General features: G+C 43.5%; 1 protein-coding gene and 1 long non-coding RNA gene across 4 annotated transcripts; one reads left to right on the forward strand and one right to left on the reverse strand.

Annotated features, from left to right (window-relative positions):
- The first annotated feature begins 11,634 nt into the window (after nt 1-11,634).
- LOC143788262 (alcohol dehydrogenase 1-like) lies at nt 11,635-62,140 on the forward strand. 3 transcript variants are annotated; one of them, XM_077277796.1, is made up of 9 exons: nt 11,635-11,718; nt 43,454-43,555; nt 51,469-51,607; nt 52,109-52,196; nt 52,709-52,928; nt 59,619-59,879; nt 60,024-60,159; nt 60,899-61,037; nt 61,219-62,140. In XM_077277796.1, the coding sequence occupies exons 1-9, from the start codon at nt 11,701-11,703 to the stop codon at nt 61,241-61,243; spliced, it is 1,128 nt and encodes a 375-aa protein (XP_077133911.1). In that variant the 5' UTR covers nt 11,635-11,700; the 3' UTR covers nt 61,244-62,140. The 3 variants fall into 3 exon arrangements, with proteins under 3 accessions (XP_077133911.1, XP_077133901.1, XP_077133919.1); XM_077277786.1 differs by lacking the exon at nt 11,635-11,718 and adding an exon at nt 36,425-36,547; XM_077277804.1 differs by lacking the exon at nt 11,635-11,718 and adding an exon at nt 38,235-38,258.
- On the reverse strand, nt 14,828-62,477 carry LOC143788278 (uncharacterized). Its single transcript, XR_013218592.1, has 4 exons — nt 62,237-62,477; nt 53,217-53,396; nt 15,280-15,345; nt 14,828-14,913 (listed from the first exon to the last, which is right to left on the reverse strand). It is a non-coding gene; the product is annotated as an uncharacterized LOC143788278 (long non-coding RNA).
- Between the last annotated feature and the right edge of the window lie 59,602 nt (nt 62,478-122,079).

Here is a 122,079-nt window from a genome sequence, read left to right on the forward strand (position 1 = left end):
GCAGTTTCTGAAATACTCAGACCAGCCCTTCTGGCACCAACAAAAATGCCACGTTCAAAGGCACTCAAATCACCTTTCTTCCCCATACTGATGCTCGGTTTGAACTGCAGGAGATTGTCTTGACCATGTCTACATGCCTAAATGCACTGAGTTGCCGCCATGTGATTGGCTGATTAGAAATTAAGTGTTAACAAGAAGTTGGACAGGTGTACCTAATAAAGTGGCCGGTGAGTGTATATACCATCCCATTACTGCTCCCTCTCACCAGTGACTAGTCCCTGTAACTGCCCAGCTCCGTGCTAGCAATAGCAGACACTGTAAGTGTCAATGCTCTGACCTATCATACAGATACCCAAAACTCATGAAGACTCTGTATAATACAGCAGAAATGTGATACAACAGCCATGTCTGTAAGGAGGTCACACAGGAGCTGTCTCTGCAGTGTGTGAGGCAACTTGTAACATAAACAGACCCATGAAGGAACATGGCAGCTACATGAATCTCTGAGGTAATATTGCTCCCAAATAAGATGTAAGAGCTGATACTACACTAATACATGATGAATGTGGAGTAGTATATCAGCCATGTCTGCAGGGAGGTACACATGAGGGAACATGGGGGCTACATGAATTTCTGAGGTAAAATTGATCCCATATATGATGTAGGAGCTGATACTACACTAATACTTGATGTGTGAGGTGAATGTACTCCTATCAGCTATAATGTGAGGTGATAACCCCAGTATTATACTCCCTGACATTGCAGACATGTTTCATCCTGTCCATCCTGTGAGAGAAAGAGGGAGAGCCAGAGTTGCCTCCCCTATATAACCCCACCCTCCTCACAGTAATACACCAGGCACAAACATCTAAACTTCCACTTAAAGCAACAACACTCTTGTTTAAAATCTACACCGCAATACAAACAAAAGCTGCAGGAGTTCTCGGTCCACCCATCCCCAAGTCATGTCCACCTCCGTCTAGTCTCCGGTGGTTTCTGGGCCTCAATGGAGAACTGGAGAAGATGTGTAAGGTGAAGGCAACAGTGATTCCAGTTGTGATAGGAGCACTTGGAGCAGGGACCCCTAAGTTGGGAAAATGGCTACAACAGATCTCAGGAGCAACATGTGAACTCTCTGCAGAAAAGCGCAATGCTGGGAACAACTAAGATCCTGCACAGAACCCTCAAAATCCCAGGCCTCTGGTAGTGGACCCGAGAATGAAAAAGGAGAAAAAAAAGGAGTTTTTTATATTTAAAATGTGGGACATATATGTGATATTTATATTTTCAGCGGCGCGATGAATATTACAGCAAACTCTAAAGTGACCACATCACGACTTTAGGACACTGACAAGAAAGTGTAGAGAGGAAACAAAGAAAATAGTTGTAAGTAATCAGACATCAGCAGTAAGTTACTGGCTGCAAATATTTATTCTCTATCTGCACCATTCAAAGGTTTACACGGGAGTTCAGTGGCACTAATTGACCACTGATTGCAAACCATGATCATTGTTCACAGCATTAAAAGTCCACTTTACAGAGGATATTGATCTTTTGTGCTGCACAAAGAAAATATCACCTGATGTACGAGCTTTTTGCTCATTCATCAAGTGATCTGCAGCCTGTTGACATTGAAAGAATATCTCATAAGAATGTTTATTCAACAATTATCCATTCAGTGTAAATGCAGCTTTATTTGCAGAGCGAAGTTTGGAGCAATACTTTTGTTTGCAAAAGAAACTCTCTTATTATGCAAAGTGCCGTCCCTTAATATATAGGGTCTTCTCTTGTTATGTTCAGCGCTGTAGATGAGGAAAAAAAATTCCCTTCTTCCAGAGCATCCCCTCATAAGAGAAAAAATTGGCATCTACAGATGAGCACCAGAACACCTGTGTGTTCATCATGTGACCTGTCACATGATCTCCTAAAAATATCATGTGACATGTCAAGTGATATATTGGGTGTCTTTTGGTCCATGCACCCTAAACTGCCCAGTTTCCTGGCTACCCTTAATCTGCCACAGTTAATACCATTAACCTTGCAGAACCTACTCCTGCTAATTACATTGGGCTGTAACAGAAGCCAGTATACCCCAATAGTGCCTCCACATAGAAGGACATCACCAATTAACCAGCCTGTAACCCAGACCTGGCTGCTTGACTCCCGAAGATCTAATGACAATGTCATTACCTCACACATGTAAAAGAGCACATTTGGTGGTTGGTCCTCTCTGCAAGAGTAGGAAAATTTTGGTAACACCTGTCCCCATGTCATTTTGCGAAATTCAATTTATTTGATCATCACCAACAACCTATACTGCCTTAGTTGCCAGCTGTCAGGATGAACTTCAGCTTGCAATGTCCTTCAGAACACATATGAGTGCCCAATGATCCATATTAACCACACACACCTGTTGTAAAATGACAAACAAAACAACGTTATTAAGCATACTGCCCCAAATGTTGCACCAACCTATCGCAATTCCAAACAGCCACTTAAACAGTCAACAAAAGAGAGCAAACATATGAATGAAAGACCGAAGATTCCCAACACCCAATACGGTGGACAAGTTTGTTACTTAAACCCCAGCGTGATGTGTTTTAACCCCTTAACGACCTTTGACGCATACGCTGCGTCATGAAAGTCGGTGCCAAAACGACCTATGACGCAGCGTATGCGTCATGGAATGATCGCGTCCCTGCAGATCGGGTGAAGGGGTTAACTCCTATTTTACCCGATCTGCAGGGAGAGGGGGAGTGGTGCTTCAGCCCAGGGGGGGTGGCTTCACCCCCCCGTGGCTACGATCGCTCTGATTGGCTGTTGAAAGTGAAACTGCCAATCAGAGCGATTTGTAATATTTCACCTAAAAAACTGGTGAAATATTACAATCCAGCCATGGCCGATGCTGCAATAACATCGGCCATGGCTGGAAATACTAAAGTGCCCCCCCCCACACCCACCGATCGCCCCCCCAGTGCTCCGTTAGTCCTCCGGTCCCCTCCGTCCGCCTGCCGGCTCCCCCGTCCTGCTGTCCGCTCCCTCCTTGCTCAGATCCCCCCCCCCTGTGCTCCGATCACCCCCCCTGTGCTCCGATCCACCCCCCCACCACCCTTGGCAGCGGACCCGCAGCGGATTGGCCGCGGATCCGCCGCGGATCCGCAGCGGATCCGCAGCGGATCCGCAGCGGATCGGCAGCGGTTCGGCAGCGGATCGGCAACGGATCGGCAGCGGATCGGCAGCGGATCCGCAGCGGATTGGCCGCGGATCCGCAGCGGATTGGCCGCGGATCCGCAGCGGATTGGCAGCGGATCCGCAGCGGATTGGCCGCGGATCCGCAGCGGATTGGCAGCGGATTGGCCGCGGATCCGCAGCGGATTGGCCGCTGCGAATTTGAAGCAGTTTTCCATCAGGTTTACAGTACCATGTACACCTAAGAAAAACCAAATCCGCTGTGCCCATGGTGCGGAAAATTCCGTGCAGAAACGCTGCGTTGTATTTTCCGCAGCATGTCAATTCTTTGTGCGGATTCCGCAGCGTTTTACACCTGTTCCTCAATAGGAATCCGCAGGTGAAATCCGCACAAAAAAACACTGGAAATCTGCTGTAAATCCGCAGGTAAAACGCAGTGCCTTTTACCTGCAGATTTTTCAAAAATCGTGCGGAAAAATCTCACACGAATCCGCAACGTGGGCACATAGCCTTAGGGTTAGGGTTGGAATTAGAGTTAGGGTTGGAATTAGGGCTAGGGTTTGAAATAGGGTTAAGATTAGGCTTGTGGTTAGGGTTACGGATAGGGTTAGGGGTGTGTTGGGGTTACAGTTGTGGTTAGGGTTGGGATTAGGGTTACGGTTGGGATTAGGGTTAGGATTAGGGTTGGAATTAGGGTTACGGGTCTGTTGCGGTTAGGGTTGTGGTTAGGGGTGTGTTGGGGTTAGGGTTGTGATTAGGGTTATGGCTACAGTTGGGATTAGGATTAGGGGTGTGTTGGGGTTAGTGTTGAAGTTAGAATTGAGGGGTTTCCACTGTTTAGGCACATCAGGGGTCTCCAAACGCAACATGGCGCCACCATTGATTCCAGCCAATCTTGCGTTCAAAAAGTCAAATGGTGCTCCCGCCCTTCCAAGCCCCGACGTGCGCCCAAACAGTGGTTTACCCCCACATTTGGGGTACCAGCGTACTCAGGACAAACTGGGCAACAACTGTTGGGGTCCAATTTCTCCTGTTACCCTTGCAAAAATAAAAAATTACTTGCTAAAACATAATTTTTGAGGAAAGAACAATTATTTTTTATTTTCACGGCTCTGCGTTATAAACTTCTGTGAAGCACTTGGGGGTTGAAAGTGCTCACCACACATCTAGATAAGTTCCTTCGGGGGTCTAGTTTCCAAAATGGGGTCACTTGTGGGGTGTTTCTACTGTTTAGGCACATCAGGGGCTCTGCAAATGCAATGTGACGCCCGCAGACCATTCCATCAAAGTCTGCATTTCAAATGTCACTACTTCCCTTCCGAGCCCTGACGTGCGCCCAAACAGTGGTTTACCCCCACATATGGGGTATCAGCGTACTCACAACAAACTGGGCAACAAATATTGGGGTCCAAATTCTCCTGTTACCCTTGTGAAAATAAAAAATTGCTTGCTAAAACATCTTTTTTGAGGAAAGAAAAATGATTTTTTATTTTCACGGCTCTGCGTTGTAAACTTCTGTGAAGCACTTGGGGGTTGAACGTGCTCACCACACATCTAGATAAGTTCCTTGGGGGGTCTAGTTTCCAAAATGGGGTCACTTGTGGGGGGTTTCTACTGTTTAGGCATATCAGGGGCTCTGCAAACGTAACATGATGCCCGCAGACCATTCCATCAAAGTCTGCATTCCAAAACGTCACTACTTCCCTTCCGAGCCCCGGCATGTGCCCAAACAGTGGTTTACCCCCACATATGGGGTATCAGCGTACTCAGGAGAAACTGGACAACAACTTTTGGGGTCCAATTTCTCCTGTTACTCTTGCAAAAATAAAAAATTCTGGGCTAAAAAAATATTTTTGAGGAAAGGAAACACATTTATTATTTTCACGGCTCTGCATTATAAACTTCTGTGAAGCACTTGGGGGTTCAAAGTGCTCACCACACATCTAGATAAGTTCCCTTGGGGGTCTAGTTTCCAAAATGGAGTCAATTGTGGGGAGTTCCTACTGTTTAGGCACATCAGGGGCTCTGCAAACGCAACATGATGCCCGCAGAGCATTCCATCAAAGTCTGCATTTCAAAACGTCACTACTTCCCTTCCGAACCCCGACGTGTGCCAAAACAGTGGTTTACCCCCACATATGGGGTATCAGCGTACTCAGGAGAAACTGGACAACAACTTTTGGGGTCCAATTTCTCCTGTTACTCTTGCAAAAATAAAAAATTCTGGGCTAAAAAAATATTTTTGAGGAAAGGAAACATTTATTATTTTCACGGCTCTGCATTATAAACTTCTGTGAAGCACTTGGGGGTTTAAAGTGCTCACCACACATCTAGATAAGTTCCCTTGGGGGTCTAGTTTCCAAAATGGAGTCACTTGTGGGGAGTTCCTACTGTTTAGGCACATCAGGGGCTCTGCAAACGCAACATGATGCCCGCAGAGCATTCCATCAAAGTCTGCATTTCAAAACGTCACTACTTCCCTTCCGAACCCCGACGTGTGCCAAAACAGTGGTTTACCCCCACATATGGGGTATCAGCGTACTCAGGAGAAACTGGACAACAACTTTTGGGGTCCAATTTCTCCTGTTACTCTTGCAAAAATAAAAAAATTCTGGGCTAAAAAAATATTTTTGAGGAAAGGAAACACATTTTTTATTTTCACGGCTCTGCGTTATAAACTTCTGTGAAGCACTTGGGGGTTCAAAGTGCTCACCACACATCTAGATTAGTTCCTTGGGAGGTCTAGTTTCCAAAATGGGGTCACTTGTGCGGGAGCTCCAATGTTTAGGCACACAGGGGCTCTCCAAACGCGACATGGTGTCCGCTAATGATTGGAGCTAATTTTCCATTCAAAAAGCCAAATGGCGTGCCTTCCCTTCCGAGCCCTGCCGTGCGCCCAAACAGTGGTTTACCCCCACATATGGGGTATCATCGTACTCAGGACAAACTGGACAACAACATTTGGGATCCAATTTCTCCTATTACCCTTGGGAAAATAAAAAATTCTGGGCTAAAAATCATTTTTGAGGAAAGAAAAATTATTTTTTTATTTTCACGGCTCTGCGTTATAAACTTCTGTGAAGCACCTGGAGGTTATAAGTGCTCACTATGCATCTAGATAAGTTCCTTGGGGGGTCTAGTTTCCAAAATGGGGTCACTTGTAGGGGAGCTCCAATGTTTAGGCACACAGGGGCTCTCCAAACGCGACATGGTGTCCGCTAACGATTGGAGCTAATTTTCCATTCAAAAAGTCAAATGGCACGCCTCCCTTTCCGAGCCTTGCCGTGCACCCAAACAGTGGTTTACCCCCACATATGAGGTATCGGCATACTCAGGAGAAATTGCCCAACAAATTTTAGGATCCATTTTATCCTGTTGCCCATGTGAAAATGAAAGAATTGAGGCTAAAAGAAATTTTGTGTGAAAAAAAAGTACTTTTTCATTTTTGCGGATCAATTTGTGAAGCACCTGGGGGTTTAAAGTGCTCACTATGCCTCTAGATGAGTTCCTTGGGGGGTCTAGTTTCCAAAATGGGGTCACTTGTGGAGGAGCTCCAATGTTTAGGCACACAGGGGCTTTCCAAACGCGACATGGTGTCCGCTAACGATGGAGATAATTTTCCATTCAAAAAGTCAAATGGCGCTCCTTCCCTTCCGAGCCTTACCATGTGCCCAAACAGTGGTTTACCCCCACATGTGAGGTATTGGTGTACTCAGGAGAAATTGCCCAACAAAATTTAGGATCCATTTTATCCTGTTGCCCATGTGAAAATGAAAAAATTGAGGCTAAAATAATTTTTTTGTGAAAAAAAAGTACTTTTTCATTTTTACGGATCAATTTGTGAAGCACCTGGGGGTTTAAAGTGCTCACTATGCTTCTAGATAAGTTCCTTGGGGGGTCTAGTTTCCAAAATGGGGTCACTTGTGGGGGAGCTCCAATGTTTAGGCACACGGGGGCTCTCCAAACGTGACATGGTGTGGGCTAAAGATTGGAGCCAATTTTTCATTCAAAAAGTCAAATGGCGCTCCTTCCCTTCCGAGCCCTGCCGTGCGCCCAAACAGTGGTTTACCCCCACATATGAGGTATCAGCGTACTCAGGACAAATTGGACAACAACGTCCGTGGTCCAGTTTCTCCTTTTACCGCTGGGAAAATAAAAAAATTGTTGCTAAAAGATCATTTTTGTGACTAAAAAGTTAAATGTTCATTTTTTACTTCCATGTTGCTTCTGCTGCTGTGAAACACCTGAAGGGTTAATAAACTTCTTGAATGTGGTTTTGAGCACCTTGAGGGGTGCAGTTTTTAGAATGGTGTCACTTTTGGGTATTTTCAGCCATATAGAACCCTCAAAATGACTTCAAATGTGAGGTGGTCCCTAAAAAAAATGGTTTTGTAAATTTTGTTGTAAAAATAAGAAATCACTGGTCAAATTTTAACCCTTATAACTTCCTAGCAAAAAAAAAAAATGTTTCCAAAATTGTGCTGATGTAAAGTAGACATGTGGGAAACGTTATTTATTAACTATTTTGTGTCACATAACTCTCTGGTTTAACAGAATAAAAATTCAAAATGTGAAAATTGCGAAATTTTCAAATTTTTTGCCAAATTTCCGTTTTTTTCACAAATAAACTCAGAAATTATCGACCTAAATTTACCACTAACATGAAGCCCAATATGTCACGAAAAAACAATCTCAGAATCGCTAGGATCCGTTGAAGCGTTCCTGAGTTATTACCTCATAAAGGGACACTGGTCAGAATTTCAAAAAACGGCAAGGTCATTAAGGCCAAAATAGGCTGGGTCATGAAGGGGTTAAACACTGTTCCTGTGCTGAGATAATCTTATAATTATAATTATATTATTATAATTATACTCAGTACTCCAAGATCTAATGACTAATATCAACTTAGTCAAATCAACAAGCTTAACTTTGTTCATGGGAAAACCCCTTTAAAGGTACCGTCACATTAAGCGACGCTGCAGCGATATCGACAACGATGCCGATCGCTGCAGCGTCGCTGTGTGGTCGCTGGAGAGCTGTCACACAGACAGCTCTCCAGCGACCAACTATGCCGAAGTCCCCGGGTAACCAGGGTAAACATCGGGTTACTAAGCGCAGGGCCGCGCTTAGTAACCCGATGTTTATCCTGGTTACCATTGTAAATGTAAAAAAAAAACACTACATACTCACCTTCTGATGTCCGTCAGGTCCCTGGCCGTCTGCTTCCCGCACTGACTGTGAGCGTCGGCCGGCCATAAAGTAAAAGCAGTGCACAGCGATAACACGACGATACATTCTGGACTTTCAGCAACAACCAGCGATATCACAGCAGGATCCAGATCGCTGCTGCGTGTCAAACACAATGATATCCAGGACGCTGCAACGTCACGGATCGCTATCGTTATCGTTGCAAAGTCGTTTAGTGTGAAGGTACCTTAAGTAGAATATATAATTAGGATTAACGCTCCTAAGCCTTCTACATGGGCATGCAGGTCATAGGAAGCTGAATAAAATGATACATTTGAAATATGGTATTGCCAGTGTGAGACATTTAATGGCTGACAGGCGGCTCTCCTGATCTACATGTCTCACACTGGTAACATGCATGTAGAAAAGCCGCGGAGACACCATCACGTGTTTCTCAACGCAAGCAATGAATAGCCAGGTCTTTCACCAATAAGGAACAACCACGGGAAGGGCAGCATCCAGTAAAGGAAAACCACCTATGCCAAAACATGGTATCCATCCACAGACAGCTGTTTCGAGGTATTTGCCCCTCATCAGTGTGGAGTAGGAAACTGGCTATTAGGAGCAGTGCCTAGTGAAAAGGCTATGAACATAAGGATGAATGACCTCGGGGAGATCAAAACATCCAACACCACGGAGACACCATCACGTGTTTCTCAACAGAGTGATCCAGAACACTGCCCCCATCCCTTATGGGAAATATGCAAATGCATGTAGAAAAGCCGCGGAGACACCATCACGTGTTTCTCAACGCAAGCAATGAATAGCGAGGTCTTTCACTGGGAAGGAACAACCACGGGAAGGGCAACATCCAGTAAAGGAAAACCACCTATGCCAAAACATGGTATCCATCCTCAGACAGCTGTTTCGGGGTATTTGCCCCTCATCAGTGTGGAGTAGGAAACTGGCTATTGGGAGCAGTGCCTAGTGAAAAGGCTATGAACATAAGGATGAATGACCTTGGGGAGATCAAAACATCCAACACCGCGGAGACACCATCACGTGTTTCTCAACAGAGTGATCCAGAACACTGCCCCATCCCTTATGGGAAATATGCAAATGCATGTAGAAAAGCCGCGGAGACACCATCACGTGTTTCTCAACGCAAGCAATGAATAGCCAGGTCTTTCACCGGGAAGGAACAACCACGGGAAGGGCAGCATCCAGTAAAGGAAAACCACCTATGCCAAAACATGGTATCCATCCACAGACAGCTGTTTCGGGGTATTTGCCCCTCATCAGTGTGGAGTAGGAAACTGGCTATTAGGAGCAGTGCCAAGTGAAAAGGCTATGAACATAAGGATGAATGACCTCGGGGAGATCAAAACATCCAACACCGCGGAGACACCATCACGTGTTTCTCAACGCAGTGATCTAGAACACTGCCCCCATCCCTTATGGGAAATATGCAAATGCATGTAGAAAAGCCGCGGACACACCATTGCGTGTTTCTCAACGCAAGCAATGAATAGCCAGGTCTTTCACCGGGAAGGAACAACCACGGGAAGGGCAGCATCCAGTAAAGGAAAACCACCTATGCCAAAACATGGTATCCATCCACAGACAGCTGTTTTGGGGTATTTGCCCCTCATCAGTGTGGAGTAGGAAACTGGCTATTAGGAGCAGTGCCTAGTGAAAAGGCTATAAACATAAGGATGAATGACCTCAGGGAGATCAAAACATCCAACACCGCGGAGACACCATCACATGTTTCTCAATGCAGTGATCCAGAACACTACCCCCATCCCTTATGGTGTCTCAGCGGCTTTTCTACATGCATTTGCATATTTCCCATAAGGGATGGGGGCAGTGTTCTGGATCACTGCGTTGAGAAACACGTGATGGTGTCTCCGCGGTGTTGGATGTTTTGATCTCCCCGAGGTCATTCATCCTTATGTTCATAGCCTTTTCACTAGGCACTGCTCCTAATAGCCAGTTTCCTACTCCACACTGATGAGGGGCAAATACCCCGAAACAGCTGTCTGTGGATGGATACCATGTTTTGGCATAGGCGGTTTTCCTTTACTGGATGCTGCCCTTCCCGTGGTTGTTCCTTCCCGGTGAAAGACCTGGCTGTTCATTGCTTGCATTGAGAAACACGTGATGGTGTCTCCGTGGCTTTTCTACATGCATTTGCATATTTCCCATAAGGGATGGGGGCAGTGTTCTGGATCACTGCGTTGAGAAACATGTGATGGTGTCTCCGCGGTGTTGGATGTTTTGATCTCCCAGAGGTCATTCAGCATTATGTTCATAGCCTTTTCACTAGGCACTACTCCTAATAGCCAGTTTCCTACTCCACACTGATGAGGGGCAAATACCCCGAAACAGCTGCCTGAGGATGGATACCATGTTTTGGCATAGGTGGTTTTCCTTTACTGGATGTTGCCCTTCCCGTGGTTGTTTCTTCCCGGTGAAAGACCTGGCTATTCATTGCTTGCGTTGAGAAACACGTGATGGTGTCTCCGTGGCTTTTCTACATGCATTTGCATTTTTCCCATAAGGGATAGGGGCAGTGTTCTGGATCACTGCGTTGAGAAACACGTGATGGTGTCTCCGCGGTGTTGGATGTTTTGATCTCCCCGAGGTCATTCATCCTGATGTTCATCACACTGGTAACAGACCCTTTCATTTAAAACAAGCTCTGAAGACAGATTCTCAGAGAGGTCTGAATCTGGCCAATAGATCTTAACAGCTCTTTTACATATTAAGAAAAATGTGAATTTCTCTAGAACTAGGGATCGGCTCGCAGAAATCAAGGTTTAATTTTATTCAACTGTATATGACTTCCATGTCTGTATAGACGGCTTAGGAGGGTTGTGCCTGCTGACAGATTCTCTTTCAGGTTCAGAGTTTCATTGTATCTTGAAATCTGACCACATTTCTGGTCCCTCTGTGAACTGTAGAAATCAGCACATAAGAGGAAGCTAAGAAGAAACTAAGGGTTCAACCTAAATGTCTGATATTCATACACTATCAACTGTAGAGATGTGTTTTCCAAGTATAAAAGCTACAAACCGCATGATACAAACCCAGTGAAATGCAGAAACAATAAAAGTTATTATATGTACATTTATGGCAGTGTACTCTATGGTGTTATCAGCAATGTATCATAGCAATATGTAAAAGGAGGAAGCAAGAGGGGAGAGGATTGGGAGGGATATGGGCTGGTAACGCAGCGTATTTAACCCCCTATAAGGCTCTGCTCTGTGTACTCCAGGAGAAAGCAGCCGCACATCCTACTACACCTCAGAAGGATTCACCATGAGTACTGCAGGGCAAGTAAGGAAACTCCGATATTCAATGCCACAGTGTAATATTTACTGCTCCTACCTCTAAACCTCAGCTCGCTAGTCCTATAGTACTTTATGCATCACACAATTACCTAGTCCCATAACACTGTTGTGTAAATCAAAAATGAATCTAAATGTAGTGTTTATTATACCATAAGTTATTCATAAAAGAAACTAAATCTAAAAAATATGTTGAAATTTGACCAAATTTAATATGCAAGCGTTTAGAGAAATGGTATGCACTGCAAACAATGATTTTTTTTTGCGTGGCATTTTAAAAATTTTCCAAAATTCAGCACCTTCTGGATATGGCAATATTTCTTTGTTTTCCCTATATGTCTGTCCAGAAAGATACATACTACAAATGTAATGCAGTTTCTTCTGGGTGAGATTCCGAGCTGGATTTTGTATTTGATCCCTTATTTTGTTCCTTAAGTGATAGGTGCTCTAATATGTATGGTCTGCCGTGTTTATTCACAGATACTGTGTGATAGTATTATAGGACACTGGTAGTACCTGACAGGTGTTAGAAGTTATAGAAAAAAATGAGGAGGTGTGGTAGTGTTGTGTGCGGTGTGTATATGTATGCCTGTGGTATTATAATAACTGTGCATTAAGTACCGTAAGTCTACAGTATTTACCTATACCTAAAGAGGTTTTCTGGCAATAAGTGGTGATGAGTGAGTATACTCATTACTCGGGTTTCCCAGAGCATGCTCGGGTGGTCTCCGAGTATTTTGGTGTGCTCATAGATTTAGTTTTCTTGGCCGCAGCTGCATGATTTGCGGCTGCTAGACAGGCTGAATACATGTGGGAATTCCCTAACACACAGGCAACCCCACATGTACTCAGGCTGTCCAGCAGTCACAAATCATGCAGCTGCGGCAACGAAAACTAAATCTCATCGCTAGTAATAAGATGTTATCACCTAGGCAGGTGAAAAATTCTAGATCATTGGAAGTCCAATTAGTCTCTATGGGACTAACAGAAATAGCATTGTAGTCCAGCAGAGTGGAATTATGCATACAAGACCACCGCTCTATTCAAAGAGGATGGATAGGACCCATAGTGATTCTTGTGCTCGATAGTGGTCTCATCGGTCGTACCCATATCAATCAAGCAGTTGTCATTTTTACATTGTATAGGAGGTAACTTGTTTTTACTGTAATACTCTGGTTCAAGTGCTATGATTGAAATGTTTGCATTTTATTGGAAGATAAAAGTAAATGGAAGATATTAGGGATGTAAGATACATGTGAATAACTTGCTCTGTGAATTCTCACGCAGTGCTATATGAACAAAGTGCTTACCCGACAGAAAATGGATTTAGAGTATTGGATACAGAGGTACAAAATATATTTCTTTGGGTTGACTTATGTCCTTTGGAGCAAAGAATATGTCATCTTGAAATACATCTTGTCCTGCAACCTTTTCCCTGTGTGAGTCAGTGAGGGGGATCATATGCGAGGGTCAAAATGTGTCCCCAAGGATGCAGACGAAGTCCTATTAAACCCGCTGGAGTGCCTTGTGTTCATAGCAGGACGCCTTTCAGTCACAAGGCAAAACAAAGGAAAGAGTGGATGGGCTCCAACTAGTAACTCAGTCAGATTTTTAAGAAAACCCTTCAAGGGCTTTTATTTTTAGAGGGATTTGCAGGTTTGGTAGTGGGGCAGATCTTTCTCTCCACTACAGGGTTTTTGAAGTGGCTCTATGGCCACGATTCCATTTAAAATCTGTCAGTTTGGCCTTAGGTGTGTCAGTTTGGAGTTTGCAAACTGCAAAGCAGGAGGTTCTGTGCAACCCAGGTCTCTGTGAGGGACATCCAGGCGGCTGACACATCCAAAATACACGGCAGTGCCATTGTCCATGGCAGTGAGTTTTCAGTTCTGGACTGTATTTGTGGAAACCCGGCTGCGATCCAGGGGACATCACTCCTATGTGTGAGTTCTGAAAATAGACACCATTAATGTTGAACTTTCTGTGGTCCCTGCTTATCTGTCACACTGCATCAACAATGTGGTACTAAACCTGATATAAGAGGAACAAACACCAGCTGAAAATATCATACAAATGAGATCATTGGCCAATATGACTAATGTAAGTCTGAGAGGGAAAAAGGTATAGAGTAGACTAATAACGTTGACGTATACAACCCAACAGTGGTCAAAACAACACTGTGAGGGTCAATGAATACAACTGACAGATACCCTAAACAGATATTACAAACATAGTGTGAACACACCCATTTAGCCTGCAGACACCTCAGCTGGCTCGTCAGCTGAGCACTCCCATGTTCTCAATAAGAGAGCAGTTACCAAACATGTCAGGCAGCAGCTTATCTGCATGAGAGAGTATGGTCAGCAGTCTGAAATCGGACATTCTGGATTGATATTTCCCTCAACAATAAATTATCTGTGGCTCCCCAAACACATTAGACAGTTGGCCGAGCCTGTATATATTGGCCAGTTTGGCAAATACCTAAATATCTAATGTGTATGTGAGACTTAAAGGGGTTTCCAACAAACAAAGTACATTTTAATTAATGGATCTTGGAATAAAAATAAGATCCATAATTGGATGCATTAAAAAAAGTGTTTCTGTGCTGAAATAAATGTGTCGCTGCTGTGTACTGTGTAATGGCTGTGTCTGTTTGTACAAGAACATGGTCTGATCATACCTGGGCAGAGGGGAGAAGCAAAAAAGTATACTGACATTGCAGCCCTGGATCACGGCTGATTCTTTCTGTGAGACAAAACATTTCACTGCCTGTTTTTAAGCAATGTTTTACTTCAAAGACTTTAGGACTGAGTCCCACTGGACTAACAGTCCACTGTCCGGTCTGCCAACCCTCTTCTTTTCACTTTGTTCATTGAGCGCATCCTCTGCAGCCTAATTCACTCTGCGGTGTGCTTCTTGCGCTGAGTAGGCCTCTGACATTACTGTCTGCTGTGCCATCCTTGCGCATATTATGACAGCACAATTTGTATCCCCTGAAGTGGTTTTGGTGGTGCACCTCATAACTCCGTCATGTTACGACGTTTGCGACGGTCACATGACATGCAGTGAATGTGAGTTACTCAAACTTGGCACTCAATGGATGATTTTAGACAAAATTTTTAATACAGTCAAGATATAGTACATACAGTGCAGACGTTTCAGTCATGTCTCGACCTTCATCAGTGTACTATAATAAAGATATAAAGATACAAAGAAAATATGTAAAATCAAACAAAAATGTGTACATCCGACAAATTCATAAATCATAACATGACAATATCTTTAATGAGGATTATTCAACACTAAAGATCCACTAGCAAGCTCTCCTGCAGGGAGTGGAGGAAAAAGGGGGAGGAACCAGAGAAACGATATCCAATCTTAACAGAATGTAAGAGCAATTTACATAGTGCTAAGTTTCCTCACTACACATTCCAAGGATATCTTGCATTCATTAATATATTTATAATGACAATTTTCAGTGCAAATCATTAATAGCTATTGCTACCATATGTAAGGAAGGAGGGAAGGTAAATGGAAAAGGAGAAGGACCTACCCGACTGCAATCAGAAGAAATGTGCTTGAAATACTACTTGAATACAGTAACCCTCAGAAAGGTGTCCTAATAAAAAATAAAATAAAGATAGGGTAAGTGGATAATAATCTATGGTGAGATGATTTTCCATTATAGACCTACCTATGCTGATGTTGAGTTGGTTACTACTATTGAGAGGATCTGGTGTAAAGAAAGAAATTGCCGGTTTTAGGCTTATACCTAAAACGTATAGCCAGTTAGTGTGCAGACACGTGCATAGGAGGGCTCATATAGTATAAACCCACCTAAATGAAGTAAAAATCCCATAGGAACAAGGTTGCTATAAGTAGCGTAAGATCAGATATCCACCATAGATCTATCTTTTATTTATGGTATAATAATGCTCTCATGAGGTTCACTAAAACAGTGATGGTATAGTGTCTATACTTATAGATATATATAAATAGATTGAGCCTACCCATGCGTGGCTGTAATCAGAGATATCCCATCAGACATGGTGTCCACCACTTGTCCGATGCACATGTGTGTGAGAGACGCCGAGTCTAAAAAGGTGGGGGCAGGACTATAAATGCAGTGTGAATCAATCCAAAGGGTCAGTGAATGTGAGAATACTGCACCTGATCCAGAGGGGTGGCATTCCGCTCTCAGAGTAAGGAGGGGGCATGGCACAGAACCCTACACCTGCATCCAACATTAGACAATTCAGTCAGGGCACCTGAACGTACCCTAAGGGAGGAAGGTCTCATCTCAGGCTGGATAGGAAAGGGTGTTGGAGGAGTGGATGTGGTAGGTAGAGTAGGGGAGGAGCTTAGTGAGCAAGAGTCAGGAAAGATCTAGAAAGTTAGTTAGTTGGTGAGAGGAGTGGAGCTGAGCAGGCTTGAGGGTCTGCAGCTCCTGACAGACAAAAGAGAGAAGTAAGAGGGAGAAGCAGAAGTAAGCTCCCAGAAGAACAGAAGGGGTCCTAGGGGCACGGATAGTGAGAGATCCATCCGTGCGGCCCGTATCCGCGGCATGGTCGGTGGAGGGACCAGGTCGCAGTCAGGGAACTGGCCCCATTCTAGTGGAGAAACTAAGGACTCAACTAGCTAACCGGAGGCTGTGGTATCTGTATGTGCCACAGCCACATCTGCACACATTCACTGAAAAAGCAGCCATATAGGATCTAGGGGGATTCAGCGCACACCGCCCGACAAGATCTGCGGCTGCTGGCTTGGGACACTGTGTGGCAGACGCCGGGCAGGAGAGGCGAAGCCAGCGCAGAAAGACAGCTAGGAAAGGACATGTGAAAGAGGGTTCTGGAAAGTGCATCCAAATTGCTTGAGAGCTGGCTGGACCACAAACCTGGAGGACACAGCACCCCGGCCAGGGGAAGTAAGAACTCTGAGTAAAGCACTGGAAACTGCACCACGCTGTGTATTCACATGTATTTACTGTGCCATCCACCCTGTACTACATCCACCATCAGCATCACCATCATTTACAACCAATGTGCCCTGGGACTAAAGCTCTGCCTGTGGAGAGCTGTACCAACTCTGCTTCATCACCATCAGCCCCAGCAGTCTCTTCAAGCAATGTTGGCTAACATCTCACATTTGCCGAATACCACAGGTGGCGTCACGAACATTTAATTCCATAAACTTTATTCCCCTTTTACTGAATGCCCAGGGCCATGGACCGGGTCCCTGCTGCCGTGACACGTCCCCACGTGACACAGGCCCGGTATCGAGTCTCCCCACGGCCCTAGAGGGTGCTCCACATGCATGCTACAGTGGAAGGTAAAAAGAGGCATAGAGAATTGGAAGGCAAAGTGTGGGGGCAATGGGAGAAGTGAGGATTCATTTTTTTGAATCCTATATTTATTATGCTCTGGCATCTGTAGGGTCCTCAGCAGAAAATAAGGAGCATTCAATTGAATCAAATTTCCTTTTCAAGTCTGAGTGAGTTTCTGAATTTGAATCTTGACAGATTCGCTCATCTCTAGTACTTATCTATGTGCACTAGGGGACATTACTGTTCTTCAGTGTTACAATAAGAAGTTCTTTTGATTTGCCGTTTTGAAATAGTGGAATAGCAAAATTAAATTCTTTCTTGTTTCTTAGGCCGGGTTCACATTAGTGTATATGTGCACAGCATATAGCTGCATACCGATCCGCATGCGTCTTGCGTACATATATTTAACATTGTGTACGCAGGGACATGTGTTTGCATTAGTTTGCATGTGGATGCGTACACATGCGTCGTTTCGCGGTGTGTGGCAAGCGCAACATGTTGCATTTTTGAGCCGTCAAATGTGCGAAGGCATGCGCATGCGGATGAGTGCGTCAAAACAATGCATTACTGTTTATGGGAATGCATTGGTACGCAAGGACATGCGTACGCATGTGTTTGATGCGTTTGCGCACTTCGGACTGCGCATGTCCAGGAACCGATTGAGGCATGTCCATTGAGACACGCCCTCCTGGAAATATCGAACGCATGTGAAGCGCCCGCCAAGGCCGTGGGGTACCCGGAATCGGACCAGACAGTTCTACGGGGGAGGTCATGGGGCCGTGATCCGTTTCCGTGGCCCTGGCCGTGTCAAAAAATGGAGGATAATTATGTAGTGTTTGGTCGTGATGCCACCCGTGGTGTTTGGCAATGAGTGGCCGACGCTGCGGTTTAGGTCCACTGGGGCTGATGGTAGCGCAGCAAAGATGGTTCAGCTCCCCACGAGTAGAGCAGAGCCCCAGGGCAAATATATTTGATTGATCAGATGGTGGTAAACGTTGGGGTGCAGAGAATAAGTGAAGGACACAAAGAGAGGACACTTGAAAGTAGATGCAATCTGGGGTACCAATTACAGATGACGGATTGAGTCTGGCTTGCCTGGAGGCTTTCAGGGGATCCACCCTGCCAGGTGGGGTTGGGAACTTTCCTTCCTCGCTCTCTTTTAGGGTCCTTGCTGCTTGTAGCTAAGCTGTGGCCCTCTCCTGCGTGATGATTTCTAACCTGTATGGCAGACAGCGTGAGCCTATTTCACGGGCACTGTCCTTTTCACTGTCAGCCCTGAGCTCTTGGTCGGCTACCGTGCCTTCAGGTGTTCAGTGTGGCCAGGGAACTAGCAGTCCCCTGCCCTCCAGAATCGGCTGTCAGGGTGTACAGCACCCACCTAGCCAAGGACTCTGGCGTCCCTTTTTATCAGCGCTCCGCTCTGGGGTCAGCTATATGCAGTTTTTATTTCCCTGAGCTCTTGTCTCTGCTCCTGTCCCTTCCTTCTACAGACCAACTGCCAACTCTGCTCTCTCACTGTCCTGTCAGGAGCTCCAGCTGGCTCCCGTTTCCATGACAACTCCCCTGTTTACGCTCTCAGCTGACTTCTTTCTGACTCACTAACCCCACCTGCTGGCCATTATTTATAAGGCAACTCCCCTTTCTGGCCTGGAGCAGTAATTAACATGTACACTGTGTTACCTGGAATGGGGACCCCCCTTGCCTCCAGGCATGACATCACCCCTTAGAGGGAGGCAATGTCACTGTGGCAACCGGACTCTGGGGGTGCCACATTTGCGCATAAACAATGCAAACACAGGCAAAAACACATACAAATACATGCACAAACACCGTTTTTTCCTGTCATGCGTAAGCTGATGCGGATAAAAAAACGCAACGTAACCGTGCGTTTGAATGCGTTTTGGCATGCGTTTGTGCATGCAGATGATATACGGCACATAGAGACGCTAATGTTAGCTTAGCCTTAGGTCGCTATTTATTGGATTATCTACTATAATTTATTTTTCAGTGAATAAAATGATTAAAATATCTGCGCAAATAATCTGTGATAAAATAATAGAAGAATAGTTGTCCTACAAAGTTTGACTTTGTAAAAAAGATTGACAAATACAGTAATTACATACACAGTGTGGAGTTGCTGCAATTCTACATAAGCCAATGTTTAATCTGGTCGTCTTTTAAACTTAATGATAGTATTAAGGGTCACATCTACATTTTGTAATGGGTTTGTAATAACTATTTGTTGACTTGGCCTACTATTTTCCAGAAAAAAATACCTAAAGCATAATTTGCGTACAAAGAGGTTTTCCCCAGGAACATTAATATGTAGGTAAATGTATAACTATCGTGATCATCATATCATGACAGCACATAATGGAAGTCTAATAAATTAGGAACTGATTATTCTTATTTATATTAAAACCACAATTACAAAAGAGCTGGGACACTGCGTAAAATATAAAGAAAGCAAGGATGTAATGATTTTAAAAATCTCTTATAGCCATAATGTATTCACAACAAACATAGAACAAAGATCTATTTTATATGAAAAAAACAAACTCATTTAAAATTGGATGGCAGCAACATAACTCAAAAACATTGGGACAGGGCCATGTCTACCATAATTCTACTCAGCAGCCACCTCTTTGTCATTTGTAGGCCAAATAAATACGTTTTCTGGACCACAGGTCTTTTCAAGTAGTGTAGCAAATAAATCTCAGCAGCCGTCTCTTTGCCATTTGTAGGCCAAACAAACAATTTTACTGTACCTCCGTGTCTACATGAGTATTGTGTATAAAATAATTATACTTTGCAGTGTTTTTTTGCAAGTAGTGTTTCTAAAAATGATTGTACTCTGCAGCGTCTTTTTGCGAGTAGTGTATGTAAAAATTATTGTACTCTGCAGCGTTTTTCTGTGGACAGCGTGTCTACAAAATATTTGTACTCTGTAGCATTTTTTCTGTTTCACCAAATTGCCTCTGGGAGTACTGTGCCAAAGAGACTTTGCTTGTACTGTACCAAAAAACATCTGTTTATACTATACCAAAATTGAGAGTGCATCAGATGTTGGAGCTGAATTTTGAAACGTGCTGAGAAAGGATTTACATATTTCTGCCATACTAACAATGCCTTATGAGATGGTGCCAGTGAGTGCCCCAGCTGCTTTGGTGATTCCATCTTCCTCTGCTCTGTGCTTCCACTGAGCCCTCACTGACAGGTGAGGATGGCGTCAGTAGTGCTCCCACCAGCGTGTGCTTGTATTCCAGCATTTTTCAATTTCGCTGTAGTGACGGAAGTACGTTCTGTTTGTAGCGGGGATCCAGCATGGTGGCTACCCCAAAATCAGCACTTGTAACAATCCGGGATACTTGGCGGTCATTGCGTAGGCACAGCAGCATGTATTGCCTCATGTGTGCCAGGCTGCCCAGAGGCAAAGACAAACTGTCCTCAGTGGGAGGTATATCATCTGGGTCCTATTTATCATCTGTATCCCATGTGTCCCCCCAAGTCATGCTCTATTGATTTTAATGAGCTAGTTTTTGAGTGCCACTCTGCTGTGAACACAGTTGTTCCTCAAACTCCTCCTCATACATGGCTGGACATTTATGTACCTGGCCACTTTTGGTACAGGAATCCATCCTCCAAGACATGTGTGGATGCCAGGCATGATAATGATATGAATGGTTCCTGTTACTCCTCCTCCTCTTTCTCCTGTGCCACCACCTAGTCCATTATCACCTGAAGCTTTGTTTCTCTAGGAGGCATAGAAATGGGATAGTAACAGTGATGATAGGCCATATTGGAGGAATATTCTAAGCAGTGCAACACGGCACACAAGTCCCACATGGAGGCCCACTCATTGTTGGTGAATTGGTGTGGTTTTGATGATAGACTCACCCGTGCGTGCTGCAGATGAAATTCTACTATTGGCTGCTGGTCACACAGTATCTCCAGTATATCACAGACCGGATGAGGAGGGAGGACTCTCACTCCTCCTGTAACTGTTTTAAACTGTCTTACTTTGTATTAATTGTTTTGGTCTGTATATGTCTTAATTGTAAAGTGCTGCGAAATATGTTGGTCTATAGAAATAAAATTAACATGGACAGAGAAAAATCTAGGAGCCAGCTGCAGTGCGCAGTAACAGCCAACTTGATGGTTAGGGGCCGGCCTTAACACTTTTGCAACCTGCTTCCTTGTTTGCTATGTAGCTGGGAGCAGCGTAACCACCACTTCTTCCTCCGAACTGCCCACTTCACTCCGATGGCCTTGACTCCATGTTGGGTCTAGGACCTCTTCATCCCCCATTGCATCATCACACCTCTACAGTCTGTTCGTAACTCTGCTGCCCTACTAACCCACTTCGGTCCTTGCTACTCCTCCACAAATCCTTTTATTGTTTCCCAATTCCACAATGTATCTACTTCAAGCTAGTAACACTGGACTGCAAAGCCATCCATAACCTGTCTCCCACATAAATCTCTGAAATAACCTCCAGATATCTCATACCACATAATTTCTGGTCCTCTCAAGACTTCATACTCCCCTCTCCTCCACAATCATTAAATCGCCTACAAAACTTCCCTCGAGTATCCCCCATCCTGTAGAATTCTGTGACCCAACAAATCCGATTGTCCCATGCATTCGGAACTTTCAAGTGAAACTTGAAAATCCATGTCTTCAGAACAGCTACAGCCTGCAATAACCCCTCTGCCACCTCACCAACACCAGAGCTACTGTCTCCTTCCCCATTATCCTGTAGAATGTAAGGCTGTAACGGTAGGGTCCTCTCCCCTCTGTACCTGTCTGTCACTGTTAGTTTGTTCATTGTAATTTCTATTTGTGTTTTGTATGTAACCCCTCCTCATGTACAGCACCATGGAATCAATGGTGCTCTAAATAAAATTAACAATAATAATACTCCGCATGATGCTCCACCTAGTCCTCACCCCTGCCCTCCTTGCCAGACTACTCAAGGCAGAAAGATGCACCTGGAATCAATGGTGCTCTAATACTAAAATATAATAATCCCCTGGATGATGCTCCTCCCAGTCTTCACCCCTGCCCTCTTTGCAGATATGAACACAGCAGGAAGCTGGAGCAGTTGTCATCTGTATTTTGTCAGCATTATCAGAAGTGTGCTAGCGTAGTCCACTGACCATTTGTATTACCCCTCCCACATACTGATTTTCCAACAGAACAAGTAGTGCACTCAGTCTCTTTGAACTGTTGGGCATGGCCATTTGGATGACCCACAAACAGCAGCCAGCAGAGTCATAAAAAAACAGAAGTGACTGCTGCATGACTTGGGACTCAAACTGTTTTCCTGATTTGCAAGGGGGTGAGGTGGAAGACACATGGCCATGAGTCGCAGGGGCCAAATCTGCGCTTTCAGCAGGGAACTGAGTGGAAGACAAAGCTAAGGGACTGAATGCACTCTCTGCCAACCAATCAAAGACCACCTCTACTTGTTCTGGCCTTACCATTCATCCAACGGTACTTGGACCTATGAAGTTACACAGAATGTCCTTTCATCTGCTTGCTTCACTACTGAACAGTGAAGGCCATGCAATGAAAGATTATGTCCTGAAACCAATGCTAGAGTCAGGATGTACTTCGTGGGCAGTGTTGTGAATTCCGTTCTTGGACTCCCTCCTGTGGTCATGAATGGTACTTCAGTGAGTTCTGTCCTTGGACTCCCTCTGGTGGCTTTGAGTGGTACTGCTGATCCTTGAGGTTGCTTTCCCAGCTGCCCTCGTTTATCGCTAGGCTGGCTTCTCTATTTAACTCCACTCAGATCGTTACCTCATGCCTGCTGTCAATGTTTCAGTACTGGTTCAGATCTGTCTTGGATTTCTCTGATGACCTGACTGTTCCAACAGAAGCTAAGTCCCTGCTAGCTTATTTATTGTTTATTGCATTCTGAATATATTTCTTAGTACATGCTAAGTTCTGTCCAGCTTGCTATCATGATATCTCCTTGCTAGCTGGAAGCTCTTGGGGCGCAGGGTTGCACCTCCACACCGTGAGTCGGTGTGGAGGGCTTTTTGCACACTCTGCGTGGTTTTTGTAGTTTTTTGTGCTGACCGCATAGATCCCTTTACTATCCTCTGTCTATTTAGTGAAGACTGGCCTCCTTTGCTAATACCTGTTTCATTCCTGTGTTTGTGACTTTCCTCTTAACTCACCGTCAATATTTGTGGGGGCTGCCTTTTCCTTTGGGGAATTTCTCTGAGGCAAGGTAAGGCTTTATTTCCTATCTTTAGGGGTAGTTAGCTCTTAGGCTGTGAAGAGGCGTCTAGGGAGAGTTAGGTACGCTCCACAGCTATTTCTAGCGTTTGTGTGATAGGATTAGGGTTGCGGTCAGCAGAGCTCCCACTCCCCAGAGCTTGTCCCGATTTCCAGTTTAACCATCAGGTCATTCTGGGTGCACCTAACCACCAGGCCCATAACAGTACAGCAGGCCTCAAAGTGTTAATGCATCTCAAAAGAGGGATAAGAGAAGTTCTGAGACCATTTTTTTTTCTCTGCAGTGTGTTTTGTCTTTCTTCTCCCCTTAACCTCTGGGTGGTTCTGGACTCAGGTGTAGATATGGATATTCAAGGTCTGTCCTCTTGTGTCGATCAACTCACTGCAAGGGTACAAAGCATTCAAGATTATGTAGTTCAGAATCCGATGTTAGAGCCTAGAATTCCAATTCCTGATTTGTTTTCTGGGGATAGATCTAAGTTTCTGAATTTCAAAAATAATTGTAGACTGTTTCTTGCTCTGAAACCCCGCTCCTCTGGTGACCCCATTCAGCAAGTAAAAATCATTATTTCTTTGTTACGTGGCTACCCTCAAGACTGGGCATTCTCCCTTGCGCCAGGAGATCCTGCACTGCTTAATGTAGATGCGTTTTTTCTGGCGCTTGGATTGCTTTATGACGAACCTAATTCTGTGGATCAGGCAGAGAAAATCTTGCTGGCTTTGTGTCAGGGTCAGGATGAAGCGGAGGTATATTGCCAGAAGTTTAGAAAGTGGTCTGTGCTTACTCAATGGAATGAGTGTGCCCTGGCAGCAATTTTCAGAAAGGGTCTTTCTGAAGCCCTTAAGGATGTTATGGTGGGGTTCCCCACGCCTGCTGGTCTGAATGAATCAATGTCCTTGGCCATTCAGATCGATTTTGGCCATTCAGATCGATCGGCGCTTGCGTGAGCACAAAATTGTGCACCATTTGGCGGTTTCCTCTAAGCAGAGGCCGGAGCCTATGCAATGTGACAGGACTTTGACCAGAGCTGAACGGCAAGAACACAGACGTCAGAATGGGCTGTGTTTTTACTGTGGTGACTCCACTCATGCTATCTCTGATTGTCCTAAGCACACTAAACGGTTCGCTAGGTCAGTCACCATTGGTACAGTACAGCCTAAATTTCTTTTGTCCGTTACTCTGATTTGCTCTTTGTCGTCCTACTCTGTTATGGCATTTGTGGATTCGGGCGCTGCCCTGAATTTGATGAACTTGGAGTTTGCCAGGCGCTGTGGTTTTTTCTTGGAGCCCTTGCAGTATCCTATTCCATTAAGGGGAATTGATGCTACGCCTTTGGCCAAGAATAAACCTCAGTACTGGACTCAGTTGACCATGTGCATGGCTCCTGCGCACCAGGAGGATATTCGCTTTTTGGTGTTGCATAATTTGCATGATGTGGTCGTGTTGGGTTTGCCATGGCTGCAGGTTCATAATCCAGTATTGGATTGGAAATCAATGTCTGTGTCTAGTTGGGGTTGCCAAGGGGTACATGGTGACGTTCCGTTGTTGTCAATTTCTTCTTCCACTCCTGCTGAAGTCCCTGAGTTTCTGTCGGATTACCGGGATGTATTTGATGAGCCCAAATACAGTGCCCTACCTCCTCATAGGGATTGTGATTGTGCTATCAATTTGATTCCTGGTAGTAAGTTTCCTAAGGGCCGACTTTTCAATTTATCTGTGCCAGAACACGCCGCTATGCGAAGTTATATAAAGGAGTCCTTGGAGAAAGGGCATATTCGCCCGTCGTCGTCACCGTTGGGAGCAGGGTTCTTTTTTGTGGCCAAGAAGGATGGTTCTCTGAGACCCTGTATAGATTACCGCCTTCTCAATAAAATCACGGTCAAATTTCAGTACCCTTTGCCTCTACTGTCTGATTTGTTTGCTCGGATTAAGGGGGCTAGTTGGTTCACCAAGATAGATCTTCGAGGGGCGTATAACCTTGTGCGTATTAAACAGGGCGATGAATGGAAAACAGCATTTAATACGCCCGAGGGCCATTTTGAGTACTTGGTGATGCCATTCGGACTTTCTAATGCTCCATCTGTGTTTCAGTCCTTTATGCATGACATCTTCCGAAGGTATCTGAATAGATTCATGATTGTATATCTGGATGATATTTTGGTCTTTTCGGATGATTGGGAGTCTCATGTGAAGCAGGTCAGAATGGTATTCCAGGTCCTTCGTGCTAATTCCTTGTTTGTGAAGGGGTCTAAATGTCTCTTCGGAGTTCAGAAGGTTTCCTTTTTGGGCTTCATTTTTTCCCCTTCTACTATCGAGATGGATCCTGTTAAAGTTCAGGCCATTTATGATTGGACTCAGCCTACATCTGTGAAGAGCCTTCAGAAATTCCTGGGTTTTGCTAATTTCTACCGTCGCTTCATCGCTAATTTTTCTAGTGTTGTTAAACCGTTGACTGATTTGACCAAGAAAGGTGCTGATGTCGTGAATTGGTCCTCTACGGCCGTTGAGGCTTTTCAGGAGTTGAAACGTCGTTTCTCTTCGGCCCCTGTGTTGTGTCAGGCAGATGTTTCGCTCCCTTTTCAGGTCGAGGTTGATGCTTCTGAGATTGGAGCAGGGGCTGTTTTGTCTCAAAGAAGTTCTGATGGCTCTGTGATGAAGCCATGTGCCTTCTTTTCTAGAAAGTTTTCGCCTGCTGAGCATAATTATGATGTTGGCAATCGGGAATTGTTGGCTATGAAGTGGGCATTCGAGGAGTGGCGTCATTGGCTTGAGGGAGCCAAACATCGCGTGGTGGTCTTAACGGATCACAAGAATCTGACTTATCTCGAGTCTGCCAAGCGGTTAAATCCTAGACAGGCTCGATGGTCGCTGTTTTTCTCCCGTTTCGATTTTGTGGTTTCATACCTTCCGGGTTCTAAGAATGTGAAGGCTGATGCCCTTTCAAGGAGTTTTGTGCCTGATTCTCCGGAAATCCCTGAGCCGGCTGGTATTCTCAAAGAGGGGGTGATTCTGTCTGCCATCTCCCCTGATTTGCGGCGGGTGCTGCAGGAGTTTCAGGCTGATAGACCTGACCGTTGTCCAGCGGGGAAATTGTTTGTCCCTGATAGATGGACTAGCAGAGTTATCTCTGAGGTTCATTGTTCGGTGTTGACTGGTCATCCTGGGATTTTTGGTACCAGAGATTTGGTGGCTAGATCCTTTTGGTGGCCTTCCTTGTCACGGGATGTGCGTTCTTTCGTTCAGTCCTGTGGGACTTGTGCTTGGGCTAAGCCCTGTTGTTCTCGTGCCAGTGGGTTATTTTTGCCCTTGCCGGTCCCGAAAAGGCCCTGGACGCATGTTTCCATGGATTTTATTTCAGATCTTCCTGTCTCTCAAAGGATGTCTGTCATCTGGGTGGTTTGTGATCGCTTCTCTAAGATGGTCCATTTGGTACCCTTGCCTAAATTGCCTTCCTCCTCTGATTTGGTTCCATTATTTTTCCAGCATGTGGTTCGTTTGCATGGCATTCCGGAGAACATTGTGTCGGACAGAGGTTCCCAGTTTGTTTCGAGGTTTTGGCGGTCCTTTTGTGCTAAGATGGGCATTGATTTGTCTTTTTCTTCGGCTTTCCATCCTCAGACAAATGGCCAAACCGAGCGAACCAATCAGACCTTGGAAACCTATCTGAGATGCTTTGTTTCTGCTGATCACGATGATTGGGTGACCTTCTTGCCATTGGCTGAGTTCGCCCTGAATAATCGGGCCAGTTCGGCTAATTTGGTTTCGCCTTTTTTTGCAATTCTGGTTTTCATCCTCGTTTTTCTTCGGGGCAGGTTGAGCCTTCAGACTGTCCTGGCGTGGATTCTGTGGTGGACAGGCTGCAGCAAATTTGGACTCACATAGTGGACAATTTGACATTGTCCCAGCAGAAAGCTCAACGTTTCGCTAACCGCCGTCGCTGTGTTGGTCCCCGACTTCATGTTGGGGATTTGGTTTGGTTGTCATCTCGTTATGTTCCTATGAAGGTTTCTTCTCCTAAGTTTAAGCCTCGTTTCATTGGTCCTTATAAGATTTCTGAAATTCTCAATCCTGTGTCGTTTCGTTTGGCCCTTCCAGCTTCTTTTGCCATCCATAATATGTTCCATAAGTCGTTGTTGCGGAGATATGTGGCGCCTATGGTTCCCTCCGTTGACCCTCCTGCTCCGGTGTTGGTCGAGGGGGAGTTGGAGTATGTGGTAGAGAAGATTTTGGATTCTCGTTTTTCGAGATGGAAACTTCAGTACCTGGTCGAATGGAAGGGCTATGGTCAGGAGGATAATTCCTGGGTTGTTGCCTCCGATGTCCATGCTGCCGATTTAGTTCGTGCCTTTCATTTGGCTCGTCCTGATCGGCCTGGGGGCCCTGGTGAGGGTTCGGTGACCCCTCCTCAAGGGGGGGGTACTCTTGTGAATTCCGTTCTTGGACTCCCTCCTGTGGTCATGAATGGTACTTCAGTGAGTTCTGTCCTTGGACTCCCTCTGGTGGCTTTGAGTGGTACTGCTGATCCTTGAGGTTGCTTTCCCAGCTGCCCTCGTTTATCGCTAGGCTGGCTTCTCTATTTAACTCCACTCAGATCGTTACCTCATGCCTGCTGTCAATGTTTCAGTACTGGTTCAGATCTCTCTTGGATTTCTCTGATGACCTGACTGTTCCAACAGAAGCTAAGTCCCTGCTAGCTTATTTATTGTTTATTGCATTCTGAATATATTTCTTAGTACATGCTAAGTTCTGTCCAGCTTGCTATCATAATATCTCCTTGCTAGCTGGAGGCTCTGGGGGCGCAGGGTTGCACCTCCACACCGTGAGTCGGTGTGGAGGGCTTTTTGCACACTGCGTGGTTTTTGTAGTTTTTTTGTGCTGACCGCATAGATCCCTTTACTATCCTCTGTCTATTTAGTGAAGACTGGCCTCCTTTGCTAATACCTGTTTCATTCCTGTGTTTGTGACTTTCCTCTTAACTCACCGTCAATATTTGTGGGGGCTGCCTTTTCCTTTGGGGAATTTCTCTGAGGCAAGGTAAGGCTTTATTTCCTATCTTTAGGGGTAGTTAGCTCTTAGGCTGTGAAGAGGCATCTAGGGAGAGTTAGGTACGCTCCACGGCTATTTCTAGTGTTTGTGTGATAGGATTAGGGTTGCGGTCAGCAGAGCTCCCACTCCCCAGAGCTTGTCCCGATTTCCAGTTTAACCATCAGGTCATTCTGGGTGCACCTAACCACCAGGCCTATAACAGGGCAGAGTTTGTACAGCCCTCCGAAGGATGGTATAAATATTCAAATGGCCCTGGGCAGAAAAAAGATTCCCCACCCCTGACATACACCGTCACCTCGATCTCTTCCTCAACCTCCTGCTCTACTTGGACCTCCGTCTCCTGTTTCAAGATTATAATTTTTTCTTTTTTTCATTCTATGTTATTTTAAGTAATTTTTCTATCTACATTTGTTTGCAGGGTAATTGTCCTGCTCTTCCTCCCAATTGGCTTTCTTGTGCAGCCCTCTAGCCTTTACAATGATCATTTCATGCACCAATTTTCGGGTCCCATTGACTTCTATTGGATCCGGGGTTAAGTTCAGGTCAAGTTCCGTCCCGAACCAAACTTTTAACTGTATCTTTGTTGAACCCGTCAAACCTTAACGTCCACAGGTCTGCTCACCCCTATTCAGAAAGTAAAGTAAGCCAAACAGCTAGCACATACAGTGGTTTGCGAAATTAACCCCCCCAGGCATTTTTAGTGTTTTGCTACCCCACAACCTGGAATTTCACTTTTGCATCAGTTTATGTAAAGAGCACGCTTACAACTATCAACATTTGGTTTTCTTTTAATTGCGAAGAAAACAGCAAATAGGACAAAATAACTGAAAAGGTCGGTGTACATAACTATTTACCCCCTAAAGTCAGTACCTTGTAGATCCTCCGTCTATGGCAATTACAGCTACAAGTCGCTTTGGATAAGTCTCTGAGCTTTCCACATTTTGCCACTAGAATTTTTGTCAATTTCTCACAGCAATACTATTCCAGCTTTTTCAAGTTACATGGTTTTCCCTGATGAACAGCAATTTTCAAGTCAGACCACAGAGTCTCAATTGAATTAAGGTCTGGGCTTTGACTAGGCCACTCCAAAACATTTACACATTTCCCATTAAACTTCTTGAGTTGATTTAGCAGTATGCTTTGGGTCATTGACTTGTTGGAAGGTAAATCTCAGTTCCAGTTTCAAATCACTGACAGAGTGAAGCAGGTTTTGTTCAAGAATATCCCTGCATTTCACACCATCCATCTTCCTTTCAACTTTGAGCCTTCTCCCAGTCACTGCTGCAAAAAAAATCCCCACAGCATGATGCTGCCACCATCATGTTTCACGGTGGGAATGGTGTTCTTGGGGTGATGAGCTCTGTTGGTTTGGCACCAGACATAGTGTTTACCTTGGTGGCCAAAAAGTTCAATTTTGGTCTCATCTAACCACAGCACCTTCCTCCATACATTTGGGAAGTTTCCCATATGTTTTTGGCAAACTCAAAACGAGCTTTACAATTTTTTTGTGTAAGTAAAGGCTTTTTTCTGCCCACTCTTCTGTAAAGGCCACCACCTATGGAGTGTACGGCTTATTATGATCGTATGGACAGATAGTCAAGTCTGTGCTTGGGAACTCTGTGTTACCTCTCTGATTAATGGCCTCTTTGCCCAGACTGAAAGTTTTGGTGGGCGGCCCTCTCTTGGCAGATTTGCCATGGTACCATGTTCTTTCCATTTCATGATAATGGATTTTATGGTACTTCGGGGATCATCAGAGACTGGGATATTTTTTATAACCCAACCCTGACTTGTAGTTCTCAACAACTTTGTTCCTGACTTGTTTGGAGATCTCCTTGGTCTTCATGGTGTTTTTTGGTTGGCGGTTCCTCTTGCTTAATGGTGTTGCAGCCTCTGTGGCTTTTCAGAAAAGGTGCGTACAGTGACATGCAAAGGTATGGGCACCCTGGTCAAAATTACTTGCAAAAGGGGGTGCTGCTAGGTACTAACCATGCAGGATGCACAAACTTTTGCAATGGCCCATTTTCTATTTTGTAATTTTTAAAATGTTAAAAATTACTATATATATATATGTATTGTCATTTTTTTTTTCATAACAGGAATTGGTATGTAAAAAACTCATACCAAAAATAATATTTTTTTTTTTTGCCTAAAATACAAAGGAAATGTGTCAGCTTTAACTTTAGCCCTTTTAGAGATTATTTCATCTTCAACTTGCATATCTGTTTACAATAGCAGTAGTTTTGACCAGGGGTGCCCAAATTGTATACATTGACAGACCATGTGACACTTAGATTGCATACAGGTGGATTTCCTTTCAATAAGCACGTGACTCGTGAAGGTAATTGCTTGCACCTGAAATGTTTAGAGGCTTCATAGCAAAAAGGATGAATACATATGCACATGCCAATTTTAACAATTTTAAGTTATTTGATGCCATAGATATAATTTAGGCCTATATTTTTCTCACTTGACTTCACCAACTTAGACTATTTAGTGCTGATGCATCACACACAAATTGGATTACAAAAATATTTAAACACAGGTTGTAAAGTAAAAAAAAAAGAAGTAAAAAGCCAAGGGGGTGAATACTTTCACAACCCATTGTAGGAAGTAATACTGCCAACAGAAGAATAATTTTAGATGTTTTTAACCCATTGCCAAATATGTTATATGGGCCACAACCTGCTGTGTGCCATTTATAATGGCAATATCTTCTTATGTAAATAAGAACTTATCATTGTAAAGTAATATAAAACAATCCCTAAACTGTTCCAAGTCTAAATTTCTCAGTTCAAAGACGACAAGAACATACAGTATGATCTATTTCTGGTATCCCAAACTATTTTCATACACAAACTATTGGATGTTACTCCACTTCCCAATTTCTAAATGAAGTTGCACACTCAAGGACAATGCCAGACCTGGAAACTTTGTGTTGCTCACCTGTCCAGCATCTACACATGGCCTTGCTACCTTCTCCTACAGCCAACTACCTTTATATTAATCCACATTGGATTACTCTGATAACAAACAAGTCAAACACCACTGACATCACCACCCAAAGTCTACTAAGTTTAGCTCAGGCTGCTGCCAGCTGCCTGAGTATTACGGAAAGTACAGCATCCAGCTGTAGAGACACGAGGGTTAGTGGGTTCTCTCTTCTGCTGGCCTGGAAGTCTTTAGAAAGACCGCACAGACCAGGGTTCATCTCACTGAACATAGGGTAAGGGTAACTAACTACAGTAATAATTTATTTGATCACCAACAGTTAATAACATTTAGTACAGTCCAACAAGTACATACGATGGTGCAAATGACAGAGTCTCACACTTCTGCTGGCTCGTTGAGAATTGAAACATTTGTGACTTTGGGGTTTCAAGGGCTAACTACCCCAACCAGTAGCAACCCACTTTTTGGGGCACCCACAGAGAGGAGATAGCGGCAAGCATTCGAAGCTGATAGAGTCTATTAACGTATGTGGCCAGGTGACCTGATTATCCCAACCTGGATTCTCCGAATGTCGCCATGGGTTCAGTGATGGGCAGTGCATCCAATCTGTATTCCTCCAGTTGGAGCCATGGTGCCTTGGTTGCTGTCCTCTAGAGGCTGTAAAAGGAGAGAGGTCACTTTTATACCCATGGCTGTCCTTCAGGCCATTATCCACAGATTTGGGGGGTAGGTTGGAGGAGGTCATCTCTCATTGTTCAAGTGTTCAATTAACCTGCATATTTTGTCTTTCAATGTTTTCAGAACAACAAGCTGCAATGACTGACACAATAGGTAGTCAGTAGACATTCACCAAATTAACAAACATCGACTGTTCAACTAATCTGCTCCTTTGTACCTCAAGGATAGCAGAATAAGCTGCAGGGACTGATACAATAAGTAGTCAGCAACAATTCAACATATCAACCAACATCAATTCAACCTACAACAAGAGTTAACATTCAGGCTCATATGAACAATGCCTTATGTCTCTTGACCTGCTGAATAATATGTCTGGCATAATTAAGAATAAACGCAGTTTATCCTGATCTATCTAAAGACTCCAGGCCAGCTGGCTAATTGTCTTCCCAGCAACTCATGCTTGCTTTTCACAATATAACTTTTACTTCTTCACTCAGACCTGTGAATCCTCTGTCAGCTCTGCTGATTCAAACTACAAGTACCGTAACTAACGCCTTTCTGCTATTAAAGGGAACCTGTCACCCCCAAAATGGAAGGTAAGCTCAGCCCACCAGCATCAGGGGCTTATCTACAACATTCTGTAATGCTGTAGATAAGCCACCGATGTATCCTGAAAGATGAGAAAAAGAGGTTAGATTATACTCACCCAGGGGCGGTCCAGTCCGATGGGCGTCGCGGTCCGGTTCGGGGCCTCCCATCTTCATAGGATGACGTCCTCTCCTTGTCTTCACGCTGCGGCTCTGGCGCAGGCATACTTTGTCTGCCCTGTTGAGGGCAGAGCAAAGTACTGCAGTGCGCAGGCTCCGGGCCTCTCTGAACTTTCCCGGCATGAAGAGAAGAAGAGGACGTCATCGTAAGAAGGTGGGAGGTGCTGGACCGGACCGCGACGCCCATCGGACTGGACCACAGCGGGAACACTCCTGGGTGAGTATAATCTAACTTCTTTTTCTCATCTTTCAGGATACATTGGGGGCTTATCTACAGCATTACAGAATGTTGTAGATAAGCCCCTGATGCCGGTGGGCTTAGCTCACCTTCGATTTTAGGGGTGACAGGTTCCCTTTAAGGTGCCTGATTGCATTTCTGTCTCTGCTATTACTATATCCATGTTGAAAGTTTCCAATTGCATATATGCCTTTGCAATTAACTACATTGCTGCTGCAACATCAAGGCTGTATATAGTTCTATGCAGATCCTCTATGTGGCCTCCAGCAGCATCTAGTGGTTCTGGCTTCACTTGTCAATCTGCTGTCATGCATATTCTGCTGTTCTGGTCTTTGCTGATCCATCTGATGTCCTTTTCCACTGCATCATCGCCTCTGCTCCCCCTAATCTACAACTTAGACCCCTTTGCAGTGTATATGTGATAGCCAATGTTTAATTCAACCTAACTCAATAACAATAAACAGATTGAGAAAAAAGATGTTCAGATCATGCCAACAGTATCATATAGTGCATCATTAATTTGTCAGTAGAGAAGTAAAACTGTTATAATGCATCTATAAAGATGTATTTTTAGCACAATTCCATAAAAACAAACTTTATTTATAAATAAATCAATGCTAAATCAAACTACTGTTTCAGGATTTAGCATAATTAATATTAATAATAACTATAAGAAAAGTCTATAAAAATCCAAAGCATGATAATGATTTGGTATGACCATGAGTCTCCAGGTTTTGTGATGTAAAAAAAACATACCGAAAAGCATCATTCTAGAATTTTCTCCAAATTTAATGTCACTCTCAGTCTGTGCAAATCCATTAAGAAACAACTTAAATCATTTTTAAGGAAATATAAGAAAACTAAAATAATGTGACTATAGTATGTTCATAATTAGCCAATCACATTAAAGCTCATGTTAAAGGGAACCTGTCACCTGAATTTGGCGGGACTTGCACAGGCGTGTACTCCGGAGGACAGAGAATGAACTTCAATCCAATATTGCGGCCAGCATGCAGCCAGCGGGTAAGGAAAGGGTGAATCAAACACCCGAAAACCCCGCCCATATGACCCAAAACTGGTCCCGCCAAATTCAGGTGACAGGTTCCCTTTAAATAAAAGTCAGTACACAGCTGTCACAGTTTAAAGTGATTCTGATTAACTCCATATATAAAATTTAGCTGTTCTTGTATAATTTTCTTGATGTTTTCTTAGTTGCATTTTACAGCAAAAGTTATGGTTCGTAATCAGCTTACAACACAGCAAAGGAATTTCATTGTTAAAAGTTATCAGCCAGGAGAAGGGCACAACATTTTTTCCAAGGCATTAGCTATACAATGAAACATTGTGAAGATGGTCATCAAGCAGTGGTCTAAAATTTGGCACAACAGTGACATTACCTAGACCTGAACAATCTTCAAAAATTTATGAAAATACAAGAAGAAAATTGGTCCAGAAGGTTGCCAAGAGGCCTACAGCAACATTAAAGTGAACTTGTCAGCAGGATTTTGCTAAGTAAGCTACAGATACTGTCAGGTTGGTGCCACTATACTGATTAAAATGATACCTTGGTTGATGAAATCCGTCTTGTGGTTTATGTTTAATTTGTAATTTTCAGTTAATGAGATTCTGGTGCTTCGGGGCAGGCCTGTTGGTTGGGCTTTATAGGATGCTATGCTTAGGCATTCATCTGTATTGGCTTACGACAGGTCACTGATCCTTCAGTGACCTGCCCCCTATTTTACATACTGCATATACTATGGTGAGTTTAGAAAAAAAAAATGTACAATTTACATGGCAGCAGCGCCTGACCAGTAGCACATATAGCATTATGCCTATAATATTGGTGGCTAAAAAAAAATAACTTAATCAAAATGGTGTGGTGGGGGCACATGCGCAGTAGCATCTATCGCGTTCCGATAGATGCTACTCGGCAAATGCAACTGGGGCCATTTTGCTAGAAAAAAAAATTTGCTGCAGTAAAATGGCGCCATGTTACTGACGTTAATTTTTTTTTTAAACCACACAATATGATATGTAGTTTGTAAATTAGGCGGCAGGTCACTGACGGATCAGTGACCTGTCATAAGCCCATAAAGAACCATATGTAAGCAGAGTTCCGCCCCTGAGCACCAGAATCACAATAACTGAAAACTGCAAATACAGATTGAACAACAACCACAAGACGGATTTCATCAACCAAGGTATAATTTTAATCAGTATAACGTAGACAGTGTTTGTAGTTTACTGAGCAAAATCCTGCTGACAGGTTTACTGTACTTATTGTGTACTGTATTTGACAACAATCTCTGGTATTTTTCATTTGTCTGGCCTGTGGAGTAATGTGGCAAGATTAAAGTCATTCCTTACAAAGAAAAACATCCAAGCCCAGCTATGCTTTACCCAAACCTACATCAAGTCTTCCAAAAGCAAATGGAAAAATGTGTTATTGTCTGATGAGACCAAGGTTGAATTTTTGGCCATAATTCCAAAAGGTATGTTTGGCACAAAGTTAACACTGTCATTATCCCCAAAAGAATACTATACTCACTGTGAAACAGAGTGTTGGACACAGAATTATGCTTTTGAGGCTATTTTGTGGCTGCTGGAACTAAGACTTTAGTCAAAGTGGATGACATTTTGAACTGATCCAAATGTTAGTCAATGTTTGCAACAAAATCAGCTAAAAAGCTGAAGATGAATTTCACTTTTCTATACGACAACGACCCTAAGCATACCGCCAAATACCGTAAACTAAAGAATGGCTTCACCAGGAGAACATCAACGTTTTGCAATGTCCCAGACCTGAATCCAATTGAAATTTGATTTTTAGATTACATAGCCTGGTATTTTAGACTTTTTATATCCACTGTAATATAGCGCAAATTATCAGACTTGTCCACTGTCTCTTATTCCCTCCCAATTATATCTCAATCTGTGCTTCTCTAGATATATTCATGTATTTATTTAGTATATTAATGATGTTATATGGACTACAAAGATTAGATCTTGTAATATTTGTGACTTTATGAGGACTTATAGATCTATTTTGGTGAATACAAATGTAGCTGAATGTATTTGGTTGGAGTTTTACTAAGAGATGTGACAGGCAGCATACTAAATATTGTACTAGGGAGCAAGAGAAGTTGTTTGGCTGCATGCTTGGAAATAACTTCCCTCGCTGCTTTATTTGACCTTGCTTTCTACCAGCATTGACTGTGACCGTACTATGTCAATACCAACTACAAAGTGTGTTTTTTACACATGATATACTATATAATTGCACATATTATAAGTTCTTAACTACTGTGAATAAAGTTCACATTTATGGTAAGGAGAATATATGTAAATGGAGAGGATTGTTATATTTTATGTCCTCTATTTTTACCCTATCACCATTTCTACAGCTATAACTGATTTTTATAAGGAGGAGCACAAGGCACTAAGCCAGGGAGGAGGGGGACAGGAATGGGAGGTGTAATTTGGTACTTTAGAAAATGAAAAATACCATTCACACTGACCTGTGTAAAGGTTTGTGGAAAGAAGTGGAACATGGCTACTGCTGGGAAGGTAAGTAGTTGTAATGTATTTATGTTTTCTTAGTCAGGAATGACAACTCTGTCTTCTAGTTCAGTTACAAAATGACAATGTAATAATCTCCCATGCATTAGAATTATAAAATGTTTACATAACTTTGTGGGAATTGTGACCAGGATTTCCCCCTTAGGGTATGTGCACACATTGATGATTTGCAAAAGAAAATTCTTCTGAAAATCCTGATGTGTTTGCAGGAAAAATCTTCCAGAAATAGGGACATTTTTGTCATGTTTGTGTTGCATTTTTGTTACATTGTTTACTTGTACAGTTTAACAAATCATCTGCAAAACATGCTGAAAGAATTAACATACTACAGATTCAAAAAAGAAAAAAATGAGCAACGTGTGCATGAGAATTCAGGAATCTCACTCACTTTGCTGGCACTAGAAAATCCTTTGGTTTTCTGTGACAAAACTGAGCACTTACAGAGTCATAACACGACTCTCCTTCACTTGCTGTTAGTATTATATCTTAGCAAGAAGAGATGATGGAGGGAGTAGTTTCAAGATTCTTTAGATCATGCCTGCATTACGGAACAGATATATTTCACAACTCAGCTCGTACTAATTTCCATATATAAATATTTCTTAGCATATTCTAATTATTCATAATTGTCATAGAATCTTGGGTTTTCCTTCCCGTAGGGCAGAGATTTAGTTTACTGCCTTGCAGTCTCATACCATAGCCAAGTTATGTTGTGTTATGCTAAGTGCAGGTCCGGAGGGGAGGGTAGTGGCACAGGAATTCAAGGAACTCTGGATCTGCTCATACTACAGTTTAGATATTTTGCCTGGAGTGTTCCATAATTGGGTTCCTTTTTAAAATCGAATGATAAACATAGATTTCATTTACCAAGCTAAACTAAAAAATGAAAGGGCCGATTCATTAAAGAGAACAAGTCAGCAGGATTTTGCAAAGTACAGAAATGGCCATGTTGGCAGTGGGATACCTATTAAAATGATACCTGTGGTGAAGAAATTTGTTTTGTGGTTTTTGTGTAATCATTGTCTGAAGTATTCTTGTGATGATTAGTAGTGATGAGCGAGTGTACTCGTTGCTCGGGTTTTGCCGAGCACGCTCGGGTGACCTCCGAGTATTTGTTAGTGCTCAGAGATTTAGTTTTCATCGCTGCAGCTGAATGATTTACATCTGTTAGCCAGCATAAGTACATGTGGGGGTTGCCTGATTGCTAGGGAATCTCCACATGTAATCAAGCTGGATAACAGCTGTAAATCATTCAGCTGAGGTGAGGAAAACTAAATCTCCGAGCAGTCATAAATACCCGGAGGTCACCCGAGCGCGCTCGGGGAAAACCGGAGCAACGAGTACACTCGCTCATCACTAGTGGTGATATATTCATGCATCAGGGCGTGACTGTGGGCAGGGTCTTATATAGGTCTCTCCAACAAAATGGCGCCTACAGTATGGCCATGTCTGTACTCTGAAAAATTCTGCTGACAGGTTCCCTTTAAGGTGTGTACGCCAGAAATCAGCTGTAAGCACTCACCTGCAGAGCTGTTCCATCTTCAAATCAATAGGAGGCAGATGTGTAGTACCATGCAGCAGCCACTATCAGAAGAAGGCCAGCTATGCAAGAGAGTACTTCCGGCTAACGGTGGCCGACACCGATAACAACTGATCGGCTGAGGTGCTAAATGTCAGACCTTGATGACCTATGCTACAGGTAGGACATCAATGCTAAAGTAGTGGATAACCTCTTTAAAGGGAATCTCTCGCCACATTTGACCTATCTAAAATATTAATATGGGCATATAGGGTATAGACTGCTGAAAAAAGTCCTACCTTTATGGCTCAAATCAAATGCCTTGTTGTTGATAAATCATCTTTTATTACTTTATATAAATTAACTCTTCCATGCAAAGGATGTTTGGAGGCATTTGGAGTGTTGTTCAGAAGAGTGTTGCTTGGTGATTTGTCTGTGTGCATATCCCCATCCTCTCCTATTTGATTTTTCCTTCCTTTACTTCCCAGTGTTTGACTCTGTTATTTGTGCGTGCATGTGATTGGTATTTATATTTATCCCTGTAGGTCTTCCCTTGTTAGTCTGATTTGTATATCCTTATACACTACAACTTCCTATTTCCCTGGCCCTAAGTAGGGAAGGGGACCGATAAGGGCTGATTTAGGAGCTCTTCACCATCAGAAGTAATCCAAGGAGCAGGGATAGTTAGGACTCCACTAGCTTTAGGGATAGGGAATGAGCCCTTAGCCCCGGAATATCCTGAAACAGTGACAGCTGTATGATTTCTCAGTCATTGGCAAAGTTTGACATTTGCATGCCAATCCTGGCCAGATACAACAATATGTATAGAGCATTAGTAGAGCATGGGTGGAATAGGGCATAGCTACACCCAACCATCAAATTAATGAAAAGTTATGCTATTTTGGTAGTGTAACCTACTCCTTAAGTGTACACCAGTCCTTGTCTGGAGGTATTAGCCACTTAATGAATTGGGTGCATCGTACTCCAGCAAACCCATTTATTAACTCTCCCTAAGTGTGCAATCTGATTGACATGGTCTGGGATTCAGACTATATAGTTCATTTTGTCATCTTTGATACTACATAAATGTACACATTTATACATGTATACATTAATGTACACATAGACCCACAGACTGAGAATTCCGTGGATGGTACCGGATATTGTAAGCCATAATAAATGTTGCAGAAAGTAAATGTAACACCTGCACTGGGAACTGTCATGGCAGCTACTGGTATACTGGGATTTACAGACACTAAGAAGAGCTTTGCAGCTGCAGTTAAACGGGGACCTACAGACATTAGCAGATTTTCCTCAGCTGCAGTGGACTACAATTCCCAAGGACCCTTGGACTACAATTCCCAGGGATCCTTGTTTCAGTCAGATGACACAGCCTGGATTGGATGAGGAGGGACTTGGAAGGAGGAGCTGGGCAGAAAGTGAAAGCAAGAATTCAGAGAAAGAAAAGAGCGTGGCATCTTGCTGGGAGAGACTGAGCACGGTGGATTTGCATCGCACCACGCTGCAGGGTTGCTGTCCCCTCGGATATACCCGCGCTGCTGGAGAGAGCGCGGCTTTGTTTTACCCTCTGGAGCAAGTTGCATCAAGAACTTGGAGAGTTCTGCCGGCACTCCCACCGTATAAAGGACTGAATCCGGCCGCCCCCAGCTGGCGTCCAGAGAACCATCCGGCCGTTGGAGACGCGCAGTGAGTGCCCTTCTGAGACTTGTGGTCCTACCAGCGCTATTTACAGTGAGTACATTACAGCCCAGACTATTGCCATTGATATTCATCTAAGTGCACCAACTGTTCTAATTTGTGCGCCAACATCCGCGGCAACTGGGCCCCAACGTTTGGACTGAGTTAAACTAGAAGAAACAAAAACCCTGCTACATTATACTTGCAGGGTTGAAGTAGAATTAGAGTGTGATGTGTATATGACTTTGACAGAGCAGTTACTTGTATTGCATGTTATTTTTTTAAATCCATCTCATTTATGCTGCATAGCAATAAACCTGTTAAACTGTTTTACTCCTGATCCCTGTGAGTATGTACTGAGTGTGGCAGGGGCTTCCCGAGTCATCCCCTGGCAGAAGATAATAGTCCTTCTGCAGTCCCAGAGAGAGCTCCAATCAAGATTCGGGTGGAGGCACTGCGCCCTGGAGAGGTGAGACCCCCCATAACACCCAGTGTACTGTGGTAGCCCTAAAGGGATGTGTTACATAAAAAAATGGCATTTTCTCATCAGCAATACAATGGATCTGTATGGATGTGTATGGCCACATACCCTGACCACGTCTCTGAACACTCAACATCTTATACTTCTGGGCACTCCAGGGAGGTTGCAGTTGCAGTTCTGGCATATAATAGCTCTGGAGGATAATGCGTTTAAGATGACTTTGTAAGAGGCTGTGACATAAAGGATGAGAATCCTCAGTGCTGTGTGCCATTTGTGAGTGAGGAATGCCATCTACTGTCCAAACAGGACCCTGAGGAACTGACCGGAAGATGGAGAGTTTAAGGATAGACAAGACTGGATTGAGTACCGGGTTAGGTGACGATGACACAGTTTCTTGCTAGAAAAGGTTAACGAGCCAAAATGGGAGTAGATTTGGCACCAAGAGAAGAGACGTCAAGACATGTGTCACGAAAGAGACTGAGGCCGAGGTGACAGACCGTGACAGGAAGTGTGAACCAGTGGACTTTGGCACACCAGGAAGCAGAACCCAGGCGGCGATAGACAAGCTCTGGAACCCAGACAACGCCCACAGATCAGACCGGCGCAAGGCAAGCTCCAGAACCCAGACTAGGTCAAAGCCCGGAGACCAGATCTATGCTGTTCAAGACCCAGAGCCCAGATGATGTCAGTCAAGAGCCTAGGCCCAGCCCTCATTCCACAGAGTACAAGAGATATCCGCCATCAGTCAAATGAGGAAACTCTGCTTGGGGGTGGACGCCTGGCGTGAGTGAACTAGGCCATTGCTTCCAGCACTGACATATGGTACAGAGGTTGGCCTCGGTTAGTACAACAGACAGGGCGAGGGCCGGTTGAAGAGAAGGAACCCCCAACAAGCCTTGTTAACCTTTGTAAGGATGACTTGCGGCGTAGCGGAAAGAACCAGAGACCACCAGCTAGGGCCTGTGTTAGAGGAAGAGGCAGTACAGTGACTCTTATACTACCAGGATCATTACCCCTGATAGAAGGTTATAAGAATACTAGATGGTGGCCCGATTCTAACGCATCGGGTATTCTAGAATATGTATGTAGTTTGTTTATGAAGTTTTCAGAATAATGCAATTTATACACAGGATTCGGACGGCCGGGTGCGACCAATTAGCGAAGCGTGGTTCAAATTCCGCAACAATTCGTGGCCGGACTGCGCCTGTCGCTGATTGTTCGCGACCGGCTGGGCGTGACCAATCAGTGAAGCCAGGGCCGGCCCCAGGTTTTTGAGGGCCCCAGGCGAAATAGTCTCATTGGCCCCCCTCTTTAACACATACTACGATTCATGATGCACAGATACAGCAGAGAAGTATACCACAGCTAAGTAGCATATAACACAGCCCACGTAGCATATAGTACAGCCACGTAGCATATAGCACAGCCACGTAGTATATAGTACAGCCCATGTAGTATATAGCACAGCCCATGCAGTATATAGCACGGCCCACGCAGTGTATAACACAGCCCACGTAGTATATAGCACAGCCCACGTAGTATATAACACAGCCAACACAGTGTATTACAGCCCACGTAGTATATAGCACAGCCCAAGCAGTGTATAACACAGCCCACGCAGTATATAGCACAGCCAACGTAGTATATAACACAGCCCACGTAGTATATAACACAGGCCACGTAGTATATAACAGCCCACGTAGTATATAACACAGCCCATGTAGTATATTGCCCAGTCATGTATATTGCACAGCTACGTAGTATATAGCACAGCCCACGTAGTATATAACACAGCCACATAGTATATAGCACAGCTCACGTAGTATATAGCACAGCTCAAGCAGTATATAACACAGCCACGTAGTATATTGCACAGCTACGTAGTATATAGCACAGCTCACGTAGTATATAGCACAGCTCACGCAGTATATAGCACAGCTCACGCAGTATATAACACAGCCACGTAGTATATTGCCCAACCACGTAATATATAGCACAGCCCACGTAGTATATAGCACAGAGACGCAGTATATAACACAGCTCATGCAGTATATGACACAGCCCACGTAGTTTATAGCACAGCGATGTAGTATATAGCAATGTGGGCACCATATCCCTGTTAAAAAAAAGAATTAAAATAAAAAATTGTTATATACTCACCTTCCGGTGGCTCCCGGATGCAGGCGAGGCGTTTAGCGATGCTCCTCGCGACGCTCCCGTCCTAAGAATGCATTGCGGTCTCACGAGATGATGACGTAGTGGTCTCATGAGACCGCTACATCATCATCTCGCGAGACCGCAATGCATGGCCCGGAGCGTTGCGAAGAGCCGGAAAGGCGCCGGAAGGTGATTATATAATGATTTTTTATTTTTTTTATTATTTTTTACATTAGATGTTTTTACTATTGATGCTGCATAGGCAGCATCAATAGTAAAAATTTGGTCACACAGAGTTAATTGCAACGTTAACGGACTGCGTTACACCGCGGCATAACGCGGTGTAACCCAGCCATTAACCCAGTGTGAGCGCTGACTGGAGGGGAGTATGGAGGGGGCACTGACAGAGAGTAGGAAGGGGCGAATTCGCGGCCGGACTGTGCCCGTCGCTGATTGGTCGCGGTCTGCCGGCTGCGACCAATCAGCGACGCGGGATTTCTGTGACAGACAGACAGACAAACAGACGGAAGTACCCCTTAGACGATTATATATATATAGATTGTAATAGTTAGAGTGAACCTGAGGATTGATTGTATAGTTATAATATAATTGTATATTTTCACTTGTAATTACTCTGCTTTGTATTATTCACCAGTACTATAGTTACCACAATTTCCCACCACCCTAGAGAAATAAACCGTTTTATCGGTTACTTGTGCATGTTGTATCTGGTCAGCTGCTTACAGCCAGATTCTTTTCAAATCTTAAATATTTGGCAGTTAATGTGCACATTTTTCACTCAACTTGTTTTTTTATGACACTGTTGACTATTTGCAACAAAACGTTTGATGGTTCTGTGATTCAGACTTGTAACAATTTTTGACTTTTCAGAGTCTGTTAAATCTCTTGTTTGGCCCATTGTGCCCGAGAAAAACAAGCTGTCTAATAATTCTGCACACCTTGATAAAGAGTGTTGATATCCTTCTTCCACACTCTCCCTCATTGCACAAATACAGTTCTACTATGCTTTCTCATTCAGGTAATCAAATGTAAAGCAGCCGTGTGCTGGGGACCTAAACAACCACTCAGCATTGAAGAGATTGAGGTTGCACCACCAAAGGCGCATGAAGTTCGCATAAAGGTAATATTAATTCTTAAATAATCACTGTAATTTTAGCATACTTTTTATAAATCAATAGTACAAGCAAATATATGAAACATTGTAGTACTGTATATCTTAGAGAAATCTGCTTCTTTCCCCACTTATAATTTGTTTTTTCCTCCCAACTATTCACTATTCACTCTGAAAAACAGCAAAAATCCACTTTGAGCAAAACAAGATGAATTGCCCGCTCATTGAAGTGTCAGAATACAGTTGTCTAATAAACTCTATGGAGAGGGAAGGAGGATGGAGGAGCAGTGTGAGAAGTAGAATAAGGGGGCAGACGGATGACCATTTTTCCAGGGCCGGTATAAGACAAATAGGGGTCCTGGGCAAAATTCAAAGTGGGGCCCCCAATCCTAATTATTTTTACATTCTCAGAAAACCCCTGCAGTGTCAGTTCACACGCATCATTTTTGCTGCGGATTGATCTATAGTGATGGCATGAAATATTCTGGGTTTTTTGCAGCCTTTTCACTTGCATTTTTGTGCCGCATTCATTTGAATAAGGAAAAAAATGCTGCAGAAATGCTGAAAGACGACAGCAGCAGATTTATAAAAAAGAGCGTCTTCTGGCTGGTGTCCGTGTCTGGCTGCAGCACTGGGACAGAGCGGAATAGTGTAGTAGACTGCACTATTCCATCCAATAGTATATTAAGCCCTGTTCACACTGCGCTTCTGCCTGAATCCCCCTAAAATAGGATTCACATAAATCCCCGATGGGGCTGTAACAAGGTAGGCTGGGGCGGGGCAGCAGATCCTTTTCCTCCTGGCCCTTCCAGGGCACACACAGTACAGCAATAAAGACATAGAACATAGATGATTTAAAGAGGAACTCCCCACAATGAAAGGATATAGACACATTTACATACGATCACGCATAGCAAATAGATCACATGCATATGAAGCAGTTCAATGGAATTACAAGGCACATACATTAAGAACAATGTTAACACAATATATTAAGAACATGTTTATATCAAGTGCTTGGGGCCAAAAAGGAAGGAGAGAGGGAGTACTGAGGTCCTCCGCCACCTCCTTACAGAGCCACAGACTGCAATGACACAAGCAAGGTGCAAATGAATTTTTTTTTCTGAAATTGAAATTGACCGTCTGATTTATTTTCTTAGGGTATGTGCACACGTTCAGGAATTGGCAGCATATGTCCACTGCGTCCAAAGCGCTGCTGGCTATTGAACGCAGGTGACTCCTCTGTGATCACTGAACCGTGGGGATTCACTGCGTCCAATACATTGCACAGGTGAGATTTATTGCACCTCAGCAAGAGAAATTGACATGCTGCGGTCTGGAAAGACGCACCACATGCCCGTCTCTTCAGTGAGTCGCGTGCATCTCTGCACAGATAGTGGACATGGGATTTCTTGAATTTCCATCCACTATGCTGTAACATCTGGACGCTGCACAAGTATGCAGCGTCCAACTCGCAGCGTTTACTGATCGTGTGCACCTACCCTCAGAGTCTGTTTGCATTTTTTCATCTATAAGTGTCCACGTTTCTGTGGCTGTTGGAACAGACAGACATGTTCAGAAAAAAAAAACATCACATGTGGAATTCATTTGAACGCCATTCCTGCAATTGCAATTTATACAGGATTCAGGCAGAACCCACCGGGCGCAGTAAAGAAAGACAGTGTGAACAGGCCCTAATGTAAAACACAGGCATTAGACATAAACTGCGGATCCCTATTATAGCAACACTACAATTACAGAACTATATATGCAGCACATATACACACTATACATGTACACACATCATATATACTTTATAAATATAGAAACATACACTATATACTGTATATACAGTATAAATACACATACAGTGTGTACAAACACATATACAAAGTATATACACACAGAAACATTCAGTTTATATACAGTATGATCACGTGCATATATAGTTTATGCATATATTTACACAATATATTGCACACATGCAGTATACATATATAATATACACAGAAACACATACTATATACTGTATGTACATGCATATATATAAATATACACACACAATGCACCATAGGTACACACAATCATACTATTTACTATATATATGTACACACATACTATATACACATATACAGACACACACTGTATACTACACATGTACACACACAGATACACATATACAGTTGCGCTCAAAAGTTTACATACCCCTGCAGAATTTTTGCATTCTTCGCCTTTTTTCAGAGAATATGAATGATAACACCAAAACTTTTTCTCCACTCATGGTTTGTGGTTGGGTGAAGCCATTTATTGTCTAACTGGGTTTTCTCATTTTAAATCATAATGACAACTCAAAACATCCAAATGACCCTGATCAAAAGTTTACATACCCCATTTCTTAGTACCATGTATTGCCCCCTTAACATCAATGACAGCTTGAAGCCTTTTGTGGTAGTTGTGGATGAGGTCCTTTATTTTCTCAGATGTTAAAGCAGCCCACTCTTCTTGGCAAAAAGCCTCTAGCTCCTGTAAATTCCTGGGCTGTCTAGCATGAACTGCGTGCTTGAGATCTCCCCAGAGTGGCTCAATGATATTGAGGTCAGAAGACTGAGATGGCCACTCTAGAACCTTCACTTTGTTCTGCTGTAGACAATGACAGATTGACTTGGCTTTGTATTTTGGATCGTTGTCATGTTGGAAAGTCCAAGTATGTCCCATGCGCATCTTCCAGGCTGATAAGTGCAAATTTGCCTTCAGTATTTGCTGATAACGTGCTGCATTCATCTTTCCTTCAACTTTGGCCAAGTTTTCATTGCCTTTGTAGCCCACACATCCCCAAAACATCAGCAAGCCACCTCCTTGCTTTACAGTTGGAATGGTGTTCCTTTCATCATAGGCCTCGTTGACCTCTGTCCAAATTTAATGTTTATGGTTGTGGCCAAAAAGTTCAATTTTGGTCTCATCACTCCAAATTACCTTGTTCCAGAAGTTTTGAGGCTTGTCTCTGTGCTGTTTTGTGTATTGTAGATGAGTCGCCCGCCATAGCCGTGGGATACCCAGTACCGGGTCTGGTGTTCACAGGGGGATGTCACGGTGGCGACCCGGTCTGTGGCCCTGGGCGCCCATGTAAAAGGGAAATTGAATAAAGTTTATGTTCGTGACGTCACCTGTGGTATTCGGTCAGTGGGGACTGACTCTGCTTTAAGGGGTCCTCTGGGGTGATGTTATGGCAGCTAGATGGTATAACTTCCCACAGGTGAAGTATATCCCAAGGGCTCCCGATGAGTAGATGGAAGATGGTGAATGGTGCAGTAAAGAAAGAGGACACAGGTTTTCAGTCTCTTTACCTGGTTTACTGAAGACTTCAGGCAGCCACAGTACAGGGTACCAGATCACAGGGACAGGCAGAGTCCGGCCAGCTTGGAAGCGAATCCAGAGTTCTCCTTTACCAGGTGGAGATGACAGCCTTCCTCTAGCGTGGTGATGTTGTAGTCCCTTACTGCCTTTGGCTTCTGATTAGGTCCTCACAGTTCTTCTCTGTCCCCCATACAGGATAGGACACAAACCCGTATGACAGGTGACTCGAGCCTTTTTACAGGATCTCTATCATGACCAGGGCTCTATGCGTCACTCTGCCTCCTGGGTATTGAGGCGGACAGGTAACTTGCAGTTCAGCTGTCCTGCCGGTCTCTGCTGTAAGACATAGAGTCCCTTACAACCTCGGTGTTCCGGCTACAGGTGATCTGCGCTTCAGAGAGAGGCAGCTCATTCGCAGCTGGTCTCCCCTGATATCACTCTCCTGTGCTTTGCTGTCCTGCACGCTCACTGAACGATGTTCTTTCCTTCTGTATGTCTCTTTCTCCAGGGGTTGTAGTATCTCGGACTACAGAGCCCCTTCAGACCTTCTGACACTCTATGTCATTCTGCACTCTCCTCTGCCTCTCTAACAGGAACTAACTCACTTTACCTCCAAACCACAATATATATAGGGGAGTCACCTAGGAATAGGATCAAAAACTCCCGCTTGTGGCCTGGAGTGTGAACATGTTGTGTGCATTGTGATTACCTGATAAAGAGATATCCTTCATCACTTCCAAGCGTAACATCACTCTCCCTGTGAGGAAAGCAATGTCACTGTGATGACCAGGGCAGTTTTCAGAGAGTCCTGTATTTCTGCTGATGTTATTTGTGGGTTTTTCTTTGCATGCCGAACAATTTTCTTGGCAGTTGTGGACAACATTTTTGTTGGTCTCTCTGACCATGGTTTTGTTTTTACAGGGCCCCTGATTTTCCATTTGTTAATCACAGTTTGAACGCTGCTGACTGGCATTATTAATTCCTTGGATATCTTTTTGTATCCCTTTCCTGTTTTATACAGTTCAACTATCTTTTCCCGAAGATCCGTTGACAATTCTTTTGCTTTCCCCATGACTCACAATCCAGAAACATCAATCGCTGGATGAAAGATGCAAGAGTCTATCTGGATCCCAGAAACTCACTCGGCTTATATGCACACACACTGATTACAAGCAAACAGGTCACAAGTTACCTTTAGTAGCCATTCGAAACTCATTTGTGTCAACTTCTGTGCTTGTTATCAGGCCAAAATCACCAGGGTATTCATACTTTTGATCAGGGTCATTTGGATGCTTTGGATTGTCATTATGATTTAAAAGAGAAAACACAGTAGTTTGGCAATAAATGGCTTCAACCAACCACTAACCATGAGTGAAAAAAAAGTTCTGGTGTTATCATTCATATTCTCTGAAAAATGCCAAGAATGCAAAAATTCTGCCGGGGTATATAAATTTTTGAGCACTAATGTATATGTATACTTGCCAGGCCCTGCTGCTTCACCTGGCAAGTATACATATACATTAGTGTTCAAACATTTACATACCCCGGCAGATCCCAGGACAGTGGTTTAGGAGCAGCCATGATGTGGAGGAGGGGACACAGAAACAGACAGGGCTACAGGCATCTTCCTGCCCCGGCATCTGACCTCTGCTGTGCTGTGAGTCGGCCCTTCCACCTCACTCTCAACTTCTAACCTGACACTGCAGGGAGAGGGAGAGAGAGGGTGGGTGGAAGGGGTTTGGGAGAGACGCTCAAGGACTACAGAGGATGCACAGCATTTTTCACTGTGAGTAATGCTGTACACCCTCTGGGCACTTAATAAAGGAGTTGCAGACACAGGCATCTGCCTTGTTTGCTTGCCCCAAACACCCACCCTGCATATTTCTCGTGCAGTGCATGGATTGGCCTGACACCTCTCATAACCTGAGCTTGACAGCAGCATAGAAATACGTCAATCTGTCATGCTCAGGTCAGGGGAGGTTTCGGGCTAGTCCATGCACTGCGATGTGATCCTCGCACAAGAAAAACAGACATCTGTCTGCACCCTAAGAGAGAGACAATCGAACACTCACACTCCAGCTGCTGTTTACTTGACCCCAGAGATGGATTCGCAGATTCATAGCTTAATACTGTAGTATGCCCTCCATGCTGCTGCTGCTACTTTTGAACACGTGCTATATAGAGACAAGAGAGCAGGAATCCCTGATGTCTGTGTGTTCAATGTATGGGAGACATCATAGTAGCTAATCTTCAGACAATAGTTTAGCAATAATTATAAACTGGAGATGGAATCTACACAACTTGGAAAAATGCAAGATACAACTCATATAATGGCCATACTGAATATAATATACTGATATAAGTGTTGCAATTCAGATTCATTAACCTTTTAATGACCTCTGACATATTTTTATAACAGATTTCATGACAGGTGCATAGAGAAGGCTCATGAGCTAAACTTGCTGCATACTGGGCATTTTACCACCAGCACTCGCCTCTAGCAGCAGCATCTGGAGCTAGTTGTGATCGCTGCATTTAGACTTTCTACTTGCCAGTACGCTCATGCATCAACTCCCATCAGCCATCCGCTAACCCCCATTGCGATGCGATTGCAGGGACATGATACATTACTACAGGGGGCCTACGAAAGTTTCCCATTATATTGCGCTTGTAAAGTTCAACAACTCTATGGGGACAAAAAAAAGTAAAAAATTGTACAAAAGCGTACAAAACAAAAACAAAATATTAAAGTTCAAATCAACCCCCTTTCTTTCATAAAAAAATGAAAAACTGGAAAAATAACCAGATGTATTATCGTTAAGTCCGATATACTAAAATATAAAATTATTAAAACCATATACTACACGCAGAAAATAAAAAAGGTTGCCATACTTCTCCCAAAAAAATCAATAAAAAGCAATCAAAACATAGCCTTAAATTGTCTTAATAAAAACTACACCTCAATGCCCAAAAATCAAGCCCCTTAAGGCTTGTGCAGACGACTGTATTTTTGGTCTGAGTGTGATCCAATGTTGTGTTGGGGCTGTCAGTCAGTGTCGGGGCTGTGGTTACAGCCGCCGTTCACCATGCATTGAGCAGTGACTGAAGCTGTGCCTGCCCACCCCTATGACTGAAAACCCAAGGCTGGCGAAAGGAATAAAGTTAATTTCCAAGCGGCAGAACTCTCAGAGCGGGCAGCTTCAAACCACTATGAACCTGCAGATTAAACTCTGTAAGTTAATGGAGTTTTTTTGCATAATAGGTTCCCTTTAACAAGTGATTGTGCAGTTTAACAGAAGAACATTTATTAGCACATTTTTACTGCAACAATTGAAACCTTAGGAAACATTAAAGAGAGCCTGACACCTCAAGAAATGCTCTATTCCTGCTGATACAGTATATGTTTAATCTGTAGGTACAGTAAGTAGCATTAAAATCCTGCCTAGCTGTTTTACTGGAGCAGAGGCTACAGGGAGAAAATTAAGTTATATTCTCTCTGCAGCTGCTCACTTCCAGTCATCGGGATGGTACAGTGGGCTGTTACAGTCACTGCTCACTACATAGTAAGCACACTGCAATCGCTTCCCAGGACATCAAATCACAGCCTGCTGCGCATGCGCAATGTGCATGGCAAGCTGTCAATAAATGTGCCAGGGAGTGTGTACAGCTGTGCTCACTATATTGCGAGCAGTGACTGTAACAGCCCACTGCTCCATCCTGATGACTGGAAGTGAGCAGCTGCAGGTAGAATATAGCTTCATTTTCTCCCTTTATCTACTGCTCCAGTAAGGTAGCCAGGCAGGATTTAACTGCAGATTACTCCTATATGTACAGATAAATAGCATTTCTGGAATTGACAGGTTCCCTTTAAAGGGATTGTCCAGGACTTACATATTGATAACCTTTCCCTAGGATAAGTCATTAATATCAGGTTGATAAGGGTCTGACAGCGGAAAATCTCACTGATCAGCCATTTGCAGGCTACACCATGGCCGACAGTAAGCGCTGTCCAGAGCCAGGACACTACAACTCTATACACTGTGTTGTGGCCATTCTTGAGCATGCAACTCAGCTGATATTAAATTGAATGTGCCCACAGAAATGGCCACTGTACAGGATACATAACTAGCGTATGTTATCCAGCTCTGTACACTTTTTAGTTTCAACCACCGAGGGACCTGCATTCAGCTGATTAATTGTGGTGCCAGGTATTGGACCCTAAACAATCTGATATTGATGATCTATGCTAAGGATAGGGCATTAATATTGAAGCCCTTTAATTTATAGTAACGTTTATGTTCAGTTAACAGAAGACTTAAATCTCACATCAACAACTTTTGTGGATAGATCACGAGTTTTCATGGAACTTTGCCAATCACCGAAGATATTATTAGAAAACAATGTACTGTCTTTATAAATGGTCTCATGACATAGCATTCTGGATAATGCAGCCACTCTTTCCACTGTGAATCTAACCAAGGGATAAAAACTTGTTATGATATTTTAGCTGGGCTTAGCAGTTTCTGAATTCCTAAGAGTTCAGTGCAAAACCTTCTGTATTCCTACAGATTGTGGCAACTGGAGTTTGTCGTTCAGATGACCATGTTCTAAGTGGTGCTTTGAAGGTAAAATTCCCTATTATACTGGGCCATGAAGCTGCGGGGATTGTAGAGAGCGTTGGAGAAGGAGTAACAGATCTGCAACCTGGTAAGGCTTGTAATTTAAAGAATTGTCAGCATAACAAAAGAAAAAAGTGTAAGTTCATGTTGACCTTTTATTTCAATGGTCATGGGTGGTTATAAAAACAATCTAAAAAGCTATATGTACCAGCTCTAACCCCCCGCTTCCACAAAGACCGGAAGTGATGACGTCCTGTCTTTCGTTGACTGCTAAGACCTGTGATTAGCTGTAGTGATCTCTGGACTGAAATTGGATATCATCAAATGTGCCTTGGACACCAGTCTATTACCGTTACCTTAGTGGTGCATCCAATCGCAGACTTCAATCAGGTGACCGAGGAACAAAGCGTCATCACTTTCTGTCCCAGTGGAAATCAACAAAGAGGCTTGCACTGGAGCAATAGGGTGTATGGCCAGTGAGTATAGCTTGTTTATTACTTTATGATCATCCCTGACTTTTTAAGTTTTTTCGGTGAAGTCAGACAACCCGTTTAGTAATAAATTCATTCTTAAATGCTCTTTCATACAGGAGACAAAGTCATCCCATTGTTTATGCCCCAGTGTGGAAAATGCAGATGCTGTGTGAATCCAGACAGTAATTTTTGCTCCAAAAATGAGTAAGTATTTAGGTAATTTAAAAAAGTGGCAGCATAGCTAACCCCAAGGAGTGTAGACATTGAGGGAGCAAAGGTAAGAGATTCACCTTGTCCCTGTTTGAGGAAATCCTTGGGCTCTTTACGTAAAAAAAGAATCCAAAATTATAAATGGCCCATTGTAGGTGAGAGGGGTAGGGTCGAGGTTGCAGACTTTTATTTGACTTTCTAGGACCTTCTAAGTAATTCCCAAAATTTTGCAGCTAATAATTAATTGTGAACTTTAACTAAGTCAAATTTGTGCATGCGTTACATAAAATAGAACAGAGTTCAATTTATAATCAGAGGTTGAATTTTTTTGGGGGGTCAAGGTTTTAATGATTTCCAGGTCCCAAAGTGTTTAATTCTCTAGAAGCTTCAACACCAATTATTTCAGTTGAAATAAATATTTATAATATAATTCTATAATATAGAAGGTGATATATGAGGTAATAGTTTTCTAGTTAGATGCCAATTTCTTTCTATGTCTTAAACAGTCTTGGGAAATATAATGGAGTGCTACAGGACAACACTACAAGATTTACCTGCAAAGGGAAAGACGTCTACAACTTCATTACTACCAGCACCTTTACCGAGTACACAGTGGTAAATGACATTGCTGTTGCTAAAATACACCCGGATGCACCGTTGGAGAAGGTCTGCCTCATCGGCTGTGGCTTCTCCACTGGATATGGCTCTGCTGTGAATACTGCCAAAGTGAGTTCTAGCTGTAACTTAGTTCTTTAAGTTAAAGAAGTGCAAATTTATTTTTCTTCAAATAAATTACACTCGCTGTGAATACTGATGTGGTGCAAAAAGTTCTCCTGTTTCTTTTATCCTCTTTTACCCTTTCTTTGTTGCCGTTTTCTATTGCATCACATGACCCTTACACTGACCTACCAATGTCTACTAAAGTCAGTGTGTTCCTTGGATATCAGTCTCTTCTTCAGTTTATGTCTTTTTTTGAATTTCAGTATGTGTTCTCCCTTCCCTGTTCATCTTTACCTCTTATGATGAGAAGTGCTGTGTGGAAGGGTTGTTGAGGCGCTGCTGATCTCTAAACCGAATGTGGGCCTAAAGAAGAGGTCATTCTGGTGTTTCAAGTTGTAGATCAGGTGGCATTACGATGCTACTGTAGGATTCTCCATTTAAATGTGAGAATCAGATAGTCATCCGAGATGGTGGCTAGAGACAAGTAAAAAAAAAGAGCAATTTAGACAATATTGAGGAACACTCATAGACAGAGTAGAAAAAAAAACCTAAATAATCTAATGTATGAATAAAGAAATTGACATGCTGACATATAACAAAATAAAATCCATTTAAACACAAAAAAACAGAGACCCATCACAATACAACTGAACAAGCCATAGAAATCCAGGTCGAAACATATATGTAATACATGGTACAATAGCTAGAGCATTAAACCCTTCACGACATTAGATGCCCATTCACCGCCGGGTGTTCAGCTACCATCATAGCTGACACCCGCCTCTCACTGACAGGAGTGTTGCCTGCACCGCCCCCGGCAGTCTAACTCCTTAAATGCTGTGATTGATATCGATTGCAGCATTTAGAAGGTGGGGAGGGGGAGACGCCTCCGATCGGTGCACCCGCAATGTCACTGCAATGGCCTGATCTTTGCCATGGTGACCCGAGGATGTCATGACAAGATCCGTGTCACTAGGCTATGGTAAGCCCCTTAAACCCTGCATTGAGCATGGCCTACGGAACTTGTGTCAGTGCAGTGCAGTGTCCTGATTCTGCTCTGAAGCATTACAATGAAACCCTGCAAAGTGCCCTGGATGAAGCTGCACCTCCTATACATAGAACAACTCGGCACAGACTGCGACAACCGTGGCACACGCTGCAAACATGTTTCCTGCAGCGGTGCTCCAGGTGCGCCGAACGTCTGTGGAGAAAATCTAATCTACCCGAAGATTTCATCCATTATAAGTTCATGCTAAAAACATACAACTCTGCCCTTCACCTCTCCAAACAAACCTATTTCAACACCCTTATCACCTCACTGTCCAATAACCCTAAACGTCTCTTTGACACTTTCCAGTCCCTACTCAACCCAAGAGTGCAGGCCCCAACCACGGATCTCCACGCTGACGATCTGGCCAATTACTTCAAAGAAAAAATTGACCACATTCGACAGGAAATCATCTCCCAATCTCTTCATACCATGCACTGTCCTCCCTCCCCCACTGTATCTAGTTCACTCTCTGACTTTGAACCAGTTACAGAAGAAGAAGTAATCAGGCTCCTTGCATCTTCTCGCCCAACCACTTGCACCAGTGACCCCATTCCGTCACATCTCCTCCAGTCCTTTTCCCGGCTGTCACCTCTTACCTAACAAAAATATTCAACCTTTCTCTCACTTCCGGTATTCTTCCATCCTCATTTAAGCATGCCATCATACATCCATTACTTAAAAAAAATCCCTCGATCAAAACTGTGCCGCTAATTATAGACCTGTCTCTAACCTTCCCTTCATCTCCAAACTCCTCGAACGCCTGGTCCTCTCCCATCTTACCCGCTATCTCTCAGATAACTCTCTTCTCGACCCTCTTCAATCTGGTTTCCGCTCTTTACACTCTACTGAAACTGCCCTCACTAAAGTCTCTAATGACCTACTAACAGCTAAATCTAATGGTCACTACTTCATGCTAATTCTCTTGGATCTCTCCGCAGCATTCAACACTGTGGATCATCAGCTCCTCCTCACTATGCTTCGCACCATCGGCCTCAAGGACACCGTTCTCTCCTGGTTCTCCTCCTATCTCTCTGGCCGCTCCTTCACTGTATCTTTTGCTGGTTCCTCCTCTCACCTTCTCCTTACTGTTGGGGTTCCTCAATGATCAGTCCTAGGCCCCCTCCTCCTCTCTTTGTATACTGCCCCTATTGGACAAACAATTAGTAGATTTGGTTTCCAGTACCATCTCTATGCTGACGACACCCAATTATACACTTCTTCTCCTGTTATCATGCCAACCTTTTTAGAAAACACCAGTGATTGTCTTACCGCTGTTTCTAGCATCATGTCCTCCCTCTATCTGAAACTGAACCTGTCAAAAACTGAACTTCTCATGTTTTCTCCCTCTACTAACCTACCTTTGCCTTACATTGCCTATCTGTGTGCGGTTTCACCATTACTCCAAAGCAACATGATTGATTCCGAGCTTTCATTCACCCCCCACATCCGATCACTGGCTCGCTCTTCTTATCTGCATCTCAAAAACATTTCTAGAATTCGCCCTTTTCTTTCTTTCAACTCTGCAAAAACTCTTACTGTTTCACTTATTCATTCTCGTCTGGACTATTGTAACTCTCTACTAATCGGCCTCCCTCTTACCAAACTCTCCCCTCTCCAATCTGTACTGAATGCTGCAGCCAGGATCATATTCCTCACCAACAGTTACACCGATGCCTCTACCTTGTGCCAGTCATTACACTGGCTACCCACCCACTCCAGAATCCAGTACTACTACCCTCATCCACAAAGCTCTCCATGGCTCAGCACCACCCTACATTTCCTCTCTGGTCTCAGTCTACCAACCTACCCGTGCCCTCCGCTCCACTAATGACCTGAGGTTAGCATCCTCAATAATCAGAACCTCCCACTCCCGTCTCCAAGACTTTACACGTGCTGCGCCGACTCTTTGGAATGCACTACCTAGGTTAGTACGATTAATCCCCAATCCCCACAGTTTTAACCGTGCCCTAAAAACTCATTTGTTCAGATTGTCCTACCGCCTCAACGCATTAACCTAACTATCCCTGTGTGGCCCATTAAAAAAAAAAACCCGAAAAAAAAACAAAAAACCATAATCAGGTTCCTTGCATCATGTTCTCATACACTTCATGCAGTTAATAGCCTATGTGTCTGTACTGTTACATACTTAGGCAGTTAACTGGTTCATGCAGCTTTACATGAACACCCGAGCCTTACACTATGGCTGGTCTGAATAACTAAAGCAATTGTTACCATCCACCTCTTGTGTCTCCCCTTTTCCTCATAGTTTGTAAGCTTGCGAGCAGGGCCCTCACTCCTCTTGGTATCCATTTTGAACTGTGATTTCTGTTATGCTGTAATGTCTATTGTCTGTACAAGTCCCCTCTATAATTTGTAAAGCGCTGCGTAATATGTTGGCGCTATATAAATCAAATTATTATTATTATTATTATTATTATTATTATTATTATTAATCATTGCAATTCCTGTGCATTGCAATGCTTTATAACTGCGATCAGAGTGGTAAAAGTGAAAGTCCCATAGAGGGTTTGCAAGTAAAAAAAAAATATTGCAAAAAAAACAAATAAAAAAAATAGCAAAATAATATATATGTATCTGTGTGTATATATATATATATATATATATATATATATATATATATATATACATATATATATACATATATATATATATATATATATAAATATATATATATATATATATATATATATACACACACACACACACACACACACACACACACACACACACACACACTCTTTTATGTAAAAATATTTATGGGTACAATACAAAGTACACATATTTGGTATTGCCATGTCCAGAACAACCTGACCTGTAAATCTGTCACACTATTTAACTAGTTAACTAGTGAACACCATAAAACAAACAAAACAAAGAAAACAAAAAAGAATACAATAAACTATGTTTTTTCATCATGCTGCTGAACAAAAAGTAGAATAAAAAGACGAATGTAAATAAAAGTGGTATTGATGAAAACGCTGTCTTGTCCAACAAAAAAAACAAGCAACCAAACAGCTCAATCACAGGAAAAATAAAAGAGTTACTAAAAAATAAATAAACCCAATTCTTGACCTGCTGTTAAATTGTTCCTTCTGCCTCACAAAAATTGCAGTAACGCTCGGGTCATATTTCATTTATCCTGTGCACAAGTGCAGAGGGTTTAAATCGGGGTTTTCATGTAAATCTCTGAAATACGTGATTCAAAAGGAACCCCTGATGGAAAATTCCCTATAATGAGGCAGATGGAGTCACCATTGACACTGCCTGGCCTATGATTCGGCAGTGTCCACCTTTTTAGGCATGCATAAAAGCGAAGTCGCCACAGTTTTGGGCACTTCTGTAAAGAAGGACACTGCTGAAGAGAGGCCAGATGGGGTCCAGAGTAACTTTGCTGAGTCATTATATTGAATGGAGCCCTCATGGGTTTCATCTAAATCATTTAGGTGGAATCCCCGATGTAAATGCTCAGCGTGAGATAAATGTGATCCCAAATCTTATGTAAAATGTTTCCAATAAAAGCTTCAACTCAATCCACAAAAAAAGCTAGTTCCCACTCAGGTCTGTCATCTGTTAATGGAAATATAGGGGACTTCCACATTACTGGTATCACAAAGTCTCTAGAAAAACATTATGGCTCCTCACCCCCCAAAAGAAATGTTGCTAATTTTGCACTCCCAAATCCAAATGCCCCCTTCATACTTAGCCCCAATTTGTAGCGATGAAAGCCCACCTAATTTACAATTGCATGTCTCCCGAAGAATGAGCTGGCCACTCCAACGTACTGGGCACTACAACTTACTGGGCACTACAATAGCAGATTTGCAATTGTTACTCAGCAACATCCACTGCTGCTTGTTTCTGTTAAACACTCATGGAGTCACATCATCACTACACCTGTAGATAAAATCCCAAAGGGGTATAATTTCCAAAATGGGGTCACTTGGGGGGGGGGGGGGTTGCTCTTCTAGCACTTAGGGGCTCTGTATATGGACTCCGCAAACTATTCTAGGAAAATCTGTGCTCCAGGAGTCAAATAGCCCTCTGTCCCACCCGAGTCTCACCGTGTGGCTAAGCAGGCCTGTATAGTTACATATGGGGTATTTCTATGTTCAGCAAAAATTGTGTGACAAATTTTGGTGCCATTTTTACCCATTACCCATATGAAAATGTAAAATCTTGAGCTAAACCAAAATTATTGTGGAAAAAATGTAATTATTTTTCTTCACTGCCCAATAGATGAATTCATTTAGAAATCTATTTAATAAAATCTGGTCTTTTATGGGCGGTTCTGCTGTTCTGGCAACTCAGGGACTCTCAGTGGGTCATGGCACAGGCAAACCATAACAGTAACATTTGCACTATATGGTGCTCCATCCCTTCAGAGCTTTGCACTGTGCCTGTAAAGTAGTTCCCGATTACTTTTAGGGTTTTGGTGGATTCAGGAGAAGTTGCACAACAAACCGAGAGGTCCACTTTTTCCTATTAGCCTTTAGAAAAATTGAAAACTTGGAGCTACAACATTTTAGTGGTAAAAATGTAATAATTCTTTCTTCACTCTCCAATGGTATAAAATTCTGTGAGGCATTTGTGGTGTTAACATGCTCACTGCACCCCAAGATGTATTAATTGAGGGGTGTAATTTGTAAAATGGAGCTCTTTTGGGGGGTTCTGCTCTTCTGGAACCACAGGGGCTCTGTCAATGTGACATGGCACCCTCAAACTATTCCTGCAAAATCTGAACTCCAATATGGTGCTTCTTACCTTCTGACCTTTGCACTGTGCCTCAAAAGTAGTTTTCAACCACATACAGGGTATCAGTGTAGTCAGGGGAAATAACACAACCAATTTTGGGGTTCTTTGTCTCCTGCTATCCTTCTGAAAATAAAAAAATGGGGCCAGAACAACATTTTTGAGGGAAAAATATATTTTTTTTATTTTCACAGTTTATCCTTGTCAAATTCTGTGAAGAACCTGTGGGTTTAAGGTGCTCACCACATGTCTAGACAAATTCCTTGAGTGGTCTAGTTTACAAAATGGGGAGTTTTGTGTTTTGGCACATCACGGGCTTTACAAACGTGACATGGCCTCCACTCTAAATTCCATACATTTTTGCATTCAAAAAGTCAAACAGTGCTCATTCCCTTCTGAGCACTGCCATGAGTCCAAACAGCAATTTTTCCCCACATGTAAGGTATTGGCGTACTTGGACAATTTTTCGATATTTCCGATATTTTCACAAATAAATGCAAGTCTTATTGAAACATTTTTATCACTATCATGAAGTACAATATGCCAGGAAAAAATACTCTTAAAATTACTGGGATCTGTTGAAGCGTTCTAGAGTTATTACCACATAAGCGACACTGGTCGGAATTGTAAAATTTGCCCATGTCGTGAAGGTGAAAAAAGGCTCGGGGGTGAAGGGGTTAATCAATACTAAAGGAAAGCATATACAAGTGCCATTTGTCAGAAGCTAAACCTTTGCTAGCAAACATGTGGATCTAAATTAACAAATAAAGCCTGCATCAAAAAATTGCATCAATAAACAAAGAGATGAGTGGCATGTCCTAACTCTCAACACACCTGTGCCAAGTTGACTGGTGAGCTTATTTTACTTATTACAGGTTAAACCCGGCTCTACCTGTGCAGTATTCGGTTTGGGAGGAGTCGGCTTGTCGGTGGTTATTGGATGTAAAGTGGCCGGAGCGTCTAAAATTATCGCAATTGATTTAAATAGTGAAAAATTTGCAAAAGCCTTAGAGTGCGGAGCCACTGAATGTATCAACCCAAAAGATTATGACCGCCCTATCCATGAAGTGTTGGCAGAGAAGAATGATGATGGAGTTGATTATGCCTTTGAGGTCATTGGAAACACTGGAGTCATGGTACGTTAATATTTTAATGACAATTCTATGAGATGTTAAATGCATGCCATCCTTCTTTGAAAATGTGGATCTCAGACCAACACTGTAATTATAAAAGCCATATTTCTTTTATTTCTTATATTTGTTTTCTATGTTTTCTATTAGAAATCTGCTCTTTTATCCAGTCACTTTGGCTGTGGAAAAACTGTGATTGTAGGTTTAGCTCCTTCAACTGCTACCTTGACATTTGATCCATTGTGTCTCCTAACTGGGCGAGTTCTGACCGGAGCTTTTTTTGGAGGTAATGCGTAATAAATAGAATTAATCTATTCTCTGAGATCATGTACTATGACCTACTTTTAAGGACTGCGTCATTTTTAGCTTTATTATATAGCAGATCTATTATAAGGGGTCAGAGGTTTCCATTAGTGAAGGACTTTTTTTTATTGAATAACAGATCCACAGTCTGTGACCACCAGCAACTGTACAGACAAACATACAGTATGTCACTAATGTTTCATGTTTCTGATGCTTTTTTTCTTCACTAAACCTTACAAAGCTTAATATAACGTTTAATCTACGCGCAACTAGTGAACGTAAAGCAGCAAGCTTGATTGCTTAAGTAATAATTTTGCCCCTTCCTCCTGTCAGCATTATTACCTGTTCCTTCTGTCTACTGTGGATGCTGCTGATGCAATTTACTGATGCATCTAAGAAGTTCAACAGCTAGGATCACAGGTCTCTCTGATGCCAACTGTTACAGTTTAGGAGCATGGCGGATTATTATGTGATTCTGTATCTGCCGGATCACCAGAATGTAGAAATAAAGTGTAGCACCTTAACAAAAGACATCCCATATGTATATGTAGATCATTTTGCGCCATCTAAAATTTTGTATATATGGTCAACTGGACTGAAAACCATCAATATTTAATCATCATAATGTTTTTTCTTCATTATAGCTTAAGTCAAATTAAAAGGGAAATGTAAATACTTGTATTCTTTTACGCAATAATAATATTGTTTGCTCGTTTCGACAGGTTGGAAGAGTAAAGACGATGTACCAAAAATTGTGGAAGATTACATAAATAAGAAATTTGAGTTTGAAGGGCTGATAACACACAAATTACCATTTGAGAAGATCAATGAAGGATTTGAACTTCTGCGCAAAGGGGACAGGTATACTTTATGTTTTGAAAAATATATATGTACAAACTGATCAAGTATAATTCCAGTAGTAGAAATATTTCTTTATGGCTGTATTTCTATTCATATATCACACAGTGGTGCTTGCAAGGTGAAAAATTGAATACTAGTAATTTTCATTTCAAAATTTTTAACCAATGTATGTTCTCTCTAGTATCCGGACTGTGTTGACTTTTTGAAGAACCTAACCCTGGTCATCATCTAACAAAGAAATTCCTAATCTTGTCAGCTTGGAAGAGGCAACACTCACTAATCACAAGAATTTTCTATACCCCTGTATTATATGATTGGAGTATAACATTACAGAATATGGTTGGTGTATACTGTACCTTAATTATATCTTATGTAGATATATTGTAGGAATCCTGCTTGCATATCTACTACATATAATAACTGTCTAGATTTGCTTTTTTTCTTAAATCTTTAATTGACAATTTTATTTTCCCTCTGTGGCCACCATAGCGTGCACAATAAAATATTTTTCCATCTGCAGGGAACAGTAAGTAACACCAGCACCTATGCATTGATGAAAGTGAAACAGATGATTTCCACATGCTAATGAACATCTACCTACAGCGTTTATTGCTGGCAGCACATTTGTGATAATGGTCTCTTTATTGTTATTAACAGATTTGTTTTTATGGCATTTAGTAATATATAAGTATTACATATTATCATCCTGCTGTTAGCACTGCCTTCCTCACAGAGTACACAGCTCTTCTGTTCTCAAAATGGCTGCCGATGGAAAAGCATGTGACCTGTCCAACAGCCTCCTCCAATTCAAAAACAGCTTTCCCATGTGCAGTGTCTCTGCTTGAAGGAGGCAGAGGGCAGGTTTTAGTCACTCGTCTCTCCCTCAGCACCCATTTTTAAAACAGGAGAGAGAGCAATGCAGTCTGTGAGGAATGTATGAGAGGGCAGGAGGAGAACCTGTAATGCTTATATATCAGTAAGTGTCATAAACTCATCTATTAGTAAAAATAAAGTAGCCAATCCTTTTATGTCTCATTCCCAGTGAATTATTATAATGTTAAAGGGAACCTGTCACCCCCAAAATCGATGGTGAGGTAAGCTCACCGGCATCAGGGGCTTATCTACAGCATTCTGTAATGCTGTAGATAAGCCCCCGATGTTACCTGAAAGAGGAGAAAAAGAGGTTAGATTATACTCACCCAGGGGCGGTCCCACTGCGGTCCGGTCAAATGGGTGTCTCAGGTCCGCTCCGGCGCCTCCTACCTTCATTCCATGACGTCCTCTTCTGGTCTTCACGCCGCGGCTCTGGCGCAGGCGTACTTTGTCTGCCCTGTTGAGGGCAGAGCAAAGTACTGCAGTGCGCAGGCGCCGAGCCTCTCTGACCTCAACGGGGCAGAGCCGTTGAGCCGCGCCAGAGCCGCGGCGTGAAGACCAGAAGAGGACGTCATGGAATGAAGATGGGAGGCGCCGGAGCGGACCTGAGACACCCATCGGACCCGGACCGCAGCGGGACCAACCCTGGGTGAGTATAATCTAAGGTCTTTTTCTCCTCTTTCAGGTAACATCGGGGGCTTATCTACAGCATTACAGAATGCTGTAGATAAGCCCCTGATGACGGTGAGCTTACCTCACCATTGATTTTGGGGGTGACAGGTTCCCTTTAATCTCTCACTTTGCAAGATCTCTCTTTAAACATAGACAAAATATCTTCAATATGTCACCATTGCTAGGCATATTCCCATAGTTAATCTGAATATTGTATGAATTTTTTTTTGTCATTTGGCTTTATGTAGATCATTTTTCTAGTCTTAAGACCAATATATGTGCCCCCATCTATATATATAATTGTCTAAGGGTTTTTCTGTCTGTCTGTCCTGGAAATCCCGCGTCTCTGATTGGTCGAGGCCGCCTGGGCCTCGACCAATCAGCGACGGGCACAGTATCGACGTAGATGTCATAATGGAAATCCCGCGTCTCTGATTGGTCGAGTCCGCCAGGCCTCGACCAATCAGCGATGGGCACAGTATCGACGTAGATGTCATAATGGTTGCCATGGCGACGATGATGTCATAAAGGTTGCCTTGACCAATCAGCGACGGGCACAGTCTGCCGCGAATTCTGGAATCATCATTGTCCATATACTACGGGGACATGCATATTCTAGAATACCCGATGCGTTAGAATTGGGCCACAATCTAGTTATTCTATATTATTCTATATGCTGTAAAATGGAAAGCTAGCAATGCTGTGAAGTAAGACTTTAGTAAAAACTGATACACGGGGCTATGCCTAGTGCAAGGTCCACCACATGGAGATTCAAAGAACATTAAAGTGGGAATCTCTGTACAGTCCCTGTAATACACTTGACACAGTGAATCCGTTCTACATGGAATGTATATTTCATTCATTAAACTCTGTTGTCATTCTGTTTTATGCCACACTAGATGGTGGCCCGATTCTAACGCATCGGGTATTCTAGAATATGCATGTCCACGTAGTATATTGCCCAGCCACGTAGTATATTGCCCAGTCACGTAGTACATTGCCCAGTCACGTAGTATATTGCCCAGTCACGTAGTATATTGCCCAGCCACGTAGTATATTGCCCAGCCACGTAGTATATTGTCCAGGCACGTAGTATATTGCCAAGTCACATAGTATATTGCCCAGCGACGTAGTATATTGCCCAGCGACGTAGTATATTTTTCCGCGCCGTAGTATATTGCCCAATTACGTAGTATATTGCCCAGTGACGTAGTGTATTGCCCAGTTACGTAGTATATTGCCCAGTGACGTAGTATACAGCACAGAGCCACGTAGTATATTGCACAGCGAAGTAGTATACAGCACAGAGCCACGTAGTATATTGGCCAGTCACGTAGTATATTGCCCAGCCACGTTTGTCACAGGTTAAAAAATAAACATATACTCACACCTTTCTGAGGGCCCCTTGTAGTCCACGGCAGCTTCTGGTCCCAGGGTTGGTCTGAGCGCAGGACCTGTGATGACGTCGCGGTCACATGACCGTGTAGCGGTCACATGACCGTGTAGCGGTCACGTCAGGTCCTTTCCACGCAGGCGCGCAGGACTTGTGATGACGTCGCGGTCACATGACCGTGACGTCATGGCAGGTCCTTCTGCCATACCATCTTTGCCACCGCAACCTGCAACGGAAGATGGCGGGCGGCGCGAGCGGCTCAGCGGACTACAGAGGGTGAGTATAGCAGGTTTTTTTTTTATTTATTATTTTTAACATTACATTTTGTACTATTGATGCCGCATAGGCAGCGTCAATAGTACAAAGTTGGGGACACACAGGGTTAATAGAGGCGGTAACTGAGTGCGTTACCCGCGGCATAACGCGGTCCGTTACCGCCGGCATTAACCCTGTGTGAGCGATGACCGGAGGGGTGCATGCGGGCGCCGGGTAGTGAGTGCGGGGAGTAAGGAGCGGCCATTTTTTTCCGGACTGTGCGCGTCGCTGATTGGTCGCGGCAGCCATGACAGGCAGCTGGCGAGACCAATCAGCGAACAAATAACCGCGACAGACAGACAGAAGGACAGACGGAAGTACCCTTAGACAATTATATAGTAGATTGTAAAAAGAGAACAGTGTAACTATTGTACTGTGATAAATGTTACCTCCATATACCCAATAAAGAAATCATTGTTGATCTTTTATGTCTTTTCTGGTTTCATCATGGCATCATGGAAACAGCAAGCCTTGCACTGGATATGTATTAGTTTTGGTGTTTGCTTGAATTAAAAACAAAAACCTAATATTACCTAATCAATTCCTCAACGGGTCAGCCACACCAATCCTGCAGAATTAACTTCTTGTCTTTTACTGAGGCAAATTAACTTTCTGCAAGGGTCATGTGAGTCATGGACTTGACATCATCACTCCAGGAAAAGCAAGGACCATGGGAGTAGAGAATTTAATTGGCTAACCCTAAGGCTGCCGTCACACTAGCAGTATTTGGTCAGTATTTTACATCAGTATTTGTAAGCCAAAACCAGGAGTGGAACAAATAGAGGAAAAGTATAATAGAAACATGTGCACCACTTCTGCATTTATCCCCCACTCCTGGTTTTGGCTTACAAATACTGATGTAAAATACTGACCAAATAAAATACTGCTAGTGTGGTGGCAGCCTCAGACCTTTCTATCAGGGTTTGCTGAACATGTACCATTATTTCCAGCTGTCTCATAGTGAGATTTTTGGGACTGCACTGGCTGGGATCACTTGAACGCTATGCACCTCCTGATCTTGCTTAAAGTGGTTCTATGAGAAATTAAATAAAATAAATACATTTAAACATTACACATTTAACTAAATACCTTCATTTAGCAAAAGTTTAGCAAGAAGGTAATCTTTATATAGTGTAGTGTCAATATTTTAAATATGACATCTGCCATCTATAGGCATTTCCCAGCCATCCTATCTGAGAGGGTCGAACTGGTCTGACTGGGTAGTGGGGAAATCCCCGGTGGGCCATTGCAGTGGACCAGATAGAGAAGGGAAGAAGATGTGAGGGATAAAAAAAAAGTCTGCGGTTTTTAGGGGCACAGGCTCTTTAAAAGCACAGGTACATAGCGTTCATTACCTGAACCATCGCGGCGCATGTCCCGATGAACACTGACTAGTGTGCGCCTATTGTCACCGGCGTATGACGTCAGTCAGCACACAAGTCAGCCACCGGCCTCTGCTAGGCCAGCGGCCATCTTAATATGAGCATGCCGGACCTGCAGAGGATGCCGGTAAGACCTCAGTGTCGAGCAGACAATGTTTATGCAGCCTGTCCTACTATGTGTAACGTGGGACAGCTGGAAAACTGCTATAGATGGAAGCTGACATATTTTAGATCCTGACAGTGCTTATACACGAGTCAATTATCCAGAACGCTGAGGGAGAGGGGTACGGCATTGCAGCAGTAGGAGCCGGCGGCTGTGGCACAGTGACAGCTGCAGCTGAAGCCGCCGGCTAACAGAAGACATCATACTCACCTTCCATCGCTGCATCTCCGTCCCTGCATCTCCGTTGTCCCGGCGCCGGCAGCTCTCCTCTCCTGAGAGGTCACGTGGTACCATTCATTAAGGTAATGAATTTGGAGACATCTCCACTCCCTTACCTTAATGAGCGGTACCATGTGACTGCAGAGCAGAGGAGAGAAGTTGCCGGCATCAGGACAACGGAGATGCAGGGACGGAGATACAGGCGCGAGGAGGGTGAGTATGATTGGGGCGGTGGAAGGGGGGATGTGAGCCATGCATACAACCATGGGACGGGGGAGCCGAGCCATGCCGACCTGTGAGCTGAGCAATGCGGGACTGGGGGAGCCGAGCTTTGCGGACTGGGAGAGCCACACATACCAGGACAGGGGGAGCCACATACCAGGACAGGACGAGGGGAGCCACATATCAGGACAGGATTGGGGAGCCACACATACCAGGACAGGGGGAGCCACATACCAGGACAGGACGAGGGGAGCCACATATCAGGACAGGACGGGGGAGCCACATACCAGGACAGGATGGGGGAGCCACATACCAGGACAGGACGGGGGAGCCACATACCAGGACAGGATGGGGGAGCCACATACCAGGACAGGACGGGGGAGCCACATACCAGGACAGGACGAGGGAGCCACATACCAGGACAGGACGAGGGGAGCCACATACCAGGACAGGATGGGGGAGCCACATACCAGGACAGGATGAGGGAGCCACATACCAGGACAGGACGAGGGGAGCCACATACCAGGACAGGACGGGGGAGCCACATACCAGGACAGGATGAGGGGAGCCACATACCAGGACAGGATGAGGGGAGCCACATACCAGGACAGAACAGGGGCAGCCACATAACAGGACAGGGGGGGAGCTACACATAGCAGGACAGAACAGGGGGAGCCACGCATTGCAGAACAGGACAGGGGGAGCCACGCATAGCAGGACAGGGATGAGGGGGACAATGCATACCCAGCTTATTCTCAAGTCAATGAGCTTACCCAGTTTTCCGTGCCTCAGCTTATTCTCGAGTCGGCTTATACTCGAGTATATAAGGTATTTTATTTATTTTATTGCATTTCTTGAAGTACCCCTTTAACTTCAGTTCCACTAGCCTTCTCATGCTGCAGAGGTAACGATGCCTCATAGCAGTATCTCTAAGGCACAGTCTGGGAAAGAGAAGCAGCAATGCTGTTGGCCTGAACTCCCATTCATTCGTGACTGGCCTGGCAATAAGAAAGTCAGTGGCCTGGGGAACAGAGCACACCTAAAAATTATGACTCTAACCCTTTAAAGGCTGACGTCTGCATCAGGATTTCTTGTCTATCATTTATTTACTATCAGCTATGTTATTTCAAGGTGAGAAGCTTGTCTGCCCATATCTAACAAATACCTGTTGTTGTTTTTTTTTTTTGGGGGGGGGTGTTAACCCCTTCATGACATTTGATGCACCTATACATCATAGTTGGGTATGGGTGATGTATAGGTACACCATGGTGATCAAGCGTGGCACAGAAGATGTGCCAGGGTGATTGCCACCAGGAGCTCAGCTCCACCACCCTTGGCTGTTTAACCCCTAGATGCCGTTATCACGTTATCAATATCAATTGCAACATTCAGGAGGCTGGGAGAGGGGTTAACCTTGAATCATATCATTTTGGCAATTTAAATGGAAACCTAGATGTAAGTCCTCAGCGTAGAGCATGCGATCCAATAATGTGTTATAGAAAATGTTCCCAATAAAAGCTTAACCCCTTAAGGACTTGGAGTATTTCTGTTATTGTGTTTCCATTTTTTGCTCCCCTTCTTCCCACAGCTATAATTTTTTTATTTTTCCATCATTATGGCAATGTAAGGGATTGTTTTCTGCGCGACGAGTTGAACTTTTGAATGACACCATTGATTTTACCATATCGTGTACTGGAAAACGGGAAAAAAAATCCAAGTGCGGTGAAATTGCAAAAAAATTGCAATTCCACAATTGTTTTTTGGATTTTTTTTTTACATGTTCACTAAATGCTAAAACTGACCTGCCATTATGATTCTCCAGGTCATTATGAGTTCACAGACACCAAACATGTATAGGTTCTTTATTATTAAAGTTGTGAAGATAAAAAATCCAAACTTTGTAAAAAAAAAAAAAAAAAATCACCATTTTCCGAGACAAGTAGCGACTCCATTTTTTGTGATCTTGGGTTGGGTGAGGACTTATTTTTCGTGCACCGAGCTGACGTTTTTAATTATACCATTTTAGCGTATATACGATCTTTTGATCACCTGTTATTGCACTTTAATGCATTGTTGCAGCGACCAAAAAACGAATTCTGGCGTTTTGCCTTTTTTTCTCGTTGCGCCTTTTAACGATCAGGTTAATCCTTTTTTAATTAACAGATCAGGCGATTCTGAACTAGGCGACACCAAAGATATGTATATTTGATTTTTTTTTTATTGTTTAATTTTGAATGGGGCGAAAAGGGGGTGATTTGAACGTTTTAATTTTTTTAAAAACATTTTTTTCACTTTTGGCGTGCTTCAATACTCTCCATCAGATCACCTTCAGGTAGCAGAATACCTCACTTGCTATGATCGCCAACTACCGGGCGACAACCCATCGGTGACCCGTGATCACATGACGGTGTCACTGATGGGTGAATTTCCTGCACAATTGCCGGAAATGCATGTTAAATGTTGCTGTCAGCGTTTGACAGTGGCATTTAACGGGTTAGAAGCTGTGGGTGGATCGCGATTCCACCCGCAGCAGTTCAGGGCACATCAACTGTTCAAAACAGCTGACATGTGTCAGGAAAAATGTGGGCTCACCGCCGGGAGTCCGACGTGGGCATACTATTACACCCAACGTCGGAAAGGGGTTAAGGATCGAATACGGTCCCCTTCAGAGACCATTCCCCCTGACTTGTTTTTTTGCGGCTTAGGAAGTCCGACTTGACGTTTTCTGTTCCTTTGATATGCAGGGCCGATAATGAGAGATGTTTTTCCACCAGTATAAATATCCGTTTTGCAACTGACATTAGTGTGCGAGAACGAGCACTTCCTTGGTGGCTTATATAGGCTACTGTAGTCCAGTTGACAGAGAACACCCTCACATGGTGGCCCTGAAGAAAAGGCAGCAGCCCATTTAATGCCACTGTCATGGTATAGGACATGGTTCATGTCCTGCTCTCTCAGGGTTAATATTGCTGGCCTCTCTTTGGATCTGGGAGGGGTATTTATACTCACTCCAGACTAGGATTCCCTGTCAGCTATACTTTTGTTTAGTCTGTGTGTCTGACCCCTTGAGTGTGTGCTCGGTTGCATTTGTTTGCTTTGTGCTCTGTGCTTTACTTTTCTTGTTTGTTCTGCTGGTTTTCGGGACATACTAAAAAGAATGAAGAAAAGGAATAAATAAAAAGAATGAACATAATAACTTAAAGCTCCAAAGAGATGGATAGATGTTATAGATTTCTTATGCATCTTGGATATGAACTGAACATGAATTATATGTAGACAATTAGGAAATCAACACAGATCCCATATAAACAGGTGTATACTATATTCCCTGAGCCTGAAAGGTGGGGAATGAAGATGAAATACTTGTAGACAATAGAGAAATTTACACATATCCCATATAAACAGGTGTATATTATATTCCCTGAGCCTGATAGGTGGGGAATGAACATGAAATATATGTAGAGAATAGGGGAATGAACATATATCCCATATAAACAGGTGTATATTATATTCCCTGAGCCTGATAGGTGGGGAATGAACATGGAATATATATAGATAATAGAGGAATGAACATATATCCCATATAAACAGGTGTATATTATATTCCTTGTGACTGATAGGTGGGGAATGAAGATGAAATATATGTAGATAATAGAGGAATGAACACATATCCCATATAAACAGGTGTATATTATATTCCCTGTGCCTGATAGGTGGGGAATGAACATGGAATATATGTAGAGAATAGGAGAATGAACACATATCCCATATAAACAGGTGTATATTATATTCCCTGTGCCTGATAGGTGGGGAATGAAGATGAAAGATATGTAGAGAATAGGAGAATGAACACATATCCCATATAAATAGGTGTATATTACATTCCCTGAGCCTGATAGGTGGGGAATGAACATGAAATATATCTAGAGAATAGAGGAATGAACACATATCCCATATAAACAGGTGTATAGAATATTCCCTGTGCCTGATAGGTGGGGAATTAAGATGGAATATATGTAGATAATAGGGGAATGAACATATATCCCATATAAACAGGTGTATATTATATTCCTTGTGCCTGATAGGTGGGGAATGAAGATGAAATATATGTAGATAATAGAGGAATGAGCACATATCCCATATAAACAGGTGTATATTATATTCCCTGTGCCTGATAGGTGGGGAATGAACATGGAATATATGTAGAGAATAGGAGAATGAACACATATCCCATATAAACAGGTGTATATTAGATTCCCTGAGCCTGATAGGTGGGGAATGAACATGGAATATATGTAGATTATAGGAGAATGAACACATATCCCATATAAACAGGTGTATATTATATTCCCTGAGCTTTATAGGTGGGGAATGAACATGAAATATATGTAGATAATAGAGTAATGAACACATATCCCATATAAACAGGTGTATACTATATTTTCTGTGCCTGATAGGTGGGGAATGAACATGAAATATATGTAGAGAATAGAGGAATGAACACATATCCCATATAAACAGGTGTATATTATATTCCCTGTGCCTGATAGGTGGGGAATGAACATGAAATATATGTAGAGAATAGAGGAATGAATACATATCCCATATAAACAGGTGTATATTATATTCCCTGAGCCTGATAGGTGGGGAATGAACATGAAATATATGTAGAGAATAGGAGAATGAACACATATCCCATATAAACAGGTGTATATTATATTCCCTGTGCCTGATAGGTGGGGAATGAACATGAAATATATGTAGATAATAGAGGAATGAACACATATCCCATATAAACAGGTGTATATTATATTCCCTGAGCCTGATAGGTGGGGAATGAACATGAAATATATGTAGAGAATAGGAGAATGAACACATATCCCATATAAACAGGTGTATATTATATTCCCTGTGCCTGATAGGTGGGGAATGAAGATGAAAGATATGTAGAGAATAGGAGAATGAACACATATCCCATATAAACAGGTGTATATTAGATTCCCTGAGCCTGATAGGTGGGGAATGAACATGGAATATATGTAGATTATAGGAGAATGAACACATATCCCATATAAACAGGTGTATATTATATTGCCTGAGCTTTATAGGTGGGGAATGAACATGAAATATATGTAGATAATAGAGTAATGAACACATATCCCTTATAAACAGGTGTATATTATATTTCCTGTGCCTGATAGGTGGGGAATGAACATGAAATATATGTAGATAATAGAGTAATGAACACATATCCCATATAAACAGGTGTATACTATATTTTCTGTGCCTGATAGGTGGGGAATGAACATGAAATATATGTAGAGAATAGAGGAATGAACACATATCCCATATAAACAGGTGTATATTATATTCCCTGAGCCTGATAGGTGGGGAATGAACATGAAATATATGTAGAGAATAGAGGAATGAACACATATCCCATATATACAGGTGTATATTATATTCCCTGAGCCTGATAGGTGGGGAATGAACATGAAATATATGTAGATAATAGAGGAATGAACACATATCCCATATAAGCAGGTGTATATTATATTCCCTGAGCCTGATAGGTGGGGAATGAACATGAAATATATGTAGAGAATAGGAGAATGAACACATATCCCATATAAACAGGTGTATATTAGATTCCCTGAGCTTTATAGGTGGGGAATGAACATGAAATATATGTAGATAATAGAGTAATGAACACATATCCCATATAAACAGGTGTATACTATATTTTCTGTGCCTGATAGGTGGGGAATGAACATGAAATATATGTAGAGAATAGAGGAATGAACACATATCCCATATAAACAGGTGTATATTATATTCCCTGTGCCTGATAGGTGGGGAATGAACATGAAATATATGTAGAGAATAGAGGAATTAACACATATCCCATATAAACAGGTGTATATTATATTCCCTGAGCCTGATAGGTGGGGAATGAACATGAAATATATGTAGAGAATAGGAGAATGAACACATATCCCATATAAACAGGTGTATATTAGATTCCCTGAGCCTGATAGGTGGGGAATGAACATGAAATATATGTAGAGAATAGAGGAATGAACACATATCCCATATAAACAGGTGTATATTATATTCCCTGTGCCTGATAGGTGGGGAATGAACATGAAATATATGTAGAGAATAGGAGAATGAACACATATCCCATATAAACAGGTATATATTACATTCCCTGAGCCTGATAGGTGGGGAATGAACATGGAATATATGTAGATAATAGGAGAATGAACACATATCCCATATAAACAGGTGTATATTATATTACCTAAGCTTGATATCTCTTCAAATGTAACATGTTTGGCAAGAAAAAAACACAATACGACATGCCAAATTAAAAATGTGTTTATACAACTAAATATTAGTTAGTGATTCACAGGAATGCTAAATCCAAGCAGACACTGCTATTTATTTAAACAGCCTGTTAATTTTTTGGTATTTTCTGTAAATTAGTTAAAAGTTATATACATTTGTCTTAATATTTTGAATTACAAAACAATGTGCAATCTTCCCAATGCATGGAAATAAAACTAGTATAAAGATTTTGTGATTACCTAAGACACTGCTATTATTTTGAACACTACTGTATATGCAGCCCCAGAACCACTGTCAGTACAAGAATACAGCACAAGAACCACCGTCAGTTCATGAATGCAGCATCATAACCACCATCCGTACATTTAATAAATCACCAAGTTTGGTACACCAATCAAATGCAATGTCGGGTCAGCCCCTTGTACAATTGTTTCACAAATCCAAGTATGTCTTTAACAATGGTGAGGAGATATTGGGAGTTGGTAACAGTCATCATCAGACAGTGGACCATATAAGAAACACAGCACTGAGGAGACGTAGCCAGGATCACAAATAAACGTTTACTTACATGTACCTTATATTTTACATTTCTTTGATTGAATTTTTCCCTATCCTTTTTTGTCTACTTGTAGCACAGATGCCATGATGACATTTCACGCCGAGAGCTCATCTCTGCAGCCTTCCCTCTTCTCCAGTCTTTTGTAGCACTTCCCATCATGGTGCCCTTAAAATAGAAATATTGTTAAACTGCCCCATGACATGAATTATAAATATCTCCCATGCTGTGCCCCTGAATAAATAATTGTCCCTCACTGTGCTTCATGCACAAAATTTCCCCTCACACTGCCCTACTCAAAATATCCTCTGCACAATGCATGTCTGTAAAATATCGCATGCACTGTCCCTTCCTAAAATATTCTCCCACCATCCTTCTCCCAAATATCCCCCACACACAAACATACTGCCTCTCTGAATAAAGTAACCCCCATCACCACTGCCTCTCGCAAAACTGTGCCCCCTTTCACAATTGTCACCCCATTATGTGCTCTCACAGCAACATTAATCCCCTCCCCCTTATCCACAACGATAACTCATTTAATCTTCAGATCCTTCATGGACCGCTTAGTGTTGCCCTTGATGCCTCTACTCCTCTGCAGCCCGTCGGTGCCGGCAACAGTGTGATAAAGTCAGCAGCGTGCTGACCTCATCATGCCTCTGAGAGTTGGGGCCAGATCTGACTTACGCTCCTTTGCTCCAGTTCCCGCACCACAGTGTTAAAATGTATTCACGTCCAAAACATGTGAATAGTGAATACATTTGAAGAGAGGAAAAAGGGACCAGGGCATCCAGAACAGCTCCGCAGGCAGCACGGCATCCTTTGCAGGTCACATGTAGACCGCAGGCCATATGTTGTACATGCCTGCTTTAGAACTTCATTCCAGTGATTATGACATTGTGCTCCCCCTACCCCAGAATCCTTGGTGGAAAGCTTGGCTGCCCCGATCAATGCCATTATGGCTTGTAAGTTTGAAAGCCTGAGGTTCAAAGTGGTCCAATAGTGTTGACACTGGGGTACTTTAATCTACTGGCCTAGGAAACACAAGAACTAAGGCACATTTCCACAAGCCTTTACTTAATACTTGTTTTGCACATACCCTTAATCCGGACCTCCTGGCAAGGTTCAGGGAATGTTTAAATTCCCATTTGCAAGGTACAGCCAAAATTACCATACTTCGTTATTTTTTTCACTATTTTGCATGTTTCACTTTTCCCTTGTGTCCGTTACTAGTATTTTTCATATGCAGTCCCCTTATGGATTCCCTCTGATGGTCTAGGGGTGTACTGTGTGGCTATCAGGTTCTGTTCCCCCCATGACCCCTAACTCTTCTATCTCAGTGGTGGAGTCGACAGTCGATGGCTCCTAGTTTTCACTCAGGTGGCAGCTCAAGCAGATGCTCGGATTAAGATTGGGTCTCCCTTGGTTTTGGCTAGGGGAAGCTACTTGGCTCTGACACTCACTGTGGCCTTCTGGCTTGGAGAGTCAGGGAATGGTTTTTGGAGCCCTTTTCCTGTTGGAGAGGGTTTCAAGTGACTGCATATTAGTGCACTTTTTTAGTGGCACCATTAGTCTCCTTTTCAGAACACTCGGGTGAAGAGCATGATCTTGGTCTTTAAAAAAAAAAAATGGGGATCATTGGCCACGTGATATTATATGGTCTTGCCCACCCTGCTGGATTACCAGATGGTACCCCTGGACTTGTGAATGGCACAGGGAATATAATATACACCTGTTTATATGGGATATGTGTTCATTCTCCTATTCTCTACATATATTTCATGTTCATTCCCCACCTATCAGGCTCAGGGAATATCGTATACACCTGTTTATATGGGATATGTGTTCATTCTCCTATTCGCTACATATATTTCATGTTCATTCCCCACCTATCACGCTCAGGGAATATAATATACACCTGTTTATATGGGATATGTGTTCATTACTCTATTATCTACATATATTTCATGTTCATTCCCCACCTATCAGGCACAGGGAATATAATATACACCTGTTTATATGGGATATGTGTTCAATCCTCTATTCTCTACATATATTTCATGTTCATTCCCCACCTATCAGGCTCAGGGAATATAATATACACCTGTTTATATGGGATATGTGTTCATTCCTCTATTCTCTACATATATTTCATGTTCATTCCCCACCTATCAGGCTCAGGGAATATAATATACACCTGTTTATATGGGATATGTGTTCACTCTCCTATTCTCTACATATATTTCATGTTCATTCCACACCTATCAGGCTCAGGGAATATAATATACACCTGTTTATATGGGATATGTGTTCATTCCTCTATTATTTACATATATTTCATCTTCATTCCCCACCTATCAGGCTCAGGGAATATAATATACACCTGTATATATGGGATATGTGTTCATTCCTCTCTTCTCTACATATATTTCATGTTCATTCCCCACCTATCAGGCTCAGGGAATATAATATACACCTGTTTATATGGGATATGTGTTCACTCTCCTATTCTCTACATATCTTTCATGTTCATTCCACACCTATCAGGCTCAGGGAATATAATATACACCTGTTTATATGGGATATGTGTTCATTCCTCTATTATTTACATATATTTCATCTTCATTCCCCACCTATCAGGCTCAGGGAATATAATATACACCTGTTTATATGGGATATGTGTTCATTCCTCTATTATTTACATATATTTCATCTTCATTCCCCACCTATCAGGCTCAGGGAATATAATATACACCTGTATATATGGGATATGTGTTCATTCCTCTATTCTCTACATATATTTCATGTTCATTCCCCACCTATCAGGCTCAGGGAATATAATATACACCTGTTTATATGGGATATGTGTTCATTCCTCTATTATTTACATATATTTCATCTTCATTCCCCACCTATCAGGCTCAGGGAAAATAATATACACCTGTATATATGGGATATGTGTTCATTCTCCTATTCTCTACATATATTTCATGTTCATTCCCCACCTATCATGCATAGGGAATATAATATGCACCTGTTTATATGGGATATGTGTTCATTCTCCTATTCTCTACATATATTTCATGTTCATTCCCCACCTATCAGGCACAGGGAACATAATATACACCTGTTATTATGGGATATGTGTTCATTCCTCTATTATCTACATATATTTCATGTTCATTCCCCACCTATCAGGCTCAGGGAATATAATATACACCTGTTTATATGGGATATGTGTTCATTCCTCTATTCTCTACATATATTTCATCTTCATTCCCCACCTATCAGGCACATGGAATATAATATACACCTGTTATTATGGGATATGTGTTCATTCCTCTATTATCTACATATATTTCATGTTCATTCCCCACCTATCAGGCTCAGGGAATATAATATACACCTGTTTATATGGGATATGTGTTCATTGTCCTATTCTCTACATATATTCCATGTTCATTCCGTACCTATAAAGCTCAGGGAATATAATATACACCTGTTTATATGGGATATGTGTTCATTCCTCTATTATCTACATGTATTTCATGTTCATTCCCCACCTATCAGGCTCAGGGAATATAATATACACCTGTTTATATGGGATATATGTTCATTCCTCTATTCTCTACATATATTCCATGTTCATTCCCACCTATCAGGCTCAGGGAATATAATATACACCTGTTTATATGGGATATGTGTTCATTCCTCTATTATCTACATATATTCCATGTTCATTCCCCTCCTATCAGGCTCAGGGAATATAATATACACCTGCTTATATGGGATATGTGTTCATTTCTCTATTATCTACAAGTATTCCATCTTCATTCCCCACCCATATAGCACAGAAAATATAGTATACACCTGTTTATATGGAATCTATGTTGATTTCCTAATTGTCTACATATAATTCAAGTTCATTTCATCTACAAGATGCATAAGAAATCTGTAACACCTATCCATGTCTTTGGAGCTATAAGTTATTATGTTCATTCTTTTTATTTATTCCTTTTCTTCATTCTTTTTAGTATGTCCCCTGGTTTTCTGACCTTTGGCTCCCTTTCTGACTATCCCTCCACCTCACCCTTGGTTATCTCCTGGTTTGATCTTGGCACGTTTAACTACTCTCCAGTGTACATCCTCTCCTCTGGACTCTGGCGACGGGCACCGCCCTTTATCACCTCCTTCCCTGTCACGTGGTTCAGGTCCTGTTTGCTACCTGGCGAGTTCCCCACCACTCTGCTCTCAGCTCCCTTGCTGTGGGGCGCAGCTCTCCCTGTAGCAGTTATACCTGGGAGTTGTGACTGCTCTTTTTACTGCAAGGAGCTCCCAGTTGTTTGAGGAGGCTAACATTTCCTCCTGCTACCAGGTCCCCTGTACCCACTGGTCATCTAGGTGGGCTCCTCACCCCCTGAGACTGGCATCTGTCGTCACCATTCTGGATATTTTGCTTACTCATTGAACTCCCCTGGGTGCTGAATCTATCCCTAGCCACCATTGGAGAGAATGGATCACTGCCCCAGGAAGGATCAGCCTGCCTTCTAACCGTCCCTGCATGATCGCTTCATGCTCTAGGACACACCACTGAAGGTCCTATGTATGGAACTGTGCCCACTTGACAGCTGGAATACAGGCAGTCAGAGAACCCAGGAAGGACATCGCTTTCCTAAGGGGCATCTTTGGACTCGCAACTGTTGATGAGATGAGGCTTCTGATATTCCTCTGTTTCTCCTCCAGGAGTCGGCATTCTTGTCTCACTGAATCTATTGCTAGATCCAGGAAGACCTATGATGTTAATTGTAGTAGTCTGAATTTTTTTTAGATTTAGATGCCACCCCAATTTCTTTAAGGTGTCTCTGACCACACTGACCTGTTCCTGACACTAAAGAAAAGATACATTTGAAAAAACTGACCGTCACATCCATACATAGACTAAGTGTGAACAGGTGCTAAACCTAGAGTCGCCAACTCCTATACATTCAAGCAAATAAGGTAGCACACTGTAGCGCTGAAACATGCAAACATGAACATGAAAATTTAACTGCATTACTGCACTAGAAATATGAAAAATGAGAGCATTTAGCGCATAAAAAAAGGCCAATTTTATGTGTACCTGGTAGCCACTTTACGGCATCTCTCTTATACCAGGTCCTACGCTTTCCTTCCTCACTGAGAATAAACGTCTCCATCTGAATGGGTGCCTATGAAAACCTCTTGTGAGACTACCATTCTCTCTCTCTGTGGAGGGGTAATGGACCTGCTGTAATTAAAACACCTGTGACTAGGAGGCGGAGTGCTCGGTCAGAAGGCAAAATGATACATTTGAAAAAACTGACCGTCACATCCATACATAGACTAAGTGTGAACAGGTGCTAAACCTAGAGTCGCCAACTCCTATACATTCAAACTAAAGAAAAGAGTCCCCTATGATCAGGAAATCATCCAGATAAGGTATCACCAGTAAGTCCTTTTCCCGGAGATGAGCAGTTACTTCCGAAATTATCTTTGTAAATATCCAGGGAGCTATCGCTAGCCCAAAGGGGTGAGCCCTGTATTGGAAGTGTCTGATTTCTGATTGTATCTGCACTGCTACTCTGAGAAACTTCCGATATTGCCTGTGAATTGGTACATGGTAATAAGCATCTTGAGGTCCAGGACCACCATATAACAGCCCAGGAAGAGGACCTTCACTGCTGTCCTCATGGACTCCATCTTGAATGAAGGTATGACCAGGAATTTGTTTAAAGCTTTTAGATTTATTTTGCTTCTCAAGGATGCATCTGTTTTTTTTAATCAGAAATAAGGGGGAGTAGAACTGCTTTTTTATTTTCCCTGGGGGAACTTCTTCAAACTCATGATTTTCTCTGAGTGACAGGACCTCCTCTTTTCAGCACTAGTTGTTTGTGTGGGGATGGTTGTACAGGGGTTTGTATGTATCTTTCCCACGGAAAGGCCTGAAATCTTAACCTTAGGCCTGACCCTATGATCTTAAGGATCCAGGCACTGGAAAAAATTGTTTCCCAGGCCGGGAGGAAGATAGAAAGTCTCCCTCCCAGCTTAGGAGTCAAGTCATTAAGTGGGCTTCTTGGCCTCCTGGGAGGGTCTCCCAAAGAAGAAACCTCTGCCTCCACTAGGTCGTCTTTCCAGCTTGTCCTGATCATTGGGCAGTTTCTTGCGGGCATAGCGTCTCTTCCAGAAGGCCTGCCGAAAGGATGGAAAGGGTGCTCTTGATAACCCCTTTTTTCTATCTCCAGCTTTCTCAAGTATCTCGTCGAGGAACAGGAATTTCCCTTCACAGGGAAGAGAACAAAGTCTAATCTTCACCTGCATGTCCCCTGGCCAACATTTTAGCCAGACCGCCCTACAACCTGCATTATACAGTGTGGTTGAACTGGCAGCCAAAGTAGCTGAGTCTGCGGAGGCGTCCGATAGAAATGCAGATCCCCTTAATTTTTGGAATTGAATCCAGGATAGTATCCCTTGGGACTTTCTCCTCCAACTGATCCTTCAAGTTGTCTAGAGAGACGTTCAGAGACCTGGCCGTGCAAGTTGCCGCAATGGCCAGTTTTAGGGCGCCTGCCTAGGACTCCCAAGCTGCCTTGAGGAAGCTGTCAGTCTTCCTATTCAACAGGTCCTTTAGCGAGCCGAGATCTTCAAATAGCAGGAAGAATCTTCTGGAGATCTTGGACACTGCAACATCCAGCTTAGGGGCCTTATCCCAAGAAGAAGTTGCTTCTTCTTCAAAAGGATATTTCCTTTTAAAGTAAGACATACACTGCCCCTTTCCATCCAGCTTTTCCCATTCTCTATTAATGAGGTTCTGTACCTGCTCATTCACTGGGAAGGTTTGCGCTTCCTCTGTTCAAGGCCTCCAAACATGAAGTCCTGAGCCGACCTTTTGGATTTCTGGTCTACCAGACCCATTGTGGACCTTATGGACTTCTCCAATTTATCAGTTCCTTCTAAGGGAAAACACTGACAATCCTAAGTGCCGCTATCTGATGAGGTGGAAGTCTGATCAGATTCCCACAGGCCCTCTTCTGACCCTATAGAATCATTGGGTGTTGAAGGGGACAGTCTGGATTTTTTCTTCCCTTATTGCTTATATGCCCTGAATGGGCCAGTGAACTAATAGACCTCTGTACCTTCATCTTAATTAAGGACCTCAGGCTGGCAGCAACATTAGGGGATTCCTCTGAAATAGTCTGCTCTATGCAAGCCTGACAAAGCTATATTGCCCATGTTCTTGACAACTGCTGTCCACAGAGGGGGCATTCCCTATGGTTTAGCTTCGCTATATTCTTCCTAGGGATCTCTTACCTCCCGCCCCAGACACAAAATAAAGGCAGAGATATGGAGGAGAGACAAAAGGAGAGAAAGAGAAAAAACGCCATTAGCCTGCTGAACTTTCTGGTAGATCACTCACCACTCGGAAGCTATATACGGGTACCAAATCAGGAGGCTGGATGACGTCTGAAAAATCTCCTCTGGAGACAGCAGACTCCTCCATCCTAGCACTGTGACGGCTGTCAGCTCCTGTTGTACCTCATCCGCTGCCCGAGTGACCCCCATTGCTACAGCCTCGGAGAGGCTGCTTGGGTGCTTGCTTCCTATAGGGATGTGATGGGCATCTCTTCTGTGATTTCTTCAGCAGATCCTGCTGCTCAAGAGGTTGTTGAGCCTCCATCTTCTTCCGCAAACCTGCCTGCCAGTGGTCCCCTTTCATACACATGGGACCCGCCAGCCAGCATGCACCGCCACTTCCGGTACCGCCCCCTCCCCCAGAAGCAGTCAGCAAGCGCATCATCTGGACGCGACTTTTGGTCCCCACCTTTGTGTGCATCACCTGCTGTCTCGCTGTCGTGCTGCCATCGGCCAATAAACACCCCAACAGGTAAGGATACTGCCCGCACCTGAGCTGCCACGGTTCGGCTCCATTCTTCTCACCGATGCACTCCGAGGAAGCATGGCTACAGGTACCAGCAATCAGCTGCTGGTGCCTCGCCCACGCCCATTCAGGGAGGACACCCCACTGGGGCCTCCATGGCGCTACTGGTACACTGGCAATGGCTGCAGCAGACCCATGCCTGCCAAACCCCGGCCGCCCCAGGCCCAGGCACTGATCCCTTCATCTCCTGGGCGCGCCGATGTGCTGTGCGTGGCTAACAGGCACCGGCAATCAGCTGCTGGTGCCTTGTTCATGCCCGCTCAGGAAGGACACCCCACTGGAGACTCTGTGGTCCTACCGGTACTCTGGTGATGGCTGCAGCAAACCCCTGCATGCCAAACCCCGGCCACCCCAGGCATCCTCTTCTCTTGTATCTTAACCGCCGATTTACTGAGAGTTTCCAATCAAGGACAGGAAACCAACTGATGCGGAGAGAGGAGCCGCCTTTTTATCTTAAAGGTTTTTTGTCCTTGAAGGACGGATCCCCTCTCTTGTGTCGTCATGGGTGACTGAAAAATGAAAAGTTTAAAAATTGTGACATTTTTGCCAAATTTTCAATATTTTGGAAATTTTCTGATATTTTCACAAATAAATGAAAAAAAAATCAACCAAAATTTGCAATCTGTCACAAAAAAAAGTGTCAGATTCATTGGAAATTGTTGAAGTGTTCCAGAATTATTAACACAAAAGTGATGCAGGTCAATTTTTTTTAGTTTGGCTTGGTCAACAAGAAGAAAACAGGATAGGAGGTGAAGGGGTTAAGTGAGAAGAACGGGCTCTCTTTTACTTTATATACAACGCTTATAATGAGTACATAAAACAAGGAAGAATGTCTATAATGTTTGGTAAAGATTTGAATGGTGCATCACAATGAATGGCTATAATAATATTTTAATAAGGTTACTGTAACAATAACTCAAATATAGTTGTATTATCTTGCAGTGTAGCAGCAGTTTCGAGTTATCTTTAGAGCACCACGCCAGCATTTTTTTACTGCAGCACTGGAGTGGTGCTACTAATGCAAGTTTCCTGTCCCTACCCTCATACTTACCAGTCTCATCTTCATCTGTTATCAGAGCTACTCCGGTAAGATTCCAGCAGTTTTGACCTGCCAAGTCAGTCTATGAGACAGATGGCAGTCTGTAGTGGGCCACTTATATGGATACACCTGGGTGGGCCATGTATATGGATACACCTAAATAAATGGGAATGGTTGGTGATATCCACTTCCTGTTTGTGGCACATTAGTATATGGGAGGGGGAAAACTTTTCAAGATGGGAGGTGACCATGCGGCCATTTTGAAGTCGGCCATTTTTTAATGCAACTTTATGAATGGCCCACCCAGGTGTATCCATAGAAATGGCCCACCCTCAGGGGCGGGCTGGGCTGGGTGGCAGAAGGGAAAGTGCCCCCCCAGGGTGGTCCCTCAGAAGCAGTTGCAGGCCATTCCCTCCAGCAGCAGTTGCGGGACGCCTGGCCCTTTGCTGCCTAGAACATGGATGGATAGTGGCACTGTACAATAACGTGTACAAATGTTGGGCCGGCCATCCCTGTATTGTAGACATGCCCACACTGCACACTGTGTGGGCATGTCTTCTGTTCTCACTTCAGCAGCGCGCTGGCCTGGATGCTTCCTCGGTAGCCTGAGAGCAGCTTCAGAGAAGAGGTCAGTAGAGGCCAGGCTAGAGGTCAAGGACAGGTCTGGATCTTGCTTTGAAGGCTCTAAGGCACGGTGGGAGGATTTATTGAACCAGTTTGAACTTTCATGCAGCTCAGGTCGTGCTGTCAGTGGGAGTCATCGGATCCAACATCACCCGATCTGCAGGAAAGTTCAAGCTGCAGCAATAATTCAGAGTCAGGGTCAGACAGCAGTATACAGAGTCATCCTGCACTGACTGCTCCTGAGCCTGGCTCCAGAACATTATATATTATATAAAATTCCATACATTATAATGTGAGGTCCTGCAGCCACGTCCAGGTGTGATCAGTCCAGTGCATACGACACTGTAGGCATGTGCTCATAGTATAGGACATTAGTACATAGATAAGTGTATGACTGGTATGTAATATACCAGTGGTGGTGAACCTATGGCATGCGCGCCATCTCCTCAGCACTAGCGCTCATCCCTCATCACTGGCGCCGTGGCCACTCTCCTCTGCTCCTAACTCTCCCATCAGGCCGCACGTTGTTCCATCAGTCTGCGCATGTGCTGAGGATGGGGATCTCATGCAGGCTGAGAAGAGTGGTGGTGGCACTATTGCCGAGATGGCGCGCGTGCCCACAGGTAGGACTTATAGATGAAGAGACCAGATCAGCGTTGGAACGGGCAGAGGTGAGTAGTTTTTTTTATGTGAGGCCATTATACTGTATGCAACATCATGTGGGGCCATTATACTGTATGTAGCACTATGTGGGGTCATTATACAGTATGCAGCGCTACGTGGGGCCATTATACTGTGTGCAACACCACGTGGGGCCATTATATTGTGTGCAGCATCATGTGGGGCCATTATACAGTACGGAGCACTATTTGTAGCCATTATACAGTATGGGGCATCATGTGGGGCCATTATACTGTATGGAGCACTACATGGGGCCCATTATATTGTATGGAGTACTATGTGGGGCCATTATACAGTATGGAGCACTTTGTGTGACCATTAAACAAATTAAGAAAGAATCTCCATTTTGTGCTTTTCGACTCCATTTTGTTGTTTTGATATAAATTTTGTTAGTAGGCTAAAGGTTACAGCTGTTATGAGATTTTGATGAGACCTTGATTGTTGCAACCTCGGTAGAACATGAGACTGAGGGTGTATTGTTCTACAAAACTTTGACGCACAGATTGTTCCTGTATTCTTATAGGCTAAGAACCGTGAGCGTGTTCTTATGCTGATTGGTTGAAGTGTAATTTCTATGACTGTGATATAGTCATGCAGAATAAACGGGGGCCAGAGATCAGCTCGATCCCCCATACAGAGACACACGTCTCCGTCTGGTCATTTTCAGTTGCCGGCAACACTTCATATATTAATTTGGAAATCACTGGGTTAACCGTGAAGGATCACTTTAAATCCTCCCTCAACAGTTGGTGCCGAAACCCGGGATCCAAGCAGGAACGCCTCTGCCCCCCGGAGGACAACAAGACAAAGGACCCTCGGATCGGACGCAGGCACTGGAAAATTGGGACTGATCATCCCCCACAACAACCACGGTAAGTTGGCAGTTATACTGTCCAGACTGACCGTTTGGTGTGGTTTTCCTGTGTTTGTTGCTGCAAAGAGGATCTGAGGTTTGTCCCCGGAGTGGGATGATTCTTGGGTGGAATCATATAGAGGTGTAGTTCCGTTGGAAGCCCAGTGCTTGAACCGTACCTCATAAGGGACGGACACCCCGGATTAACCAGTGATGTAATTCTCTTTACAGTCAAAATACCCTGAATTCCTGATCACTGTTAGAATCAGGCGCGGTGAGGTGATCGAAGATTGGGTAGGACGCGTAACTCAGGAATACATAGATATATATGTGTATGTCCAGGGGTGTCCGGAGGGAAAGTCTAAGACGCCCTCCTCCTTTCACTGAGTACCGCGATTTTGGGTTGTCCCAGCGGGGGACAGGTAAAAACCCCAGTGGAATAGACTATAAACGGCCGCTCTGGTAACTATACGCGACTAAGTAGGGGTATTTCGCTTTAAAGGAGAATCAGTCCGTGGAAGAAGAAGACTTTGAATTGTGTGATGAAAATTTGATATTGTTAGCCCAAAGAAGGGAAAAGAAATCTGTCAGGAATGCAGGGAAAATATTCTCAATCTGGTATGTGAATTGTGCGATGAAGATTTTGTAGAAATTAATTAAGTCTGAGAACTGCTGTATTTCCGTGTCTGTGTTTGTCTTTGGAATATCCGATGGGCGGGGGGAGTTTATACAGCTGCGTTATGGCTTTTTTTTCTGTGCTGAGGAATGTTGTGATTCCTCCTATCTCCGTGTTTCTGGTAGGGAGGGGCAGCAGCAGGTCGCTGCGCTCGAGTCTCTCTGTGTTTTCTTAGTGTTGTACGCGCTGGTAGATCTGTGAAATATTGTAAATTGAAAGTGAAATCTGGTTGTGCCCCTCAATTCTAAGGCACCAATATATATGTTGGGTTGTCAGAACTTAGTGCGCCTCCATCTTGTGATCCGGCTGCGTGGATCTGTGATGTATGCGGAGTTACTAATTCTCAGTGTAGAGGTCTGTTACAATTGTGAAGCAAGAAGACCCGGAGTTGTAGCCCCCACCTTTCCCTTGCTAAACGCTGACAGCAATTCCCCGCCCCAAATACAGCCCCCTTTCACAGCTGTAAGGACAGCAGCGTTTCTTATCAGCTCCAGCCCTCCCACCTTACACAAATCCAGTCTCATACTAAAATATCCCTTTTAACCCTGTCTGGGAATCTCTCTCCCCAGCCCCACCATGCAAATTCTCAGATAAAGAGCTTGTTTTAATTAGAGTAGATGACAGACCCAATAAATATACTCTTATAAAACCTAACTCTGTGGGACCTTTCCCTGAAGTTACTGCTCAGTTCGTAATCTCTCCCTCATGTCCGGTAAATTTACTGGGGGCAGATTTATTATCACAGTTCCGCTCCAGAATACAATTCCAAGATGATGGTCCTTACGTTATATAACCCCTATGCAGATGAATATAATGAGATCTGTATCCTACATGCCCTTCCCACAGTGATGATGGTCCTGATAGACCCAGATTCTCCCCCAATAATGCCTGTAGAACCAGTAAAAGTGTTTCTCAAACCTGGTGCCCCTTTTTCTAAAGTCCATCAATACCCTTTGAAATATGATCAGGAGCAGTGTCTCAAGGGGCAAATACAAATGTTGTTCGATAATGGTGCCCTGATACCCTGTGTTTCCCCATGTAACACACCCTTGTTTCCCGTTAAGAAAAAGACCCCACCCGGCCAACCCCCTGTGTACCGGCTGGTACAAGATCTACAGGCATTTAATGCAGTTACTGTTCCAGAAACTCCGGTGGTGCCTAAGCCACATACTCTTTTGTCCCAGATATCTCAGGATGCCGCTTGGTTCATAGTTATCGATCTTGCCAATGTCTTCTTCAGCATTCCATTACACCCAGATTGCCAGTTCTGTTTGCATTCATTTATCAGGGATGACAATTGACGTGGACAGTTATGCCAAGGGGGGGCCAGTCATAGCCCAAGAGTGTCAGGCCTACCTTGCCACTTATGGCCCCTTGCAACCAGGAGAGGCTATGGCCACCCCACACGATGTATATAGTATCCTTAACCAAGTACAACCTGGCCACATGTCCATGGCTAGACAGTTGCGTCTTCAGTGTGCTATTCTCATGCCTACTAATGTGATTTAAAAAAAAAAAAAAAAAAGGTGCACTGTCCTGAACCCCGCTACTTTTCCCCTAGTTCCTATGGATCCAAAGGGGGGGAGGAGTAGGTGACATGAAAAAGGACACTAAAGGACACTTTTTCTTTCTAGAATGGATCCAGAGGAACAAGATTAGGTTTCCAAACCACATGATTGTCTAGAATTGATGTCTCAGGAAACGTCTGATCTCTAGTGTGCCTATTCTAATGCTGATTTTGAGCTTTTTGTAGATGGATCCCGTCACCCAGATGACCAAGGACGCTTCTGTACCAGATATGCTGTGGTCTCAGAACATGAGGTAATCAAGGCAGAGTCAATGCCAGCTCATATGTGTGCACAAGAAGCAGAAGGTAAGACTGTAAATATCTACACTGATTCCAGGTATGCTTTTGGCATTATACACGGTTATGGGCCTATCTGGAGAGCCAGGGCTTTCCTGACAGCAAATGGCCACCCCTTTAAACGTGCTGAGGCAGTCCAGCAACTTATGAATGCACTACAGCTTCCCACCCAAACAGGCATTATAAAGGTAAAGGCACATACCAAAAGCACTGATGGACGGACAAAAGGGTAACGCATTGGCAGACCAGGCTGCCAAGAAAGCAGCAAGCACTCCTGTAGCCTCTAAAGTACATCACCTAGACACCCCACCATCTCCATTTGTGTTGAAAGACATCTTAGCCCGGTTACAAGAACAGGCAAGTAAGGAGGAGAAAAATAGGTGGCAAAAGATAGGGGCTTGCTCTGATACCGTCACTGGACTATGGGGGAGGGGTGAAAAGGTCTGCCTACCACAGGTACTGTACCCAATGATGGCACAGGTTCTGCACGGGAATGTGCACCACTCGAAGACGGCCATGTGTGACACCCTACAGAGACAATGGATTGCCCCCGGGGTTTTCCACCTGCGCAGAAAGGCAGGTACAGAGCTGCATGATATGTGCCACACATAATCAGAGTAGGACAGTGAAAACCCCATCCAAACACACTCCCCGGCCCCTTTAACCAATTCCAGAGACTGCAGAATGATTATATTCAGTTACCCAGGGTAGGGACGTATGAGTATGTGTTGGTCTGCATTGATTTATTTTCAGGTTGGCCAGAAGCCTACCCAGTTGCCAAAGCTACGGCTAAGACAACGGCGAAGAAACTGATGGCTGAGATCATATGCAGGTATGGAATTCCTGAAGTCATTGAAAGCGATCAGGGTTCCCATTTTACTGGAGAGATCATGTCAGAGGTAATGGCAGCACTGGGGGTAAGTCAAGCATTGCATAGTCCATCCACAGAGCAGTGGAAAAGTGGAGAGACTAAATGGAACTCTTAAGCTTAAAATCCAGAGGGCAATGACAGAGACTGGTAAACCATGGACAGAATGTTTCTCTCTAGCTTTGTTTTTAATAAGATATACCCCAAACAGGAAGACAGGACTGTCACCGTATGAGATTCTGTTTGGCAGGGGCCCCAATCTTGAATGTTTCTTTCCACAACAGTTGCAGCTCAAGTACCAGGACTTGACTAGCTATGTGCAGGCCTTACATGGACACCTTGCCAAAGTGCATTTAACCGTTTTCAGTTCTTTTCCAGACCCAGACAAGGTTCCTGGACACCATCCCTTTGTGCCAGGAGACCTGGTGTATGTGAAAAAGTTTGTGCGCAGAGATTGTCTCCAGCCGAGATTTGAAGGACCTCACACGGTGATCCTGGTCACCCCCACTGCAGTAAAACTCGAAGGAAAGAGCACCTGGATCCATGCCTCACACTGTAAAAGAGACTGTTGTTTTTGATCCTGGAACTGAGGGCCATCCTCGCCCCTACCTCTTTGGTCCCTATTGTAAAAATAAGAATTCTGGTCCCACTATTCTCTGGGTAAACCTGACAGCCCCGGCAAATATCTGGCGATTTGATTTTTGTGATGTAGTCAAGTGCCCCGAGACTGAATGGGTGGTAGAGGGGACCATCCAGTTTTATATGTGTGTTACCAGAAATGACAACAATAACTGTTATTATTGGTCAGATGCTGCCTGGAATACGGGAGATGATTGGGGATATAAATCTAGTGAAGCCATGTTCCCAAGGATGGGACGGGTAGGAGTCTCCGTGAGAGAATGCATCTAACAGCCCTTCTGCAACCACTTAGGGGCTGTAAATGGGGTAAAAGTTGTCACCCCCTCCTCCTAAATCTCGAAAGCCCCCAATCTGCTGACCTGCAGACATTTGTACTGGGAAGGCATTATAATTATGTATTTAGTAGTGGATACCATGGGAATTTAGGCCCAGGTGAGCGTTTGCAAAATGTAGTCAATGAAGTGATCCCCATTCCAGGTCTCAGTTGGCAAGAGGTTTTCTCCATAGAAACACAAACAGCCCCAAGGAAAAACCTATGGTTAGAATGGGTGAGATACAATGTAAGAGTCCAGAATATCTCTGTAGGATGTATTGTTTGTGCTGCTGCGAATACACACCTATACACACATGCATTGCTTTTTCCTGATGACAACACCACTGCCTGTGTCATGAATCTGTTGAAAGGTTTGAAGTCCACTGATTGCCCAGATTATGTCCCACTATTTCATAAGGAACCTAAACTAAAGGTCCCAGGAGAAGTAACCGTATTAGCTGACAATTACACCTGCTATAATTCCCACGACACCACAGGTACACTAGTAGGGATCTTCGAGACAGGTTTCTGCAAAGGGAGCAGTTCTCTAGATACTGATTTGCTAATCAAACATACAGAATATATGTACGACATTTATTGGCTATGTGGAGATGGTAAGCTCCGTCCTAGGTTGCCTAATGCCTGGATAGGCCAATGCACCCTTGTTAAACTAGTTATGCAGTTCAAGATTTTATTTTTGGGATCCAAAGATACCTGATGAACCTACCAGAAAGAGGAGAAGTCTCGATCAGCTCCACATGAGTTATGAAGAAGATCCACTAGTATATATTGATGCTATTGGGGTGCCAAGGGGGGTGCCTGACCAGTTTAAAGCCCAGAACCAGATTTATGTTGGCTTTGCTTCTATAATCCCACAGGTGCAGATTAATAAAAATGTTGAATGGATCAAATATATATATATATTACAGTGAACAAAGATTTGTCAATTATAGCTGTGATGCCTTCTAGGGTATAGTTGAGGATTTGGGCCCTAACACTTGTATGACCCGTGCTGCAACCCGACCTAAGAGAATTACACTGAATCCTGTCCAGACAAGATCACATGTAGTGACATAAGCTGACACAGGATTGTGGTTGGTGGATACTGGAGACACTAACTTTTGGAAGTAGGCTGACAGTAATCCTTTTGGGAAGGAGCTGTAGACCAGCATGTCATGTCGCCCCCACCACCAGAGAACCAACCACATCAGGTAGGGTAAGACAGATACAGGAGTATTATCCCTGGAGGCCCTCTGACTAGCTATGCAAAAACAATTGGCTGACCCTGAGAACCAACCTTTCTCATTTTACAAACAAATAATGACAATATGATGGACGTATAAGTACACCTAGGCAGGCCTAGGTAGTTAGTGAAAGCAACTCCGATTGGCACCTTCCACAATTAAGAAGTAGACCCACCAGAGTACGATGGTACTGATCCAGGGGAGATCCCTAAGTATGTCCCCCTCAAGAGAGTAAACAAAACCCCCCATTCTCAAATGATGTTAAGAGATTTAGTTTAGGGACAGTGGGAGAACTCCATGTGAGGTTAGTGAAGGGTTCAGCTGCCTGGAGGCCTCTCGCTAGGGGAGAGTTTCTGAGGTGTCTGGATGAAGAAATCCACCTCCCCTTTTCCCATCACATGGACAGTCTCGAAGGATCTTTCTTTAGGGGAAAAACTTAGTATTTAGGGGGGATTGTCAAGGTGAAAATATATTTTCTTATACCTTTTTGTACTGCTATACTCATACTGTGAAGCAATAACTTTTTTCCTATGCTTGCAGATATAACTGTATTTAAAATGGCTGCCAGTATTCACCTTTATCTTTGTCATGTATGTAATACTAAAACTTGTTTTTTGGTGTATTTCTGTGTGTATTAGGAAATTCTGTACTAGGATAACTAATGATGAAAACAAAAGTGTTGCCACCCCTGCTTTTCTCTACACCGATTTCACAAAGTTATCTGATGAAGATGTTGAAGCCAAGCGCATGGCTATCTTCAAAGGATCCCCACTACTGTTATCAATAATTGTTATTCGTAAATTCTAGTATACAGGGGGGACGGGTACGCCGCAGCAGCCATGGTTGGTAACATGGCACCAGCCATGTGAAGACCAGTACCCCTCGAGCTTAGAGCTTGGGATAGTATCTCTGATGCTGGACATTAATTAACAAAATTTATCTAGGGGGGAATGTGAAGGAAGAAATTAAGAAAGAATCTCCATTTTGTGCTTTTCGACTCCATTTTGTTGTTTTGATATAAATTTTGTTAGTAGGCTAAAGGTTACAGCTGTTATGAGATTTTGATGAGACCTTGATTGTTGCAACCTCGGTAGAACATGAGACTGAGGGTGTATTGTTCTACAAAACTTTGACGCACAGATTGTTCCTGTATTCTTATAGGCTAAGAACCGTGAGCGTGTTCTTATGCTGATTGGTTGAAGTGTAATTTCTATGACTGTGATATAGTCATGCAGAATAAACGGGGGCCAGAGATCAGCTCGATCCCCCATACAGAGACACACGTCTCCGTCTGGTCATTTTCAGTTGCCGGCAACACTTCATATATTAATTTGGAAATCACTGGGTTAACCGTGAAGGATCACTTTAAATCCTCCCTCAACAATGTGGGGCCATTATACTGTATGGAGCACTACATGGGGCCCATTATATTGTATGGAGTACTATGTGGGGCCATTATACAGTATGGAGCACTTTGTGTGACCATTAAACAGTATGCAGCATCATGTGTGGCCATTATACAGTAAGGGCACTTTGTGTGGCCAATATATAGTATGGGGCATCATGTGGGTCAATTATACAGTATGGAGCATCATGTGTGGCCATTATACAGTATAGAGTATCATTTGGGGCCATTATACAGTATGGAGCATGAAGTGTGGCCATCATACAGTATGAAGCATCATGTGTGGCCATTATACAGTATGGAGCACTTTGTGTGACCATTAAACAGTATAGGGCATCATGTGGGTCCATTATTCAGTATTGAGCATCATGTGTGGCCTTAATACAGTATAGGGTATCATTTGGGGCCATTATACAGTATGGAGCACAATGTGTTGCCATTATACAGTATGGAGCATCATGTGTGGCTATTAAACAGTATGGAGCATCATGTGGGGCCATTATACAGTATGGATCATTATCTGCTTCCATTATACAGTATGGAGCATCATGTGGGGCCATTATACAGTATGGAGCACTATGTGTGGCCATTATACAGTATGGAGCATCATGTGTGGCCATAATACTGTATCAAGCACTATGTGGGGCCATAATTCTATATGGAAGGCAATGCAGGGCCCCGTTATACTGTACAGAGCACTATGTGAGGCTCATTACACTGTATGGAGGACATTTTGTGCACATTATACTGTATGGAGAGCTGTGTGGGGTTTACCTTTGGAAATGTGATGGGGTCATCATTCTTTGTTATTCTATAGTATAGACGCTATATGGCGCTAATGTAGGAGTTGTTTTTCTAATCTTAAACCTCAGTATTCAGGTTAAATTGTCATGTTGGCACTTTGTGATAAATAAGTGGGTTTTAGATTGTAGTTTGGGCACTCGGTCTCTAAAAGGTTCGCCATCACTGTAATATACTGTGTTACAGACATCCAGACATCATCTCACGTCTATACAACCTTTATATCTTTAGCACCAATTGGTTGCTGGTATAAAATAGAAGTCACAAAAACTTGTATTAAAAATAGAAGAAGTACTAGGATATGTGCACTGGCGCTCAAACCCCAAGGGGACAGTCCTCAGCTGCTGGTATCACGACAGTAAAAGTGCCAAAGCTGTCGGGTTAAAGATTCTAAACTATAAAAATGATGCCGTGCTTGAGGAAAGGGTCCTAAGGACCAACATTAAAACTGGGAAGGAGATACCAATTGGGTGGTCTGATGCAGACCACTGTACTAATGGATCTACAGGTCCTTCTCAAAAAATTAGCATATAGTGTTAAATTTCATTATTTACCATAATGTAATGATTACAATTAAACTTTCATATATTATAGATTCATTATCCACCAACTGAAATTTGTCAGGTCTTTTATTGTTTTAATACTGATGATTTTGGCCTACAACTCCTGATAACCCAAAAAACCTGTCTCAATAAATTAGCATATTTCAACCGTCCAATCAAATAAAAGTGTTTTTTAATAACTAACAAAAAAACCATCAAATAATAATGTTCAGTTATGCACTCAATACTTGGTCGGGAATCCTTTGGCAGAAATGACTGCTTCAATGCGGCGTGGCATGGAGGCAATCAGCCTGTGACACTGCTGAGATGTTATGGAGGCCCAGGATGCTTCAATAGCGGCCTTAAGCTCATCCAGAGTGTTGGGTCTTGCGTCTCTCAACTTTCTCTTCACAAAATCCCACAGATTCTCTATGGGGTTCAGGTCAGGAGAGTTGGCAGGCCAATTGAGCACAGTAATACCATGGTCAGTAAACCATTTACCAGTGGTTTTGGCACTGTGAGCAGGTGCCAGGAAGCATGAAGTGCTCCAAAATCTCCTGATAGCTAGCTGCATTGACCCTGCCCTTGATGAAACACAGTGGACCAACACCAGCAGCTGACATGGCACCCCACACCATCACTGACTGGGTACTTGACACTGGACTTCAGGCATTTTGGCATTTCCTTCTCCCCAGTCTTCCTCCAGACTCTGGCACCTTGATTTCCGAATGACATGCAAAATTTGCTTTCATCAGAAAAAAGTACTTGGGACCACTTAGCAACAGTCCAGTGCTGCTTCTCTGTAGCCCAGGTCAGGCGCTTCTGCCGCTGTTTATGGTTCAAAAGTGGCTTTACCTGGGGAATGCGGCACCTGTAGCCCATTTCCTGCACACGCCTGTGCACGGTGGCTCTGGATGTTTCCACACCAGACTCAGTCCACTGCTTCCTCAGGTTCCCCAAGGTCTGGAATCGGTCCTTCTCCACAATCTTCCTCAGGGTCCGGTCACCTCTTCTCGTTGTACAGCGTTTTCTGCCACATTGTTTCCTTCCAACAGACTTACCATTGAGGTGCCTTGATACAGCACTCTGGGAACAGCCTATTTGTTGAGAAATTTCTTTCTGGGTCTTACCCTCTTGCTTGAGGGTGTCACTGATGGCCTTCTTGACATCTGTCAGGTCGCTAGTCTTACCCATGATGGGGGTTTTGAGTAATGAACCAGGCAGGGAGTTTTTAAAAGCCTCAGGTATCTTTTGCATGTGTTTAGAGTTAATTAGTTGATTCAGAAGATTAGGGTAATAGGTCGTTTAGAGAACCTTTTCTTGATATGCTAATTTATTGAGACAGGTTTTTTGGGTTATCAGGAGTTGTAGGCCAAAATCATCAGTATTAAAACAATAAAAGACCTGACAAATTTCAGTTGGTGGATAATGAATCTATAATATATGAAAGTTTAATTGTAATCATTACATTATGGTAAATAATGAAATTTAACACTATATGCTAATTTTTTGAGAAGGACCTGTATAGTGTAGTAATAATTGCAATTATCACCCTAGTTGTAGAGATAACACATATACCTATCAGGTTTGTGCTATCAAACAGCCAATAGTACCCAATACTGATTCAAAATATGTGCTGCTTGTACATAGTTGTGTACATGGAGTGCCAAAAATGCCGGCTGGTAGTGGCCTGACTCTGGGTACATAGTATTAGGTGGTAATAGTATGCTGATAATTAGTGACAGTTAGACCAGGTAAAAAAGCGCATGTGGCTGCTTGCTTACCTTGGAAGCCTTGGTGGTGTGCAAAGAGGTCGCGCCTATGAGGGTGCAGATTTTCCTGCTGTACCAGGCGTCCGGAGTTGGGGGTTGCTGTCTGGAGCCAAACAGTGAAGTTTTGGCGGGAAATGCACTATGTAGAGCCAGGGAAGCCCCGGCCGGCGGCGGCCCTGGATACTAAGCGCGGAAACAAGGTGGCCGATAAGCACTGCCTACATGTGACGTCACACTAGGTACGGAGCGGCGCGAGAGAAAAGTTAGGGGGCTAACCACCGCGTTTCAAAGAATGGCATTCTTCTTCATCAGGGTAATAGCTCTCCACCCACAGATCCCATATTTTTATACCTTATGTAGATGTATACTCCACCCCTCGGTGATCACAGACTCAACTGGCACATGTAAACGCACCCTTATGCACACATATTAACCCTACAGGGGAATGAGCTGAAGAGAGTGTAAAAAATTTTCATTCTATATACCCTTTATAGTTATCTAAATTCTGCCATAGATGGATGGGCACACATATGTGGACTCCCGATTACATGTTCAGTGTGTGAATAGAGGCCTATATATACTGGGTATATATTTTTTAGGAGCCCTCTTCCATTTTTATTCCCTTTAAACACCAAAGCCCTAGTAAGATGTACATTATAATATAAAATAAATGATCCATTATGTATGCCCATCCATCTATGGCAGAATTTAGATAGCTATAACGGTCTGAGACAACTCTCTGAGTAGCTCACCGAGAAAGGTGGATGAGAATCTAGTCAGCATTTGACCACAACTATCCCATCATTACTCAGATTTTATCTTTTTAAACCCTTGTAACCTCTACTCCCTTTTAAAATCAGCCAAAGGTAAATACAATAAGGATGGGCCGCTGCTAATGGGCCACTGCTGTGTACTTGCCCCCAGGCCAAAATTTGCCAGCCAGCCCCTGCCCACCCTGTATATGTTGAAGCACTAGAAAAGGCACTGCAGGCAGTTGAAATTATCAAGCAACTTCATAATAAACATATTGGGCTTCCCAACTTCTAATGCTGACCTGTTGCTTGCAAAACATTTGTATCCAGCTGGGGCGAGAAGTTATAATGCAAAGCATGCACATCATTTGCAGCATAAACGGTTTTAATATCACCCTCTTTATTCTGTATACTTTTCATCATAATTATTTATTGTAATCTGCCCCCAATTAGCACAACCTTGGTTTCTGTTCCCTAATTTAGACAGCACCTTTCTTTGTGTATATTTTTCATGTTTTTTAGAAATTAATGTTTAATAAAAAATAATATTTTTAAAGAAACAATTTATATGCTTCTCGCTGCTACCTGGATGATATACATCATTGGGAAAAATGGTTTCTAAAATCAGAACAGCTTAATACAGATGTTTGTGATCCAATGAGTACTCATTCTCCTGGAAATAAGATACATTTTCTCACATTTATCGATGATTATTCAAGATATACAGTTGTCTATATGCTTCACAGCAAAGATGAATTTCCAGAGAAACTTGAAATATATCTTGCTGAAGTATATAACAAATTTGAGAGAATGCCTAAAATTCTGTGTACAGATAATGTAACTGAATATTATTATTATTATTATTATTATTGTTTATTTATATAGCACCATTAATTCCATGGTGCTGTACATGAGAAGGGGTTACATCAAAATACAAATATCACTTACAGTAAACAAAACTAACAATGACTGACTGGTACAGCGGGACTGACTGGTACAGCGGAAACTGAATATACAAGTAATGAGACACAAAGTGTATTAAGGAAAAATGGATCATGTTTCAGACCCATGTACCACACAATCCTGAACAAAATGGTGTAGAGGAAGGAAGAAACTGGACACTTTGTGAAAGTGAAAGAAGTATGCTATTTGACACAAATTTGCTAATAGAATATTGGTTAAAGCAATCATGACAGCTTGCTATCTGCAAAACAGACTACCAAGTAAAGCTACTGAGAAAACTCAATTTGAGCAATGGAACAGCAAGAAGCATGGACTACAACACATAAGAATATTCAGAAGTAAAGTATTTGTACATATTCCAAAAGAAAAATGTACCAATTGGGAATCTCATGCAAAACAGGGTATCCTGATGGGCTACAGTCAAACCCAGATAGCATATACAATCCTGCACCCAGAAATGAACAAGGTCACAATAAGCAGAGATGTAGTGCAGTGAGATCAATGTGAGAACCAAACACATTGATGTTAAACATCACCACCTGCCTAATTGATAGAATGTGACATAATTAAGTTTGATTATTGCATGACTAACCAGATGATAGCTGATGTTATGACAAAGCCACTTCCAAGAGCCAAATTTGAAGAAGTCAGAACCATTATGTGACTAACAGGATAAGAAGTTGTTGAGTGGGGGTGTTGGAATAATGTTTATTATATGTATTACAGTTTAATAGTACTGTGAGCAGGTTGCGGGATGCAGTGAAGGACAGGAGACAGAGCAGGGGTTAACAATTTTAATTCACACTGAGGTACTCCACGCAGGGAGGTTAAAGGTTAACTTGGGGGTTGGGTAGGTAGTTCCAAAAATATAGATAAGATGCAGGGGTTAAGGAACAGTGGGAAAGGTATTAACAGTTCTTGAGGGGTTAACTTATCCTGTCAGATGTTTATCAAGATGTGGTCATCCCGGAACAGGTGATGGCGCCAACAACGGCTGACACGGCGATTGTCCAATATGGTCATGGCGGTAATGATGATCCGTCTTCTGGCGGCAGCGGCTAATCTCCGGTACCTTCCACTGAGCCCCTAGACCATGTACTGATGTGGCCGGAGGAGCATGGGCCACGGCACTGTCTTAGCCTGGCGGAACCTGGCAGATATACACTGGTGAAACAGGGTGCAGATGACAGTCATGCACCCAGTCTCTCTCTGGCAGCACGCGTGCAGTACTGACTAGCCCAGAATGTTCAACACCACCTGTATAACTTTGTGTTATTTAGTTGTAAATCATAGCTTCCAGGAATCAAATACAGTAAGCAAGTATTTGGTCTCCTTGCACAGACAAAAGTCTAGCAGAACCCAGTGGCACCGTTGCCGTCTTAGTTAGACCCAGAGGCGGAAAGTTATGAGCATCTACGGTTCTGGACAGAAAACCATACTCTCAGATATGGGAGGAGAGAGGCTGCACAAGCCCAGGGGTGGGCGCAGCATGTGAGAGGGGGCAGTCTAGGGGATAATAGGCAGCTCATTTTGGACTCAGTCTTTCTACTGGCAGGAGACCCATTAGCTGACGCAGCCAGAGAATCTCATAACAAAGATTTGGACCTGTGATCCATCAGCGCCTCCCTGTGGTCACATGCTACATAACATGGTAATTGCAATCTATCTGTACCCTACCCTTGCACTACACTCCTGACTGTATACATGTATATCTGCTTTTGTAAATATATACCTGCATCTTTCTAGTGTGCCTTTTAGTGATTAAATATAAAATTAATCTTGGGCTGCTCTTTTATCTCGATTCACGAATCCCCATGCTCAGTTTTTTATTATACGCTACCGGGGTTGGTTTCTGACCCGATATAAGCCTGCTGTCGCATGGGGCTTATATCGACCGAGGAACTAGTGGCAGCATACCGTACTGTGTTAGTGAGGAACCCTGACAGTGATGGCCAGGAGGTTTATATATATATCCCCAGCCTGGACTGGTGATAAATAGCCCCCCTCACTGGGAGCACCTCAATAACTCATACCTATAAGGGAAGCCTTTCTGGTGACTATTTGCCCTCGGTGCAGTTCTCTGACTGACCTGGGGCAAGTGGTGGCACGAGAGGTGAGTGAAGTCGACACATGCCTTCCCCTGTGTGATCCAACACACCCTTGTTCCCTGTAAAACACAGAAAATAATAAACAACAATAATACCTAACACCCATTCCATTGAAGCCATGGTATCCTGTAAAAAACAAAAGTAAAAAACAAACATATCACTCACCTGTCCAACATACTGTCCAACACCATAATCCATGTCTGCAATAAACAGTTTTGGACCTGGACAGTGCCAAGATGTGACCATCCTGGCTGAAAACCACAGGAGAATGAGGTGCTGCAAGTGCAGTGTCAGTGACTAGCAATGATGTCACCGAGGTTGCTGCATGTCACTGAGGCTGTGATCCCAGCTCATTTCACTGTGAGCTGGACCAATGAACTGCGATAACCTCAGTGAGATCACCGCTAGCACATTAGAAAAAGTCTCACGGTGCAGCCGAGCTCAGTGAGTTCACCGCAGTTCATGGTAAGACATTTCTCACGGTAAACTGCAGTGATATTATTAGGCAACAACCACGATCGCTGCTGCAACCAGGCCCGGTGGGTCAGGGGCCCTCCAATGCCAGAGGAAGCTTCAGCAGGATGTGCGTCCTTGGATGCACATCAAGTTGAAGTGTATTGTTGCACACAGATACATTGGGCCCATGCGTGACAATTCACACTGTCGGGCAATCAGAGACCAGCAGTCGGTGCACGTAACGGAGCACATGGTAGTAACGACGCATGCTGAAGTCAGCTGCTGACTCCACAAGTGGAAGCGCATGGTGTGAGTGAAGGGAAGGTAAGTTTTGGGGTTATTTTTAAATCAGTTGATGACCATGGGGTGCAGTGCATTATACTTCATGGATGACTATTGGGTGTAGTGTGAAAAGTAGAAAACAACAAGGCAGTCAACAAAAATGACTTGTGGATGGTGTTCAAGTAGGGTATCCAACCCGTAATCTAAGCAAAAATAAACTTGGCACTGAAATTGATGAAAGATGAGGAAATTTCACTGATTTTGCATCCAGACAAAAAACAGAAGAAATAATTGAACGTTTTTGGTTTTCGGAGACCGAAAACGTTCAGTTATTTCTTCTGTTTATTTGTTTTATTGATGACTATGGGGATGCATTATACTTTATGAATGACTATGGGTTGTGCATTATACAGGGTGGGCCATGTATATGGATACACCTAAATAAAATGGGAATGGTTGGTGACATCATTGCAGCTGATTTCAATGCAAGACACCCTATGCAAAAAAACGGTCACCATTCACATGTTGTGTAGGTGTATCCATATAAATGGCCCACCCAAAAAAGTTTGCCTCATCACTGAACATAATGTTCTTTTTAAATTATAAACATAAGGATGAATGACCTCGGGGAGATCAAAACATCCAACGCCGCAGAGACACCATCACGTGTTTCTCAACGCAGTGATCCAGAACACTGCCCCCATCCCTTATGGGAAATATGCAAATGCATGTAGAAAAGCCGCGGAGACACCATCACGTGTTTCTCAACGCAAGCAATGAATAGCCAGGTCTTTCACCGGGAAGGAACAACCACGGGCAGAGCAGCATCCAATAAAGTAAAACCACCTATGCCAAAACATGGTATCCATCCACAGACAGCTGTTTCGGGGTATTTGCCCCTCATCAGTGTGGAGTAGGAAACTGGCTATTAGGAGCAGTGCCTAGTGAAAAGGCTATAAACATAAGGATGAATGACCTCGGGGAGATCAAAACATCCAACACCGCGGAGACACCATCACGTGTTTCTCAAGGCAGTGATCCAGAACACTGCCCCCATCCCTTATGGGAAATATGCAAATGCATGTAGAAAAGCTGCAGAGACACCATCACGTGTTTTTCAACGCAAGCAATGAATAGCCAGGTCTTTCACCGGGAAGGAACAACCACGGGAAGGGCAGCATCCAATAAAGGAAAACCACCTATGCCAAAACATGGTATCCATCCACAGCCCCTCATCAGTGTGGAGTAGGAAACTGGCTATTAGGAGCAGTGCCTAGTGAAAAGTTCTTTTTAAACTGAGGGTCCTGTTCAAATTTTTATTTTGCCCATTCTGCAAATTCAGAGCGCCGATCTGGGTCATCCTCGTTGAGATGCTGCAGCAGCTGGATTTTGTAAGGGTGCCATTTGTGAGTAGCTAATATCTAATATCTGCCGAAGGGATGTTTGACTGCTGCCAGATCGGCGCCCTGAATTTGCAGAATGGGCAAAACAAAAATTGGAACAGGACCCTCAGTTTAAAAAGAACATTATGTTCAGTGATGAGGCAAACTTTTTTGGGTGAGCCATTTATATGGATACACCTGAATAATATGGGAATGGTGAGTTTTCTTGAGTAGGGTGTCTTGCATTGAAATCTGCTGCAATGACCCGGGTACTGCGTTGACCAGACATCAACACAATTTCTATCCGCTCCTCATGTGTTAACCTCTGCAACATGTCAATGGCTGTAAACAAAGAGAAACTAGTAAATAAAACATAAAAGAATAAAGACACATTAAAACCAAACACACCATTGCTTTTCTTGTCAAATTCACAATAAGCTTGAAGTGTCACATGACCCTCTTCCCATTGGAAAAAAATAAAGTTGGATCCAAAATGGCCAACTTCAAAATGGCCGCCATGGTCACCACCCATCTTGAAATGTTTTCCCCTCCCATATACTAATGTACCATAAACCGGAAGTTGATATCACCATCCATTCCCATTTTATTTAGGTGTATCCATATACATAGCCCACCCTGTAGATCACACATTGTACAGGCATAGTCCTATCAGTCTTCCCATTATCAACCCACTAATTATTATTAGTCCAAACACTCAGTATCCCTGTGTATAACAGAACACATAGCACAAGGCACTTTACAACCTAAATAGAACAAAAAATGTATTATTTTCCAAAGTGAAATAAAATCTTTTGACCTCTAACACAAATCTTTTTAACGGCAATGGAAAACTTCTATTTGTGATGAAAGAAGAAGTTGAAAAACAGCAGCTGTCCTAAGTATTTCACTTATGCGTATCTCAATAACACAAACTTTTAGAATGTGTGTGAAAGGGCTATGACTGATTATACAAATGTGTTCCACTGTTCTTAGGCAAATCACATGAACACATGAAGATGTATCCTTTTTATTGGTTTTATCAAAAGTTTGTCCTAGAATTTTTTCTTAATATGATTTGCTTAGAGGCTAAGTACACCTTTGCAAAATTCTTTTATTATTTGCTTTATTCAGTAACTGCAAAGTTAAAAGGATCTTGTCACTGGTCAAACCAGAGGCAACATGAATAAGAGGCCTGGCTGTCCGACTGGAACCAGCAGGTATGGACTGGGGCTGAAATTCAGTCCTGGCATTTGAAATCACACAGGCCCATGCTGTCCCCATCCCCAAGCACCACATGGGAATATATTACTAATATTAGCATGGATGGAGGAAAGCAAGATTTTCTACAAGACCAATATTTCAAATGATACCCATGGCCTTCTGGGGTAAGTGACGGAGTCAGCGACTTTGTGCTCCGTCACAACTCTTAAAGGGAACCTGTCACCCCCAAAATCGAAGGTGAGCTAAGCCCACCGGCATCAGGGGCTTATCTACAGCATTCTGTAATGCTGTAGATAAGCCCCCGATGTAACCTGAAAAATGAGAAAAAGAGGTTAGAATATACTCACCCAGGGGCGGTCCCACTGCAGTCCGGTCCGATGGGCGTCGCGTATTAATTGGATAACTGCGGATCAGGGAGTATATTGTTTGTTTATTATTTTAATATTTTTCTAACAGGTGAGCAAGGGCTTCGGGATCAAGGTGTTTGGTGAGTATGTACTCTATGTTGTATGTACTGTATGTCTATATGTATGTACTGTATGTCTATATCTATGTTGTATGTCTATATGTATGTACTGTATGTCTATATCTATGTTGTATGTATATATGTACTGTATGTCTATATGTATGTTCTGTATGTCTATATGTATGTACTGTCTGTATGTTGTATGTCTATATGTATGTTGTATGTCTATATGTATGTACTGTCTGTATGTACTGTATGTCTATATGTATGTTGTATGTATATATGTATGTACTGTATGTCTATATGTACGTACTGTCTGTATGTATGTACTGTATGTCTATATGTATGTTGTATGTCTATATATATGTACTGTCTGAATGTACAGTACAGACCAAAAGTCTATATGTATGTTGTATGTCTATATGTACTGTCTGTATGTATGTACTGTATGTCTATATGTATGTTGCATGTCTATATGTATCTTGTATGTACTGTATGTATGTCTATATGTATGTTATATGTACTGTATGTATGTTGTATGTCTATATGTATGTTGTATGTCCTGTATGTATGTCTATATGTATGTTGTGTGTACTGTATGTATGTTGTATGTCTATATGTATGTTGTATGTCTATATGTATGTTGTATGTACTGTATATATGTCTATATGTATGTTGTATGTCTATATGTATCTTGTATGTACTGTATGTATGTCTATATGTATGTTGTATGTCTATATGTATGTTTTATGTCTATATGTATGTACTGTCTATATATATGTACTGTATACAATACAGACCAAAAGTTTGGACACACCTTCTCATTTAAAGATTTTTCTGTATTTTCATGACTATGAAAATTGTAAATTCACACTGAAGGCATCAAAACTATGAACTAACACATGTGGAATTATATACTTACCAAAAAAGTGTGGAACAACTGAAAATATGTCTTATATTCTAGGTTCTTCAAAGTAGCCACCTTTTGCTTTGATGACTGCTTTGCACATTCTTGGCATTCTCTTGATGAGCTTCAAGAGGTAGTCACTGGAAATGGTTTTCACTTCACAGGTGTGCCCTGTCAGGTTTAATATGTGGGATTTCTTGTCTTATAAATGGGGTTGGGACTTGACTTTTGGATATGGGATGGACCCCACTCCTTCTTAAAACCACCATAACTACTGTAAACCTAGGTACTAAAATAAATACACAAAACACATTATTTTGGTTGTCAAAATGGCCACAGCTTTTATTCAAACCACAGGATTAAATAATCACAGTAGGAGTCAGGTGGAGTGCTAGTACATTGGGATTCACAAGTACTGCGATATCCCCAGCTGTCTGACATACAGCACCAGGACAGACAGCCATAAAGGGGCGGCACGCACTGGCTTGCCATTCAAGCAGAGCCAGTAAACTTTCAGGGCACCAATGACCCTATTATCCTCACTCCTGTGCTTTACCACTGTGCCCGCCCCTGATTGATGTTACCATTACAACGTCCTTGAGGCTGGCCACCAAAGCCGAGCCTGTTCACCACCATGAGGTTTTACATCCTCTATTAGTTAAAATGAGTCCACCCTAAATTGTCTGCAACTTCCACCTGACTCCTAAACCGCCACCAGCGAGGCCATTTGACACCTTGAATGGACTCGACCCCCATCCCCCATGCCTAATAAAGTCATCAACCAGTTCTGCATGCTATGGAAAGACTGTGCATATAAGTAACAAAATTCCAGGACTACAGATTAATTTTAACAATGCAACACTACCAAATTATGATCGATAATACGGTAACTACAGCAAAATAACAGCCGCTAAACATCCTGCAATGTGGATCCTATAATGGGTAATGCAGAAACTAAACCATAATAAAGGGGTAGCCACAGTCTGACTACCTGTATAATGACATCTGTCATGCCTCAAAAACTATTATACCGCATGTATTGTAGCCAGCTCTAATAACTCACTAATTCACAGATTTTAGTTCTAGAAACCACCATTACATACAGTGGCTGGGCTGTGCAGTAACCAATTCTTAAACCCACTTACTATTACTAACCAAAAAGTGATGAGTGTATATAAAGAGAAAGATATTATAAACAAGGAGTAATTAAAAGCCATACACAATATATCGACATTAAAACCGATCATTAAATAATTTAAACAATTTCTGTAATATTTGGACATAGTAAATGAAATAAGCCTATAGCAGAAAAGTCTACAAAGGCATTATTAATAACCTTGCCACGCCATTGTTAATTTCTTTACAGGCACATGATAACAAATACCATTAACCCTCTCCAACTGGGACAAAGGCATTGGGAATAGGCACATCGCCCTTCGTGTTAATGCGCTTGATTTCTTCACCCTTAGCCGCTCCCACTGGCTCAAGGGCATCGGGATGCACTTTATTACTTTTCCCTTAGTCACTCCCACTGACTCCAGGGCACCCATATTAGGTACATTGCTCTTCAGTTTAATGCCCCAGATTACTGCATTGTCCAGAGGACAACCTTGAAAGAAACAGGTGTTGGTCAATATAAAGTCAAAATCTGTGCCTCAGCATTTGCAAGTCACATGAAAAAAGAGAGCGTTCTTGAAGCTACAGATTGTATTAAAATGCATGCCTACTTTTTTTTTTTAGCTATTGTTCCTAGCTCATAGGACCCAATTTAGTTTGTAGGCATGTAGAATATGATTGCCATGTCCACAGGGACTTTACCCTAACTGGGTCTTGTAAGATATAAATGCTTCTGGAGACCAGGGGGCCATACCGTGATGGTCACTCCTCCACACCAGGGGGCCATACCAAAAATGGTTACCCCTCCATACCAGGGGCTCATACTATGATGTAACACCTCTCCATCCAGGGGCCATACCCGAGATGTTTACTCCTCCACACAAAGGGTCATACTATGATGAATACCCCCCTAAACAGAGGGTCCATACCTGAGATGGTTACCCCTACTGACCAAATCATAATTAGCTTCAAGGACCCACTAAAAAAGAAACAAATAAGTGCTTTTTTTTTTTTTTTAATACACACCTTTATTAAAGCAAACATACAAGAACCCAACAAAGCATAAATAACCTTAGCTCGCTGGGAGGAGTCCTTGAAGCTCATAAGATCTGGCGATTACCAAACATAAAGTGAACATAAAATGTACCAACAATTACTCCCAGCCGTTACCCCACTGGCTCGGGAGCACCATAACCACAGGGTTCCAATGTTCACTTGAACTTCCTGAGGATCCGACAAACCCTTGCCAAAACTCCCCTCCACATTTCACCAAATCCAGAACCATATTTAATACCAAAAGGAAAAATCCATATCCCAATGGATCCCCCAGACCAATTTGCAACCAACTTCAAGGACCCCCCCAACCGCCAGGCTCCAGGTAATCCACTAAGTCTGTGCTATCCACCATTTTAGGTAATATAAAATTAAGCACTCGGTGGATATACACCATTCCTGCAAATATATGAAGGGGACAATATAAGAATTAAAACAGCATACAATAAAACATCAAAGCATAAAGAACATTAACATGCTGGGAGGAGTCCTTGAAGCTCATAAGATCTGGCGATTACCAAACAAAAAGTGAACATAAAATGTACTAACAATTACTCCCAGCCGTTACCCCACCAGCTCGGGAGCACCACAACCACAGGGTTCCAATGTTCACTTGAACTTCCTGAGGATTCAACAAACCCTTGCTGAAAAACCCCCTCTATGATTCACCAGATCAAGAACCAAATTAAATTCCAAAAAGAGGAATCCATATCTCAATGGATCCCCCAGACCAATTTATAACCAACTTCAAGGACCTCTCAACTGCACAAGATGTGGGATAAGTGAAGATGAAAACACCATGTACGTTTACAACCAAGGTATATTACAGGTTGATACTGGAAAGTATCCCATCATAAGGTCAGATAAATTCGATGATGGGCAATGCTGTGTTATATGCTGTAACAATAAAGAAGCTGCCTGCTCCTCTACAGCAGTTACAGACAGGCTCTCTAATCACCAGCGGCACATACATCGTAAGAAAATATAATATGTAGGTCTAGTATAAGCTGCCTGCAGCCATAAGTGTATGTGCAGAAAACTGTAAGGTCTGTGTCCCCAGTCAGTAACACTACCTACATACAATAGACAGGGCTGAAAACTGGGCCCATGATGTGTTCTCCAGAGCAAGGTGCAGCATCACACTAGGAGTGCCCACTCACTGCCCGCCATGTGCTGAGCTATTAGTGTCCACTCACTGCCCGCCATATGCTGCGTTATTAGTGCCCCACTCACCGCCACGCCTGTGCTGAATTACTCCCTGAATAATTATTGACACCTGATAAAATATATATATAGTAAGGCTCCAGGTAATGCACTCAGGCTTGTGCTGTCCACCATCTTAGATATACAGAAAAAGGGGGGATGGATATATCAGGCAGGACAGCATGCAACATAATAGGACTAAAGGCTGCCATATCTCCAGAAATAAAGCACGGATTTGGAACTCATGCACAGATTATATGTGCAGCAAGGAATGTAACCCGGAGACCCAGGATCTAACATGCACTCAAAGTCTGTATACATGATAAGCATGCTGCACAGAGATGGAGCCTTTACTCATATATCACATATATATAGTGAGAGTAAGGGTACTTTCACACTAGCGTTTTTTGCAGTACGTCGCAATGCGTCGTTTTGGCGAAAAAACGCATCCTGCAAAAGTGCAGATTTTGTAGGCAGACAGATTTTGTAGGCCTAAAATAAAAAAGTAGGCTCTATTCAGTGTAAAATAGGTTACAGGGGTACACAGGCGGCATTGGTTTGTTCAGCGGAGGACGACTGTAAGGAGTGGCGCAGACAGACTTTGTAGGCCTAAAAAAAACAAGTAGGTTCTATACAGTGCAAAATAGGTTACAGGGGTACACAGGCGGCATTGGTTTGTTCAGCGGAGGACGATTGTAAGGACTCAGAGTGGCGCAGACAGATTTTGTAGGCCTAAAATAAAAAAGTAGGCTCTATGTAGTGTTTTAAATAGGTTACAGGGGTACACAGGCAGCATTGGTTTGTTCAGACGAGGACGATTGTAAGGAGTGGTGCAAACAGACTTTGTAGGACTAAAATAAAAAAGTAGGCTCTATGCAGTGTTTTAAATAGGTTACAGGGGTACACAGGCAGCATTGGTTTGTTCAGACGAGGACGATTGTAAGGAGTGGCGCAGACAGACTTTGTAGGCCTAAAATAAAAAAGTAGGCTCTATGAAGTGCAAAATAGGATACAGGGGTACACAGGCGGCATTGGTTTGTTCAGCGGAGGACGATTGTAAGGAGTGGCGCAGACAGACATTGTAGGCCTAAAATTAAAAAGTAGGCTCTATGCAGTGTAAAATAGGTTACAGGGGTACACAGGCGGCATTGGTTTGTTCAGCGGAGGACGATGGTAAGGAGTGGCGCAGACAGACTTTGTAGGCCTAAAATAAAAAAGTAGGCTCTATGCAGTGTAAAATAGGTTACAGGGGTACACAGGTGGCATTGGTTTGTTCAGCGGAGGACGATTGTAAGGACTCAGAGTGGCGCAGACAGACTTTGTAGGCCTAAAATAAAAAAGTAAGCTCTATGCAGTGCAAAATAGGTTACAGGGGTACACAGGCGGCATTGGTTTGTTCAGCGGAGGACGATTGTAAGGAGTGGCGCAGACAGACATTGTAGGCCTAAAATAACAAAGTAGGCTCTATGCAGTGTAAAATAGGTTACAGGGGTACACAGGCGGCATTGGTTTGTTCAGCGGAGGACGATTGTAAGGAGTGGCGCAGACAGACTTTGTAGGCCTAAAATAAAAAAGTAGGCTCTATGCAGTGTTTTAAATAGGTTACAGGGGTACACAGGCAGCATTGGTTTGTTCAGACGAGGACGATTGTAAGGAGTGGTGCAAACAGACTTTGTAGGCCTAAAATAAAAAAGTAGGCTCTATGCAGTGTTTTAAATAGGTTACAGGGGTACACAGGCAGCATTGGTTTGTTCAGACGAGGACGATTGTAAGGAGTGGCGCAGACAGACTTTGTAGGCCTAAAATAAAAAAGTAGGCTCTATGAAGTGCAAAATAGGATACAGGGGTACACAGGCGGCATTGGTTTGTTCAGCGGAGGACGATTGTAAGGAGTGGCACAGACAGACATTGTAGGCCTAAAATTAAAAAGTAGGCTCTATGCAGTGTAAAATAGGTTACAGGGGTACACAGGCGGCATTGGTTTGTTCAGCGGAGGACGATGGTAAGGAGTGGCGCAGACAGACTTTGTAGGCCTAAAATAAAAAAGTAGGCTCTATGCAGTGTAAAATAGGTTACAGGGGTACACAGGCGGCATTGGTTTGTTCAGCGGAGGACGATTGTAAGGACTCAGAGTGGCGCAGACAGACTTTGTAGGCCTAAAATAAAAAAGTAAGCTCTATGCAGTGCAAAATAGGTTACAGGGGTACACAGGCGGCATTGGTTTGTTCAGCGGAGGACGATTGTAAGGAGTGGCACAAACAGACTTTGTAGGCCTAAAATAAAAAAGAAGGCTCTATGCAGTGTAAAATAGGTTACAGGGGTACACAGGCGGCATTGGTTTGTTCAGCGGAGAACGATGGTAAGGAGTGGCGCAGACAGACTTTGCAGGCCTAAAATAAAAAAGTAGGCTCTATGCAGTGCAAAATAGGTTACAGGGGTACACAGACGGCATTGGTTTGTTCAGCGGAGGACGATTGTAAGGAGTGGCGCAGACAGACTTTGCAGGCCTAAAATAAAAAAGTAGGCTCTATGCAGTGTAAAATAGGTTACAAGGGTACGCAGGCGGCATTGGTTTGTTCAGCGGAGGACGATTGCAAGGAGTGGCGCAGACAGACTTTGTAGGCCTAAAATAAAAAAGTAGGCTCTATGCAGTGTAAAATAGGTTACAGGGGTACACAGGCGGCATTGGTTTGCTCAGCGGAGGACAACTGTAAGGAGTGGCGCAGACAGACTTTGTAGGCCTAAAATAAAAAAGTAGGCTCTATACAGTGCAAAATAGGTTACAGGGGTACACAGGCGGTATAGGTTTGTTCAGCGGAGGACGATTGTAAGGAGTGGCGCAGACAGACTTTGTAGGCCTAAAATAAAAAAGTAGGCTCTATGCAGTGCAAAATAGGTTACAGGAGTACACAGGCGGCATTGCTTTGTTCAGTGGAGGACGACTGTAAGGAGTTGGGCAGACAGACTTTGTAGGCCTAAAATAAAAAAGTAGGCTCTATGCAGTGCAAAATAGGTTACAGGGGTACACAGGCGGCATTGGTTTGTTCAGCGGAGGACGATTGTAAGGAGTGGCGCAGACAGACTTTGTAGGCTGTTATGATCCCAGTGGTAGAGGATCTCTGATATTCCGGCAAGATAGCAAAAACATAAATACTGCTCTAGGGAGGTGGAAACTGGGCTAACCGCATACCTGATCCTAACACACACAACTAGAAGCAGCCGGTGAATGTGCCTACGTTGGTTCTAGACGTCTCGAGCCAGCCGGAGAACTGACTACCCCTAGAGGGAAAATAAGACCTCACTTGCCTCCAGAGAAATTGAACCCCAAAGATATAGAAAGCCCCCAACAAATAATAACGGTGAGGCAAGAGGAAAACACAAACATAGAGATGAACTAGATTCAGCAAAGTGAGGCCCACTAGTCTAGATAGACAGAAAATAGATAGTGGACTATGCGGTCAGCAGAAAACCCTACAAAAACATCCACGCTGAACATTCAAGAACCCCCACACCGACTGACGGTGCGGAGGGAGAATATCAGCCCCCTAGAGCTTCCAGCGAGCCAGAAAATCAAATATTAAGCAAGCTGGACAAAGACACTGAAAAATGCAAACGATCCAAATTATACAAAACGGACTTAGCTTTTCTTGCATGAGACAGACTGAAAGGAATCCGGAGGAGACCAAATAGGTCTGGATACAACGATGCCAGGCAAGAGACTGAGTCCGGAGGAGACTTAAATAGGGAACACCCGCTGCTTAACGACACAGCTGGAGCTCAGGCCTGCAACAAGACATGCCTAACACAATACCGTTAGTGACCACCAGAGGGAGCCCAGAAACACAGTTCACAACTGTCCCCCCCCCCTTGAGGAGGGGTCACCGAACCCTCACCAAGACCCCCAGGGCGATCAGGATGAGCAGCGTGAAAGGCATGAACCAAATCAGCCGCATGAACATCAGAGGCGACAACCCAGGAATTATCCTCCTGACCATAGCCTTTCCACTTAACTAAATACTGGAGTTTCCGTCTAGAGATACGAGAATCCAGAATCTTCTCCACCACGTACTCCAACTCGCCCTCAACCAAAACCGGGGCAGGAGGCTCAACAGCAGGAACCATAGGCACCACGTACCGCCGCAACAAGGACCTATGGAACACATTATGAATAGCAAATGATGCTGGAAGGTCCAAGCGAAAAGACACCGGGTTAAGGATTTCCAAAATCTTATAAGGACCGATAAAGCGAGGCTTGAACTTAGGAGAGGAGACTTTCAAAGGAACATGCCGAGAAGACAACCAAACCAAATCCCCAACACGAAGTCGGGGACCCACACCGCGGCGGCGGTTGGCAAAACACTGGGCCTTGTCTTGTGACAATTTCAAATTGTCCACCACATGGTTCCAAATCCGCTGCAACCTATCCACCACAGAATCAACCCCAGGACAGTCAGAAGGTTCAACCTGGCCCGAAGAAAAACGAGGATGAAAACCAGAGTTGCAGAAAAAGGGTGAAACCAAAGTGGCAGAACTAGCCCGATTATTAAGGGCAAACTCGGCCAGTGGCAAAAAGGTAACCCAGTCGTCCTGATCAGCAGAAACAAAACATCTCAAATAAGTCTCCAACGTCTGATTAGTTCGCTCGGTCTGGCCATTAGTCTGAGGATGAAAAGCCGACGAAAAAGACAAATCAATACCCATCTTAGCACAAAAGGATCGCCAGAATCTGGACACAAACTGGGATCCTCTGTCAGACACAATATTCTCAGGGATGCCGTGCAAACGAACCACATTCTGAAAGAACAAAGGGACCAAATCAGAGGAGGAAGGCAACTTAGGCAAGGGCACCAAATGGACCATCTTAGAAAAACGATCGCACACCACCCAGATGACAGACATCTTCCGAGATACCGGAAAATCCGAAATGAAATCCATGGAAATGTGCGTCCAAGGCCTCTTCGGGATAGGCAAGGGCAAAAGCAACCCGCTGGCACGAGAACAGCAAGGCTTAGCCCAAGCACAAATCCCACAGGACTGCACAAAAGAACGCACATCCCGCGACAAGGAAGGCCACCAAAAGGACCTAGCCACCAAATCTCTGGTACCGAAAATCCCAGGATGTCCCACCAACACTGAAGAATGAACCTCAGAAATAACTCTGCTGGTCCATCTGTCAGGGACAAACAGTCTCTCTGGTGGGCAACGATCAGGCCTATCAGCCTGAAATTTCTGCAGCACTCGTCGCAAATCTGGGGAAATGGCAGACAAAATCACTCCCTCTCTGAGAATACCAGCCGGCTCCGAGACTCCCGGAGAGTCAGGCACAAAACTCCTAGAAAGTGCATCAGCCTTCACGTTCTTCGAACCAGGCAGGTACGAGACCACAAAGTCAAAACAGGAGAAAAACAACGACCAACGAGCCTGTCTAGGATTCAGGCGCTTGGCAGACTCGAGGTAAATCAGATTTTTATGATCAGTCAAGACCACCACACGATGTCTAGCTCCCTCGAGCCAATGTCGCCACTCCTCAAATGCCCACTTCATAGCCAACAACTCCCGATTACCAACATCATAGTTCTGCTCAGCAGGCGAAAATTTTCTTGAAAAGAAGGCGCATGGCTTCATCACGGAGCCATCAGAACTTTTTTGCGACAAAACAGCCCCTGCACCAATCTCAGAAGCATCAACTTCAACCTGGAAGGGAAGAGAGACATCCGGCTGGCACAAGACTGGCGCTGAAGTAAACCGACGCTTCAGCTCCCGAAAGGCCTCCACGGCCGCAGGAGACCAATTAGCAACATCAGAACCCTTCTTGGTCATATCCGTCAAAGGTTTAACCACGCTGGAAAAATTAGTGATAAAACGACAGTAAAAATTAGCAAAGCCCAAGAACTTCTGCAGGCTCTTAACAGACGTGGGCTGAGTCCAGTCATGAATGGCACGGACCTTGACTGGGTCCATCTCCACAGTAGAAGGGGAAAAAATAAAACCAAAAAAAGAAACCTTCTGTACCCCAAAGATACATTTTGAGCCCTTCACAAATAGAGCATTCTCCCGCAGAACCTGAAACACCATCCTGACCTGGTTCACATGGGACTCCCAATCATCAGAAAAAACCAAAATATCATCCAGATAAATAATCATAAATTTATCCAGATATTTCCGGAAGATGTCATGCATGAAGGACTGAAACACAGAAGGGGCATTCGATAATCCAAAAGGCATCACCAGGTACTCAAAATGACCCTCGGGCGTATTAAATGCCGTTTTCCATTCATCTCCCTGCTTTATGCGCACAAGGTTATACGCACCACGAAGATCTATCTTGGTGAACCAACTGGATCCCTTAATCCGAGCAAACAAATCAGACAACAATGGCAAAGGATACTGAAATTTAACCGTGATCTTATTCAGAAGACGATAATCTATACAAGGTCTCAAAGACCCGTCTTTCTTGCCCACAAAAAAGAATCCTGCACCAAGAGGAGAAGAGGATGGGCGAATATGTCCCTTCTCCAAAGACTCCTTTATATAACTCCGCATCGCGGCATGCTCTGTCACATATAAATTAAAGAGTCGTCCCTTAGGAAACTTACTACCAGGAATCAAATCTATAGCACAATCACAGTCCCTATGAGGAGGAAGGGCACTGGACCTGGCCTCATTAAATACATCCTGAAAGTCTGACAAAAACTCAGGGATCTCAGAAGGAGTAGAAGAAGCAATAGACACCAATGGAGAATCGCCATGAATCCCCTGACACCCCCAACTAGACACAGTCATAGCTTTCCAATCTAAAACTGGATTATGGGCCTGTAACCATGGCAGACTCAAAACGACAACATCATGCATTTTATGCAGTACCAGAAACCGAATCACCTCCTGATGTACAGGAGTCATGCACATGGTCACTTGCGTCCAATACTGAGGTTTATTCTCTGCCAATGGCGTAGAATCAATTCCTCTAAGAGGAATAGGATTTTCCAAAGGCTCCAGGACAAAACTGCAGCGCTTGGCAAACGACAAATCCATCAGACTTAAAGCAGCACCAGAATCCACAAAAGCCATAACTGAGTAAGAAGATAATGAACAAATTAAAGTCACAGACAAAATAAACTTAGGCTGAAAAGTACCAATGGCGACAGGATTAACAATTTTTTTTAAGCGTTTAGAGCATGCTGAGATAACATGTGTTGAATCACCACAGTAGAAACACAACCCATTTTGACGTCTATGATTTTGTCGCTCGGCTCTGGTCAAAATTCTGTCACATTGCATAGAATCAGGTGACCGTTCAGACAGCACTGCCAAAGGATTAACAGATTTGCGCTCCCGCAAACGTCGATCAATTTGAATGGCCAGAGCCATTGAATCATTCAGACCTGTAGGGATAGGAAACCCCACCATCACATCTTTAATGGCTTCAGAAAGACCATTTCTGAAATTTGCGGCCAGTGCACACTCATTCCATTGAGTAAGCACGGACCATTTCCGAAATTTTTGACAATATACCTCAGCTTCGTCCTGACCCTGAGAGATAGCCAGCAACATCTTTTCAGCCTGATTTTCAAGATTAGGCTCCTCATAAAGCAAACCAAGTGCCAGGAAAAACGCATCAACATTCACCAATGCAGGATCTCCTGGCGCCAGAGAGAAGGCCCAATCTTGAGGGTCGCCGCGCAAGAAGGAAATAACAATCTTAACTTGCTGAGCGGAATCACCAGAGGAACGAGGTTTCAGAGACAGAAACAATTTGCAATTATTCCTAAAATTCAGGAACTTAGATCTATCTCCAAAAAACGGCTCAGGAATAGGTATTTTTGGTTCAGACATAGGGCTATGGATAACAAAATCCTGAATGCTTTGCACCCTAGCAGCAAGCTGATCCACACTAGAAGTCAGAGTCTGGACATTCATATCTGCAGCAGAGTTCCAGCCACTCAGAGAAAAAGGGGATGGAAGAAGCTAAGCAAACTGCAGCAACAAAAAAAAACCAAAAAAACTTAGAACTTCTTTTTAAACCTGCTTCTGCGATGCAATAAACATTTTCTTTTGGCCTGGCATACTGTTATGATCCCAGTTGTAGAGGATCTCTGATATTCCGGCAAGATAGCAAAAACATAAATACTGCTCTAGGGAGGTGGAAACTGGGCTAACCGCATACCTGATCCTAACACACACAACTAGAAGCAGCCGGTGAACGTGCCTATGTTGGTTCTAGACGTCTCGAGCCAGCCGGAGAACTGACTACCCCTAGAGGGAAAATAAGACCTCACTTGCCTTCAGAGATATTGAACCCCAAAGATATAGAAAGCCCCCAACAAATAATAAAGGTGATGCAAGAGGAAAACACAAACTTAGAGATGAACTAGATTCAGCAAAGTGAGGCCCACTAGTCTAGATAGACAGAAAATAGATAGTGGACTATGCGGTCAGCAGAAAACCCTACAAAAACATCCACGCTGAACATTCAAGAACCCCCACACCGACTGACGGTGCGGAGGGAGAATATCAGCCCCCTAGAGCTTCCAGCGAGCCAGAAAATCAAATATTAAGCAAGCTGGACAAAGACACTGAAAAATGCAAACGATCCAAATTATACAAAACGGACTTAGCTTTTCTTGCATGAGACAGACTGAAAGGAATCCGGAGGAGACCAAATAGGTCTGGATACAACGATGCCAGGCAAGAGACTGAGTCCGGAGGAGACTTAAATAGGGAACACCCGCTGCTTAACGACACAGCTGGAGCTCAGGCCTGCAACAAGACATGCCTAACACAATACCGTTAGTGACCACCAGAGGGAGCCCAGAAACACAGTTCACAACAGTAGGCCTAAAATAAAAAAGTAGGCTCTATGCAGTGTTTTAAATAGGTTACAGGGGTACACAGGCGGCATTGGTTTGTTCAGCGGAGGACGATTGTAAGGAGTGGCGCAGACAGACTTTGTAGGCCTAAAATAAAAAAGTAGGCTCTATGCAGTGCAAAATAGGTTACAGGGGTACACAGGCGGCATTGGTTTGTTCAGCGGAGGACGATTGTAAGGAGTGGCGCAGACAGACATTGTAGGCCTAAAATAAAAAAGTAGGCTCTATGCAGTGTAAAATAGGTTACAGGGGTACACAGGAGGCATTGGTTTGTTCAGCGGAGGACGATTGTAAGGACTCAGAGTGGCGCAGACAGACTTTGTAGGCCTAAAATAAAAAAGGAGGCTCTATGCATCGTAAAATGGATTACAGGGGTACACAGGCGGCATTGGTTTGTTCAGCGGAGGACGATTGTAAGGAGTGGCGCAGACAGACTTTGTAGGCCTAAAATAAAAAAAGTAGGCTCTATGCAGTGTTTTAAATAGGTTACAGGGGTACACAGGCGGCATTGGTTTGTTCAGCGGAGGACGACTGTAAGGAGTTGGGCAGACAGACTTTGTAGGCCTAAAATAAAAAAGTAGGCTCTATGCAGTGCAAAATAGGTTACAGGGGTACACAGGCGGCATTGGTTTGTTCAGCGGAGGACGATTGTAAGGAGTGGCGCAGACAGACTTTGTAGGCCTAAAATAAAAAAAGTAGGCTCTATGCAGTGTTTTAAATAGGTTACAGGGGTACACAGGCGGCATTGGTTTGTTCAGCGGAGGACGATTGTAAGGAGTGGTGCAGACAGACTTTGTAGGCCTAAAATAAAAAAGTAGGCTCTATGCAGTGCAAAATAGGTTACAAGGGTACACAGGCGGCATTGGTTTGTTCAGCGGAGGATGATTGTAAGGACTCAGAGTGGCGCAGACAGACTTTGTAGGCCTAAAATAAAAAAGTAGGCTCTATGCAGTGCAAAATAGGTTACAGGGGTACACAGGCGGCATTGGTTTGTTCAGCGGAGGACGATTGTAAGGAGTGGCGCAGACAGACATTGTAGGCCTAAAATAAAAAAGTAGGCTCTATGCAGTGTAAAATAGGTTACAGGGGTACACAGGCAGCATTGGTTTGTTCAGCGAGGGACAATTGTAAGGACTCAGAGTGGCGCAGACAGACTTTGTAGGCCTAAAATAAAAAAGGAGGCTCTATGCAGTGTAAAATGGATTACAGGGGTACACAGGCGGCATTGGTTTGTTCAGCGGAGGACGATTGTAAGGAGTGGCGCAGACAGACTTTGTAGGCCTAAAATAAAAAAGTAGGCTCTATGCAGTGTAAAATAGGTTACAGGGGTACACAGGCGGCATTGGTTTGTTCAGTGGAGGACGATTGTAAGGAGTGGCGCAGTCAGACTTTGTAGGACTAAAATAAAAAAGTAGGCTCTATGCAGTGTAAAATAGGTTACAGGGGTACACAGGCGGCATTGGTTTGTTCAGTGGAGGACCATTGTAAGGAGTGGCGCAGACAGACTTTGTAGGCCTAAAATAAAAAACTAGGCTCTATGCAGTGCAAAATAGGTACAGGGGTACACAGACAGCATTGGTTTGTTCAGCGGAGGACGATTGTAAGGACTCAGAGTGGCGCAGACAGACTTTGTAGGCCTAAAATAAAAAAGTAGGCTCTATGCAGTGCAAAATAGGTTACAGAGGTACACAGGTGGCATTGGTTTGTTCAGCGGAGGACGATTGTAAGGAGTGGCGCAGACAGACTTTGAAGGCCTAAAATAAAAAAGTAGGCTCTATGCAGTGTAAAATAGGTTACAGGGGTACACAGGCGGCATTGGTTTGTTCAGCGGAGGACGATTGTAAGGAGTGGCGCAGACAGACTTTGCAGGCCTAAAATAAAAAAGTAGGCTCTATGCAGTGCAAAATAGGTTACAGGGGTACACAGGCGGCATTGGTTTGTTCAGTGGAGGACGATTGTAAGGAGTGGCGCAGACAGACTTTGTAGGCCTAAAATAAAAAAGTAGGCTCTATGCAGTGTAAAATAGGTTACAGGGGTACACAGGCGGTATTGGTTTGTTCAGCGGAGGACGATTGTAAGGAGTGGCGCAGACAGACTTTGAAGGCCTAAAATAAAAAGTAGGCTCTATGCAGTGTAAAATAGGTTACAGGGGTACACAGGCGACATTGGTTTGTTCAGCGGAGGACGATTGTAAGGAGTGGCGCAGACAGACTTTGTAGGCCTAAAATAAAAAAGTAGGCTCTATGCAGTGCAAAATAGGTTACAGGGGTACACAGGCGGCATTGGTTTGTTCAGCGGAGGACGATTGTAAGGAGTGGATGACACAGTTAGTAGGCCAAAATCATAAAGTGAGGTAAATGTCTGCCCAACAAATATTCATAAATAAACAGGTGGCATAGCTACGTACAGGGGTGGGCTCCTCTGCTGAGTAACAGACAGTGGTAGTTGGCGCAAAGTATTATCTGGTCTAAATGGAGGTCAGGGCCCCTGTATATTTTTAATATCATCTATCATTTCAACATTTTTATTGGCAGTGCCATTGAAGGATTTAACAGCACAGACTACACAGTGGTGGAGCAGGGAGAGGTAAGTGTTGCAAGTGGTAGAGCGCTGTTCGAGCTTGGGGGGGGACACTCTCTCGTGGGCGGCGGTACTGGCCCAGGGCCCCTCATATTACGACGGTGTCTGACGTTGGTTGTGCACCACCAACGTCACAGACACTTCATTGTACTATGAGGGACCCTGTGCCAGTGCCGTCGCCCAAGAGTGGGCACACCCACCTGTCCAGGCAAACGGCACTCGCACGGGTGCTTGCGCTAGGTGGTGACCACGGCCCTGTGGGGGGAGTCAGCCCATTTATGGAGGTAAAAAAATGGCCTATGGTGGACATTCAGCAGCTGCAAATGGAGGAATTGGAGCAGTCAGTAAGAGGAGGCCAAAAGCAAAACATTTTTCAGGCAAGCTACGTGTCAGCAGGGGAAGGTGGGGCAAAATAATTAGAAATCCATGATTGGTTAATTTTAATGAAGGTTAGAGCATCAACATTTTGGGTAGCCAGACGAGTCCTTTTTTCGGTCAGTATTGAACCAGCAGCACTGAAGACTCTTTCTGATAGCACACTAGCAGCTGGGCAAGCAAGCTCCTGTAATGCATATTCTGCCAATTCAGGCCAGGTGTCTATTTTAGATGCCCAGTAATCAAAGGGAAATGACGTGTGAGGGAGAGCATCGATAAGGGAGGAAAAATAGTTCGTAACCATACTGGACAAATGTTGTCTCCTGTCACTTTGAATTGATGCAGCAGTACCTGTCGTGTCTGCGGTCATTACGAAATCACTCGACAAACTGGTCATAAAACCCCTCTGTCCAAAGCCACTTCGGATTTGTGCACCTCTAACACCTCTGCCATGTTGCCACCTGCAGGTTGTGTGAGAACCATCACCGCCGCTGTGTGCTGGGAATGCCTGAACCAAACTGTCTACAAGAGTTGCTCGTTTGGTAGCCAATATTTGCTCAAGGTTCTCATGTGGCATGATATTTTGCAATTTCCCTTTATAGCATGGATCCAGGAGGCAGGGCAACCAGTAATCGCCATCGGTCATCATTTTGATAATGCGGGGGTCTCTTTTTAGGATACGCAAGGCATAATCAGCCATGTGGGCCAATGTTCCAGGTGTCAATTCACTGCTTGTGCTGGGTTGAGGAGCACTTTCTGGCAAATCAACATCACTTGTCTCCCGCAAAAACCCTGTACCTTACATTGCAACGCCACCAGTTTCTATTGCCCGCTGAGCTTTCTCCTCCCATAAATATTCATCCCAATCATCCTCCTCCTCCTCCTCTTCGTCCGCCACCTCGTCCAGGAGAGTTCCCTGAGCAGACAATGGCTGACTGTCATCAAGGCTTCCCTCATCCTCGGCTGCAGACGCCTGCTCCTTAATGTGCGTCAAACTTTGCATCAGCAGACGCATTAGTGGGATGCTCATGCTTATGATGGCGTCGTCTGCACTTACCAGCCGTGTGCATTCCTCAAAACACTGAAGGACTTGACAGAGGTCTAGTAGCTTCGATCACTGCACACCTGACAACTCCATGTCTGCCATCCAACTGCCTGCCCGTGTATGTGTATCCTCCCACAAATACATTACAGCACGCCTCTGTTCGCACAGCCTCTGAAGCATGTGCAGTGTGTAGTTCCACCTTGTTGCAATGTCGATTATTAGGCGGTGCTGGGGAAGCTTCAACGATCGCTGATGGTTCTGCATACGGCTGGAGTGTACGGGCGACCGGCGGATGTGCGAGCAAAGTCTTTGCACCTTCAGGAGCAGGGCTGGTAACCCCAGATAACTTTTCAGGAAGCACTGCACCACCAGGTTCAAGGTGTGAGCCAGGCAAGGTATATGTTTCAGTTCTGAAAGGGCTATGGCAGCCATAAAATTCCTTCCGTTATCACTGACTACCTTGCTCGCCTCAAGATGTACACTGCCCAGCCATGACTGAGTTTCTTGCTGCAAGAACTCGTCCAGAACTTCTGCGGTGTGTCTGTTGTCTCCCAAACACTTCATTTCCAACACAGCCTGCTGACGCTTACCACTAGCTGTTCCATAATGGGACACCTCGTGTGCAACACTGGCAGCTGCGGATGGAGTGGTCGTGCGACTGCGCTCTGTGGACGAGCTTTTGCTTCTGCTGGAGGAGGGGTGGCGAACACCTATAGCAAACTGTTTCCTAGACCGTGGGCTAGGCAGAACTGTCCCACTATGGCTGTCCCCTGTGGACCCTGCATCCACATTAACCCAGTGTGCCGTGATGGACACGTAACGTCCCTGGCCATGCCTACTGGTCCATGCATCTGTTGTGAGGTGCACCTTTCTACTGACTGATTGCCTGAGTGCATGCACAATGTGGTCCTTGACATACTGGTGGAGGGCTGGGATGGCTTTTCTCGCAAAGAAGTGTCGACTGGGTAGGTCATAGCATGGTACTGCGTAGGCCATCAGGGCTTTGAAAGCTTCGCTTTCAACCAACCAATAGGGCATCCTCTCTAACGAGATTAGTCTAGCAATGTGGGCGTTCAAACCCTGTGTACGCGGATGAAAGGATGAGTACTTCCTTTTCCTAACGAGTCTCTTGTAGGGTGAGCTGGACTGGAGAGCTGCATATGGTGGAACTAGCGGGGGTGGTGGTGGACATGGCAGATTGAGAGAGGGTTGGTGATGGTATTCTGGATGTTGGCCTACATAGTGTTTCCTACCAAGAACCTGGTGATTCCCTGACTGCGTTGGCCTTGCGACGATACCTCCGCATTTGCTGCAGGTGGTGTACTAAATGGTGGGCTTACATTGAGGGAAGCAATGTAGCGTTGCTAACTACCTTCATTGTGAGCGGGTACACCAACGTTACGGGACGTTTGATAGTTAGTCCAGGCTTGCAAGTGCATGCTGGTTAAATGCCTACGCATGCACGTTGTATTTAAATTTAGGGGATTCTTCCCTCTGCTAAAGGTCTTTGAGCATTTCTTACAGATAACTTTGCACTGTTCATTCGGATCTTGGTTAAAAAATTGCCACACTGCACTCTTCCTACTATCGAACACCTTTTCAGGCATTGCACGCTGTGCTACTTTCACCGGATGGCCACGCTGTCCTAAAACTGTTTTTGTTTTAGACACACATTTTTGGCCTGATACGGGCCTGCCAGATGAAAGCTGTTGCGATGTTGATGCCTGCTGCGGATCATCCTCCTCCGCTTCAGAGCTACTGCCAGCGGTACCGTTCCCCCAATGGCTGCCAATCTGGGTCAACAACTGGGTCATCTATCACCTCCTCTTCAATGTCCTGTGCACCGTCCTGTGTCACCGTGTAAGGTGCTATAGCGTTCGGGACGGGGCACCATAGTCTCATCAGGGTCAGATTCTGGCTCAGTACACTGCGAGGGCAATGTAGTGATCTGAGTCAATGGAACAGCATAATAATCTAGCTGTGGCTGTGCATCTGTGCACTCCATGTCCAATTCATCTTGTAATGGGCTGTTAACTATTTCCCTTTCTAACCCTGGCACGGTATGTGTAAAGAGCTCCATGGACTAAACTGTAGTGTCACCTGCCACATCCTTCAGTTTTGCTTTGGGTGAAGGACACAAGGAAGCGACTGGTTCCTGACCGGGAGCATCCACTGACGACTCGCTGCTTTTATATTTCGAACTTTCGGAAGAGGAGGGGAAAGAGCTAGAGGCTGAGTCAGCAATGAAAGCCAAAACTTGTTCCTGCTGCTCCGGCTTTGAAAGCGATTTTCCAACTCCCAGATAAGGGAGCCTTCGAGGCATTGTGTAGCCAGACGATGACGCTGGCTCAACAACTCGAGCCTTAGGTGCTATTTTGCTTTTCCCACTACCAGCAGATGCTCCACCACCACCACCACCATTACCAGCTGGCAATGACCGCCCACGGCCTCTTCCACCAGACTTCCTCATTTTTGGGAAAATGTAACCAAACTAACAACCGTTATATGGTACTATAAAACAAGGAAGAAGTTGTATATAAACTTGTTGAGAATTTAAATCTCCCTTTATTATGTGGGAGACTGCTGCAAAAAACCAGGCCCTCTCTATAACACTACACAATGTAAGTGGCATAACGTGGCAGGCAGATGTACGACAAACAGAACTGACGCTGATCCACTTAGGGGCAATTTAAATCTCCCTTTATTATGTGGGAGACTGCTGCAAAAAACCAGGCCCGCTGTATTATACTACACAGTGTAAGTGGCAGAACGTGGCAGGCAGATATACGACAAACAGAACTGATGCTGATCCACTTATGGGCAATTTAAATCTCCCTTTATTATG

The sequence above is a fragment of the Ranitomeya variabilis genome, chromosome 1 (genome assembly GCF_051348905.1).
Source record: "Ranitomeya variabilis isolate aRanVar5 chromosome 1, aRanVar5.hap1, whole genome shotgun sequence".
Taxonomy (NCBI): Eukaryota; Metazoa; Chordata; class Amphibia; order Anura; family Dendrobatidae; genus Ranitomeya; species Ranitomeya variabilis.

What these genes read in the sequence shown, in the direction of transcription:
- LOC143788262 (XM_077277796.1), top strand. An exon ending in CGCATGAAGTTCGCATAAAG is followed by an intron (nt 43,556 to 51,468) that starts GTAATATTAATT and finishes GTATTCCTACAG; the next exon opens with ATTGTGGCAACTGGAGTTTG. An exon ending in AATTTTTGCTCCAAAAATGA is followed by an intron (nt 52,197 to 52,708) that starts GTAAGTATTTAG and finishes TGTCTTAAACAG; the next exon opens with TCTTGGGAAATATAATGGAG.